At 38.0% G+C, this 134,893-nt stretch overlaps 1 protein-coding gene and 1 long non-coding RNA gene across 4 annotated transcripts; one reads left to right on the top strand and one right to left on the bottom strand.

Annotated features, from left to right (window-relative positions):
• Positions 1-25,810: 25,810 nt before the first annotated feature.
• On the bottom strand, positions 25,811-29,707 carry LOC309661626. Its single transcript, XR_014264113.1, has 2 exons — positions 29,569-29,707; positions 25,811-29,374 (listed from the first exon to the last, which is right to left on the bottom strand). It is a non-coding gene; the product is annotated as an uncharacterized lncRNA (long non-coding RNA).
• A 52-nt stretch (positions 29,708-29,759) lies between these two features.
• Positions 29,760-120,730, top strand: IL15 (interleukin 15; the record flags this gene model as incomplete). 3 transcript variants are annotated; one of them, XM_082463454.1, is made up of 7 exons in its annotated part: positions 30,106-30,245; positions 62,039-62,160; positions 101,265-101,362; positions 102,688-102,772; positions 108,192-108,236; positions 110,257-110,394; positions 120,312-120,730. In XM_082463454.1, the coding sequence occupies 6 exons, from the start codon at positions 62,095-62,097 to the stop codon at positions 120,420-120,422; spliced, it is 543 nt and encodes a 180-aa protein (XP_082319580.1). In that variant the 3' UTR covers positions 120,423-120,730. The 3 variants fall into 3 exon arrangements, with proteins under 3 accessions (XP_082319578.1, XP_082319579.1, XP_082319580.1); XM_082463452.1 differs by lacking the exon at positions 62,039-62,160 and having other exon boundaries at positions 29,760-30,245; XM_082463453.1 differs by lacking the exons at positions 62,039-62,160; positions 108,192-108,236; positions 110,257-110,394 and having other exon boundaries at positions 29,760-30,245.
• Between the last annotated feature and the right edge of the window lie 14,163 nt (positions 120,731-134,893).

Here is a 134,893-nt window from a genome sequence, read left to right on the forward strand (position 1 = left end):
ATGGGTAATGGTCAATATATTCAAAGGACTTTCCAAACTTCCCATCATCCAGAGACATCTGGTAACCAAAAGGGAATCTAAGGGATTCAAGCTTAATTCTGCTTCAGACACCTGGATTCACTTGTTGAATGGACAGAGTTTTAGATCCTAAAGATAATAACCACTTGTCTGAGTGTACTGCTCACTGAGTCCCCTTACAGTGGCCCTTGCAGGTCACATGGGGCACATAATTGGTTTCTATTAAGGTTTATTAAAATGTCCTTGTTCCTCTAGCACCTGACCTTTCTCTGTGGAAAATATGGCTGAGAGTAAGAGATGATTGGGGAGAAAAAAGTGAAATTATAGCTATCAGAATGGGACTACCAATTTTGTAATGATTGAGCGAGAGTAACAATCCTAGCACCTGGGGAAAGAAGACCTTAGATGCAGGGTGGTATGAAGGAGGACAGGATATTAATGATGTTTCTCTTTCAGAACTACTCTTGGAACTTTCTTTATGAAGGTAAATGCCATGCTCCAGTTCTACCAAACTATTGCAAGTGCCTTGAATTTAACCAACTGCAGAGTCTGCCAACCCTTACCAGATGATTCTGACCATAATTTGATTGATGTTCTCATTAACTTTATTATAAAACCTATCAGAAATATCAGGGAATGATCCCAGGTCCTCTACCTGCAATGCCAAACACTTGTCATCACATCTGAATATCTTTCCCAGTAACTTTCTCATTCTGTGGAGAGGACAAATGTTGCCCAGCTGGTGGTGTGGACAAACAGCACAGATTGGACTGTCTGTCCTCAGAGAGTCCCTAAGAAAAAAAAGGAACAAAGACAACTATTTGAGTGGAACTGGGAACCCTAAGACCTACCAGTCAACTAGAAGACTGCATTGGAAGCACTGTCAAACTCCTTGACTCATGTAGGTCCCACTGGGAGGGCCCTCAAATTTGAAAGCAACATTTTCTTTCTAGGTAGCATATGTGCCTCTGAAATTGTACTTCGTGTGTGGAAGCCAGACATTAACTTGCCTCCCTCTTAAAAACTTGTACCTTAGGATGCTTATATTCATGTATTTAAGGAAACACTACAAGTAGATCATGTATCTCTCAGATGGCTGCAGAGACCTCTCCAAAATGAGCCTATCTTTAGTTATTTGGGAGAGTTTCCTCAAGGGAAAGCTGTCTAGTTATTTATCCCTATGATGAGACTCATTCGATTCCAACTTGTATGATGTTTGTCCTTGATTTTAGCTGAAGTAATCAGTGGCACCACTTCAGATCTGGAAGGGATTCAAGTTTGCCTCAACTCACTGGCCAGGGTTATTATGGATGATGGAATTGCCCTACACCTCTTCCTTGCAGGCCAAGACAGAGTCTGTGTAATCTCTAATATGTCAAGCCACACCTGGGCCAAGTGGAAAGGCCAATACAGAAATGTAAAAAGCCCCTGGGTTTTCAAGGTATACCCTGATGGTTTATGGCTTTTGTTCAGCTAGCTTGGCGGAAACCACAGGAGGGAGAGCATGGTAGAGTTCAGTATTGTAGTCTGAACTTATTCTGGTGTTTGGAGCCCTGCTGACAGTAACCTTATTAAATGTTGTACAAGACAAATAAATATATTTAGTTCTAACCTCTGTTAGTCAGATTAATCAGAGTAACAAACAGGGTGTCATACTCATAGGGAAATTTACCAGAAGTCAGTATGGCATAAAAAGCAGGAGCCCATACGGTTGGGGATAATTCCCTATAGGTTGGGTGTTTATGTGTGCTATGTGACCAGAGACACTGACAGTCTTATTTCCAAACTATCGTTTTAAGGGATTTGTTTATTTGTTCTGTTTTGTTTTGTTTTTTTAAATTTATTTTATTGAAGTATAGTTGATTTACAATGTTGTTAATTTCTACTATACAGCAAAGTGATTCAGTTATGCATTTATGCATATATATATATATATATATATATATATATATATACACTCTTTTTTCATATTCTTTTCCATTTAGTTTTAGTTTTTTGTTTTTTGTTTTTTATTAGTTTTAGTTTTTTGAGGAACCTCCATACTGTTCTCCGTAGTGGCTGCACCAATTTACATTCCTACCCTTTTCTCCACACCCTCTCCAGCATTTATTATTTGTAGACTTTTTAATGATGGTCATTCTGACTGGTGTGAGGTAGTACCTCATTGTCGCTTTGATTTGCATTTCTCTAATAATTAGTGATTCTGAGCATCTTTTCATGTACCTGTTAGCCATCTGTATGTCTTCTTGGAGAAATGTCTATTTAGGTCTTCTGCCTATTTTTCGATTGGGTTGTTTGTTTTTTTTGTTATTGAATTGTATGAGCTGTTTGCAATATACTTCGGAAATTAAGCCCTTGTTGGTCACATCATTTGCAAATATTTTCTCCCAGTCCATAGGTTGTCTTTTTGTTTTGTTTATGGTTTCCATTGCTGTGCAAAACTTATAAGTTTGATTAGGTCCCATTTTAAAATTTTCACTTTTATTTCTATTGCCTTGGGACACTGCCCTAAGAAAACATGGGTACAATTTATGTCAGAGAATGTTTTGCCTATGTTCTAAGATTTTTATGGTGTCATGTCTTATATTTAAGTCTTGAAGCCGTTTTGTGTTTATTTTTGTGTATGGTGTGAGGGTGTGTTCTAACTTCACTGATTTACATGCAGCTCTCCAGCTTTCCCAACACTACTTGCTGAAGACACTGTCTTTTCACCATTTTATATTCTTGCCTCCTTTGTCAAAGATAAATTGACTGTAGGTTTGTGTGTTTTGTTTTGTTTTAAATAGACTCTATTTTTTGAATAGTTCTAGGGTTATGGAAAAATTGCACAGCAAGTATAGAAAGTTCCATATACTGCCTACCACCCTCTACCACTGTCTCAACACACACAATTTCCTCTTTTATTAACATTTTGCATTAGTGTAGTGTGTTGCTACAATCGATGAACTAATACTGATTCATTACTATTAACTAATTAAGGGACTTCCCTGGTGGTCCAGTGATAAAGAATCCACCTTCCAATGCAGCGGACGCAGGTTTGATCCCTGGTTGGGGAACTAAGATCCCACATGCCGCTGGGCAACTAAGCCCGAGCGCCACAACTGTTGAGCTTGCACACCTCAGAGAGCCCGTGTGCTGCAAACTACAGAGCCCACGCACTCTGGAGCCCAAGTGCCACAGAGAGAGAAAACCCACGCGTGGCAACTAGAGAGAAGCCCGCACACCTCAACAAAGACCTGATGCAGCCAAAAGAATAAAGAAAATAGATAAAATAAATATTAAAAAAAACAGTTAAAGTCCTTAGCTTACATTAGGGTTCACTCTTTATATTGTAAAATTTTATGGGTTTAGACAAATGCCTAATGTCACATATCCACCATTCCAGTAACATAGAGAATGATTTCACTGCCTTAAAAATGTCCTGTGTTCCACCTATTTATCCCTCTCCGTTTCCCACTGAACCTCTGGCAACCACTCTTCCTTTTGCTTTCTCTATAGTTTTGCCTTTTCCAGAATGTCATATATTTGGAATCATACAGCACATAAGCTTTCCAGATTGATTTCTTTAGCAATACACATTTGATGTTTCACCATATCTAATCAAGTCTTGGTAGCACATTTCTTTTCATCATGGAATGATATTCCATTGTATGAATGTACTATGATTTGTTTAATCGTTCACCTGTTGAAAGACATCTTGGTTGCTTTCCAAGTGTTGGCAGTTATGAATACAATTGCTATAAACATTCATGTGTAGGTTTTTGTGTGGACATAAGTTTTCAATTCATTTGAATAAATACCTAGGAGTGCAATTGCTGGATCATATGGTAAGAGGATGTTTAGTTTTGTTAAGAAACAGTCAAGCTGTCTTCCAAAATGGCTGGACCATTAAGCATCCCCACCAGCAATGGGTGAGAACCTGTGCTGCTCCGCACCTTTATCAGCATTTGGTGTTGTCAGCATTTGGTATTGTCGCAAACCCACTGCATGCATAACACCCACTTGGGCGTCACCATATCATCTCATGAGACTCGGAGGCAAGGGGAACTGATGCAAATATACTGATACTCAAGCACTTACTGCCCTGAGGAACAAAGTTTTTTGTCTTTGACTCAGTAGTCTCTAGTGTTATGCCAGAATCCATGAAACTGTGCCAAGAAAACTTTTTAGCTTGCAAAAAGGTAAAATCCCAGACTCTTTTTAGTTCTTGGCATGTACATCCAGCAAGAAAGACTTACACAAAAATGTTTATTATAGCTTAATTCATTATTAACACACATTTGGAAATGAACAAAATATCCAAAAACAGGTGAATGGATAAACAAGTTCTGGTATTTTGTACAATAGAATACTACTTAGCAAAATAAAAGAATGAATTGCTGATACACACAATAACTTGGATAAAAAGTTCCCACATATGCTGACTAAAATAAGGCAGATGTGAAACAGCACATGCTGTATACTTCCATTTACATGAAATTCTGGAGTTAGCATAACTAGTTTATGGTTATAGAAATGAGAACAATGCTTGTGTCTGAGTGGCAGAGATTGATTGGGCTAATATAAGAGGGAAATTTCTTAGGTGAGGGAGATCTTGATAGGAATACATATTCAACAGTCAAAATTTGTGTCATCCATACATTTCCTTGTCTGAATTTACCTTTTCTAATATAATTTTTTTAGAAAGGGACAAACTGGCATTCAAAAAAAAGTGTATTTTCAAAGCTGATCAAACTGTACATGCAAGGTCTTTGTACCTAACATATATAAATTATACCTTAGTAAATAACAAAAAATTAAATATAACCAGTAGATGAATAAAAATGTGATATGGAAATTTGCAGACCAAACTAATTCAAGCCAACAATATAACATAAAGGAACAAATGAAGAAGAAAATAGAACATGTGTAAATAAAAAGCATAAAATAGATAAGTCAAAATATATCAATAATAACAACTAATTCCTTTCAAAAGACAAAATTTTCCAGATTAAGTGACATAAAATAAATCTGAAAAACAAGTGTTAAAATTCTAGTCATTAGGGCTTTGCTAAGAGGTACCCATAAAGCAATATGAAATCAAAAGTTTTATGGCTAAAGAATGGATAAACATAACTAAGTAAAATGAATTCCTTATGGTACTATCAGGAAACAAATATTCCCAGTCAGACAAAAGACATTTAATGTGACAGTCTTATATATTGTTGTAAAGGTACAACCTACCAGCATTTTATGTCTCATGAATCATTTAAAGCTAACATCGTAGCTTTAAAGTAAAAGAAAAACTGTTAGAAATTTAAGAAGTACCTCACAAAGGTATAATCCTAGTTGCATCATCCTTATACAAAGTTATCTCAAAAATTCGCTGTTAATGGGGGTGAAATGTATCAATATGTGTGATCTGGCTAATTCTGTTAATAATATTGGACATTAGAGATAGCCTCATCCACCAGAGGGCAGACAGCAGAAGCAAGAAGAACTACAATCCTGCAGCCTGTGGAACAAAAACCACATTCACAGAAAGATAGACAAGATGAAAAGGCAGAGGGCTATGTACCAGATGAAGGAACAAGATAAAACCCCAGAAAAACAACTAAATGAAGTGGAGATAGGCAACCTTCCAAAAACAGAATTCAGAATAGTGATAGTGAAGATGATCCAGGACCTCGGAAAAAGAATGGAGGCAAAGCTCGAGAAGATGCAAGAAATGCTCAACAAAGACCTAGAAGAATTAAGGAACAAACAGAGATGAACAATACAATAACTGAAATAAAAACTACACTAGAAGGAATCAACAGCAGAATAACTGAGGCAGAAGAACGGATAAGTGATAACCACTTTGGAAGGCAATTTGGCCATATCTACCAAGATTTAAAGCATTTATATATTTTGTCCCAAAGGACTTTGCTTCTAGGAATATATTCAACAAAATCACTCACGTATGGGCACAAGAATATTTGAATGAAGATGCTGTATAAGACATCACTGTAATATCAAAAAACTGGAAACAATATAAAAAAAATCACAATTAGGAGACTGGCTAAATTATGGTAAATCCATACCATGGAAAATGCTGAATTCATTGAAAAGATGTGTGTGTGCGTCTATATATATATATATATATATATATATATATATATATATATATATATAGACTTGTAACTATGTGAGGTGATGAATAACAATTTATTGTGGTGATCGTTTCATGATATATACCTATATCAAATAATTATGTTGTGCCTCTTAAATTAATACAATGTTTATGTCAATTATATCTCAATAAAACTTGGGAAAATAAATAAATTATATATGTATTGATATATATACATAAAATGCTTCAGAATTTATAAATGAGCAGAAATAAACAAGTGACAGTAGAATTACATATATTATAATATGATCCCACCACTCTGTGTGTATTTAAATGCCTAGAATAATGGAAAGATATACCCCGCAATGTGGACAAGGGTAACATCTGAGGAAGAAAATGGGATTTGGTTGTTAAAAGGTGAGGAAGTTTATTAAATGGGACTTATACATGTTATTCAATATTTATCTATATTTTGAGTATATTTATAGCCAAATAATCATTTATTAAATATTCAGCAAAATATCATTCTAATTTAATCTGTAAACTACCAGTCATCTAATTGTTAAAGACATCTTGACCCATGAGTTAAGTAAGGAAAAATAAAATTTTATTTCTTAATTCACTTAAAATGTTTTTTTTTTTAAGAACAAGATTCAATATGATTATCATCCATGCTTAATAAAAACTCTGTCGTTATGGAACATTTAACAATAGCTTAATATAATGCTCCTCTGGTGTGCACTCAAGAAAAAGTTGTTGAATGAATTAATAACCTCTTAGTATTTAGAGACTACATGCACAGCAACGACAGCAACAATATACACTGTTAGTAACTAGCATATAAAAGGAAATTTACAATATTTTTTTCTTTTTTTTTTTTTAAACATTTATTTATTTATTTTTATTTTTGGCTGCATCGAGCCTTAGCTGCGGCACGCGGGATCTGCGTTTGTGGCATGTAAGATCCTCCACTGGGGTGCGTGGGCTCCTCATTGAGGCACACAGGCTCTCTAGTTATGGCCCGTGTGCTCAGTAGTTGCAGTGTGCAGGCTTAGTTGTCCCGTGGCATGTGGGATCTTAGTTCCCCGACCAGGGATCGAACCTTTGTCCCCTGCACTGGAAGGAGAATTTTTAACCACCGGACCACCAGGGAAATCCCTACAATATTTTTTGTATATATTTCCCATCTCCATGGATTTCCCAAAACTTGTGTGTTACAGACTTTGGAACCAAATAGGAGATCAAAACAAATAAGAGATTTTTCTCAGTGTGAACAGAAAAGTAAAATGGCCTAGTCCTGAGTTGAAGAAATACAGGCAGGGTAAATTTAAGAAGCCGTGAAGTCTTTGATGCGTGCCATGCTTGATAATTTTTAATCAAAATCACAGTTTGGGAGTACTTCAGTCAATACATCATTTTCTTTTTTACATGTTTTAGTTTCTCTCTTTGTTATAGATCTATCTCATCTATAAGTCTCTGAATACGTTCAGAGAGTCTACCTCAGGCACTGAATGGTATATTGGACTAGATCAGATGTTCCCAAATTTTTTTCAGTTATGGTGTTCTTAGTGTCCCAGTAATTTTTCCATGTCACCCCTGGACCAAAAGAAGTAACTTACAGATCCTTTTTTAAGTCACTAGGTCCAAAAAATTTAATAAATATTTATACCTTCACAACTTAATATCCATTTTTTAAAAATAATAAAAATCATTAGAAAAAAATGTCAAAATTTTAATTCTTAAATAAGCACAATTAGTTATTCCTGGGATGTGTTGAGCACTGCACTTCTCAAACCTTGAAACCAGACTGGAGACTGCCACCCTCTTCTCCTGTTTCACGTAGGTTATACTACAGTACTTCTTATCATCTCAACCCAGGAAACTCAACAGTTTCAAAAGGTATCTCGTTGCTCAAAGGAATTTAACATTATCTAAAGTTGAAGCCGAAATGCCTTGAGCTAGTAATTCAAACTGCATCTGACAGTACTTGGAAGATAATGTGTTTACAATGAAAATTTTGAAGGTCCTCCCTCCCTTTTGATTTTGTGAGTTTGCTGCAATAGACCAGGGCACACTGGCCCCCAACATGGGAACTACAGGACCTCATGGTTTGCAGGGCTTTTCCAATGGTAAAATGTTATAATTCTATGTTGGGAGAAGATTCTTACATAAGAAGATGATATTCTGTCTATAAAGCAAGCAAATTTAAAAGACACCATAATGAAAAATATTGAAATGCAGCTCATAGAAGAGTAAGTGATTTGAAGCCAGGCACCTATGGATTTGTATCCTGCATCCACTACTTACTATCTGGGGACCAGCCGGTCATTTGAATTCTCTAAGCCTCAGTTTCTTCACGTGTAAAATTAAGATAATATTCTACATACCTCATTGCAGCATTGTGATCATTAAATGAGATAATGCATGTAAAGCTCTCAACCAAATGTCTCATGCCTTGTATGTGCTCAATAAATGTCAGTAAGTGTTAAAATGAGAATTTTTACCACTATTTGAGTCTGAAGAAATTTTTTTAAGATGATGAGTTTTTCATAAACAAATCAAGTAGCCTATAATGTCAAGTATGTCACTAAATGTAATTAGGAGATTAAAAGATAAAGCTTTATGAACTAGCTTAAAAATTATTAATCATTTTTCTGAGTACATTCTATCTTGTTTAAGAGCTTACCAACTTGTAAAAATTAAGTATGCATAAATCTCTACTTATTTCCTGAAAGTATAACCCCAAAACTATATTTATTCTGTTTTTCAGGTTGTCCAGAGAATTGAAAGATGGCAAGGTCCTAAGAAATTATAAATAGCATTAGTGACTTGTTTTTGATAATTTTTAAAATCCATATTACCAAATTAATTGCATGGTTTAATAATAAAAATTTATTTAATAATAAAAATTCATATTTAATACAGCTTTTCATTCATCAATATAAAGGATAAAAGATAGAATCTTCTGAATCTTTCTTTTTTTCCCCAGTTAAGCTTATTGCCAGTTTCTGAAGCTTTCCACCCTGTGCCTGTCAAACAATTTTTTTCTCAATATGAGCAAAATAGATGTTGAAAACTAAGGCAGAGTATTTTTATTCTTGCTTGTAGAAACTAATATGACTGAGGCTGGGGGAAGAAGGCAGACAGAACTAAAAGGAAGGACCTGGCCAAAAGGTAAGAGGTAGAAAGGACAGTATCATCAGATAGAGACTCAACACTGAGCAGTCAATCAGTGCAGGCCCTCCCTGTAATCGATTGTCTGTGTTCCACTCACTTTGCAGCAGTCTTAGACTTTTTTACACCAGTCTGGGTGTAGAAATGTCTTAGGTGGGGATGAAGGCATGAAAAGGAAAACTCTACTCTTGACCAAGGTGGAACTAAACAGAGCCAGTCAGGCATTTCTTTCAGCCTGAGCAATGGTGAACACACTGCCAATGTTAAGATCTTCCTATAAGGTCATTGGTTTCAAGCAACACTACAAGTTCAAGGAAGTTCTGAAAAATTCTTGAAAGCTAAAGCATTTTTTATCTTCCTTTCTGAAAGCAGAGAAGAACCTGGAGAGGGAGGGAGAGAATGAGAGAGAGAAAGGGAGAGAGAGAGAGAGAGAAAGAATCAACCTACACCAATATTACAGATACGTGTTCAGGGGTAAAAGAGAAAACTTGTTATACTGGCTTTTCTCATTTTTATCAGTTTGCAAATCATTTGTGGTAGTTGTGCTCTGGTTGAAGAGCTGAGAGTTTAAGAGTTTAAATAGTAACTTAAAAAAATCTTTCAGTCAAATCATAACTGCTAGATAAGTTTCAGATCTGACTGAAAGAGTAGAGTTATTAATTATGTTGGATTATCTTTGTGGCTGTGAGATATATATTTACTACAGACCTCAAGCACATGCTATTCATTGAGCAGAACTGTTCCTGTGAACTCTGACTTCATAGGATCTAAAGGGAGACAACAAAGTGCTGGACCAGAGCCAGTCAGCTGCCCAGTAGCGGCTTCTGTTCATCCTGGTGGGGCAGGGACTGTGCAATTGTAGTGAAGGGATCACCTCAAATAGAGGAGACAGAAGACAATTGTAGGACTGAATGAAAGCAATCTGCACACTTAAACACAGGAAAGTGGAAAACAATAGTAATGGACCGGAATAAACTAATATTCTTGGCATGAGATCATTGGAATGAGAGCCCAGAAAAAGAAAACAACTGCACACCCAAAGGAAAAGCAACAGTATCCCAAGAGGAATCTAGCTCTTTCTAAAATCTTGAAGAATTTACATATTTTCTGTGCATTTTCCTCTACCTCTGCTTTCTGAATGGTCCTCTAAAGGGAGATTTTTCCCTCCTTCTCTCCCCACTTCTACCATGGGAGAACACAGAAGCAAAGATAATGGCATGACTCTGCATCTATCAAAGACGAGCAGGCATACCTGAAAAAAAGCAAAATTGAACACTTAGAAATGAAAAATACAGTCAGTGAAATTAAAGCTAAGTTTACAGAATAACACTTTAAGAAGAGAATTAATGAAGCCAGAAGATATAAGTTAAGAAATCATATAACTGGTACCCACAGGGACAAAGTGATGGAAAAGTACAAAAGAGAGATTAAGAGACATGGAAGATAGAATGAACTAGTCCGACATATATATAATCAAAGTTCTGGAAAAATACTAGAGTAAACAAAAGCAATATTTAAATGGATAATGGCTAAGAATTTCGTGAGTGCTAATGAACTCATTCTGAGGAACACCGACAAACTCCAAATAGAATAAATTATCACATGTAGGTACAAAATTAGAAAAACTTCAGAGCACCAAATAAAATAGCAGATCTTTAGAAAAGCAGAGAGAAGAGATGGATTATGAACAAAGGAATGGTAACTAGATTAATATTTGACTTCTCAACAGGAGCCAGAAGGCACTAGAATAACATCTTCAAAATGTTGAAAGCTTCTTTCAACCTAGCATCATATGCAGCAAAGATATCTTTCAAAGAAAGCCAAATTAAAGACATTTTCATGTAGTAAGCACTTTACCACAATAGCTTCTCCCTGAAATAACATCTGAAGGGTAGACTTCAAGAAGAATGGAAAAGATGCTAGAGAAAAGGTCTGAGATGTATTTAAAAATGGGGCACAAAGGGAGGTAATTGGAGAGGGTTTCCAGGAAGCTTCAACAATCCCAGTAACATCCTATTTCATTATATTGTTACTTACTCTGTATTATAAATATATATGTTACATATATCCTTTTATGTACCAAGTGTTTCATAGTGTTAAAAATTGATGAAAAACCCCATATGGTCCCTCTAGGAAAAAGAAATATAGTAGCATAAGAGAAAGAGGAACATATTATCCTGAAAATCCAGGGAAATCAAATCTCTGGAAAAATGATTTATGAGAGGAAGCAAAAGAAACTTTTAGACAACTGTTTGGCTTCCGCAAAAAGATTCAAGCAGTTGTCTAGTTGTCGCCCCTAAGAAATATGGGTATCAGGCGTATATAAGGAACAGGCTGAGGAGGGGATAACTGCATGCTGTGTGAAAATAAGAAGCTAGGAATAAAAGGGAGGTGGATGGAAAGATGACTAATCCAACAGAAATAACAGAACGGGCCCTGCTAAAACACGGCTGCAGAAAATTGCATCTGTGTGCAGAAGGAAAATCTCAAAGTTCTCTTAGAATAAGGGATAAAATAAGGGGAAGGAGGTGACGAAAGGCCAATAAACATGAAAAACAGAACAAGGATACAGCTGAAAAAGTGTAGATAGTGCTGAGGAGGAAAGCAGATAGTAGGAAAGCAGGCTTGATGGGCTCCTCCTGTCCTAGGCCCTGGGCTAACAGGCACATGTCAGATCCCTTCCTGGATGCCAACATCTGAGTTTATCCTTATCTCCCCAATCACAGAAGAGGAGATTGGGCTTCAAAGAAGCTGCGTGCTAAAAATCACACTCTTGGAATTTGAACCCGGGTTTTTCTCATTCAAATGTTTGAATCGTTTATTTTTTCCAGTATTATCAAGAAACTTAAAATTCAGGTTAACTTACTTTGAGAAGAGGCATTTTTAAATTCATAACAGATAAAATATCAGTGAGGCTAAAACATAGAGAACAGACCTGTGGTTGCCAAGGGGGAGGGGACATGGGGGAGGGATGGAGTATGGAGTTTGGGATTAGCAGATGCAAACTATTATAAATAGAATGGAAAAACAACCAGGTCCTTCTGTATAGCACAGGGAGCTATATTCAATATCCTGTGATAAACCATAATGGAAAAGAATATTAAAAAAAATGTATATATAACTGAATCACTTTGCTGTACAGCAGAAATTAACACAACATTGTAAATCAATTATACTTCAGTAAAAATAATTTAAAAATCAGTGGGCTAAAATAGTATTAAAACTTTATATTCCAAATAATACAGCATAGAAAAATTAAATATACATGAATACAAATATATCTTATAGATCAAAGGAGAAAATGAGTAAGGACACCAATATAATCTGAGTGTGAATGCATATCTCTAAAATCAAATCAACAGCTATTGAATTCATCAGAATTGCAAAAGAATAAAAGCCACATGCATAGTTTAATCTTAGAATATATATAACATGTTATTTAAATATGTCAAAGGAGAAAATGCATTGTAACATATCATTTATATAAACCACAGAAATTCAATTACAAGGTAATCTCAGTTGTACCCTAAAAGCATTTAACAACCTTAAAAAGTCTAATACAATGATTTATTAAATGAGAATGTACTTACTTCTTTTACATAATAAAGAATATTTTTCTAACCAACCAACAGCCTAATTACATTTAAGGTTAAAATGCTAAAATCGTTCCAATAAAATCAAGAAGCAAGATGCCCAGATCTATTTTAAATTATTCTGTAGTTGTAGCCAATTCAATAAGTATTAAGTGTTAAGAAATATATTTTTGGAAAGCATACAGATTTATGATTACATACAGATGGTAGGATTACTAATTGCACAAAAAGAAAAAACACTTCTCCCTTCTAATTCAACTAATTGGAATGTTTTGTATTTCTTAATATTTGCATGGTGCAGGGAAATGGGCCGTCATAGGCCATGTGTGCTCATGGGGAGGGGCATTTCTGAAAAGAAAGTTAGTAATTTAAACTAAGAGACTTGTGATTGTTAACTACTAGAATTTTATCCTAAAAATAGCTAGATATGTGCAAAATATGTATGTTTAAAGATGATTACGATGATGTTAATTGTCTAGTATTGCAAAATTGTAATATTTCTAAGAGTCCAACTAAAGAAGAATGTTTAATTAAAATGGTCAACTATATAGTCATTAAATTTGGATTCTGAAAGATGACAAATGGCATAGAATGTTAACATGTTAGGTGCAAAATGTATATATTATTTTTATACTCTGAAAAATATAATTTGGAAATAAAATTTTAAAAGACCCTCTATATACATTGTGGTCACTACAGAAGAAAAGACTGGTGCTAAACTTAACATTTATTAGCTTTTTTTTTTTTTGACCACCCCACGCAGCTTGCACATCCTCAACCAGGGATTGAACCCGTGCCCCCTGCAGTGGAAGTGCAGAGTCTTAACCACTGGACCACCAGGGAAGTCCCATTTATTAGCTTTTAATGCTAAGATTACAGGTGATTTTTATGTCCTTCTTTAAGTATTATGTATGTATGTATTATGTATTTCTGTATTCAGTTCAAATGGGAGATAGGATGGGGGTGGAGAGAGGAGAGAGAGAGAGAGAGAAACAGAGAAATGGGGAGGGGAGGGGAAGGGAGGAGAGAGAGAAGAATGAATCACTTCCCAGACCAGAATTATACTTGATTACAATCATACCATCAGAAAGGAATAAAGGGTGAACGAAGGAAGGTTGCTGGGTGGCAGAAGCAGAGAGAAGGGAGGACCTGTTGGTGCTGTCGGTTCATGCACTCTCCAGGGAAAAGCGTCTTGATAAGATAGCATGGTTATTTGATTGAGCTATTGAGAAGCAGGGCACGTGATATTATATGATCCTAAGATCCAAAAGCTATTAAACATCAAATTATATAACAAAAGCCTGGGCCATATTAAATTTCCTGAATTTAGTATGGTGGGGCTCCTGACAACAAAACAGCTGGCCTCTCCTAGGGACAGCCTGACCTCAACATGTTGACGCCAATGAAAACTTTATCATGTAAATTATCTGAAGTTAATTCTAACAGCACTTGGAAAGTACGATATGCTTGTCATCATTTTGTAAATATGGAAACTGCAGATAAAAATGGACTTGTCCAGGATCATACAGAAATGAAATGGTGAATCTGGTATTTGAACCCAGGTCTCTCTCTCCCTCTCTCCATCCCTCCCTCTCTCTCTCTCTTTCTCTCTCTCTCCAAAAGCCCATGTTCCCTAGTGCATACTTACTGCCAGGCACATGGTAGCCACTCACCTCTGATCCTAAAACTAGCACCACAAGGTAGGGATTATTAAAAAGACAAACAAACAACACCCTGTGTTCTCTTCAGTCTGTCCTAGCTCTAAGACATTTATTTATCTGATTTTTGGGACGTTAGCCATCGCAAAGCTGACACCACCATCTAAGTGTTCTCAAATTGTTTTGAGAACAAACACATGCTATCCACAAACAAGTGTGCTCAAGCGCAAAGGAATTATTTAATGTGACTTGAAGTTTATATGGAAAGCTCCTTGAATGGGAACTCTCTTGAGACAGGCTTTGAGAGAGGGTTTGGCTTAATGTGTCAAATATTAACCAGAAAAGGAGCTAGAGAAGCACACCTGAAGGGACAGGAGTAGGAAACAGCAAAACGATGTGTTCTTTAGGGTAAATATAACTATACAAGATTATAAAGGGAAATGAAACTCAGTAGATCAGTTAATGGGAGGCTTTTAAAAATAACGGCCTAAGGAGTTAGTATCTGACTTTACAGGCAATTACCTTAAGGTTCAGCTCTGATTGCTGTCCCATATGTAAAATTGGTGTTTGATATTTTCTTTTCCTTTGCAAGTCAAAGTAGCACTTTATCATGTTTCTCTCTATACTAATTCAAAACATTACCCAATAAAAATCAATGTTTTTTTGCTCATTTTGAGACTTATTCATTGAAACTTTAGGTGCAGATGTGATTTTTTTCCTCCACATGTTAAAGATTATTGAATTCAGACCACACAAAAAATCAGGTGGCTTAGTGACAAAGCTGAAAGCTCCATAGGTTCCCAGAAAATAATGTTCATTTCACAGTTACTTTGAAGTAATATCACAAGATCATTTTAATTGGCTAGTTTTCTTTTCCCCCTATGGTTGTTTTGGATTCAGTCTCCAAGTAAGTATATGTAAATCTGTATGTGTTTTATTGAAACATAGGTGGAATTAAGGAAATGGCACTTTATGTATTTCTTTAGCTATATGTCCTTTGGCACATTACTTAATCTCTTTGAACCCTAGTTTCACCGTATGTAAATTGGAGTTTAGTTTTAGGATTAAAAATGATGCATATTAAGCTGCAAGGGTATACTTATCATAGGGTAGGTCGTGAGTAACATAGCGATTGTTAACCATTTATGGGCCAATTCTCAACTGGCTTGCAATATGTTAGAGAAGTTTCTAAATGAATAAAATGCCCACTTTGGCCAGACGGATTAAAACTAGGCTCACGTTAGAGTGCTTAACAATTTAATATTTTCCACATTATATCATGCTGACATCACAATATCTAATCTCAGTGAGTGTACATCTGTGAGATAAATTTTTTTTTAATTTTTTTTATAATTTTTTTAAATAGTAATCTTTTATTTATTTATTTATTTTTATACTCTTTTTTTTTTAAAATTAATTTATTTATTTATTTTTGAGTGTGTTGGGTCTTCATCTCTGTGCGAGGGCTTTCTCTAGTTGCGGCAAGCGGGGGCCACTCTTCATCGCGGTGCGCGGGCCTCTCACCACCGCGGCCTCTCTTGTTGCGGAGCACAGGCTCCAGACGCGCAGGCTCAGTAGTTGTGGCTCACGGGCCTAGTTGCTCCGCAGCATGTGGGATCTTCCCAGACCAGGGCTCGAACCCGTGTCCCCTGCATTAGCAGGCAGATTCTCAACCACTGCGCCACCAGGGAAGCCCTTCTCTCACTTTTTGAGCGCACAAGAATTAGCACACATCTGGCATGAAAATTCCCACTGAAGAATCATAGGGTATAAAAGCTAGTCAATTAAAATGACATTGTGATATTACCTCAACGTAATTGTCATAGAAAATTTGAACAGATAGGGTTACCTGCAAGCCACTATTTGCAGTTTTATTAACCTACAAAAATTAACCACAACACATTGTCAACTTCTCAATGGTAGCAATTTTATCATCTATTTTCCCTTTGGAACGGAGGAACTATTCCTTATACTATATCTGTATAATCTGTGGCATGTAGTACATTCTGAGTGTAGAGTTAGCAATAAATAAATGATAGTGAAAGAATGATTTGATAACATTAGTTTTAGGTCTGTCAAACCTGATTTTGAATCCTCAGATCTTAGATTTCCCGAACTAAACTTAGTTATAAATGCAAACAAATGTAGATTTTAAAGGGAAAATTTGTATCTGCGGGGTAAAACAAGCAAATGAAACAGCAAGACTTCTAACACAATTTACATACCACAATTATTTATTCATGTAGAGATGAAAGTACCTTCAAATACCATGCATAACACTTTCCAACACTTCTATTTTCACTGTGTTTGAGCATAAAAGTCGATTTTGCAAACATAAGATTTTCCTTTGCCTGCACTAGAACGTCATTTCTTATTCATGTTTCAAAAAGAACAAAAACGCCAAACCTTCCTTTTTGAAAGCCATTTTTCAAGGAAATGCCCATTCAGTGTTTTTGTGAGTTTCTGCACTCAGTATTAAACTATGACATGCTTTCTTGAAATATAGCACATTTTCTGTGTGCTGCATTGGACAAGAATCCAAATAGGTATTATATTACACCTACTGAAATTTTACTTTGCTATTTCAACTACATGAGAGGGTTTACTTCTGTGGTTTGTTTAATTAATACAGTGTTTATCGACAATTATTTCTTACACTGGACCAGTCCCGGTTTTTAATGAGTCTTTCTTGGGGATATTTTGGAATGTAATCATTACTATCTCTTTTAAGATCTACAGGTGAGGAATTTTAGCGATAGCCTTAACACTTCTTAAGGCATGTAGGGGAGGAAAAATAGTTTTCCCTCTACCCTTCTAGGTTCTTGGCTGAAACCCACGTGTAATGAAAGACAGATAAAGAACAGGAGGGTGGGGAGGAAGCAGAAGTTTATTATTATTATTATTTTTTAAGGACAGCTTTTAATTTTTTGTCCATACCCCCTGCAGTGAAAGCGTGGAGTCTTAACCACTGGACTGCCAGGGAAGTCCTTTATATTTTTATTTATTTATTTATTTTATTTTATGTATATTTTACCACAGTATTTGTTTTTTTTTTGGTTTTCCAGAACACATTTTTTTTTAATTTAATTTAATTTATTTTATACAGCAGGTTCTTATTAGTCATCTGTTTTATACCCATCAGTGTATACATGTCAATCCCAATCTGCCAATTCATCCCACCACAACCCCCACCTGCCACTGCTATCCCCCCTTGGTGTCCATATGTTTGTTCTCTACATCTGTGTCTCAATTTCTGCCCTGCAAACCTGTTCATCTGTACCATTTTTTTGGTTCCACATATATGCGTTAGTACATGATATTTGTTTTTCTCTTTCTGACTTACTTCATTCTGTATAACAGTCTCTAGATTCATCCACATCTCTACAAATGACCCAATTTTGTTCCTTTTTATGGCTGAGTAATATTCCATTGTGTATATGTACCACAACTTCTTTATCCATTCATCTGTCAATGGGCATTTAGGTTGCTTCCATGACCTGGCTATTGTAAATAGTGCTGCAATGAACATTGGGCTGCATGTGTCTTTTTTTTTTTTTTTTAACATCTTTATTGGAGTATAATTGCTTTACAATGGTGTGTTAGTTTCTGCTTTATAACAAAGTGAATCAGTTATACATATACATAGATCCTCATATCGCTTCCCTCTTGCGTCTCCCTCCCTCCCACCCTCCCTATCTCACCCCTCTAGGTGGTCACATAGCACCAAGCTGATCTCCCTGTGCTATGCGGCTGCTTCCCACTAGCTATCTATTTTACATTTGGTAGTGTATATATGTCGATGCCACTCTCTCACTTTGTCACAGTTTACCTTTCCCCCTCCCCATATCCTCAAGTCCATTCTCTAGTAGGTCTGTGTCTTTATTCCCGTCTTACCCCTAGGTTCTTCATGACCTTTTTTTTTTTTTTTCTTCTTAGATTCCATATATATGTGTTAGCATAAGGTATTTGTTTTTCTCTTTCTGACTTACTTCACTCTGTATGACAGACTCTAGGTCCATCCACCTCACTACAAATAACTCAATTTTGTTTCTTTTTATGGCTGAGTAATATTCCATTGTATATATGTGCCACATCTTCTTTATACATTCACCTGTTGATGGACACTTAGGTTGCTTCCATGTCCTGGCTACTGTAAATAGAGCTGCAATGAAAATTTTGGTACATGACTCTTTTTGAATTATGGTTTTCTCAGGGTATATGCCCATTAGTGGGATTGCTGGGTTGTATGGTAGTTCTATCTCTAGTTTTTTAAGGAACCTCCACACTGTTCTCCATAGTGGCTGTATCAATTTACATTCCCACCAACAGTGCAAGAGTATTCCCTTTCCTCCACACCCTCTCCAGCATTTATTGTTTCTAGATTTTTTGATGATGGCCATTCTGACCGGTGTGAGATAATATCTCATTGTAGTTTTGATTTGCATTTCTCTAATGATTAATGATGTTGAGCATTCTTTCATGTGTTTGTTGGCAATCTGTATATCTTCTTCGGAAAAATGTCTATTTAGGTCTTCTGCCCGTTTTTGGATTGGGTTGTTTGTTTTTTTTGTTATTGAGCTGCATGAGCTGCTTGTAAATTTTGGAGATTAATCCTTTGCCAGTTGCTTCATTTGCAAATATTTTCTCCCATTCTGAGAGTTGTCTTTTCATCTTCTTTATGGTTTCCTTTGCTGTGCAAAAGCTTTTAAGTTTCATTAGGTCCCATTTGTTTATTTTTGTTTTTATTTCCATTTCTCTAGGAGGTGGGTCAAAAGGGATCTTCCTGTGATTTATGTCATAGAGTGTTCTGCCTATGTTTTCCTCTAAGAGTTTGAAAGTGTCTGGCCTTACATTTAGGTCTTTAATCCATTTTGAGTTTATTTTTGTGTATGGTGTTAGGGAGTGTTCTACTGTCATTCTTTTACATGTAGCTGTCCAGTTTTCCCAGCACCACTTATTAAAGAGGCTGTCTTTTCTCCACTGTATATTCTTGCCTCCTTTATCAAAGATAAGATGACCATATGTGCGTGGGTTTATCTCTGGGCTTTCTATCCTGTTCCATTGACCTATATTTCTGTTTTTGTGCCAGTACCATACTGTCTTGATTACTGTAGCTTTGTACTATAGTCTGAAGTCAGGGAGCCTGATTCCTCCAGCTCCGTTTTTCTTTCTCAAGATTGCTTTGGCTCTTTGGGGTCTTTTGTGTTTCCATACAAATTGTGAAATTTTTTGTTCTAGTTCTGTGAAAAATGCCATTGGTAGTTTGATAGGGATTGCACTGAATCTGCAGATTGCTTTGGGTAGTATAGTCATTTTCACAATGTTGATTCTTCCAATCCAAGAACATGGTATATCTCTCCACCTATTTGTATCATCTTTAATTTCTTTTATCAGTGTCTTATAATTTTCTGCATACAGGTCTTTTGTCTCCTTAGGTAGGTTTATTCCTAGGTATTTTGTTCTTTTTGTTGCAGTGGTAAATGGGAGTGTTTCCTTAATTTCACTTTCAGATTTTTCATCATTAGTGTATAGGAATGCCAGAGATTTCTATGCATTAATTTTGTATCCTGCTACTTTATCAAATTCATTGATTAGCTCTAGTAGTTTTCTGGTAGCATCTTTAGGATTCTCTATGTATAGTATCATGTCATCTGCAAACAGTGACAGCTTTACTTCTTCTTTCCCGATTTGGATTCCTTTATTTCTTTTTCTTCTCTGATTGCTGTGGCTAAAACTTCCAAAACTATGTTGAATAACAGTGGTGAGAGTGGGCACTCTTGTCTTGTTCCTGATCTTGGTGGAAATGGTTTCAGTTTTCCACCATTGAGGACGATGTTGGCTGTGGGTTTGTTTTATATTGCCTTTATTATGTTGAGGAAAGTTCCCTCTATGCCTACTTTCTGGAGGGTTTTTATCATAAATTGGTGTTGAATTTTGTCAAAAGCTTTTTCTGCATCTGTTGAGATGATCATATGGTTTTTCTCCTTCAATTTGTTAATATGGTGTATCACGTTGATTGACTTGCGTATCTGGAAGAATCCTTGCATCCCTGGGATAGACCCCACTTGATTGTGGTGTATGATCCTTTTAACGTGCTGTTGGATTCTGTTTGCTAGTATTTTGTTGAGGATTTTTGCATCTATGTTCATCAGTGATATTGGCCTGTAGTTTTCTTTCTTTGTGACATCTTTGTCTGGTGTTGGTATCAGGGTGATGGTGGCCTCATAGAATGAGTTTGGGAGTGTTCCTTCCTCTGCTATATTTTGGAAGGGTTTGAGAAGGATAGGTGTTAGCTCTTCTCTAAATGTTTGATAGAATTTGCCTGTGAAGCCATCTGGTCCTGGGCTTTGGTTTGTTGGAAGATTTTTAATCACAGTTTCAATTTCAGGGCTTGTGATTGGTCTGTTTATATTTTCTATTTCTTCCTGGTTCAGTCTCGGCAGGTTGTGCATTTCTAAGAATTCGTCCATTTCTTCCAGGTTGTCCATTTTATTGACATAGAGCTGCTTGTAGTAATCTCTCATGATCCTTTGTATTTCTGCAGTGTCAGTTGTTACTTCTCCTTTTTCATTTCTAATTCTATTGATTTGAGTCTTCTCCCTTTTTTTCTTGATGAGTCTGGCTAATGGTTTATCAATTTTGTTTATCTTCTCAAAGAAACAGCTTTTAGTTTTATTGATCTTTGCTCTCGTTTCCTTCATTTCTTTTTCATTTATTTATGATCTAATCTTTATGATTTCTTTCCTTCTGCTAACTTTGGGGGTTTTATTGTTCTTTCTGTAATGCTTTAGGTGCAAGTTTAGGTTGTTTATTTGAGATGTTTCCTGTTTCTTAAGGTAGGACTGTATTGCTAGAAACTTCCCTCTTAGCACTGCTTTTGCTGCATCCCATAGGTTTTGGGTCATGATGTCTCCATTGTCATTTGTTTCTAGGTATTTTTTGATTTCCTCTTTGATTTCTTCAGTGATCACTTGGTTATTAAGTAGTGTATTGTTTAGCCTCTATGTGTTTGTATTTTTTACAGATCTTTTCCTGTTATTGATATCTAGTCTCATAGCGTTGTGGTTGGAAAAGATACTTGATACGATTTCAATTTTCTTAAATTTACCAAGGCTTGATTTGTGACCCAAGATATGATGTATCCTGGAGAATGTTCCATGAGCACTTGAGAAAAATGTGTATTCTGTTTTTTTTGGATGGAATGTCCTATAAATATCAATTAAGTCCATCTTGTTTAATGTATCATTTAAAGCTTGTGTTTCCTTATTTATTTTCATTTTGGATGATCTGTCCATTGGTGAAAGTGGGGTGTTAAAGTCCCCTACTATGATTGTGTTACTGTCGATTTCCCCTTTTATGGCTGTTAGTATTTGCCTTACGTTTTGAGGTGCTCCTATGTTGGGTGCATAAATATTTACAATTGTTATATCTTCTTCTTTGATTGATCTGTTGATCATTATGTAGTGTCCTTCTTTGTCTCTTTTCATAGTCTTTATTTTAAAGTCTATTTTGTCTGATATGAGAATTGCTACTCCAGCTTTCTTTTGCTTCCCATTTGCATGGAATATCTTTTTCCATCGCCTCACTTTCAGTCTGTATATGTCCCTAGGTCTGAATTGGGTCTCTTGTAGACAGCATATATATGGGTCTTGTTTTTGTATCCATTCAGCTAGTCTGTGTCTTTTGGTGGGAGCATTTAATCCATTTACCTTTAAGGTAATTATCGACATGTATTTTCCGATTCCCATATTCTTAATTGTTTTGGGTTTGTTATTGTAGGTCTTTTCCTTCTTGTGTTTCTTGCCTAGAGAAGTTCCTTTAGCATTTGTTGTAAAGCTGGTTTGGTGCTGCTGAACTCTCTCAGCTTTTGCTTGTCTGTAAAGGTTTTAATTTCTCCATCAAATCTGTATGAGATCCTTGCTGGGTAGAGTAATCTTGGTTGTAGGTTTTTCCCCTTCATCACTTTAAATATGTCCTGCCTTCTGGCTTGCAGAGTTTCTGCTGAAAGATCAGCTGTTAACCTTATGGGGATTCCCTTGTGTGTTAGTTGTTGCTTTTCTCTTGCTGCTTTTAACATGTTTTCTTTGTATTTAATTTTTGATAGTTTGAGTAATATGTGGCTTGGCGTGTTTCTCCTTGGATTTATCCTGTGTCAGACTCTCTGTGCTTCCTGGACTTGATTACCTATTTCTTTTCCCATATTAGGGAAGTTTTCAACTATAATCTCTCCAAATATTTTCTCAGTCCCTTTCTTTTTCTCTTCTTCTTCTGGGACCCCTATAATTCGAATGTTGGTGTGTTTAATGTTGTCCCAGAGGTCTCTGAGACTGTCCTCAGTTCTTTTCATTTTTTTTTCTTTATTCTGCTCTGCAGTAGTTATTTCCACTATTTTATCTTCCAGGTCACGTATCCATTCTTCTGCCTCAGTTATTCTGCTATTGATCCCTTCTAGAGTATTTTTAATTTCATTTATTGTGTTGTTCATCATTGCTTGGTTCCTCTTTAGTTCTTCTAGGTCCTTGTTAAATGTTTCTTGCATTTTCTCTATTCTGCTTCCAAGATTTTGGATCCTCTTTACTATTATTATTCTGAATTCTTTTTCAGGTAGACTGCCTATTTCCTCTTCATTTGTTAGGTCTGGTGTGTTTTGATCCTGCTCCTTCACCTGCTGTGTGTTTTTTTGTCTTCTCATTTTGCTTATCTTACTGTGTTTGGGGTCTCCTTTTCACAGGCTGCAGGTTCGTAGTTCCCGTTGTTTTTGGTATCTGTCCCAGTGGCTAAAGTTGGTTCAGTGGGTTGTGTAGGCTTCTTGGTGGAGGGGACTAGTGCCTCTGTTCTGGTGGATGCGGCTGGATCTTGTCTTTGTGGTGGGCAGGTCCACGTCTGGTGGTGTGTTTTGGGGTGTCTGTGGCCTTATTATGATTTTAGGCAGCCTCTCTGCTAATGGATGGGGCTGTGTTCCTGTCTTGCTAGTTATTTGGCATAGGGTGTCCAGCACTGTAGCTTGCTGGTCGTTGAGTGAAGCTAGGTCTTGGTGTTGAGATGGAGATCTCTGGGAGATTTTCGCCATTTGATATTACGTGGAGCTGGGAGGTCTCTTGTGGACCTGTGTCCTGAAGTTGGCTCTCCCACCTCAGAGGCACAGCCCTGACGCCTGGTTGGAGCACCAAAAGCCTTTCATCCACATGGCTCAGAATAAAAGGGAGAAAAAATAAAAAGAAAGAGGATAAAATAAAATAAAATAAAGTAAGATAAAATAAAGTTATTAAAATAAAAAATAAAAAATAATTATTAAGAACAAAATTTTAAAAAGTAAAAAAAAAAAAAGAAAAAGAAAAAAAATACTGGATGGGCAGAACCCTAGGACAAATGGTGAAAGCAAAGCTACACAGACAAAATCTCACCCAGAAGCATACACATACACACTCACAAAAAGAGGAAAAGTGGAAAAAATAATATATCTTGGGCCCAAAGTCCACCTCCTCAATTTGGGATGATTTGTTGTCTATTCAGGTACTCCACAGATGCAGGTACATCAAGTTGTTTGTGGAGCTTTAATCCTCTGCCCCTGAGGCTGCTGGGAGAGATTTTCCTTTCTCTTCTTTGTTCCCACAGTTCCTGGGGTTCAGCTTTGGATTTGGACCCGCCTCTGCGTGTAGGTCGCCTGAGGGTGTCTGTTCCCCGCCCAGACAGAACAGGGTTAAAGGAGCAGCTGCTTCGGGGGCTCTGGCTCACTCAGGCCGGGGGGAGGGAGGGGTATGGATGCGGGGCGAGCCTGCGGCGGCAGAGGCCGGCGTGACGTTGCAGCAGCCTGAGGCGTGCCGTGCGTTCTCCCGGGGAAGCTGTCCCTGGCTCACGGGAGCCTGGCAGTGGCGGGCTGCACAGGCTCCCAGGAGGGGCGGTGTGGAGAGTGACCTGTGCTAGCACACAGGCTTCTTGGTGGCGGCAGCAGCAGCCTTAGCATCTCATGCCCGTCTCTGGGGTCCGCGCTGATAACCGCGGCTCACGCCCGTCTCTGGAGCTCCTTTAAGCGGCGCTCTTAATCCCCCCTCCTCGCGCACCGGGAAACAAAGAGGCAAAAAAAAGTCTCTTGCCTCTTCGGCAGTTGCAGACTTGTTTACGGAGTCCCTCCCGGCTAGCTGTGGCGCACTAGCCCCTTCAGGCTGTGTTCACGCCGCCAACCCCAGTCCTCTCCCTGCGATCCGACCGAAGCCCGAGCCTCAGCTCCCAGCCCCGCCCGCCCCCGCGGCTGAGCAGACAAGCCTCTCGGGCTGGTGAGTGCTGCTCGGCGCCGAGCCTCCGTGCGGGAATCTCTCCGCTTTGCCCTCCACACCCCTGTGGCTGCGCTCTCCTCCGTGGCCCCGAAGCTTCCCCCCTCCGCCACCCGCAGTCTCCGCCCGCGAAGGGGCTCCTAGTGTGTGGAAACCTTTCCTCCTTCACAGCTCCCTCTCACTGGTGCAGGTCCCGTCCGTATTCTTTTGTCTCTGTTATTTCTTTTTTCTTTTGCCCTACCCAGGTACGTGGGGAGTTCCTTGCCTTTTGGGAGGTCTGAGGTCTTCTGCCAGCGTTCAGTGGGTGTTCTATAGGAGCAGTTCCACATGTAGATGTATTTCTGATGTATCTGTGGGGAGGAAGGTGATCTCCGTGCCTTACTCTTCAGCCATCTTTGAGCCAATCCGGCTTGTGGGATCTTAGTTCCCACACCAGGGATCGAACCCAGGCCCCTGGTGGTGAAAGTGTGGAGTCCTAACCAGTGGACTACCAGGAAATTCCCTTTGTACGATTTTGTATGTCTAAAGCCACTCCTGGCAATAATGTTTTTTAGGCTCTTTTAACCAGAGTGAGTGAAACTTAAGTTTACATTTCAGATTCTCCAGTAATATTTTGTATGAGGACTTTTTAATTTTAATAAAAAATAAATCAAGTTATTCACCTATTAGTAGGTGAATAGTTAATTAAGTTGTACAATTATTTCATAAAACATCATTTTAAAATAATGTTTATTGCCATAGAGGAATGTTTATAACTCCCAAACATTAAAAGCATCATACTAAAATGTTAGTGAATCAAACACAGAGCATATTCCATGGCAAAAATAATTATTTGGCTGTTATGGCTCCTCTCCCTCAATTAATGGACTTTATTCCAGAAGAAAGTAATGTGTCTTCAATAGCACTTTGCAAGTGCGTTTTCTGGAATACAAGGTCTGTTAAAGATTAACTAGTATTCTACTGCAAAATGGTTCTTTGACCAATAAATTTGAGAAATAAGCCAAACAATATTAAACAGGATCTTTTATTGCAGGATTCTCTAGAACTTTTAGTATATTGGTAGTCATTTTGGACCTTAAAGAGAGAAAGACAGTTTATAATTTGATGAAATCCAATTATTTCACTTATTTTCTTTCATAGTTAGTACTTTTTTGTGTGCTAAGGAATCTTTACCTACCTCAAGATTGCAAAGCATTTTCTCCTATGCTTTCCTCTGGAAGGTTTATACTTTTTACTTTTACACTTTGGTCTATGAACCATTTGTGTTAATTTTTACGAATGATGTTTGTTGGGGAAATAAAAATATTTTTTTCCACTAAAAAGCCCAGTTGTTCCTATATCACTGGTCGAAAAGATTACCCTTTCACTCTCTTACCTTGGCATAATTGTCAAAACCAATTGGCCATGCATGTGTAAACGTTTTCTGTACTCTTTATTCTGTTCCTTTGATTTGTCTATCTTTACACCATTAACACATTTCTTTGGTCTTTATAAGTTTATATTAAGTGTTGATATCTGGTAGTATAGATCCTCCAACACTGTTCTTTTTCAAAAGTGTTTTGCCTCTTCTAGGTCCTCTGTATTTGCATATCAATGTTAGAATCTGCTCATCAAGTTGTATAAGAAAGCCTTCTGGGATTGCTTGGAATCTGGAGAATTAACAACCTTAGCAACTTTGTCATCTTCCAGTTAATGAACATGGTATTTGTCCCAACATTTAGGTGAAGGGAGCCTGAGAGTCAAAGGCTTCTTTTCTCAGGAATTCTTTGTTTTAGAAGCTGTGGAGGGTGGTTGTCAATTTAGAGGTGGCAGAGTACAGGGGTGAGGACTCAAGCTAGACCACCTGAGGTCAGAGCCTTGCGGGGGGGCCGCTCAGTTGCATGTGAATTGCAGGCAAGTTGGGAAATTTCTCTAGGTCTTCGTTTCTCCATCAGTAAAATGCAGATAATAGTTGTTCATATATCATAGCATTGTTGTGAGGATTTAGTAAGCTAATATTTGTCTTAGTGGGCATCTGGGCACACCCTGTAGGAACTATAGAAGTAGTAGCTAGTATTGCTGCACCTCTGGGAAAGCAGTAACTTAAGAAGCTCTTGAAAACTCAAGAAATCTGTAAGAGGAAGAGTATTCCTCTATTGTCAAGACCACCAAAAAGACAGAGGGGAGGAGCACACTGAGGTAAGGCTTTAACCAAAATGGTAAAGTCAGGGGTCCCGGGCTATGTTTTTCAAAGACCAGAAGATCAGCTTGTTCTTGGCCTGTGATTTGTTCCTTAGGAGAACTATAAATAAGGTCACTGTCATGGACTTTGAACACTAAGTCAGATGAGCTAACTTTCACCTACTTCCACATAGTCTCCAAAGCTACAGAAAACATTTATTAGTCATTTATTTTAAAGACAACTAGCCAATTGGCTAACATTGTCTATGGAATGAAAAATCAGATGTTAAAAATGTATTCAACTATGATTTTATTGTTAATTTTTTTAATTCAAAGAAAAATTATTATTGCCAGTTCTGTGAGGTTTACTTAATTTTTACTTCTTTTCACATGGTAATTTTATTAGTTACCTTTAGGCAGTTTCAAATTATTTCATCAATCTTGGTCTTTGTTTTTAATTTATACGGTGGAATTTACTTGTTCATTGGTGTGAGCAATTTTCAATATATTGTCAAACAGCCTGTGGCAACTGAAAATACAAGTGTCATACATTAGATTTCTCTGTTTGAGGCAGTGCAACAAAAACATTATGCTGAATACCCAACGTCATTAAATTGCAGGCATTTATATAACTAATTCAAAAATACTTTTTTTTTTGGTGGTAATTGAGAAAACAAATTTGACCTACATACTTGGGAGGCAAGTAGTTGAGCAAAGTCTCTCTTATGGCCATCAGCAGTTTCAATTTCACTCTCTTGTCATTTATGGTATTTTATCTCCCCAATCTGACTAAATGCTTTATATATCATTCAGCCCATCTTGTTCCAGAACTTACATATATTAGAAGCTCGATCAATATCTGTAGACCAATTTTATTCTTCTTTTGTCTTCAGATTGTACTTTAAAGCTCGGCTCTATGAAGAAAATTCCCATCAGTTTCATAGCGTTGTGAAAACTTCTCCAATAGCTCAGAAAATTCATGGTGGCCACTTGTTAAAAGCGTGCTGTCAGACACTGATGTCTCTCAGCCCCGGGGACAGCTGGAGCCCCCAGGCTAGTGAGCCCCAGCTAAGAACAGCTTTTTCTAGTGCTCTTAGGCAGCCCAAGTGCAGCAGTATCTGGGAGGTGATGATGTGACCTCTGGTGGCAGAGATATTTGCCTCTGCTAGTTGGTGCTAAGTGAGGCCAGTGATGGGTGGGCCTTACTATCTGGACAACTACTTCAGCCACCAGCTGCAGAGCACGCAGCATATGTAAGGGGGCTGAAGGAGGTATGGGAGCTCATCTCGCGGGATCCAAGAAGGACTGGACCAGTTCAAGCGGACGTACTTGACAGCGGACGTCATTAATTTCGATATTCACATATACACATAGTTTACCTTCGGGGCTGCTACATCTGTTGCAACAGAATCCAATCCAGCTGCAAGCCCAACCTCACTCAGGATGCATCCTCATTCTGCAAATCAGAGCTTCAGTGTATTGCTACGAAAAAGTCTGATTGGATTTGAAATCATTGGCATTATCACAAGAAAATTCAACATTACATTGTCTTGGACAGAAAGGAATGATCGCTTCATTTCTTTAAATATAATTTCCACCTATGGTAAAGATTTGAATGGCTGTAAAAAAGTCTTTACATTTTCATCTCACTTATTTTATTGATCGTGACTATCTAGAGCTCAACTTTTTCATAAAAATGAAAAATGATTTTATGTGGAACTTTATGCACATTTAATATTTAAATCTCTTCAAATATTTTTAAATTTTATTTTAACATGTACGTAATACAAAGAAAAGTTAGTTAAATGTTTTACCAAGCTCCAGGGAGCCTTATCATTATTTCCGTGACATGACTCTGAAAAATTTGGGGAAGCACCCTTCCGTTAGGGATTTTCAGTGATTCACACGTGTGCAAGGTTCTCCAAAGTGCTTCCAAAAACTGAAACCATTTCTTCAGGCTCTGAGGCACGAGGATCACTTAGCCTCAAAGCACTCAGTTCCTTCTTTTAACTGTAAAATCCTACAATAACAACATGTCACGTGGTCCCATTGTAATGTTTTACACCGGACGACGCGCTAGGCTGGGAAAGTGGTCCACAGATAGGCACATTCGTTCATGCTCATTCACCCTCCGTGCCAACCACCTTGGATAAAGTAGTCGCCCGGGTGTCTTCCTCCCACGTTTTCTCTAGCAGGACTTCAGGGCCTTCCTTCTTCTAGGCTGTGGGGAGGGTCAAGGTCTGGGGTAGCCGCCCATTCCGTCCGATCCAACGCATTTTTCCCCTTTCTCTGGCCAACTTGGACACGCGCTGTTCCCAGGTCTCAGTCTCAGCTCGGACAGCCTCGCGTGCCATGCCCGGCGCCCGTGGATGCGGCAGGTGGACCCCGGGCCACCTCCTCGCGCCTTCCCTGCAGGTGCCGCAGGAGGGATAGGCCAAGCCCCGGGCCAGCGTCCCTGCGAGGCGGGGGCCCTGCACGCTCTGAGACCCCGGGCTCGGCAGTGGCGGCCACCTCCCTGGGGGCGGGGAGCCAAGCCACCTGGGGCAGTCGGCCAAGGGCTGCCGCCACCCGCCCCTCCCTCAGCCTCCGCTGGGGCTGTTTACCTTCGCCTCTCCTCTTTTCTCTTTCACTTTTCTTTTCGTTGGGAGTTGGGACTCCCTGGGTTCCAGGCGTCCAGGGGAACCCCAGCTGATTCGTTCTCGGCCGCAGGGGCCCGACGCCCGGGAAGGGAGCCGGACGACCGCGCCCGCCCCGCCGCGCTGCCCGCCGCCCCCGACTCTGTAGCCCGGACTCGATGGAGGTACAGAGCTTGGCTTCTCCGCTGTGGGAGGGGAGGTGCTGGTGGCCGAAAGGGCGAGGGAACTCTCCCCGAAAGCCTTCGCCTCGGACTCCTCCCAGCTCTGGCCGGACACACCCGTCTCACCCCCCCGCGACGGGCTACCGGCCGGGCCGCCCCGCCCTCTTGACCGCGACTTCGGTTTTCGGTGGCGCTCCGCGCGGAGGTATTTCCCCTTCTGACCCTTTATTGCCGTCGCGGGCTCTCCTCGCCATCCTCCGCTTCCAGCCGAGCACACATTGCTCGTCCGCTAGCGGGTCCCCGCTCGGCTCCGCCCTCCGCTACCCACCGACTCCGCGCCGGCCGGCGGAGGGCGACGGACGCGCGCCTGGGCAGCCCAGCCCAGCTGCGGGGTTCGGAGAAAGCGAGGTCCGGAGAAAGCGAGGTCCGGCGGCACAGAGCGCTGAGTTGTGCACCTCATCGAGCTCAGAAAGTTCAAGAAAGGTACCGCAGCTCCCCGCTTCTTCCCTGCCCCCTCCCAAGCTCCCCGCCGGCTGGTGCCAACTTGAGTGTGAGCTCGCACGTCTGACTCTTTGTCAATCAAATTACCCTCCTCTGCTTTGATCAGGACACTTAACCTTCCTTGGGAGAGGAATCTACAGGAACGGTTACCGTTTGACAGTCAGGCTTCCGTTTATATTATTTCAGAAAATCAGTGCTAGAAACTTGGAAGAAATGCAGGAGACTTGTACTGCCGTGAAATCCTTATTCAAAGTGGCTTTAAATGAAAATCCAGTTAATTTTGTCAAGTGTTATTGAGATTGTTGCAAGCATATACAATGTGTTTGTATTTAGCTTATAATATATTGAATTTAACTTGAATTTCTATGCATTTAAAATTTTGTTATCTTCGAAGTATATGTAAGGCAAGGTTAATTCTTCAGTGATGCTTATAACAGATTCTTAAACAGGGTGAGTCAGAAGTTTAGAAACTGGAAGTGAAGTGGTTGTCACTAGCTATCTCCATTATGTTTTTAAAAGCTACGGTCTGATGTTATGACACTGGTAATGGTATGTCCTTGTAACTGATAGGCATTCTTATCTTGTCAGTGGGCTTCAAGAGGCTTCTTTGACTTAATTGAATAGAGGCTTCTTTGACTTGATTGAATAAACAGATCAGATCCAGGTGGTTACAGCATCCTGCTGTGCAGAGGTGGACTGTTCTATGGAAAGCATCAGGGTACAATATACATTAAACTCCTGTCATTTTTATTAAAAAGCAGTGTGGTGGGCATGATAGACAGAGGGAGGAGATACAAAGGGAAGAACACAAGGCTATAGAAAGGAAAGGACTGAAGACAAAGCAATAGCCATTTTAGATTTAAAAAGTGATGAAAAAATTTAAAGTTTTACTTAATAAAGTAAAGAAGTTTAGAAAGTTCTGAAGGTTTGTTCTGGTTGTGTTTTAATGGCACATCCTTGTATTTCTTCTTCTGTTTTCTCCTGTGAAAGTTTTGGTCATACTCAGAACAGCCTTTCCAGCAGTATCATCTGCTCTATGACAGAGTGACAGAGGGGTTAGGTTGGCCGCTGGACTTCTGGTAGGCAGAGTGTCCCCATACTTTTGGGTTCACTGTTCTCTGCTAACTTGGAGTGGCAACTCCAGAGCCTGATTTGAAGCTACAGTTTCTGGAATTAGGATTTTCCTACAGGTTACCAGTGGGTTTAAGAAAAACAATTCGATGCTTTCCATTTTAATCCATGAAATTAATATGTAAATGTCAACAGCTGTATCACAGGACATAATGTTTGTCAATGCAATACATGTTTATAAACTTCCTTGAAGGATGGGAGAAAGCAGTGGTCTAAAGTTTATTGAAATAGAGTTTGATAATTGAAGAATTTTAAATCCTAGAAGGTTCTCCATCTCAGGTTTGCTGGCTCTGGGTGGATTTCAGGAAGGCGGTGAATGAAGCTCTGAAATGTTGTGTAAAGGGGATTTTTCTGAGGACATAGCCATAACTCTAATGAGCTTTTTAAATGAGTCTCGAACCCTAAACAGTTTTTAAAAACATTTTAAAACTTAGAAAACTGCCCTTTCTTCCTATCTCGCTTAGAGTTTACTGTGAAGTTGTATTCATTATGTAACTATTCTTTTGAAGGTTAGTTAATGATAATACAGAGAGTACTGTCTTAGGTCCACAGCTTGAACTATGGGAAATAATATGAATCATAGGTAACACTTGCTGAATTCTTACTATGTACTGGATGTTGTTCCAAGTATGTGTTTATTTTTAAAAAATTATCATAATAAACTTATGTGGTGTAGGGACTGTATTTTATAACTGAAGAAATTGGAGCATAGAGTAGTAATTAAATAACTTTCCCAAAGTCACAGAGTGAGAAAGTGGTAGAGCTGGGGTTTGAACCCAGACAGATTTAAGAGCACCGGTATTTATGAAGGATGATATTATTTCCATAGAAATATTTCCCACAGTTTGACAGTGACAATCAACCACTATTTCATTTCAATGCAGAGTGATATAATGATGGAACATTGGTTTTAAATTAATGCTTATATGGTACTTGCATAATTGACATTATTAATTATATATTTAAAGATTATCTTTATGAGCAAATGATATTCACATGAGAGTCTATATGTGTTTGGTTCCTTGGAGAAAAACTTTTTTATGGTTCCTGAATGAAAACATTTGTCCAGTTTACATAGTTTTTGCTGATACAGCTTGACAAATAGGCAAATGTGGATTGATCGATATGTCTGTATCTATCTATCTATCTATCTATCTATCTATCTATCTATCTATCTATCTACCTATATATCCATCCATCCGAGTAAAAGGCTGGGATTCAGGGAGCGATCAGGAGACTCACATATCACAGTGGAAGTGATGTAGTCAACTATATGGGAAGTCCCCTTTTCAGAAGATTTTATGGTCTGCGGGTTGGCAAGAAGCCAACTTCTTTCTTTAACTCAGTATTACCTCTTCGATTTATTTACCCAGTGATTACAGATTACTGCATGAGACTGTTGAGGCTGAGCATTGCTTATGTGCTGGCTGCTATCCTATTTTATGGATTGGATGGAAAAATCCCATAGGAAAGTTGAGAGAACATTTGTGGGTTTTGCTCATAGTGTTTACTCCTAACTATTTAATGGTAATGTTACTAACTATAATCAATTTCATATATATTTATGATTATTAACTTGCTATATGTCAGGGAATGTTACACTTTTTTAAAAAAAAGTTATTCAGTGCTGGAATCACAAATAGGAAACAAGAGGCTCTTTGATCTCAGTTCATTTCAACGCTAGTATTTGTACACAATTTATATCTGGAGGCAGAGTATGTATACACAATTTATATCTGGAGGCAGAGTATGTATACACATATATTTTCCAGTGTTTTAACCCGCTGCAAATCTAGTGATGCCTGGCAGGTCATTTTTAGAAACAGAGGACTATATATAGACCACATGAGAAGGAGTAAAAAAAGTCTGAATGCCTATAGTAGGTGATCATATTCTAAGTTGTTTCTTTTCCAGATGCTGAAGGAGAGTGACAAGAAAGTATTTTACCAAGTAAAGGAATTGAAACCGAAAATGATCCCAGAAGAGGAAAATATTAGGGCTGTGAGGTTGGGGGTGGGGAGACTCTAAGGTCATGACACACAAGCCCAGTGACATAGTCAGTGATCGCTGTATCACTGAAGCCTCCTTACTGGCCCTTCTGCTCATATGCCTTTGGATAAAAATTTGGGGCAGGAACTATGTTGACCCTTGAACAGCAGCAGTTTGAACTGCGAGGTCCATTTATACAAGGCTTTTTTTGGACAGTAAATGCTATGGTGCTACAGGATCCGTGGTTGGTTTAATCCTGTGATGCAGAACCACGGATACGGAACAACTGCGGTACCCAGGGCCTGCTGAAAATTACAGCGGATTTTCCACTGATTGCAGTGTTGGCGCCCCTGACCCTGCTGTTTTCCAAGGGTTAGCTGTACCCTTGGCAAACTGTTAGCCCTGACTGCTAACATTTTCAAATAATTATTTTTTAATTGCACGTCTTAGATATTTTACAATATATTTTCCCAACTTTTTTGCTCTCCTTACTCCTCAGCACCAAAAATAAGCATATACAGTGAGATTTCATTTTCTAAAATACATAACTATATTGTTAAAATTATTCGTTATGTTATTTTAAATATTATTAGTACACAATTAACCAAAATATCCCATTCACTTTTTTTTTTTTTTTTTGGCTGCGTTGGGTCTTTGTTGCTGCGCGCGGGCTTTCTGTAGTTGCGGCGAGCGGGCGCTACTTTTCATTGTGGTGCACGGGCTTCTCATTGCGGTGGCTTCTGTTGTTGCGGAGCATGGGCTCTAGGTGCATGGGCTTCAGTAGTTGTGGCACACGGGCTCAGTAGTTGTGGCTCAAGGGCTCTAGAGCGCAGGTTCAGTAGTTGTGGTGCACGGGCTTAGTTGCTCTGCGGCATGTGGGATCTTCCCAGACCAGGGATCGAACCCGTGTCTCCTGCATTGGCAGGCGGATTCTTAACCATTGCGCCACCAGGGAGACCCCCGCATTCACTTTTGATAAGTACTTACCAGCGTAAAACTAAACTACATTGGAAATGTATATCAGAGTAGAGGTGGGTAGTGTGGATATCACTGCTTTGACTAAAGAAGGTACCTCTAATATCAGTTTTTCCACTTGGCCCTGTATTTGGCACCTTGGACAGGCAAGGCGCATGGTAGGATTCTGGATGGGGGAGAGGTACACTTTTCTTTCGTAAAATGGGAGAAGCATCATTATGAAAGAGGAAGTGGGAAAAGAGAACTTGCTAGAAATCTGCTTTGCCTCAGGCACATTTCAGGCATATCACTTACATAAAGGGGCACCCAAGGAAGTAGTGGGTCTGGAAATTCATTTCTTTAGAGCTCCCTGTGGTCATGCAGACCTTGGAAAGTCATGGGGGTTCCCCAGGAGTGCCCGTCCCTCACTTCGAAGAGCTCTGATCTAGTTCAGCCTCATCCCCATCCCCTACCCGTGGTTTCTGGACTGCCATGGCTCACGGTGCTTAAAAGAAAGTATGTGTGTTCACGCCTGGTGGGGGCAGTAAAGAAGGGAGTGTGGCTGCAATAGAGGCTTCCCACTGAAAGGAGTGAGGAGTGGGCTCCAGTCGGGCTTGGACAGCCTTTGCCTCCTCATCTCCATCATACCTGCTCTGCGCTCTAGACACATTTGCTGTATTCCTTGTCAGCCTTTGAATGTCCTACTCACAAAGCCCACCGTCTCTAACTTTTGCTGCCCCTTTCTACTGCCCAGGCAGAATTATTCTCTCCCTGATATGAATTTATTTGGTGCTGTCTACAGCCCCTATAATAGCTTTTCTCTCTGTAAATTCCTCTTATTATGTGTCTGTCTCTACACTTACGTTTTGAATAAAGACAGGGCAGTGTGTCCCGTGTCCCCAGCCAGGGGTTGGACACATAGTTGACTTGTATTGACCTCAGTGATCACTGAACAATTTGACAGCTAAGCAGAGGCATGCAAAAACACGTAGGAAACATAAGTAACATAGCAAAACACATTGCTGGAACGTTATAATAAAAACACTATTTTAGGAAAGTAAGTTTGGGGTAGGATTTATTGAAGAAAAGAACAAATTGGAGCTGAGGAAACCAGCCAGAAATCTATTGCACTCATTCAGGGATGTAGTCTCATTCCTATTATCTGCTCAAGGACATATCTCTAGTAATTCTTTTTTTTTTTTTAAATTCATCATCAATTTTCTTCCCTCTCTAACAAGTCTTTCCCATCACCATGCAGACATGCTATAATTTCTCCCATTAGAAACAAAAAACAAAAAGTCTCTGTTGACCTCATGTTTCTCTTCAGCTACCACGTGGTTTTTCTGTCCCCATTTTATAGGACAACTTTCAAAGTCAACTCTATGCTGTCTCCAGGGTCTCTCTTCTCATCCTCTCTTGACCCAGCCAGGCTGTCATCCCCACTATTGCATGAAAAATGCACTTCTCAAAGGCACCAAGAACCCATGTTAAATCCAGTGATTAGAGCTGGGTTCTCTTCCTAGGTGACATGTCAGCAGAACTAGAAAGTTCTTCATTTGGCTTCCAGGCCATGCCCTCTCCTTATTGTCCTTTTTCCTCACCAGCACCTATTGCAGTCTCTTTTGCCAGTTCCTTACTTTCTTAACCTCTAAATGTAGGTGTCTGTGGGCTCAGCTCATGACCTTTTCTCTGTGCTCAATCCCTTGGTGAGCTCAGTCTCATGGCTTTCGACACCTTCCTAAGTGGTGATTCATAAATGTATGTCTGGAGTCATGAGCTTTCTCTGAACTCCAGACTCATACATAGACGCCTCTTCACCATCTCTGATTGGATATCTAGTACTCACTGGATTCCTGACTTAACCCCCAAAACTGCTTCTCCCACTGTCTTCTTCATCTCACTCGATGGCAAAGTCCATTCTTGTAGCTGCATAGATAACCAATCAGTTAGCCGTGGAGGTGTCCTTACTTCTTGTTTCCTCACACCCCACATTTAATCTGCTAAATCATTCAGCTGTGCCTCCAAGATAGATCCCACATCTGACCTGCTTACCATCTTCACTGCTGCCACATGGGCCCAGGCCACCGTTAATCATGTCTCATGGTATAGTGGCAAGAGGTGGTCTCTCTGTTGCTATACTTGTCCCTCCCCCCACCCCCACCCCAAGAAGATTTCAGTTATCTGTTTTTACTTATCTGCATTAAGCAAACAAACAAAACCACAAAACAAACAAAAACCACTCCAGAATGCAGTGGCTTAAAAGACAAAAATTTGTTATTTGTCATGATTCTGCTGTCTGGGCTACATGCAGCTGGTCGGTTCCTCTAAGGCTGCTGGGGATGAAACACCTAAGAAGGTTTCTTCATTTGTGCATCTGGCACATCAGCTGGGCTGGCTGAGAAGTTAAAGGCTTCTCCTTTGATTCTTCCTTTTCCATAAGAAATAGCTCTTGCTAGCAGTTGAGCAGGGTGCTTCCTGCTTATGGTGAGTTAGGGATCTAGAGACTTTTTTGTGTGTCCTTTTTTGTTTAGCTGGTGGTGCTTTTTTTGGGGGGGGGGTACAATTTTCTTATAAACCTTGGGGGCTTCCTGTAAACTTTATTGAGGTTCACTCCATTGGAAAAGACATACCCAGAAAACTCTTGAGACAGGCTCCAGTTTACTTTGGCTGTGAGTCAGAATGCTGTAGGAAAAGCCTTCGAGGTCTTTAGAAACACCTTTGTCTCACTGATAGGGTCGATGAGGTGCCACTTTAAATCCTTTCTAGATCTTAATGAGGCATCTTCCAGCCACATACTTGATTTGATCTTTAACCTGAGAGTACGTTGTACTAATAGACCCTGGGTTTGATCTTTACCCTAAGACTACTTCTTTCTTTGAGAATCTTGTGTTGTCTCGAGAGATAAGAATGACAGTAAGTTTAATTTTCCAACCTAGCAAGTCCTGGGTTGAATGTTTCTTCTAAATTCGGCTTGAATGTTTCAGTTCCTCTTTCTCTTCCTGCAATTAATCCTAGGCCACAAAATGAAGCCAGTTATCACATTCAGAAATTTTCTTAGCCAGGTCCACAAGTTTATTAGATACGTTTTCTTTCTTCCATATTATTGCAGGCAACTATGCAACATGAGTTGCCCTCTCTCCAGCCTCTAATAAAATTTTCATCACTGCCTTCCTAGCCTCACTCACAGTGAGTGTCCTTGCTATGTACTCCCCAGGTGTCTACCTATCACCTGATCTCATATCAATTTCAGTGTCAATTACTAATTGCTGTGTAAATAACTACCCGCACATTTAGTAGTGTAAAATAAAAAATTATTTTATTTGTTTAGAGTTCCAAGATTAGAAGTTTGGACAGGACCCAGTGGCAATGACTTGTCTCTATGCCAGAATGTCTGTGGTCTCAGCTGGTATGACTCCAAAGGACTGCCTGAGATTGTTTAAGAAATTGGGTCATATATGGGGCCTCAGTCCCGGCTATTGGCTGGGTTCCTTCATGCTTCTCCACTTGGCTTTTCCACGTGGCTAGATTGGGCTTCCTCACAGCATGGTGGTCTCAGGGCTGTCAGACTCCTTACAGAGTATCCAGCTTCTATAAAAGGGAAGCAGGAACTGCAGATGCTCTGAAGGCCTGGGCCTGCAATTCCCAGACTGTCACGTTTGTCTCATTTTATTGCGAAAAGCAAGTCAGGAGGCCATCTCAGATTCAAGAGGAGAGGACGTAGACTCAACCTCTTGCTGGGTAGTATGTTGTGCTTGTTCATGGAAGGAAGGCATTGACTGGTGGCCACCATCTTGAAGATTATCTGTCACACGTTGTGATCCTGTTAAAGCATTGATCCAGTTACGCCACTCCTCTACTCAGAACCCTCTATTGCCACCTCATTTTACTTCAATAAAAGCCAAGTTCCATTACAGTGGTCAGTAAGGCCCTCGGTGCTTCATACCTCTGCTGCCTCATCTGTTCCTCCTCCCTTAGCTCAGGGCTTCAGTCACACCGACAGCCTTTCTATTCGTCACCCATACTGCTCTGTTCTTGTCTCCGTGTCTTTGAACTTGCTGTTCCCGCTGCTTAGAATGTTTTCTCTCAGAAGTGGCCCAGTCCCTTACCTCATGGGGAGCCTGGCTCAAATACCCCCTTTGCAGGGAGACTTTCCCTGACTGGTGTACTTCGTGTTGCATCCCCACCAGCATTCTCGGCTCAAACTCTCCTCCAGACGCCCACATCTACCTGCCATACTGCCAGGTTTACACCACCCTATCCAAAACTCTTAGGGTCGGATGTGTTTGGAATTCAGATTTTTTTCAGTTTTTGGACAGGTCATTTTTATAGACTGAGTGTGTCTCTCCCTCTCCCCACCAAATCCGTATATTGAAGCTCAACCCCCAGTGTGACTGTATTTGGAGACGGGACTCTCAGGAGGTAATTCAGGTACACGAGGTCATGAGAGTGGGGCCCTAATCCAGTGGGACTGCTGTCTTTATTAGAAGAGGAAGAGACTCCAGGAGTCGACATGTACAGAGGAAAGGCCATGTGCAGACATAGTGAGAAAGTGACTGTCTGCAGGCCAGGTTGAAAGACCTTACCAACCCTTCCAGCACCTTGCTCTTGTACTTCCAGCCTCCAGAATGTGAGAAAATAAATTTCTGATGTGTGAGTCACCCACTCCCTGGTGTTCTGTTACAGCAGCCCCAGCAGAGCAGACTAAGATAGTGACATAATGCCTTTGCTATATACTGTGTGACAACTATGGTATATAGTAAGCTTATCCAGGTACCTCCTCAAATGTGAAATAAATACAGATTATAAGTAGTCTTATGCCAGTTCATGTTTTGTTAACCAGTAAATTTAGCAAAACGTTCAGTTCTTAGAGCCCTTTTGATTTAAGATTTTCAGATAAGGAACAATGGACTTATATACGTTTTATTTAATTATTTGTCTGTTAATTCTCACCTGTCCCCATTTGCACATGAGCTACAGGAGAGCATGTAGTTTTGTTATTTCATTCATTGCTGTATCCCCATCATCTGTCAGTGCCTGGCAAATGATAGTCTCTCAATAAGTATTTGCTGAATGGATGCTAAAGGGTAGAATATGTTAAAAGTAATGGGGAATAAAAGAAGAGCTATTTCAAAGAAGACCTAATTTATTTATACATTTTATTTATTCATTGAATTGATTTAAAATAATTTTGAGTGCCTAGTACAGGCCAGGCACTCTTCTAAGCCCTTGACTGGCCTTCATTCAGTGAGAGGCGTAGAATACAGGGAGGATCCTGAAGACTGAGTGGGAGTGAGGAAAAGTAAACATTGCAGGAACTGATATGGGTCCTAGCTAAAACATGGGCGTGAGGCAGGGAAATGGATGAGCTTCATTGTGGAAAGCTCAAGATTGAGATAAAAGTGGAACATAAAGCCGAAAATGTCCTGGAAGTCACTAGAAGTACTGCACTGAAGATTGCATGAGCTATTAGTACAAGAGATTTTAGTTTATGGGTTAATAGTCAAGAATTATTGACTGAAGCCATTGACTGTCGGAATGTTTCCCCAGGAGGCAAATGTATGTAGAGAAGGTTTGGGGTCATATATGAAGACCAGAGGGTCTGTTACTGAGCTGCGCACTCTGGAAGAGGAAATGTTCAGGCAATGTCTTCAGGAAAGCGTTGGTCAGTTTCCACGTCTTCAAAAGAGAACGTTAGGCTTTTCACACTTTCTAGCCCTTGCTTGCCTGTCCTACCCACTCTGTCTGCTCCTCTCGTGATGGATTTTATATTCGCCATATGCCTATTCTTACACCCACATCTTTTCTTTCCTTTTTTTAATTGAGGTATAATTGACATATAACGTCATGTGAGTTTCAGGTGTACAACATAATGATTCAACATTCGTGTATATGACAAAATGATCACCACCATAAATTTAGTTAATGTGTGTCACCATAGATAGTTATAATTTTTTTCTTATGCTGAGAACTTTTAAGATTTATTCTCTTAGCAACTTTCAGGTATGCACTGTAGTATTGTTACCCAGAGTCATCATGCTGTACATTACATCCCCATGACTTATTTGTATTATAACTACAAGTTTGTACCTTTTGACCTGCTGCATGCATTTTTCCCCCCACCTCTGGCAACCAACCACCCATGTGTTCCCTCTATGAGTCCCTTTCTCCATGAAGTTCTCTCGGCAAAACCTCAACTTTACCTCCTCTCTAGCCACCTGGAAATATTGATCACACCCCTCCTCTGTTCTGTCCCCACTGATGGATACTTCTCTAAGTATTTGCAGTATTTTCTATATTGACTCGTGTTCACATTGCCCCTCTCCTCAAGTAAATGATACAGGTGGTACAAAGGATGACAAGAATTGTGATGGAGTTGGAGGGGCTGAAGTTTGGGAAACACTGTGTCCTTGTGTGCTAAGCACTTGCTTGGTACACAGTAGAGCTTTAATAATGTTATTTTTGTTGTCAGTAATCTATCACATATTGCTGAGGGGTCAAGTAATATCAAGTTCTGAGAAAAGGAGTTTGACTGGAAATAAGTCACTGGTGATCACACAGCTGTTGGAATGTCCCAGCATATGCTTTATTGTCAGGATCAGAAAGGGAAATAGAATTTCCTGAGAGTCTCATTTGGGCCAGTCTACAGATAGAATCCTTACACTCATTTTTAGATGATACAGATGAGCTTCTTAGATTAATATGAGGTTTTTAGAACTGAGAAAAGAAATAGGTTGTTTAATAGTTTTTTTTTGCCAGTTTTATTATTTGAAAGGAGAATTTTATAAATTGCAAAGTAAATGCTTCAATTAAAGAAAGGAAGTAGAAGCAAGCCACACCCTATTTTCTAAATTCCTTCAAGTAGAAATCCTTTCGTCTTCCTAGTTCAACAGTATTTGCTAAGTATTTTGAAAAAAAAAAGTTCGAAAGTACAAAAAAGATGAGAGGAATTTTGTAAAAATTGTAGTATTGTTAATATTTAATTTATTTGGTGCATTTTTTCCTGAGAATCCAAGAGAACGAATATGCAGTCATAACAACATTGTCACTTTAAAATTTGCAGTAATTCCAAATGTCAAATTAAAAAAACAATCTATATTTCATATCTTTCGACTCTACCCCTAGAAAGCAAGATCCTCCTTTTCATTGCTTCGTGCAGGACTTCTCAAACTTCAGACATGTGGTTTTATGATGGCTTGTTAGATTTGATATTGAGGTATGTCTCTTCTGCGTTTTGACCTCTAAGGCACATTCCTCAGCTTCTGCAGTTCATAAAGCATTGGCTTCTAGGGATGGTTTTGAATCAGGTAGGCTAACGACAGACCGGAAGCTCTCCCAGACGATGGCAGATATTTATGATTTATTGAGCACTTTCTCTGTACGTGGCTCTCTGCCAAGTGCTGTGAGGGACAAAAAACATGCACCAAACATGATTCCTTTTAGGGACTTATTATATAGTGGAGCAGTGAATATCTGTGCATGAAGAGCTGAGGTACCCAGTATACAACTGTCCCTGCTCTAAAGAGATCATGCTTTCTTTCATCGCTAAACGTACGGACGTGAACGTCCCTCATTGGGACTATTTCATCCAGTGTCTTTTCTTCGCTCTTTCTCCTGACTCACTTACCTGATCCAGAGGTGTCATTTTGATATTGTTTTCTCTGGGAATATTTCCCCTAAGCCTCCAAGATTGGGTTAGGTATCTCCCATTCTTAATTTCATTTAGTAAATATTTCAATACAGTTGGCCTACTGTATCCACGGGTTCTGCATCCTCGGGATCAACAGACTGCAGATTGAAAATATTCGGGGGAAAAAAATTCTAGAAAGTTCCATAAAGCAAAACTTGAATTTGCTACTCACTGGCAACGATTTACATAACATTTACATTGTGTTAGGTATTGTAAGTAAACTATAGATGGTTCAAAGTATATCGGAGGATGAGTGTAGGTCATATGCAAATACTATATCATTTCCTATAAGGGACTTGAGCATCTGCAGACGCTGGTATCCGTTAGGGTCCTTGAACCTGGTGGATACAGAAAAAGGACTGTGGTTCGCATTTATTGTCAGCCACGTGCCAAGCACTTTCACTTGTGTAACCCTCCCAAGCTCTGTGAGATGTTTTCCTCACCACTTTTCAGGTGACGAAACTGAAGCAGCAAGAGTTTACGTGCCTTGGCCAGGCTCCACGGTGAGGTGGAATTAGAGTTTGAACCCAGGTCTCTCTGCAGAGCCTGCACTCTTCACCTAGCGGGTGCTGCCTCACTGAAAAAACTAATAAGAGGCATAAAGATTAAAAGGGAGGAGATAAAAATTACCATTGTTTATAAATGAAAGCTGTGAATATTAACAAACTACCAAGACTAGTAAGCGAGTTCAGCAAGATGGCCAGGCAGGCAGAAGAGTAACAAAAAATGAATAGCATTTTTCAACACTAAATAAAATGTTAGCTAACATAACACAACAGTAAAGTACTCAGCACAGCAGGAAGACACTCTTACCACAATCAAACAGAGTTTACTTAAAGCTTGTTTGGATGGCCCAATATTAGAAAATCTATCAATATGATCTTAAGGCGTGCAGAAAAAGTTATTATCAAGCTCTTAAATAAGAGCTTGATAAGATTAGATGGGATCATCCAAATAAATACATGAATAAATGAATGAATGAATGATTCCTACTAAAAAAATCTCTGGTAAACATCATACTTAACATACAACTTTTTCTTTTTTTTAAACATTTTTATTAGAGTATAGTTGATTTACAGTGTTTTGTTAGTTTCTGCTGTACAGCAAAGTGAATTGGATATACATATACATATCTCCAACTTTTTTAGATTCTTTTCCCATATAGGTCATTACAGAGTATTGAGAAGAGTTCCCAGTGCTCTACAGTAGGTCATTATTAGTTATCTATTATATATATAGTAGTGTGTATATGTCAAACACATGTGCTTTTAATTACAAACTTTCTCATCTCCTCTGGAACCATGCTCCATTAAGTATCACTTCATTTGCCTCTATCTAGCGTTCGTACATTTTCAATCACTCATTTAATTTCACCGTCACTTGCAAACATGATTCACTTCTGACTGAGAAACCCAATCCCTCTATTTATTTATTTTTTTTTTAGCATCTTTATTGGGGTATAATTACTTTACAATGTTGTGTTAGTTTCTGCTGTATAACAAAGTGAATCAGCTACAAGTATACATATATCCCCATATACCCTCCCTCTTGTGTCTCCCTCCCACCCTCCCTATCCCACCCCTCTAGGTGGTCACAAAACACGGAGCTGATCTCCCTGTGTTATGCGGCTGCTTCCCACTATATATTTTACATTTGGTAGTGTGTATATATCAATGCTAGTCTCTCACTTCGTCCCAGCTTCCCCTTCCCCCTCCCCGTGTCCTCAAGTCCATTCCCTACGTCTGCCTCTTTATTCCTGTCCTGCCCCTAGGTTCTTCAGAACCTTTTTTTTTTTTTTAGATTCCATATATATGTGTTAGCATATGGTATTTGTTTTTCTCTTTGTGACTTACTTCACTCTGTATGACAGTATCTAAGTCCATCCACCACACTACAAATAACTCAATTTCATTTCTTTTTATGGCTGAGTAATATTCCATTGTATAAATGTGCCACATCTTCTATATCCATTCATCTGTTGATGGACGCTTAGGTTGCTTCCATGTCCTAGCTATTGTAAATAGTGCTGCAGTGAACATTGTGGTACATGACTCTTTTTGAATTATGGTTTTCTCAGGGTATATGCCCAGTAGTGGGATTGCTGGGTCATATGGTAGTTCTTTTTTTAGTTTATTAAGGAACCTCCACTGTTCTCCATAGTGGCTGTATCAATTCACATTCCCACCAACAGTGCAAGAGGGTTCCCTTTTCTCCACACCCTCTCCAGCATTTATTGTTTGTAGATTTTTTGATGATGGCCATCCTGACTGGGGTGAAGTGATACCTCATTGTAGTTTTGATTTGCATTTCTCTAATAATTAGTGATGTTAAGCATCCTTTCATGTGTTTGTTGGCAATCTGTATATCTTCTTTGGAGAAATGTCTATTTAGGTCTTCTTCCCATTTTTGGATTGGGTTGTTTGTTTTTTTTGATATTTAGCTGCATGAGCTGCTTGTATATTTTGGAGATTAATCTTTTGTCAGTTGCTTCATTTGCAAATATTTTCTCCCATTCTGACAGCTGCTTTCCGTCTTGTTTATGGTTTCCTTTGCTGTGCAAAAGCTTTTAAGTTTCCTTAGGTCCCATTTGCTTATTTTTGTTTTTATTTCCATTTCTCTAGGAGGTGGGTCAAAAAGGATCTTGCTGTGATTTATGTCATAGAGTGTTCTGCCTATGTTTTCCTCTAACAGTTTTATAGTGTCTGACCTTACATTTAGGTCTTAAATCCAATTTGAGTGTATTTTTGTGTATGGTGTTACGGAGTGTTCTACTTTCATTCTTTTACATGTAGCTGTCCAGTTTTCCCAGCACCACTTATTGAAGAGGCTGTCTTTTCTCCATTGTATATTCTTGCCTCCTTTATCAAAGATAAGGTGACCATATGTGCGTGGGTTTACCTCTGGGCTTTCTATCCTGTTCCATTGATCTATATTTCTATTTCTGTGCCAGTACCATACTGTCTTCATTACTGTACCTTTGTAGTATAGTCTGAGGTCAGGGAGCCTGATTCTTCTAGTTCCGTTTTTCTTTTGCAAGATTGCTTTGGCTATTCGGGGTCTTTTGTGTTTCCATACAAATTATGCAATTTTTTGTTCTAGTTCTGTGAAAAATGCCAGTGGTAGTTTGATAGGGATTGCATTGAATCTGTAGATTGCTTTGGGTAGTAGAGTCATTATCACAATGTTGATTCTTCCAATCCAAGAACATGGTATGTCTCTCCATCTATTTGTATCATCTTTAATTTCTTTCATCAGTGTCTTATAGCTTTCTGCGTACAGGTCTTTTGTCTCCTTAGGTAGGTTTATTCCTAGGTATTTTATTATTTTAGTTGCAATGGTAAATGGGAGTGTTTCTTTAATTTCTCCTTCAGATTTTTTTTCATTAGCGTATAGGAATGCAAGAGATTTCTGTGCATTAATTTTGTATCCTGCTACTTTACCAGATTCATTGATTAGCTCTCGTAGTTTTCTGGTAGCGTCTTTAGGATTCTCTACGTATAGTATCATGTCATCTGCAAACAGTGAAAGCTTTACTTCTTCTTTTCTGATTTGGATTCCTTTTATTTCTTTTTCTTCTTGACTGTTGTGGCTAAAACATCCAAAACTATGTTGAATAATAGTCGTGAGAATGGTCAACCTTGTCTTGTTCCTGATCTTAGTGGAAGTGGTTTTTTAACCATTGAGAACAATGTTGGCTGTGGGTTTGTTGTATATGGCCTTTATTATGTTGAGGTAGGTTCCCTCTGTGCCCACTTTCTGGAGAGTTTTTATCATAAATGGGTGTTGAATTTTGTCTAAAGCTTTTTCTGCATCTATTGAGATTATCACATGGTTTTTATCCTTTAGTTTGTTAATATGGTGTTTCACGGTGATTGATTTGCATATATTCAAGAATCCTTGCATTCCTGGGATAAACCCCACTTGATCATGGTGTATGATCCTTTTAATGTGCTGTTCGATTGTGTTTGCTGCTGTTTTGTTGAGGATTTTTGCATCTATGTTGATCAGTGATATTGGCCTTTAATTTTCTTTTTTTGTGACATCTTTGTCTGTTTTTGGTATCAGGGGGATGGTGACCTCGTAGAATGAGTTTGGGAGTGTTCCTCCCTCTGCTATATTTTGGAAGAGTTTGAGAAGGATAGGTGTTAGCGCTTCTCTAAATGTTTGATAGAATTCACCTGTGAAGCCATCTGGTCCTGGGCTTTTGTTTGTTGGAAGATTTTTAGTCACAGTTTCAATTTCAGTGCTTGTGATTGGTCTGTTTATATTTTCTTTTTCTTCCTGGTTCAGTCTTGGAAGGTTGTGCTTTTCTAAGAATTTGTCCATTTCTTCCAGGTGGTACATTTTATTGGCATATAGTTGCTTGTCATAATCTCTCAGGATCCTTTGTATATCTGCAGTGTCAGTTGTTACTTCTCCTTTTTCATTTCTAATTCTGTCGATATGAGTCTTTTCACTTGTTTTCCTCGATGATTCTGGCTAATGGTTTACCAGTTTTTTAATTTTCTCAGAGAACCAGCTTTTAGTTTTATTGATCTTTGCTATTGTTTCCTTCATTTCTTTTTCATTTATTTCTGATCTGAACTTTATGATTTCTTTCCTTCTGCTAACTTTTGGGTTTTTTTGTTCTTCTTTCTCTAATTGCTTTAGGTGTAAGGTTAGGTTGTTTATTTGAGTTGTTTCTTGTTTCTTGTGGTAGGATTGTATTGCTATAAACTTCCCTCTTAGAACTGCTTCTGCTTCATCCCATAGGTTTTGGGTCATCGTGTTTTCATTGTCATTTGTTTCTAGGTATTTTTTGATTTCCTCATTGATTTCTTCAGTGATCTCTTGGTTATTTAGTAGTGCATTGTTTAGCCTCCATATGTTTGTATTTTTTACAGTCTTTTTCCTGTAATTAATACTCAGTCTCATAGTGTTGTGGTAGGAAAAGAAGCTTGATATGATTTCAATTTTTTTTTAAAGGAAGAAGTTTTTTTTTTTCCAATTTATTTATTTATTTATTTATTTATTTTTGGGTGTGTTGGGTCTTCGTTTCTGTGCGAGGGCTTTCTCTAGTTGCGGCGAGCAGGGGCCACTCTTTATCACAGTGCGTGGGCCTCTCAGTGTCACGGCCTCTCTTGTTGCAGAGCACAGGCTCCAGACATGCAGGCTCAGTAGTTTTGGCTCACGGGCCTAGTTGCTCCGCGGCATGTGGGGTCTTCCCAGACCAGGGCTCGAACCCGTGTCCCCTGCATTGGCAGCCAGATTCTCAAACACTGCGCCACCAGGGAAGCCCCCGGTTTCAATCTTCTTAAATTTACCAAGGCTTAATTTGTGACCCAAGATATGATCTCTCCTGGAGAATGTTCCATGAGCACTTGAGAAGAAAGTGTATCCTGTTGTTTTTGGATGGATTGTCCTGTAAATATCAATTAAGTCCTTCTTGTTTAATGTGTCATTTACAGCTCGTGTTTCCTTATTGATTTTCATTTTGGATGATCTGTCCCTTGGTGAAAGTGGGGTGTTAAAGTCCCCTACTATGATTGTGTTACTGTCGATTTCCTCTTTTATGGCTGTTAGCATTTGCCTTATGTATTGAGGTTCTCCTATATTGGGTGCATAAATATTTATAATTGTTATATCTTCTTGGATTGATCTCTTGAGCATTATGTAGTGTCCTTTTTTGTCTCTTGTAATAGTTTTTATTTTAAAGTCTATTTTGTCTGATATGCGAATTGCTACTCCAGCTTTCTTTTGATTTCCATTTGCATGGAATATCTTTCTCCATCCCCTCACTTTCAGTCTGTATGTGTCCCTAGGTCTGAAGTGGGTCTCTTGTAGACGGCATATATATGGGTCTTGTTTTTACATCCATTCAGCCAGTCTGTGTCTTTTGGTTGGAGCATTTAATCCATTTACATTTATGGTCATCATCTATATGTATGTTCCTATGACCATTTTCTTAATTGTTTTGAATTTGTTTTTGTAGGTCCTTTCCTTCTCTTGTTTTTCCCACCTAGAGAGGCTCCTTTAGCATTTGTTGCAAAGCTGGTTCGGTGGTGCTGAATTCTCTTAACATTTTCTTGTCTGTAAAGGTTTTAATTTCTCTGTCAAATCTCAATGAGATCCTTGCTGCGTAGAGAAATCTTGGTTGTAGGTTTTTCTCTTTCATCACTTTAAATATGTCCTGCCACTCCCTTCTGGCTTGGAGAGTTTCTGCTGAAAGATCAGCTGTTAACCTTATGGGGATTCTGTTGTATGTTATTTGTTGCTTTTCCCTTGCTGCTTTTAATATTTTTTCTTTGTATTTAATTTTTGACAGTTTGATTAATATGTGTGTTGGCGTGTTTCTCCTTGGATTATCCTGTATGGGTCTGTCTGCATTTCCTGGACTTGATTGAGTATATCGTTTCACACATTAGGGAAGTTTTCAAGTATAATCTCTTCAAATATTTTCTCAGTCCCTTTCTTTTTCTCTTCCTCTTCTGTTACCCCTATAATTTGAATGTTGATGCATTGCTGTCACAGAGGTCTCTGAGACTCTCCTCAATTCTTTTCATTCTTTTCTCTTTATTCTGCTCTGCAGCAGTTATTTCTAGTATTTTATCTTCCAGTTCACTTATACGTTCTTCTGCCTCAGTTATTCTGCTATGGGTCCCTTCTAGAGGATTTTTAATTTCACTTATTTTGTTCATCATTGTTTGTTTGCTGTTTAGTTCTTCTAGGTCGTGGTTAAATGTTTCTTTTATTTTCTCCATTCTATTTCCAAGATTTTGGAATCATCTTTACTATCATTACTCTGAATTCTTTTTCAGGTAAACCACCTATTTCCTCTTCATTTGTTTGGTCTGGTGGGTTTTTACCTTGCTCCTTCATCTGTTGTGTATTTCTCTGTCTTCTCATTTTCCTTAACTTACTGTGTTTGGGATCTCCTTTTTGCAGTCTGCTGGTTTTTAGTTCCCGTTGTTTTTGCTGTCTGCCCCCAGTGGGTAAGGTTGATTTAGTGGGTTGTGTAGGCTTCCTGGTGGAGGGGACTGGTGCCTGTGTTCTGGTGGATGTGGCTGCATCTTGTCTTTCTGGTGTACAGGACCACGTCCGGTGGTGTGTTTTGGGGTGTCTATGATGTTATTATGATTTTAGGCAGTCTCTCTGCTAATGGGTGGGGTTGTGTTCCTGTCTTGCTAGTTGTTTGGCGTGGGGTGTCCAGCACTGGAGCTTGATGGTCGTTGATTGGAGCTGGGTCTTTGCATTGAGATGGAGATCTCTGGGAGATCTCTCACTGATTGATATTATGTGGGGCCAGGTGTTCTCTCATGTTCTAATGTCCTGAACTCGGCTTTCCCACCTCAGAGGCTCAGGCCTGACACCCAGCCGGAGCACCAATACCCTGTCAGCCACATGGCTCTGAAGAAAATGGAGAAGTAAATTAATAAACTAAATAAAGCTATTAAAATAAAAAAAAATTAAAATAAAAAAAAATTTAAAGTAATTAAAAAAAAGAGAACAACCAAACCAATAAACAAATCCACCAATGATAACAAACAGTAAAAACTATACTAAGATAAACATAAAATTCAGAAACTTGTCAGTCTCATACAGCAAACCCCAAGTCTACAGTTGCTCCCAAAGTCCACTGCCTCAGTTTTGGGATGATTCGTTGTCTATTCAGGTATTCGACAGATGCAGGGTACATCAAGTTGATTGTAGAGATTTAATCCACTGCTCCTGAGGTTGCATGGAGAGATTTCCCTTTCTCTTCTTTGTTCACACAGTTCCCAGGGTTCAGCTTTGGATTTGGCCCCACCTCTGCATGTAGGTCACCCTCTGGTGTCTGTTCTTCGCCCAGACAGGAGCGGGTTAAAGGAGCGGCTGATTAGGGGCCTCTGGCTAATTCAGGCCAGGGGGAGGGACGGGTACAGAATGTGGGGTGAGCCTGCAGTGGCAGAGGCTGGTGTGACATTGCACCAACCTGAGACGCATTTTGTGTTCTCCTGGGCCAGTTTTCCCTGGATCACGGGACTCTGACAGTGGCGGGCTGCACGGGCTCCCGGGAGGGGTGGTGTGGGTAGTGACCTGTGCTCGCACACAGGCTTCTTGGTGGTGGCAGCAGCAGCCTTAGCGTCTCATGCCCGTCTCTGGGGTCCGCGCTGATAGCCGCAGCCTGCGCCCTTCTCTGGAGCTCATTTATGCTGTGCTCTGAATTCCCTCTCCTCGTGCACCCCAAAACAATGGTCTCTTAACTCTTAAGCAGGTCCAGACTTTTTCCCAGACTCCTTCCCGGCTAGCTGTGGCGCACTAGCCCCTTCAGGCTGTGTTCACGCAGCCAGCCCCAGTCCTCTCCCTGGGATCTGAACTCTGAAGCCCGAGCCTCAGCTCCCAGCCCCACCCGCCCCGGCGGGTGAGCAGACAAGTCTCTCGGGCTGGTGAGTGCTGGTCGGCACCAACCCTCCGTGCGGGAATCTCTCTGCATTGCCCTCCGCACCCCCGTGGCTGCGCTCTCCTCCGTGGCTCCGAAGCTTCCCCCCGGCCACCCCCTATCTCTGCCAGTGAAGGGGCTTCCTAGTGTGTGGAAACCTTTCCTCCTTCACAGCTCCCTCCCACTGGTGCAGGGCCCGTCCCTATTCTTTTGTCTCTGTTTTTTCTTTTGCCCTACCCAGGTACGTGGGGAGTTTCTTGCCTTTGGGGGGGTCTGAGGTCTTCTGCCAGCGTTCAGTAGGTGTTCTGTAGGAGTGGTTCCACATGTAGATATATTTTTGATGTATTTGTGGGGAGGAAGGTGATCTCCATGTCTTACTCCTCCACCATCTTGAAGACCTTCCCCTTAACATAGAACTTTAAACAGCATTTTCTTTCGTCTTGAGAAACGGTGAGGATATTGGTTTCTATGCAACTATTTAAGAGAGTACTGAAGACAGAGATAAGAGTAACAGCTCATTTTCACTGAGTACTTACTACATGCTAAGTAGTATTCTAAGTGCTTGATTTGTTTTGCTTATTTAAACAGTAGTAGACTCTAAGTTCTTTACTTATCTTTGCTTCCTATATCTTTCTGCTTCCTCCAAAAATTATTTCAAACAGGATCAATGAAGGGTGAATTCTTCAGAGATATCATATGCCTGTGGCTATATTAATTTTATCTGCACATTTAAATAATGGTTTCCCTGGATATTTAATTCTAGGTACAAGATTATTTTTCTTCAACATTGTAGGGTCTCTACTCCATTGTCTTCTTGCGTCTCTTGTTTCTTTCAAGAACCTGATGTCTGTCTGATATTTGTCCACTTTCACGCTAATGAATATTTCTGAAGTTTCTGCTTGGCTTGACTGTTCTTGAATGCCACTAAAATATTCCTGACTGAGTCTGGGTTTGTTTTTAATTTATGTTCTTTGCCACTCTATTGTGTTCTCTATTTTGAGGTTTTATATTTGCAATTTTAGAAAAATTTTGATGATTATTTTCTCATTTATGCCCCCCCTTTTTTTTTGCCAGACCACAAGTGGACAGAAGTTGAAATTTCTGCTTTCATCCTCTATGTCATTTGAGTCTTCCTTCATTTTCCCCTTCTAACCGTTTGTCCCTGAAGCCTTTGAGGACAGTGCCTGATCTAACCGTGTAGCTCATTCTTTCACTGTCCAGCAGTATTCATTCTGGCATTCAAGCTATTTACTTAATTCCTTACTTTATCACTTATTTTTAAAATATTTATTATACCCAGTTATTTCTTCATAATTTCTTCCTCCTGATTCATGTTTCCAAAGTACTTCTTAGTGTTCTACAAGGAATTTATTATTTTTTAAAATTCTGGTTTAAATTCTTATCTGTTCCAGTAGGCTTTCCCCATCTGGCATACTTATTTCCAGTCTTTGTCACTCTTTTATGGAGTTCCCACTATATATTCTTCCTTATAAGTTTATCTTTCTTCAATTGAGATTATTGTTAGCCTAGTATTATCAGCCAAAAGACAAAGCCCTTGGCTGTAGCTGTGGTTCTCCAAATGTGTTGCTTGGGGCACCCTTCAGGTTGAAGACCCTTTACTGTTGCTTTCTGGATTTAACAGCTCCACAACTCTCCACGCTTCTGATACCTTGTTTCCCAAGGATCCTTCCCAGTCTCTTGCTGTTGGTGCCCCACTGTCTGGTAGTAGTGATGGAAAGAGCAATTACTTGGACTCAGGGTATGGGCTTATGCAATTATGTTGACAGTTTTCTGAGTGCCGCACAGTCCAGGCCCAGCCAGCAAGTGTCAGTCAAGTGAAGCAGGCATCTCCTAATCCTGTCTTTCAGGGAAGATGAGGGAGGGAACAGGATACAGCAACTAGAACCTCCCTCCTCATCCCATCCTCCACTTCTGGTCCCCGACTCTGTCTAGCTTTGGGCTGCCAAACTGAGATCCAAATTTCCTTCTCTCTCTCAAGGGATTTTCACAGATGTGGCATTAGTTCCTGAGCATGCCTTGGCATTCTAAAAACTATCTGATTTCTCCAGAACCCATGAGGCAGATTTCCAAAGAGGGAGCCAGCTGCTCTTGCTGTTTCTTAATCTAACTAGGAACTGCCCAAGATTAATCATTCTCCTTCCCCGCAACTGATTTATTCAAGAAACAGTAAATGTGTAAATATATAATAATATTTGCCATTATTATCATGAAGCCACGTTGGACCAAGATCCCAGAGGTCCCAGTATAAAAGCCAGAGCGTGGTGTTGTGGCCACAGTGTAAAGGAGATTGTGAAATTTCCATCTTCCCCATTCCTCAAAGGTAGAAAACTGTTCATTGGGTGACAATGAGTTAGAATGAAGCAGAGTTTATTCAGAGCAGTTATGGGTGGCATGTTTACCTGAGTTGTTCTGACTCAGAAAGTAGTTATTTGGAAATAAGTGGAGTGAAGTAAGTGGCATTGCAGCAGCATTTTGCCAGTGGTGCTGCTGGTACAGGATTGTTAGATCTAAGGTGTGAAATTAAAACGATTCAAAATCTACCAATACTTCCCTTTAGTTATCGTCATTACATATGGGGTTGAAAGCCCCAAGCGTATGGTAACCCTAGATTTTAGGGATGAGTAGACCTGTTTTGTAATTGAAGCGAATATGTCGAAGCAGCACAGTGTAGAGCACATGCCTTGTGCCCCCTATTAGCTGAATGAACTGCTGGTGAAGGATTAAACTGGGCATCCAAGATACATGGTAGACCCCAGTTTTACCTACTTGTGTAACACTGGACAAGACATTCAGTTTCTCTTCACTTTTTTTTCTCTTCTGGAAAATGAAGATGTTTAGACCAGAGGAATTCCTTCAGGTTCAAATCAGATGGTATTGAGGATTAATATAACATGGATGAATTTGACAATATGCTGGTAACTCACCTGTGACCTTTATTAAGGTGTACTTAGGCACTGGAAGGGACTTTAGACACCATCCAATTACACCTCCCTATTTTAAAGATAAAGAAACAAAGGTTAAGAAACATGAACTACCTTGCTCTGGTCACATAGCTGTCTACAGACAGAACCAAGACCAGGGCTCCAGTAGGTTTCCACTCCGTTCCATGGTTGATAAGGTTAGAGAGGCTCCAGATTTCATCAAGGAGCCTTCAATCTCAATATTACGTGAACATCATAACGTTCTAATGATGAACAGAAGGGAAAGATGGTAGTGTGCATGGAGTCTAGTAAAAGAAAAATGGTGACCACCGCCATTGTTTACACGAGTCCAAAGAGACAGATTCTGTTTCTATAAAAATTAATGTTGTGGTCCCAGCACATGGTAGTGACACATTTAATGCTAATTGTTTAGAAGGCTATGTCCTATAGCCTAATGGAGATAATTTTCTTTCTTTTTTTTTTGGCCACGCCGTACATGGCTTCCGGGATCTTAGTTCCCGGACCAGGGATCGTACCCATGGCCCTGCAGTGGAAACGCAGAGTCCTAACCACTAGACCGCCAGGGATTTCCCTGGAGATAATTTTTTATGTTGTAGATACATTCTGCAAGACTTTACAGTTTCCTTTGTTCTCATTCCATGTTTGTCAAAGTATCTTCTTGTGAGTAATTTGGTCATTTAAGTTAATAGTGCAGCCTCTGTTATTTAGGGATGGCTCTGGTGCAAGAAGCAGCTACCCACATTTACCTCTTCATAACCCCCTCTGAAAACAAACAAAAAAGCCCTCAAAAGAAATCTAACACTTTACAAAAATGCAGTCATCTTGAGCATCCTGTACAAGTACACCCAGCAAAAAGGGTCAGAATCTTAAAAGACTATAAAAAATATGTAATCCCATAGAAAGAATTGAGTATTTCAATCCCGTAGAGGCACACTGAATATTTGATGATGTCTGTACAGCCCGTTTTCTTGGCACAAAAGCTGAGGGGCATGGAAGAGGTAGAAAGCAGAGAAAACTGGAAAGCAAAGATTAGAAAGAATAAAGGAATGGCAATCTATTCATAGTGGTAGTTTTAGTAACTAGTATTTAAATAAGAATATTTAAGGAGACCAATGAAAGAAAAGGTAAAGAACTAAAACTGATTAAGTCTCCCCATCTGGGGGTAGCCATTCTGTTAGCTGTGTCCCAGGTAAGGACACAGCCCTGGTGGAGAAGAAAGAACCAGCAGTGCTGAAAAGGTAGACAAGTTCTACTGTCCAGTCCAGGGAAAAGAAGGCCAGCAGCCACATGGACCACACTAGAACTCAGGAGTGTAAGCACTCTGTCAATTTTTTTTTTATAAAAGAGACACAATTACATGATTTTAAATTTATTTTATTTTATTTTATTTTATGTTTTTGTCCACACCGTGCGCGGCATGTGAGATCTTAGTTCCCCCACCAGGGATCAAACCTGGGCCTCCTGCAGTAGAAGCCCAGAGTCTTAACCACTGGACCTCCAGGGAAGTCCGTCTGCCAATTTTTAAATAAATTTTATTAATAGAGACAGCCAGCTTCCTAGGAGTTTTGTAAGCCCTACTGCTTTGCTCTGTAGACTTGAGAAGTTTAGTCTGCTTGTCAGGAAGGAGCCCACCAGCAATGCCGTAGAAACAAGACATTTGGGATTACTATAGCAAATCTGTGGCCACAATGTTAATTCAGGGTTTCAAAGTTCAGGGTAAATCATTTGATCCATTTCATAAAGAGCCAAATATTTGGACTGGGAAATACCAGAGGCCTAATCAGCAAGAAAAATAAAACAATAGGAGAATGGTAACCAGCTCTAGTGACCTGGAAACAGGGTACTGAGGAATTATTGGTCTAAAGTACATCTGTATTTAATAAAAGAGCAGCTTTGCCTTAGCTTTCTTTTTTTTTTTTACTTAATTGTAAGTGTTGTTTCTGAGGATTGTGGTAATCATACCTCTTTGCTTCTGTTAGGGATTGGTGAGAAGCAAGAGAGATGTTTGAATCCAGTTATTTGCCAGCGGGAGATGTGCTATATGATTAAGCTGTTGTTTTCACTGATAGGTTATTATCAGTGGGTAATAAAAAATTGTGCATCATTATAAATTGTCATATGGCGCATTTCATGCTACAACAGCTGAGGTATGTGTTCCGTGGCAGCACCAAGCAATCATGTAGAGATTGGTGCCGCTATGGCGGTTATAAATCACAACATACACTTTAATAGTTAATTATCTATAGTGGCAGAACTGGAAAACTGTTTAGTAATGATTGGCTTATTTTTATGATGAAGAATAATTTTTATATAGATCTTTTTATACAAATACCTGAAGAAGGCAAAAGCAGAACATTCATTTTAGACACATACTTAGGAACTTTTTGGTTTGGGGCTCATTTATCTTTAGCTGCAAATATTTGAAGGGTCAGAAAGTCACCAAAATAGCTTTCCATGTATAATTTTAGAGTTTAAAATTATAGGGGCTTCCCTGGTGGCGCAGTGGTTGGGAGTCCGCCTGCCAATGCAGGGGACACGGGTTCGTGCCCCGGTCCGGGAAGATCCCACATGCCGCGGAGCAGCTGGGCCCGTGAGCCACAACTACTGAGCCTGCGCGTCTGGAGCCTGTGCTCCGCAACGGGAGAGGCCGCGACAGTGAGAGGCCCGCGCACAGTGATGAAGAGTGGCCCCCACTCGCCACAACTAGAGAAAGCCCTTGCACAGAAACGAAGACCCAACACAGCCAAAAATAAATAAATAAATAAATAAATAAATTTATTTAAAAAAAAAATTATATATATTTCATATTCCAGTTATATGAAGATACTGCATAGTAGGACTAAAAAGGCCCAAGCTGGCCACTAATAAATTCAACTCTATCTGGTTTTTTCTTTCGGAAGCCACAAGTTAACAAGGGAATGTCTTGGCTTATGGGATACAAGGAAAATATTGCTTTGTTCTTGAAAGGCTAAAGCTGCAAGTCTTCTCTCCCATCTTTCTCTTTCCTTTCTCTTGGTATTATTATTCTTTTGTTATTCTTCTCCACTTCTCTTTCTTTCCTCATCATGATTTTTCTGTTCTTCAAAACTGAGCTCAAGTACACTCCCTATAAAAACCTCATCTGGACTGACCCAGCTGTCTCTTCCCCTTCAATTCTGTTGTCTTAGATTTTGCCCTACTCATGGAAAAGTTTAACAGACTTCTCTGTGAGAATTTAAAAATCCTATCAGGGGGTTTATGTGTCCCCAACTAGACCATTGCAATCTAACGTATGAAAATGTTTGTTCCCAGAATTTGACCCAATAAAGAGCTTGCCCCAGAATGTAAATTCACCACATCACTAGCACATGTTTAGTTCATCCGACATTTCTTTTTTCCTAGTAAGACTTTTCTGAAGAAGGAATTAGTGCAAGCTTTTTTTTTTTAATTTAATTTTTTTTTTTTTTTTGCCACATCGCACAGCTTGCGGGATTGAACCTGGGGCCCCGGCAGTGAGAACGCCGAGTGGTAACCCCTGGACCACTAGGGAATTCCCAGGGCAAGCTTTCTTCATTGTAACCTGGCACTTGAATAACACTGAGCTAGACTGTGAGGATGTTAAAGGCCACTGTGTCTCTTTCCAGTCCTCTGGGAGGGGTGGAAGAGCCTGATTGTGAGGAACGAGATGACTGGTTCTTGGTGAGGTGCTACATTCACAGTAGTGATGATTGCTGAGAGGTAACATTTTCGTGTTCACTGTGTCCTATGTAGTCTGCATGAAGGAGCTCACTTGAACCTCACAATGACCCAGTGAGGTAGGTATTCTTATTTTCCCTATTCTACAGATGAGGAAACTGAGGCTCTGAGAGATTAACTTTCCCTAAACCTTACCGTTAGTAAGTGTCTAAGTTGGAATTCAACCCAGATATGTCTGAAACCAATTTCTGTGCTATACCTAGGTCAGTGCTATCCAGAAGTTTCTGCAGTGATGAAAATGTTCTCTGTCTGCCGTGTCCAGTATGGTAGCCACTAACCACGTGTGACATTTGGGCACTTGAAATGTGGCCGGCTCAACTGAGGATGTCAATTTCTAGTTTTGTTTTATTTTAATTAATTTATGTTTATTTTAAAACAGCCACATTTGGCTAGTGGCTATTGTATTGGACAGCACAGCTTCAGATACTTTTTAAATGTTTCTGGCTATAGGCTAATAAGGGGAAAACCAAGCCAGGAAAATACATTAAGAGAATGTGCAGTTCTTTCTCCATTTCTAGAGCTTCCCTGGATCCCACATTTTTTAAAAATATTGTTTTTAGAAGGAAAGGAAGGAAGGAAGGAGGGAAGGAAGGAAAGAAGGAAGGAAGGAAGGAAGGAAAGAAGGGAGGGAGGAAGGAAGGGAGGAAGGGCTGTTTAAATCTATTGCTGTTTAGAAGCAGTAGGATTCAATTAAAAAGCAAACAAATGATTGGCTCCTCTGGTTCAGGCACTCTGCTAGGCTTCAGGCCTTATGAGTAAATGAATAAGATATGGTTCCCATCTTGAAGGAGTTCACAGTCTAAGTAACTTTGTAGAGGATGTTATACATTTTTTTCCAGAGTTTCTTCATGTATGATTAGACAAAATATTTAAATGTCTGCTATTTATTACTTTACAGTGTTTTGCTTTTAATTTTTAATATGTTAATTTTTTGAAGAGGTCATCTATTTCTATCATTTAAAATTCAAAGGTCAAAGTGCTTTTAATATCCTCCTGTAGAAACAACTAGCGCTATCATTTTCTAGTGTGTGTCTTTACAAATATTTTGTGCACACACAAGAAAATGTACACATATATTTAATCCTTCCCCTTTTTAAAAACACGTACATACTACTGCCTAACCTTGCTGTTTGGACTTAAAAAATATACCTTGGATATTTTTTCATTCTAGTACTTAAAGAATTTCTCATTTTCGTTCTATGGATGCATAATATTTCATTAAACGGACATATCATAATTTAAACATTCCTCTATTGTTATTTTTGTTTCCTTTATTGTTTTTTATTGTTTATTGTTCCTCCACTGTTATTTCCATTCTTTTGCCATTACAGGAAATACTGACATGAGTAACTTTAGCAATTATATTCTCATGTGAGCTACAGTGAACTGCATTCATGTTTCCCAGAACATATTCCACAGAACACAAGTCTCAGAAGATGCTCAATATGAAAAGAGGCTTCTGGGGCTAAATAACTTCCGGTGACTCTGTGTATTCATTGGAGGTTCACAGTGCACATTGTCAAATTAAAGGGGGTCCCGCCATAATCTGTGTCCGATTAATCCAAGTGTTTGTCAACCATACATTTTCTCAAGAAAGAGCATCTACTCTTTTTGTAGGTTGGGTTCCCTGGGAAGCATACTCTGAGATAGAAATGTACATGCAGGAGACTCAATGGGGCATGTTCTCAGGAACAACACTTGACGGAAGTGAGGGGGAATGGAAGTAAGTGGGTAGAGGGAGAAGTTGAGCTAGGATGCAGTTGCAGCAGAAGCCTCAGCCAGTCAGTCTCACGGGGAGTGCTGTGAAGCTGTGATGACCCTTCAGGGATATTCCAACTCCAGGGAAGGAGGCCAGGCCCCCAGGGAGGGGTTGTGACCTTGTGCTGGGCAGCTGTCTTCCACTGAGGGCATTTCTGTGGAGAGGCTCAGCTCTGAGCTCTGAGCTGGGGTAATGAGTGCCTCAGTGTTCACTACAACTCTGAATAGCATCCTTGCATCTTTTATGAACATGTATATCAATTCTTAGATACCCTTGCTGGCCAGAGAAAGGGCATTTGGTCTCTTTGGGACCTTTTTTTTTCTTTTTCTCTATGAAATATGGATGCCTGGCTGGATGTTCTTTGGAGTATCTAACATTCTTTGTTTCTAATTCCATTTAATATGTACTAATTAAAGTCCAAGATAAGAGACAAATTTTCCCAAACATGTGGTTGGCCACATAGAGGCCAACAATCTGATTAGGTCAGCCTTAATCTGTTATCATGGCTGTGCAGTGATGGAGAACGAGCATGGTTATAGCGCTTTCAAGAATATGTCACTTAACTTGAGGCAGATTATTAGGGCAAAATGGCAGCAGAGCTGAGTTGAAGTTTTTTGTTTTTTAAATATTTTGGTTACCCCTTGTTAGGCGTTTCCTGAAGAAGCTAGCTTGCTATCTTCCTAGAAACATTAGCCCTTATGGCTAATAATTGAAAGATGAAACTACATAGGGTATGGAAGGCAGGAGTCCATCTAGCTTTAAACCACAGACTTAGGTGCTGGTATTCATCCTCTCTTTTGAAGCTCAGGGTAAACAGGTGTAGCCAAAAAGCCATAGCAGTTCTCAGGGTCTTTCCATTTGAGAATCAGATGGGTCTAAGTGCCCATCCTGTGCCTTTCAGGATATTTGCTAATTTCATACTCATGCCTCCTGCAGAATTTATCAGTTGTGGTGGCTATCCAGGAAGCTTATTACTTGGTTGAAGAGGAAAAATGTCCAAGGAAGAGGTCTCTCTTAGGTGTGCCTGATAGAGTTGATGAAGGTTTGTAGAGAGGATAGAAAAACATCCAAGAAAAAATCTCAAAGAAAAAGTTCTTAGGAGATAATAGAAGTGGGAAGTAAAACCAGGACTAAGGAGTTGGCTGTTATGTGAACGTGATGCAGAGAAGAAAGCAAAAAAAGAAAAAAAAAAAAGCTAAGATTGATGGCTGTGTCTAAGATCAACTTTTAAATTGAATAAACATTTTTCTCAAAAACCTTAATCTTTTTTTCTTTTAACAAAAAGCTTCATAAGGATTCTTATTATTCTTCTCATTATTATATAATAGTAATGAATGAGGTGAGAGATTGTTAAAAAGAGAGTTTGAAAGGGAATAAACTAGAAAAGTCATTGCTAGAGATTGGAGAAATGATGGAATAGGAATTTGCCTTAAATTGATCCAAAATGAGTTACTCTTTTCTGAACAATCATTGCCTCTTCCCTTTTCCTCCGTAACAGGTGGTATCAAAGACCTATTTATGCTAACTCTTCAATGTTTCTGGAACGACTTCCCTCATAATCCATTTGTAATTATCCGTTTGCAAAAGTGTCAGATCCTATAGCATTTTGGTCACTTCCAATTATTGAATTGTCTAGTCCATTTAAAATTCCAGTCTCATCTCCATATATTCCCTCAGCTCAAGTTGGGCCTGTGGGACCAGTTGGGGGAAGAGGGTGTGGTCCACGTCTTCATGTTTTCTAACCTCCTTCTGGTTTTAACTGCAGGAAGTTGGGGACTGAGGGAGTGGCATAGGGCCGACGGGCCAAACGGCTCCTGACTGAACTAGGCTATCCTCTGTTAGTTGTTGCTTCTCTTCCTGGATAACAAGAATGAATCATTGAAAGCTTCTGTGTAGGAGGTTCCAAAGTTGGGCTCTCCTGTGGGCCATGTGTGTGAGTTCTTCCACACACCTGTAGGGGCCTCCACACCAGCCCTCTGTAGGTGATTAGGCTTAACCTCTTCCTACCCTCTCATCAGTTTCCCCCGGTGGTACAGCCCACCAGGTCTGATTTTGAGTCCCCTTGCAAGGAGGCCAGTCTTGATCCATGGGAAACTCACACAGCTTTGCTGGATCAAACCCTGGAAACAAAATTTGATACTTTTCTTCATTATTTTTTTTCTTTAGTCATGTAGGTTTAAGAACAAATCAACCATCTCATGAGCTGATATGATGTCTAGTCAGGGGATGCGATGCCAGTCTGTATTATTCAGCTCAGGCTGCCATAACAAAATAGCACACCTGGGCTTCTGGAGGCTGGAAGGTACAAGATCAAGATGCCAGCTGATTGAGTTCTCTGGTGAGGACTCCCTTCCTGGCTCGCAGATGGCTGCCTTCTCACTGTGTCCTCACATGGTGGAGAGAGAGAGGAAGGAAGCAAGCTCTCTGATGTCACTTACCATAAAGGCACTAATCCCATCAGGAGGGCTCCACCCTTATAACCTCATTTAAACCTAATTACCTCCCAAAGCCCCGGCTCCAAATACCATCACAATGGGGGTTAGGGCTTCAACATAAGAATTTTGGGGAGACACAATTCAGTTTATAGCAGTCTCTTGTGTATAATCCCATAGCACTTTCCGTCATGTTCCTCGCTGGTGATTCCAATCATTTCCTTTCCCTTCCCATACTGGTATTTTAGTCTTCTGTATATGGACTGGGAATGGGGTCTTGGGGTGGAGTTGATGGTTTGGAGATAGTAGAAATAGTAAGGGTTTGCCTACCTCTGAGTTCTCCCTGGAGCAGGTGTCTGGACCTAGCTACAAAATTCTTTTTAGAATGTGGGAAACTTAATGCTGCTTTATCCCCAACATTTGGTTCTGGTCACCAGTTCCAGGGCAAGAGTAAAAAAAATCTTTATTTTAAATGATGTCTGATTCTTTCTTTTCCCAAATGAAGCAGCTATAGTCAACATGGATGTGAGTTAAATTCTGAGGAAGACTGAAGATTTTAGGAACAATTAATTTTACAAACTTTCTATTGACTTCTGAAGCTTTCTCCATATGAGTCTCCCTGTCTTTTCTAGCATCATCAGATGCAGAAGTCATCATAAATTCAAGGAAGGGAAGATTATTCAATACATAATTTTTAATCTTTTTATCCTACCTTTGATTCCTACAGAATCCATTCCTACATATGGTCATGTGGTTCTATAAAACAATGTCCCATCATGTGCTATGTTGGTGACGTCACAGGAAGCAAAGAAGTCAGTGTTAGAAGATAGCAAACGTACAGGAGGTCATGTAAGTAAAGGTTTTAAGAATTACATCATACAGTATAGACCCGTTTGTGTAATAACGTATAATTAATAATAATGAAGATCTGGCAAACCGGGGATGTTATATATATATCCAGAATTTAAAAAAAATGAGCATCTTAGTTAAAAAAGAAAATGCCATTTGTTATAGAATGTTGAAAGCATTTTCTGAGGACAGAGAACACCGCACATAACAGAGGTGGGCAAATTTTTTCTGAAAAAACCAGACAGGCTTTGCCAGCCAAATGATCTCTGTTGCAACTACCAAACTCTGCCCTTATTGCTGGAAATCAGCTGTAGACATGGATGGGCATGGATTTGTCCCAACAAAACTTTATTTACAAAAACAAATGGCCGGTGAAGTTTGGCCTGTGGGTCGTAGTTTGCCAACCCTTGGCATATTAGACGAAGAAATTCTGCATCTCACTTTTTGCTATTATTAAGTTAATTTTAAAGGAACTGGGGTGCTTAAAATTAAATAATGAATGCAATGCAACTATCAAATTTCTGAATGATTTTACGAGTGTAAGGAAATTAGAGAATAATGTAGATTAGAGTTCTTGAATGACTATTTGAAACTTTTGAAAAATGTTTGAGAATGAAGTAAAATCAAGTACAGTCTCAAGAACTAAACAAAATAAAGCTGCAGAAATGGAAATCCAAGGAACTGACTTCTTCTTGATAAAGCGAACACATGCATTTAATTTTTACTTTCAGTTATAATATTTAACTCCTTTAGAAAAATTTCTGAATCATTTGTATAGATCAGGATAAGCAGTAGAGTAAATACAGGGGTTTATGAAAAGTGAAACGCTTTATAAGAGTCCTAAGAGGAAAAAAGTAATTCCTCTCTTGTGCAATCATTTCTGGCATCAGAAAATAATGAAGTAAATATAAACTGGAAGAAAAAGTGTGAAGAAAATGTCCTCTGCTTATAATTGCCTACAAAGTAAAACATATCCTCTAACTTCATGTGCTTCTTTGAAATTGCTCTGTTTCCTAGATTCTTTATAGGGAATCCCCTAAACTTGAGAAACAACTTACTGACAGTCTTAGGGTTAAACACATTTTATGTATTGCTACCACTGATGGCTCAAAGAAGAAGCAGGAGGGCATTTTGGGTGTTGAGGAGTAGAACTGGGACATTTTTGTAATAGCAACATAGCTCTAAATTGTCTTGTCACCGTTTATGAAAATAAATAAACATATCATTTTTAAAAATTCCATTATGATCAATTCTGGGGCAAAAACCAGGGGAATTTTCTTTAAGTGAAATCATACTTGAAATATGGAAGAAATTAAACAGGAATCTCCCCTCAGTTGTTTTGAAGTCATAAAAAAAGTGCTTTCTCTTTTTCAGAATTCTCCTTGATTCCTAGTTTTTGAGTAGGTTGTTTCTTGAGTTTAGGGATTCTTAATAAAAATTCAGAGCAGTTTCCTTTGGGGTACTTAAAAACAGAAGCTTCCTTTGGGGCACTTAAATAATCATATTATGTTGTGGTTATTTGTGGAGGCCTGTGATAGCTGTTCTTATCTGGTGTGAGGAAGGGTCTCAAGATTTTACTTTTAGTTTTTTGTTTTATTTCTTATTATCTTTCTGATTATCAAAGTAACATGGGCTCACTATAGTACGAGTGAAAACTACAGAAAAGTGTAAAGTGGGAAAAACATCACCAGTAATGCAATAACTAAGAGGCAGCTTATTACATGATTCTTTCCAGGGCTATGTTTTCTACATGGTTGACATAAAAATTATTGAAAATTCGCTTTGTACTTTTGTCTGTTTAACAATAGACTGTGACATTTCCCTGTGATATTACACAAGTTAACATTATTTTTAATGTGTATATAATACTCCAATTTAAAATATATCACAACCTATTATAATCTCATTAATTTGTGGTTATTAAAATAATATTTCAGTAAATATATTTTTGAATAAATCCCTGACGAGATTGCTGAAAATTTTATTAGGAAAATTTTCTAGGAGGAGAATTAAAATGTTTAAAGTTATAAATATTTTAATGGTGCTCAAGACATACTCCAGAAAATATGTACAAATTTATATCTTTGTCATCCCTTTGTGAGTCTTGGTGACATTGCATCCTCATTAGTGCTGACATTAACAGCTTTTGTTTTTTTAACATCTTTATTGGAGTATAATTGCTTTACAATGGTGTGTTAGTTTCTGCTGTATAACAAAGTGAATCTGCTATACATATACATATATCCCCGTACCTCCTCCCTCTTGAGTCTCCCTCCCACCCTCCCTATCCCACCCCTCTAGGTGGTCACAAAGCACTGAGCTGATCTCCCTGTGCTAGGCGGCTGCTTCCCACTAGCTATCTATTTTACATTTGGTAGTGTATATATGTCCATGCCACTCTCTCACTTCGTCCCAGCTTACCCTTCCCCCCCCACGTGTCCTCAAGTCCATTCTCTACATCTGCATCTTTATTCCTGTCCTGCCCCTCGGTTCTTCAGAACCATATTTTTTTCTTTTTTTAGATTCCATGTATATGTGTTAGCATATGGTATTTGTTTTTCTCTTTCTGACTTACTTCACTCTGTATGACAGTCTCTAGGTCCATCCATCTCACTACAAATAACTCAATTTCATTTCTTTTTATGGCTGAGTAATATTCCATTGTATATATGTGCCACATCTTCTTTATCCATCCATCTGGCGATGGACAAAACAATCCTTCCTGGTTCCATAATGAGCAGTGGATTGGACCAAATGTAATTCTCTCGGAAATCATGTAGAATGGGATTGTGGAAAGAGCCACAAACTAAGACCAAAGCAAAACTCAGAGACAGTGAAAAGCTTTAAAATCCAAACCCTGTGGAGTATAGGCAAAAGCAACTGAGGCTAGAGAATTTGCACAGGAAGTTCCACTGGAGGAACGGAGAGGAATGGAAGTATGGAGGGGGCCCAGTGATGACAGCTGTCAACAATCACCAACAAGAAGGAAAGAGCCCAGTTCTGAGTGGGGACTGAGGTTGAACAGGGATTCATTGCTGGGAGAAATAGAGAAAAATTCTTTGTGCCCATGGGTGGAAGATCTCAGAAAGCCCATCTTTCAAAAAGGAGGGAAATGCATTGGTAGGAAGGGGCTGTGTCCCTCAGTGGTAGCTTCCAGTGACAAAGCTGGAAGAGGTCAGAACTGGTGCGTAGCAGCTTCTTGTAAGCTCTGATGGACTCCACAGGGTACATCCTGACAGGCGGGATGGGTGCACTTGCTCACATCCTGAGTCTCCTGCCTGGGATTTCCTCCTGACATGGAAATGTGGACAAGTTAACGGGCTGTCTGGCTAATCTTTGACCAATGGGATGCAGGAATTAGCAACACATTCTCGCCCCTTCCTCTGTCTGGGGGTGACTGTTCTGTAGCTCTGCGCACGTAGGAATGGCAAGCCCCACGACACGTTCTTCTATGGGCCTCACGCCTTTCCTGCTGCTTTCCCATTTTTACTTTCTCTTGCCTTCCCGGAATTGCACTATTTAATAGAATCCTTTTTCTGTGCCTCATGATGATGTCATATCTTTATTGTTTACCTGAATTCCATTGGAATTTCTCCTGTGATTCCTGAGTTATTCAAAAAGTGTATCATTTATTTTTCACACAATTGAGAATTTCACACAATTGAGAATTGAGAAAATAAATTAAGAATTAATTTTTTGGTATTGATTTCACAGCCAGAATTCTGTCACATAATAAACACTGAATAATTTTAGTCCTTTAACTGTAATGACTTGCTTTTTGGTCCTTCCATTTACTTTCAGCCTGTCTTTGTCCTTATGTTACAAGTGTACCTTCTAAAACCACAGATTTTACATTTTTGTTTTTAATTTAATCTGGCAATCATAGTCTGTTACATAGAGCATTTAATCCATTTTCATTTAATATAATTACTCATATAGCTGTGTTTATATCTACCAGTCTACTCTTGGTTTCCATTTGACCCATCTCTTTTCGTAGTTTTGTTCTTCCTTTCTTGCCTTAATTCGGATTAATCGACTTTTTACTATCCCTGTTTCCTCTACTAATTCATTAATTAATATTATTTTACTCTTTGTATTTGTTACCTTAAATATTACATTGTAATATCTTTTGTATCTTTTAAAGTTGTAACTCAAGATTACAACTCAAGATTAGTTGTTACCTAGATATTACAGTATGCATCATTTGCAAGTTACATCCTATCCAATGATTTTTTTTTCAACAAGAGATTATTTCAGTGTGATTTAAACCCTTCCAGAGGAATACAGACTCAAATTATTTTAATGAAGGGAGACTATCATTGGCACCTAAACTTGGTCAAAATTTCAAAAGAAAACTATTCCCAGTTTTATTTAAGAATATCAATGAAAAACTCTCCAGAAAATTATTAGCAGCAGCTCATTAAAGGGGTTATATATCATGATGAAGTAGGGTTCGTTCCAGGGATGAAAGATTGTGAACTCTATTAAAATAATTCATCATAATAGTTGATCTAAGGGAAAAAAAAATCACATGTTAATTTCTACTCATTTGACAAAAATTCAACAGCCATTCTGGACGTTTCAAAAAAGAGAGACAGCTCAATAAAGAAAGAGTTAAACATTTTATAAGCATGACAGACTGACAGACCGTGTGTTCACACGGACTCACGCGCAAACTCAGCCCAGTGATAGCATTGTAAGTAATGACCAAATGCTAGAGGCACTTCTGCTCGAAGTACAAACAAGATAAGTGTGTCCACCTCTCACCCCTGCTGGTGATGGTGTACCAGTGTTGTTAGTTAATAAAACCAGGCGAGAGAAAGAAATTTGAGGTATGAAACTTAGAAAGGTGGAAGTAAAACTGTTATTTGTAAATGACAAAATACATAGAAAATCCAAAAGAATCTAGCTGAAAATTTTCTATTACTCAATTCCACCATCTAAAAGAGAAAGAGAGAGATAAAAAGATAAATCTGACTCATTAAAAAAAAAAATCCTTTTGCTGGCAAAAACCAAACCAAACCAAAACAAAAACTCTGGGGAAATTCTAAAGGAGAATAATAAGCTGGGAAAAAAATATCTGCCTCTCAAATCACCAGGAGTTTTCTCTCTAAATATATTTTAGGAATTGTGGGAGTGTGGAGAAATGCAAAGCAACAGAACAGTGGGCAAAGATGAATGAACAGTTTGCATAAGAAAATACAAATAATATTTTGATTCATAAAAAATATTTAACCTCATGGAAAATGCTAGTTGTTATTTAATTTTATTTAAGGGATGTGGGAATATAAGTATATATTTCTAAATTTGCTTGCATTTCATAAGGAAACTTCCAAGCATTCGCCAGAACTAAAAATGGTTGCCTAAATCAAGAGAGGAGGTTGAGGGAAAAATAGGTTAACAGGGATAAGAATCAGGGTACAATTTCTAAATGAATACCTTTTCCTATTGTTTTGTTTTTCAACCGTGTAAATACATTACCTTTACAAAAAAATATAATAAACTATTTTTTAATTATATGTTTCAGCTGTACAACGTTATAATTTGACATCTGTATACGTAGAGATCACCCCTAAAAGTCAATAAAATGTAATTTTTTCCCCAATTTGAAAAGTGAAAAATGCATTTCATTTTAATTTGCTTTCTTGATTACTGTAGGTATTGGATTCCTTAAAGTGTTCATCTGTTTGCATTTTCACTGAAATTATTTGTTTGTTATTCATATTTAGATATATTTTTGTTTTTCTTAACTAAATGTTATAATCCTTTCCTATATAAGGAACAAGTACATTTTAACATATTTATTTCACTTTTTTCACTCTGTTCACCCTATCATTTTATTATACTTTAACTTATAGAACATATTAATTTTTATTTTGTCAAATTTGTCAATTTATTTTGTTGATTTTTTTTTAAATTGCTTTAAAGCCTATCCAGAAATCAGATTCTTACTTATAAATTTTTTTCAGATCTTTTTTTTTTTACCATATGAATTTGTCATATGGTGAGATGAGAATATAATTTTTCTCCTAAATCACTAACCAACGGCTTCATAGAAACTTTGTTAAATAATAGCTCTTCCCTCACCTGCTGCTTTAAGATTCAGTGTTGTGATATTTCATTGAGTAAGCTATCAGTATTTCAGTGAGAAACTTATTTTCATTTTGTGATAAATTTTAACATCCACTAGGTCTAGTTCCTCTTTATTACTTTTCTATTTCAAAATTATTCTCACTATTTTCACCAGTGGATTTTCCCAGATGAACTTAAAGATCATAATGTCAATTTCACCTCTGATTTCATTTCTTATAAAATAATTTGGAAAAAATGATATCTCTGTAATACATAGTGCTTCTATCCAGGAATAAAGTCTACTTCTCAAATTATTTGAGAAGTAGACTTTTTTTGCTTTTTAATTTAGTTTTATTGATTTTCATATAGCTCTAGTATATTCCTTATCATATTTATTCCTAAGTGAGTTAGATAATTTCCTTTACATATTGCTAAGATATAGAATGATGAATATGAAAATTATTGGTTATTTAACTTTTATTTATCATTTATTTTGTTCCAAACTATCTCAAAGAACTTACCATTTCAGTTCTTATGATGTCTTAGGTACTATGTTTAGCTTTGTTAAACAGTTGTACAGTTTATAAGTAATTGCTTATCGTTTTGAACGGTTATAACTAGAGTTTCTTATTTTTCTGCTTTATGTTATTAATCAGAAATTCCAGGAAAGTTCCAAAGAAAAGCCACCAGGGTATCTTAATCTTTCTCCTGAATACAACAGGGACACTTACAGTGATTTATTAGTAGGTTTGAAGTTGGTATTAGTTTAAAGAAGATTTGATTATGTTAAGAAATAATTATTCTATTCCTTTTATTAAGAATTTTTTGTTTTTAGAGAATGGATGCTGAATTTTGTGAAATGCATTGTGGGGCACTGTTGGTGCAGTGTTTAAGAGATTGGGCTGGCTGGAATTTGAAGCCCAGCTCTACCACTTAGGAACATTGTATTAAACTCAGGCTAGCGACTGAAGCTCTCAGTTTCGTCATTTGTAAAATGGAGACAGCAGGTGTTGGAGCACCACTGGTTTAATTCACACCCTATTTTTTTTTTCAGTGTGCCACTGTCAGTATGTCATGCACCTTCAAAAAAAAAATGTATTTGCTTCGTCCAGTCAGCATGATTAAGGAACAAGTTTGTCTTCTGCTTTTCAAGGCTCTGTTTACTCAGGAAGGAAGGGTGGAGTTGAGTTAAATACTAATTTAAAAAAATTTTTCTTTAGTTCTCATTGTAGGTGATAATGTGGAGCATGTTTATTTTTGTCTTGGTGTCCTGATGCGCATAATATTCAAAAAGTTGTCAAAATACTTTGGTTAGTCATATGCACATATATACTGAGGGCTAGTCACGATGCATATAAGCATGGACCTCATTACCATCACCTACCATTAGTAAGCTTACTTATTTAATCCTCTATCTTATCTTAATTTTAATTTTCTGACACAGTAAGTTATTTTAATTTTCTGTGGAAACCTAACCTTACATTGTTCACATTTTTATGGGACAATTGAGCTTTCTCTGTCACTGTTGTGTAAAGCTCATGCTACAGAACTATAATTTGTGCATTAAAAAAATATGCAGAAGGGATGTATACCTTTTAATACATATTAAACCACTTTGTGGTTTTATTAAAACTTGTTAAATGATTGATTTTGTAACAGAGATAATGCTTAGTGCTAAATATGCCAGAAAAATATATGCACATCCTTGTTAAGAGGTATTTTCTTTAGAGTGGAGGACATTTTGAAAGATAGATACTGCAGATCCTCTGAGCCTCAGTCTACCTTTCCAGGCCATGCTTGTAAGCTATCTCTGCTGTACTTGGATCATCTTACTTTATGCCACCTCACCACTACCTCTCCCCTGAAGGTCTGGCTCTCCTTAGCCATCCTCCATGTTCTCTTGTGGATTTTGGCAGAAACTTCTGGGTTCCTTCCAGTGAGGAGGCTTGGGTGTGTTAAGTCAATCCTTCTCTCTGCCGAATTAATCCTCACCTTTATTTTTCTCTCACATTTGGCTGCCTGTGGAGTGGGGCTACCCTTCTTGTCGGTATCCATCAGGAATTCCAAAGTTGGGGCACAGGACTAAGCCTTGCCGCCAAACGCACTCTCAACCCATTCCGCCAAGGGCACCGACCCCTCAATGGAGAATTTGTTGCACACCTGTCTTCTTCTACCTGTTTCTCTTAGCTTTCCCACCCTCCTGGCTGAAACATTTACTTACATCACATCTTTCTGATCCTGAGGGCAACCTGTTGCCTACCCTTCATAGACAGGTAGTGTTTGCACTCTCTACTGTAGAAGAAACTGTAGACCAACTTTCATTTTCAAGGAGCCTCAGGAATGCCAGGCAGTAGGAATTTTCCAAACAGGAGGTCACACTGGTTTAATTCTGAGAAGAGTATAGTACAGTGCTAAAAACATGGAAATAAGCCAGGCTGCCTGGTTTGCTGCCCTGATGTTGCCACTTAGTAGCTGTATAACTTTGGGCCAAGAATCTCTGTTCCTCAGATTTCTCATATTTAGAATGATGATAATAACAGTCCCTTCCTTGTAAAGTTGTTGTAACAATAAATTGGTTAATACTATGTAAATAGCTCAGAACAGTAACTAAGTAGTCAGTACTTGATATTTGTTAGTAATTATTCTTTTATTATGATTATTAGTACTAGTAAAAAAATCCTTCTTTTATATATTTGAAGATGTAGAACGTAAGTAGAATACAATAAAGTGATGGGTCTAGCTGCCGGGAGATAAGTAACTTCTTATTGGCAACCATTTAAATGGAAAATAAAGTTGGAAATGCATGTGCCTGATTAAGTAGGACTTTGAAAATGCCATATAATTTAGACATACAATAGTAAGCAATAGGAAAACTTGATAAAATTTAAGTGATTTATGATGAAAATAAAGTTGTTGTTTTAAATTAACCCATGAGGAGCACAGACAGAATCAAAGAGTTAAATAGAGATTGTAGTTACGGGAATTCAGCCTTAAGATGATGCAAACCTAGATTAAATTGTGGCAAATGGCAGTGGTGACACAGAAAAACATAGAAATGGTTATCAGGGCTCAGACAGAGAATCTGGCCATGGTTATTTCTGACCTAAGGGTCATGGTTTAATTCAGTTGAATTTAAGAGAAATGGAGAGTTAGAAGAGGGTGTTGTCTGGGCAGAAAAACTTTGATTTTAGATTAATTAAGTTTGAGATAGTGATAGGCTATTCAGGTGGAAATATCCATTGATCAGGGATGGGCAAACTTTTTTGTGTAAAAGGTCAGATAGTAAATATTTTAGTCTTTGTGGGCTAGATATGGTCTCTGTTACATATTTTTTAAAAAATTTCTTCTTTTACGAATTTTAATTTTTTTAAGTAAAAATGTAGAACAAAAGCTGCAACCTGATTTGCCCCATCAAGCCACAGTTTGCAAACCCCTGCTAGAATTTATTGTCAAAGAACAGAACCATGGCAGAGATGTCTGGGCTAGAGATCTAGAATTCTTAATCTTTAACATATATATGTTTTGAAAAGTCATTGCTGAATATGGATACTATATGTAGTATTCTAATTAAAATCAAATTGTATGGTGAAAATAAAATGATATAAATATTTAAATTAAAAGTTTTTCTCCCAGAAACAGATTTTATAAAATCATATCCTACTTCTCGTGAGCCCTGTAAAGTTACTTTCTAAGGACTTCTAGCGACTAAATACAAAAGTAATTTCAATAAAATTAATATAGAAAAGGTTTTTAAAATATTGGTTAGAATTTAACATAATAGTTTCTGAAAATTCCTAATTTCATAATTCTAAGGAAATTTATGCAAATAAAGTTTCACTTACTGGGTGTCACAGAGACAAAAAGTGCTACTTTTTTTTTTTATGAGAGCATCATGATAAATGATAGAACAAAACAGCACATAATTGTAGCCAGCTGCACTTGGCATCAAGGAATAGGGATTATTTATGTTTTAACTATGGGATTAGAGGGTGTTATATTCTTTTAAAACTGACCTAACTAAATGCATTATAGAAAGAATTTAGTTAAACAACTTGAGTTCTTTAATTCTATCCAAATTAACCAAAATCAATGGCATAATTTAAAGAAGCCTCTTAAACTAGCTAAAATTAATGAGTCCATTTATTTCCCTCAATTCAAGTAGATCACTGGAGAGTAATTATATTTTTCTGACTGAATTTTATTGATCTTAAGTTTAGCCAAGGCATTTTGCTTCTTACAACAGATTTCTAGAGAGATTTAATCTTTCCCCGTTAGAACCAAGACATTATTTTATTTGTTTTTTTAAGATGATACCTTATTTCAGATAAACTTTTGATATCTACGAAGAGTATTACTTTCTTAAAGATGCAGAGTTCAGATTACAGAAAGTAGTTTTAAATTCAATATTGTGTTTAGTTTTAGGTACTAAATTTTGAGAAAAACATTGATGCATTAGGTTTTACTTAGAAGAAGACAACCAGGAATATAAACTGTCTATGTACTAACTTAAGTGAAAAATAGCCAAAACAACTAGCATCGAAAAGAAAGACTTTGGAGGGGCTGGGCATGGGGATGGGGTACATGTATATCAGTTTTCTTAAATATTTAAAGTAATAGAGGAAACAACAGGTTGATTCGTCCATCCATTTATCCATCCATCCACCCACCCATCCGTCCATCCATCCAACCTTTTCAAAATTGACTTTCTGTTTGTCATCTTGCATGCGCTTAAGATACAAAGATGAGTAAGACATCCCCCCCCCAAAGTAGCTCACAGACTAATGAGGATACTCACAGTTTTGTGGGCAGTTATTAGCTAGGTAAACTAATCAGCCTTGGTTTTCTTCTCTATAAGTCTGGATAGTAGTAATAACTAGCTCATAAAGTTATGGTTAGGGAAAAAATGAGGTTGTGAAAAGTACTGCAAAGTGCTATAGAAAGTTAGATGATTTCATATTATAAAGTGAGGGATATATTGGCAAGAGATTACTAACTCATATTTTCTAAATCTTGTGATTTAGAAATTTATATATGGTGAATCAGTTATCTATTGCTGGGTAACAAACCATCCAAACTGTATTGACTTAAAGCTACAGTGCTTTATTATTTCTCATGATTCTGTTTGTTGACTGGTCAGTTTCTCTGCTGGTTTTGTCTGGGCTTATTCAAGATTCCTTACTCACATGTCTGGGGCTTTGGGGCTGGCTGTGGTCTGAGTTTTTCTCTCTATGTAGTTTTTTCATTTAGCAGTCTAGCTGGATTTTCTTTCAAGACAGCAGAAGCATTCAAAAGATGGAGAAAACAGAGAGGCAAGGCCTCTTACAATCTAGCCTTGGAAGTTGCATTTTATTTTGGTCACATCCTCTCAGTCACAGCAAGCTATAGGGACAGGGCCAGCCCAGGTAAATGGGAGGGAAAATAGACCTCACCTTTCTATGGAAGGAGTGGTGATGTCATACTGTACAAGGGCACAGGGATGGAGGGATTGTTGTGGCCATTTGCAACGTGGTGAGTTTTCATTTCACATTTGGTAAAATGTGAGTCTTTATACAATGGCTGGCAGTTGCAGTTTTTTTTTGTATTTCAGTGATCATTACTAGCAAATAATAATATGAAGTAAGATAAAAGAAATATTGCAGCATCTTCTAACTGATGCATTATGAGTAAAGGTTCTGTCTGTATCTATGAGGAAAAAATCTACTAATTTGAGAGTTTTGAAGTCTCATTAGTTGATCTTCAGTGGTTCAGCAATGGAAGTAAATCTTGCCTCTTACTAGCTGTCACTAGTAAGTGACAAAAAGATAAATATATCTTTCCTTCATGACAAAAAGATAAATATATTTTAATTCAATTTTTCTTTTATTTCAGTGCATAGCCGAGGCTTAGAGAGCACAGAGTGGTGATGGGGAGGAATTTTGTTTTATTTTTTCGTTTTAATCTAGTAGTTTCAATGTCATTTCTAACTGGTTAGTCTCCTTACTTTTTAAATGACATAACAAAATATTATTTTATTGCATTCATCTATCTTTGTTGTTTTATAGTCTCAGTGACTTTATAATTTATATGCCTCATCTTGAGGGTATGTATGACAAAACAGAAACAAATTTCTCCATTTTGCTAAAAACAAGGATTTCAAACATTTGGAAGTGGCAATAATTTTTCTGAAAAGTATTAACAGGATACAGATTGAACAAAAGACTCAGTATGTAAAAGCAGGAGCGCTCCTAACCATTTCTGGTTTGGTGCTGCCCAGTTTAAAAAAAAAAAAACACATAAAAGCAGTGATAACAAAGTAAAAATATTCCAGTTTATAGGCAATTATATATGTCGATTATAGTCTCTCATTAGAGGGAAAGTCTTTCATTTTCTTGAAAATGCAATACAATTTCTTATCTTCGGGCCTTTAAATATTCTGCTGCTTTTGGATAGAATGTTTTATATGTGTCTGTTAGGTCAGATGACTGACCTAACATGTAGTTTAAGTCAAGTGTTTCCTTATTGATTTTCTGTCTGGATGATCTATCCACTGATATAACTGGGGTGTTAAAGTTCTCTACTATTACTGTATTTCTTTCCTTTTCTCCCCTTAGGTCTATTAATATTTGCTTTATATATTTAGGTGCTCCTATGTTGGGTACATAAATATTTACAAATGTTGTATCCTCTTGTTGGATTGACCCCTTTATCATTATGTAATGACCTTTCCTTAACTCAAGTCCATTTAGCTCATGTATATAAAATATTTTGCTGTCATCCTGACAGCAGTCTCATAGATTCACTCTCTTTTCAATTTTATTATATGGTTTATCCTCTTTCAAGGTACTCTAGTTTCTTATCCCCATTCCTAATATTTCAACATAATTAATTTTCTGCCCTTTTCTCTCAATCCACATTTCCACTTTCATAGCTATGCATTATTTTGACCGGACAATGTAAGCAAATTGAACATTCACAAAGTACTTAATCTTTCCTGTTTGGATCCTAAAATTTAGAGAGTTTTGCTGAAGTTGTTATTAGATTTGCACAGGTTTAGGTAATTCTTCAGCTGTTCTTTATTGTAATAGAGAACTACAACCTAGAGCACTTCTGACTTTTATTTATCAGCATTCTAATCCTGTTTAAGGATATCTAGTTTGGTTTTTTAATTATTATTATTTTTTATGCTCAACTGAAATGGAGCATGTGTAAGATGAAAATACAAATTAACCAAAATGATTTTCAAATATATTTTGTGAATCATGTGATTATTTTATTATGTGATCTCATATGAAACTTCATTTTAATTTCACAGGCCTGTTAAGTCTGTTCAAGGTGTAGGGGACCTAGGCAGAAGTAATATCCAAACAATTTTGCAGAGGATTTCAGAAAGGCTGACTTACAAAATGTGTCAGATATCTTTGAAGTTTCATAAAGTATTTAAAAGTACACTGATTGCCTCTTAAATTCTTACTGCATGCTAAATACTGTGCTAGGCACATTGCGTGCATCATCTCTTTACTCCTCATTACAACTTCTTATGATTTATGTTATCATCTTTGTTTTTTACAAGCTTCAGAAGTTAAATAAATTGCCCTATGTATTAGTTTCCTATGCTGTGTAACAAATCATTACAAACTTAGTGGCTTAAAATAATGCCCATTAATTATATCACAGTTATGTAGATCAGAATTCCAGACAAGCTTGACTGGGTGTTTTACTCAGGGTCTCACAAGGTAGAAATCAAAGTGTTTGCCAGGCTGGGCTTTTATGTGGAGGCTCTGAAAAAAATCCATTGCCAAGCATAATTCAGCATAATTCATTGTGAGCATAATTCAGTTCCTTGTGGTTGTACAAGTGAGGTCCTTATTTCCTTGATAGTTGTCAGCAGGGGCTACACACCACTCCTAGAAGCTACCAGTATTCCTTCTTACATGGTTCCCTTAATTGTGGGAGACCAGCAAAGGCGTGTGTAGTCCTTCTCATGACTTGAGTCTCTTTGGCTTCCCTTTGTGCCACCAGCCAGAAAAAGTTCTCTGATTTTAAGGGCTCACATGACTAGATTAGTCATTCTTCCCGCCTCCTCCAAGCCCCAATATAATCTCCCTGTTAAGGTCAACTGTGCTGTATAACATCACATATCCACAGTGGTGATATCTCATCATCTGTGCATTTAAGGTGGGATTTTGGGGGGGGGGGTGAGGCGTATAATTTTGCTTGCCATGCCCTATTGCTCAAAATAGTAATTGACTGAGTTGGAGCTCAAGCCTGGGTTTGGTTGAACTACAGAACTTTGTCCCTATACCACATTCATCAGAGGGCCTGATTTTATACATGGACATTATAGAAATGAGCCTTATTGCTACATAGCCAGACTGTGTTGGTACTACATACTGCTGTGAAAAGTACTGCATTAGAGGGTGCCAATACAAGCTTTACATGTACGCTGGTCCTGTAAAATAGGAGATCCAGATGGTCAAGAATCACATAAATTATGTTTTGTTATGCTCTGCATATTCCTGTGATTTGCACTTAACATCGGTTTAGTCCACCATATTTTATCTCAAGCTTTGGTTTCTGCTTGTACCTTGTCTCCCCTCTGCTTATCTTATGAGCATACTTTAAGGACTTGGTTAACTAAGTGTCAAGCTCATTTCAGTTTCTTTCTGAAATTTGAGTGAAATGGTAATTCTTCTCCTGTATTCATACTCTTTTCAGAGGTAATTGAGTTGAGTGACTATAATTCCTATAGCAATGTGCTAAGGGAACTGCAAAAAACATAAAGTCAATCAAGAAAAATCCCATTCTCGAGCATACCAAGCTACCATTAACTAGAAACCACATGGAATTTTATGAAGTAGAATATTTGATCTGGTACGCACACACACACACACACACACACACATGCCAGATAGTGTTATTCTGGTGATTTTAAATAACATAAGCGAATGTATGGTATATACCCCTTAGGATGTTGAGCGTAACTTTTTCTGAGAGAACTATTGAGTCCTTTGTTGACAGCTTTTGAATCTTCTTTTTTTCCCCCATTAAGACAATGAGAGAATCTGTTTTCCCCCCCCCATGATTTATAGGTCAGACAGAGCCTCACAGACTATGACCAGCTCAGCTGTATTACGAACAATGTAGTTTATGAGTGAAACAGAGTCCAACCCTGGTTTACTCAATAATTAAGTAATTAGGAACAAGTCACTAGACATCTCTGAACCTCATTGCCCCCAACTATAAAATAAGCAGTTCCAAAGTTTTTTTTTCTTTTAAACACATTTATGACATACTTTGGCCAGTTTCCAAGTTGCTAGAGATTTTTAATTTATTTTGGTTTTACTACCTAGAAATTTATTTGTTAGATCTCAAAAAACATATGAAAAAAAATTACAGGTGAATGTGTGTGACTAGTATAATAAAATTGATTGGAATGTGCGTGGGGCTTGCCATACTTAATCGAGTTACAGGATTGCGTTTCTTCACACAATGAAACTCTTTCTTGGCTTCCAATTTTGCACACTCTGCTCTTCTCAAGTGTTTCGTTTTCTCTTTCGTTTTTCTTTTCTTTTTTTGCTTTTTGTCTCATTTCACCAGAAATCTCTTTTATTTTGATTGTTATTTGGTCACGATCTAGACATGATTGTTTTTACTTTGATGAGACGTTCATATTTCTGCTATCTAAGAGAAATTACCAAAATATTAAAACACAAGCATCATGATAGCAGACCACGGCCAGAGTGGTTCTTACACATTGTCTTAGCAAAGTTGTTTTTGCTTTTCTTTGTGCAATATGTTGTATGAAACACCAGTGTTGTCATTCTGATGGGTTCTCCCCCAAATTGATGGTCCAGTTGTGACAAGTCAAAACATCCATAGGATGTTTTAAACTGTTAAAGAAAATTAAGTGAACAGTTAAACTAGAAATGGGGTCTGAGCTATAACTTCTCTCCCTAGAAGGGAGGATATTATGAGCTACATGCACCTAGGGAATGATTTTTCTGGTAATAAAGTTTGGAAAATAGCAATCCAAACAGAACAAAACTATTCATGCTGCCATTCAGTATGTAGGGAACAAAAAGAGTTTTCACTAGGCAAGAACCTTTACTACTATATGTTTGCAGTGATGCCTTAGTGCAAGGGGAAGCAGCTGTTTATCTCTTTTTCTTTCGGTTTTATTTTCTTTTTACACTGCCATTCTGTCAGTGCATGGCTTCATAAAGCTGTAGGATTCTGACAGGAAAACTACCGAGTCCATGTGCTTTGCAAGTCAATGTGTTGATTTTCTGGCTGGGTAACAATATTTTATTGTAGCTGGAGGGAGCATGTGACTACATGTGTTAGAGGCAGGAAGCCTAATGCCACCAATACCATGTCCAGAAGTGAGCTATCTCCTGTGTTTTATGTGCTTCACTCTACTGAATGAGTATTGTATCACTGCTTTTATTTTTTGTTGTTGTTGTTTGACTATCGGAGACTTGTCAGATGGTTCTGTTTCTGTCAAACACTTGATGGAAAGTTTTGTCGTAAAGCTTCCTGCATGGAGATGGCTTTATATCTTGGCTATAAAGGAAAGTCCCGTAAAAGTTGATCATAAATCGTCTGTATGAGTTGCTGCCCTGTGTGCTATTAAAAAGCTCAGAACCTGAGAGTTAGTTTTAACTCAGAGCTGTGTTTGCCCACTGTATTTGGATGCATCTGTCATCTTACCACTTTCTTCCTACAGAACATATGTCCCACCAGCCTTTCTTCGGGGCTCAATAGTCTCGTTCAGTTCATCCTTGCTGTACATTGGAACCAAGCTTTTGGGGTGTTTGCCTTGGCTATTTGCATTGTCAAGGACCAAACATCATTTATGTTCAGTAATTCACCTCTTTTATTACTCTAGGCATAGCTCCTAAGAAGTGTTTCACGCCAGGGAATCCTCATGACTATCAGTTGAACATTTTGGGGAGATTTTTTAAAATGGAAATGAGCATAATTTAACGCCAGTTTTCCCTTATTAAAACTTCTCATCCTCCACTTACATTTTGTGGTTATGCCACCTGGCTTTGTATCCTTACTGGCTGACCTCTCTGATACTCAGCTTAGCCAGTGCACACCCATATTCTCCCTGTAATTCTGTGACTATAAGCGTTCCTGTTTTGCCTTAATTAAGCAGAGCCTGAGAGAGCTCCTGGTTCTATCATTGTACATTTTCCTTCTTTCCCCAGAACACCTTTTGATTCTTATTCTGAACTCTTACGTGAGACGCACTGTGAAACACGATACCTTTCCTTCCTTTATTTTCTTATGAGTTGGCATGTCTAATTAACCCAAGTAAAAAGAAGAAGATTGTTTTTTAAAAGGGTAATAAAAGTCATAGTAATCTTTTGCTTTGCCTGGAAACAGGTTGCCCAACATCCAAAGGGAATCTAAACAATACAGATAGTTCTTGACTTTTCCTTTAAAAATAGAAAAGGTAGGTGGCAGTCCAGACAGTCTATTTCCTTGTGCCTTAATGACACGTGATAGCCCAGATGTTGAAATGCTCTAAGTGGGAAAAGAATTTTCTTTCATCTTCTTTTCTGCTAATGGTGTTTATTTGATGTAAATATTCAGTTCTAGCACGATAACAGGTGCCCGAAGTAATCAAAGGGAAATAACAAGATTCTTATCATATTTTTCATTCCCGTATAATTTAAGTTTTATGTATTTCTGTTGGAAACTGAGAAAACTTTTTTTTTTCCAAAGGCCATTACTCTGCATGGCCTTTTACCCTATTATGGGGCTTTCCTTCTTTTCAGATAATAACCCACAGACTCTTCAGGTGCTTAAGTTAAGTAATTAATTGCTTGATATGAGATTGTTAGTTCAGAGAGCTTATTCCCTCCATTGGTTTTATATAACTCCCCAATATTAAGTGATCCATTTTGTTGTTTCTGAGGCAAAGAATCATTATTTTCTTTTGGCATCATACATATTGTGTATTTCAATTGAATTCACAAATTTATTGCTCATGTTGAAGTAATTTCTGCTGAAGAGTGATTTTTCTAGACAGTTGTTCAAATTTTTTAATTAAGAGTCAACATTAGATATGTTTGATACATTTGAATGGGTATACTCTAGGGATTATTAATGTAAGACCCTGTTCTTTTAGTGTACTTTTCTTCCTTCAGAAATAGTTTTTGCCATACTGTGAGTTTTTTCTGAACACCTGTTAATGTTAACAACAAAGACAACAAGTTCAATAATATAGATATTATCTTTCTATATGAGTGACTAACACAGTAATATCTAGCTTTGTTCTCCTTATGAATACCTTCTTCTTAAATTCAGATCCATAAGAAAATGTGAACAACTAGAAAAACTTTACTTAATAACGACTGAATTTTCTCTCTCAAGTCTAACCTTGGAAAATATTGATAATTGAATTCCACAAAAATTTTAATTTTATCCAGTTACAAATTTTTCCCCATCAAACTTTTGGTCAAAACTATTTAAGTTATAAGATACTAGCTAGAATTTTCTTTCAGAAAGTCAGTACTGGGACTTCCTGGCTGGTCCAGTGGTTAAGACTCCCCACTTCCATTGCAGGAGGCACAGGTTCTATCCCTGGTCGGGGAACTAAGGTCCCCACATGCCACGTGGTGCAGTCCTCCCCCCCGCCAAAAAAAGTCAGCACTATTTATCTCTGCATGTCTACATACACACACACAAACACACCCACAATGGAAAGCCAACATTGGGAAATTCCCTGGGCAGTTAGGGAATGGTGAGAGACACTGTGATGTAATAGAAGCAGTGTGGGAACCTGGCACAAATTGTTTGATAACTTCTGGCTCACTTTTATCTTATCTATATATTAGGACAATATTCCCAAGTTGACTTTCACATTCAGTCATTGGAATAATAGCTGTTTGCAGGTGGAGGAGGTGATGCTGAAGGGGGAGAATAGGCTTTAGGCTGGAGAGGGGGGTGGTACAAATTTTCTGGAAAAAAAAGCATTGCTCACTTTTCACTTTTATCAATAGTTAGAGTTCTAAAGGCGCTATAACCCAAACATACTGTGAATGGATTTGTAGAGAGATTGAGTAAAGACCAGCTTTAGTAGGCCAGTCAAAATACAGAAATACCATGAATATTAGATAAAGCAAATTATATATTTATATAATAATATATATAATATATATAAACATATATATAATATATATACATATATATGTAATAATATATATATATTTAAGGAAGCAACAGTAACAAAGTGGCCACAACCCAGATGGAAGCTCTTATTGGGCATATGTTCTGGGGAGTCTGGGAAATTTTATGCTGGGATCTCAACTAATTATGACCCAATCCTCTGCTTAGCCATCTAATAATTAACATGTGGGTTCAGCATGCAATCAACTACAAATTCTCACTCTTGAAGAATCAACAGTCTCTCCTTTCCTGTAAAAAGAATGACTGTTACGAAAAGACAACCCTCAGAATGGGAGAAAATATTTGCAAATGAAGCAACTGACAAAGGATTAATCTCCAAAATTTACAAGCAGCTCATGCAGCTCAATATCAAAAAAAAAAAAAAAAAAAACCCAATCCAAAAATGGGCAGAAGATCTAAATAGACATTTCTCCAAAGAAGATATACAGATTGCCAACAAACACATGAAAGGATGCTTAACATCACTAATCATTAGAGAAATGCAAATCAAAACTGCAATGAGGTATCACCTCACACCGGTCAGGATGACCATCATCAAAAAATCTACAAACAACAAATGCTGGAGAGGGTGTGGAGAAAAGGGAACCCTCATACACTGTTGGTGGGAATGTAAATTGATACAGCCACTATGGAGAACAGTATGGAGGTTCCTTAAAAAACTAAAAATAGAACTACAATATGACCCAGCAATCCCACTACTGGGCATATACCCTGAGAAAACCATAGTTCAAAAAGAGTCATGTGCTGTAATGTTCATTGCAGCTCTATTTACAATAGTCAGGACATGGAAGCAACCTAAGTGTCCATCGACAGATGAATGGATAAAGAAGATGTGGCACATATATACAATGGAATATTACTCAGCCATAAAAAAAACGAAATTGAGTTATTTGTAGTGAGGTGGATGGACCTAGAGTCTGTCATACAGAGTGAAGTAAGTCAGAAAGAGAAAAACAAATACTGTATGCTAACACATATATATGGAATCTAAAAAAAAAAATGGTCATGAAGAACCTAGGGGCAAGACGGGAATAAAGATGCAGACCTACTAGAGAATGGACTTGAGGACATGGGGAGGGGGAAGGGTAAGCTGGGACGAAGTGAGAGAGTGGCATGGACATATATACACTACCAAATGTAAAATAGATAGCTAGTGGGAAGCAGTCGCATAGCACAGGGAGATCAGCTCGGTGCTTTGTGACCAGCTAGATGGGTGGGATAGGGAGGGTGGGAGGGAGGGAGACGCAAGAGGGAAGCGATATGAGGATATATGTATATGTATAACTGATTCACTTTGTTATAAAGCAGAAACTAACACACCATTGTAAAGCAACTATACTCCAATAAAAATGTTAAAAAAAAAAAAAAAGAATGTCTGTTGATGACCAGGAAACAAAAACTCATTTATTATAGTAGAAGGGCTGTCTCTCAGGTTAGGGTAACGTTTTATCTGATAGGTAAACAACTGGCTGAGTGTCATACTAGCTGTTGTTAAAAAATGATGTGTGATTTGTTTCTCTTCAGTTATGGATTTAATTACTAACTAATTCCTGTCAAGGACAATTGTTAGGTAACATCACTCTCTAAGAATCTAAAGTTGTATTGCACCTCCCAGAAAAAATATCTGATTCTTTACCTTGCCTTTGAAGGTTAAATGCAGTGCAGCTCCAACCCGCCTATTTAAATGTATTTTCTGTGACTTCCTTCAATACTTTCCAGTTGGTGGCTCCTCTTAAGTTTTCTCATCCTTGGATGGTATAATTTATGCTGGGTCTATATTAGCTGGAATAGCCTCCTTCTTCCTATTTCAGTTATATTCACTCTTCAGAACTAATCTCAATTGCCATGCCATCCAAAAGCCTTCTCCACTTGCAGCAGCCTTTATCCATTCGTATTTATTATTCATTTATTCATGTATTCACAATCACTCCACAAATATTTATTGAGTACTCTCTATGTTACAGGTGCTTGCCTCTCCTAAACGTGCATTTTTATTGCACATATAGTCATATGCAAGTAGTTATACTGAGTTTGTAGTTTAATGTTTATTTTACCTCCACTATAAAACTGAACCCACAATGGCAATAATTATGTCTTTTTTTAAAAAAAGGAAAGCATGAAATAGTGTAAGACATGACCAGGCAAAAAATTATGAGGATGGTTCTGTGTCTCCTGTTGGCTACTACCTAGTTCTCGGGTAATTCAAATCAGTGAACATTTATTAAACTTCTATCGTGTTTATTGCAATGTTAAGATACAAATGTATTTTCTGTATGTGTTATGGATATGCGGTAAAAAAATCATTTTATGGAGCCAACAATCTAGAAGAAAGGGATCCTGAGACCTCTAGAGGATTTAATGTTTTAGCTTCAGATGATTTCATCTAAATTTTTGGATATATGTTTATGTGCATTTTCCTGAGGAGATAGTGCATAGCTTTTAGATGTTAAAGGTGTCACTGATCATTAAAAAAAAAATGTTAAAGAGCTCATGTTTTCAGTTTGTATAAAACAAGCTCCCAACTAAAGAACAAGAGCCATAGAAGAACAACAATATTCTAAGCTGGGTTTTCGTCTGCATACACTCAGATTTCCTCTTTCATATGGTAATGATTTTTAATATTTTCTATAGAGAGAATAGAAGGAAAAGTTATTCATTTCTCTAGCAAAGTAGATTGAAATTTGTTTTTTATTATTGATGGTTTAGGAAGTATTCATTTACCTTCAGAACACATTACCGGAAGTACCACTTTTCTAACCTCCTCCAGGGCGTCATGCTCAGGCAGTCCCTCTTGTTTGGAGGGAAGCCTCAGAGAAGTCCAGCTTTGGGGTTTCACTTGGCCTGATCTCAGATGGGCCAGTGCCTCTGCAGTTGGTCCAGCCTGGCCACTCCCTCACTGCTCCTCTTGACTCCCCATTCCCACCCTTGTGGGCAGATCCAACTGTGAGAGGAGGGAAAACGCTCATCAGCACATATCTAAATAAAGTATCTATGTAAAGTAGCTGAGAGCCTGAGACATAGTGGCCTTGAAGCATCAAGGCATCAGGCTTGGTATTCATGTCCTTAGAGTCACAGATAAGGTCCAGATTCTCCATGAGGTCTGCTGGGGTTAGATTGTCATTGGAGTCCAGATAGATTGTGGGGAGTGCTGGCAGCCTGCCTGCTGATAGGACCTGCTGCAAACCCCGGATGACAACTAGAAGGTAGGACGTGACTACCAGGCTGGGGCCCCCCTCCATGCCCCCACTGCAGGGCTGCAGCTGTTGCCTCCTCACTAAAGGCAATGTAGGATAGAAGCATTAGAGCTTAAGCACCACTAATTTCATGGTAAATCTGACTCATTCTCAGTGCTCAGTATGTTAGCACTTAACCATTATTATTTAGTCTTTCACTGTCAAATAATTTTTCAGTAAATCCTTAGGAATTTTGCAGTGAATGTCTTTTTTGGTCTTATATAATTTTTAAAATTTTCCAGAGTAATTCTCCTTCTCCACTTTATGCCAAACAGGGTAGGATTCCAGATGACCTAAGGTTTTACTAAAACAGATTTTGAAATGGGTTGTTCCAGGGAATATTTATGTTTAATACTTCATGACCATATTAAGATCAAATCATATTGAGATAAAAGTGCTGTATTTCCTTCATTCATAAATATCATTTGCAGTGGATGCCATGCTGTGGCCATATTCTCCTTCAGGAATGATGAATTTGCTACCCCGACGGCTCAGAGTGCTACTTGCTAGGGTCTTCATCTGACAATCCTCTCTGGGAGAACCTCTCCTTGTCCAAGGTCACACCCACTCCCAGGGCGGTGTGCATCCAGAGTTCTTTGCAGGGAGCGGAGTGTTACCAAGGCCCTCTTTTCTCCAACTTGGACAACAGCAAGGGCCATCCCAGCTTCAGAGCTCCACAGAGCCCAGAGATTGACTGCACAATGAATGGCCTTACTTCTCCTTCCTTCCCCCACAGGGAGTGATCTTGAAGACACTTCCCAATATACATCCTGCACATAAATCTGTCTCAGGGTCTCCTTCCCTGAGAACTTACCTTGAGACACCATCATTTTCTTTAAGAAGCACAATCTTTTTACTAATAGCTTTTCTGGAGATGAGGCTAGAGATCATTTATAAGATGCGACCCTATTTCAGAAATGTGCAAATTGAAAAAATGTGTTTTGTACATTCAAGGAAATTGTGCTGAGTCCACGAGGGGGCTGTAATTGCTTGCTGTATGATCATGTTAGCTGTGACCAATAAGCCCAAGCAATTAGAAGCCTTTCACCAAAGCCATTATCTGAAGAAAGGTTAAAGATTGTTGTTCTTCCCTTTTCTCACTGCGGTTTTCTCTTTACATGCTCTCCTAGCTTGATCTTGTCTGAACTTATGGTTTTAAGCCCATGCGTTATATCTTCAGCCCTGCCATGTCTTGAGCTTCTAATTTGCATATTCATCTGTCAGACCGTTTTCTTTGATATCCCACCAGCCTCCCAAACTTAACATGTCAAACACTGGGTGAGTCATCTTCCCCACAGATCAGCCCTGTCTTGTGTCCAGGCTCAATTAGTGGCCCCACTACCCTGTTATTCGAAACCCAAAACCTGTGAGTCATTCTGGACTCTTCCCCCGCTTCACCCCGCCCCGCTCTACGTACCCAGACAGCCAACAAGACCTGCCAATTTTGCTGGAAAATATTACTCCAATAAGTAATACTATTACTACTTCTCAATTCCTATTACTGCTTCTTCAGTGTAGAGCCTTATGTGAACTATGGACTATAATAACGGTTGATTTGTTTTCCTACCTCCAGTCTTGCTTCCTTTATGTATATTCTCTGCAGGGTGATCAAGATGATCTAAATCAAATGCAAATTTGGTTGTGCATTGCACTCATGAACACAATGAACAGCAAATTCTCCTTTCAAGCAAGGCTCTCCATGACAACCCATTTATCATTGACCATACTACTTTCACTCCCTTTCTCCAACTTGATAGGCTGATAAAATTGAAGTGCCTGGCGTCTACCTGAATGCTTCTTAGTGTTTCATGCCTCCATACCTTCGCCCATTATTTTCCCTCTGCCTGGAAAGCCCTTTTCTCCTTTCTTAGATTGGCTAACTTTAATTATTCCCTAAGGTAATCAATTTTTGTCATCTCCTCTAGGATGCTTTCTCTACCTACAAATCTGTGGTACCCAAACCGGTTTAGCATTTACAGTATTATAATGAAAGTATGTGTGCGTTTCTATCATTTCTTCTAGGACAGGGACTGCTTATTCACCTTTGTAACTCTAGTGCCAGGCACACACAGGATGTTCAGTAAATGTCTGGTGAACAGAGCTGGAGAGTGAAGACAATAGGTCTCTGGTTCCCTTTGCATTTACTTACTTATTGCTCATTTGGTATATTATCAACATTCCCATAATTATTTCTAGGATCTCTATCTTGAAATTCAGCTCTCTTCTCAACATCTTGATAAAATTGGGTATCTAATAATCATAAAATTTTATCTTTTCAAAACTGAACGGCTGACTTTTTCCTCAGATCATCTCCTCTCCCAGTCTCCCTCATTTTAATAAACAGTCACCCGGCTCTCCCCGTTTCGGGCCAAAACCTTCAACATCATCCTTGACACTTCTCTTTCTTTCATACCTAACATCCAATTCATCAGAAAATCCTGTATCTTCAAAACATACACTTTTCTCCATCTCCATTACCATTATCCTAGATTATTGTAGCAACTTCCCACTCATCTCCCTACACCCACACTTGCCCATGCAGTCTTTCTCAATATGGTAGCCAGAGTGTGGCTTTAAAAATTGAAGCCATGGGACTTCCCGGGTGGTCCAGTGGTTAAGACTCCGAGCTTCCATTGCAGGGGTCACGGGTTCAATCCCTGGTTGGGGAACTAAGATCTGACAAAAAAAAAATATATCGAAGTCAGTTTACACACTGTCTGTGCTCATTATGCTCCAGATGGGTTTTCCAGTGAAAGCCTAAGTCCTTACCTGCTGGCATACCTCCTGCCACTGTCCCCTATTCTCCTCTCACCTCGCCTCCCGAATTTCTGGCTGAATTAGAGCCTCCTTGCTGTTCCCAGCATGCTTTTCCCACAAAGTCTTTGTATTCCTTGTTGCCTCTGCCTGGAAAACTGTTTCCTCAGACACCGTTTTCTTATTCTCTTCCTTTAGTTCTCTGCTTCCATTTATTTATTTTATTTTATTTTAAACATCTTTATTGGAGTATAATTGCTTTACAATGGTGTGTTAGTTTCTGCTTTATAACAAAGTGAATCAGTTATACATATACATATATCCCCATATCTCTGCTTCCATTTAATATCACCTTATTGGTGAGGTCTTTCTTGCCCATCTTTGTAAAAAAGAGGTTAACTTCACAAGTACTGTATTTATTGCTCTCCACGGTAATTGAGTTCACTAACAGTCAGGCTATATAGTTGCTCCTTTACTTGTTTCCTGACTTCCTGTTTTGTTTTGTTTTGTTTTCAGTGCTGTGTCCTTAGAAGAATGACTGACACATAGTAAGGGCTCAATAAATATTTGATGAATTAACGAATGAAAGAAGCAGGACTAAACTCCAATCGTGCTCCTTCTTATCATGTGTAACATTGGGCAAATTACTTAACTTCTCTGAGTTTTGCTCTCTCTTCATTTGTGAAATGAGGCTGATAATAATGACGACTGCCATATCTTTCTCAAGGATTGTTGATGAGATGCCCATGTAATATTAAAAGATGATGTTGTGAGTCCTTACCATGCCTCATGCACAATATAAAATTTAATCTTTACCATAATCTTCACAGTAATCATAGGAGGTACGTTCTATGATCATCTTCATTTTGCTGATTTGGGGGGAAAAGAAAGAACTAATGTATATGCATGTTTTGGTATCACCTAGAGAGTAAATGAGTGTCAGGATTAGAACCCGTACAGTGTGACCACATCAGTGTTGACTGGCAGCCGTGAGTGTGTGTCTCGTCATTCTGTGCCTGTACTTAGTGAAAATGACCCCAGATAGGAATCTTGCACGTTTGTAGTAGACACTCTTTATCAGTTGGAGAATGTTTCGATTTTTTTGTTTGTTTTAAGAATTTATGCTGAATTTTGTCAAATATTTTTCCATCTACAAAGGCAACTGTATGACTTTTCTCTTTTAAGCTGTTAATGTAGTGAATACACTAATAAACTTCCTGATGTTGACCATCTTTTCAAGAATAAACCTGCTTATTTAATTTTATTCTGTTAACACTGGTGAATTTTGTTAATATTTTATTTTAGTTATTAGCATCTATGTTCATATAAGAGATCGCTATATAATTTTCTTTCCTGGGATATCATTACATAGTTTTGATATCAGATTTTGGTGCCCATGAATTAGAATAATCCTATATTACCTTAAGGATTTGTAAATTCCTTGAATGTTTGGCAAAAACCTTCATAAAGAAATCAGAATCTTTTTATTACATATATTTTGACTAATCTTTAAGTTTTCCTTATCTTTGTGAGTCCATTTTGATATTTCTTAGAAAGTCAATGTTCAAATTGATTTGCATGAACATATAATTTATAAAAATTATACTAATAATGGCCTCTTTTGCATTTTAATATATATGTGTATAATTTGACACTTTCTTTCCTTTTTAGTTTTAACCAGATTTGCTTTTCAAAGATCCATCTCTTAGTTTTACTAACTACCTTCTTCTACTTCATTAACCTCTGTTTTTATCTTTAGTAACACTTAACTCTCTTTTTAAAATTATTTTTATGGATTCTTGAGATTAATGCATAATAAAATATTTCAAACTAATTATTTTCTATGAAAGTCTGTACAATTCTCTATGTTATGCTTTTGCCATAATACTTTTTTTTAATGAAGTGTTATTTTCAAATTGATTTTCTCTTTTATACCAGCATTATTTAAAAGGATAATTTACAAGTGGATAGATTTTTTAAATTTTTCTATTTTTTATTATTGATTTTTAATTCAATATTATTGATATTTTAATTCAATATTATCAATTCAATCATCCAGGGTTTTTTTAAGATTTATTTATTATTTATTTATTTATTTCATTTATATTTGGCTGTGTCAGGTCTTAGTTGTGGTACGCGGGATCTTTGTTGAGGCATGTGGGATCTTTCATTGCAGCACGCGGGCTTCTCTCTCGTTGTGGCGTGCAGGTTTTCTCTTCTCTAGTTGTGGCACGCAGGCTCCAGGGTGCGTGGGCTCCGTAGTTGAGGCGTGCGGGTTCCAGGGCCCATGGGCTCTGTAGTTTGCGGCACGCAGGCTCTAGTTGAGGCGCGCAAGCTCAGTAGTTGTGGCGCACGGGCTTAGTTGCCCCATGGCATGTGGGATCTTAGTTCCCCGACCAGGGATAGAACCCACGTCCCCTGCATTGTAAGGTGGATTCTTTACCGCTGGACCACCAGGGAAGTCCCAATCATCCAATATTATTGCTATTTTTGATTTGTGATTACAAAATGTGGCAGGTGTGATTTCAGATTTTTGTAATTTTTTTGAGATGTTACTTTAGATTTAGCACATAACGTTTTAGGTCTATGTCATAAACAACCTTTGATGAATGTTCTATGTGTTTATTTTCTATGTGCTATTTCTGTAAGGTAGAATGTTTTCATCTAACTATAGTTAACCTAATATACATATATACTACATAAAACATTGCTCATTGTGTTTTAAAATTTACCACAGGCAGTGATGTGCTGGAGACAGTTCTAATTGGTTTGTGAGAGCCAGTGGTTAAATATGCAGGAATTTTGTGAACCAGTTGTTAAAACACTGTGGCTTGAAATCAGTAGGGTGGGGTGTTACACAACAGAAATTGGCAAATGCTACAAGGCAGTGTTGTTGTTGTTAATGTTGTTCTTGTTGTTTTTTGAGAGCCAACTAACTTGCATACCCAGACCATAGCCCTACTCATTTTTGTTTATGTTTAAATTTCTGAACAGTGTTTAATATTTTTTAATAACTCCTTGTTTTTCTATTAGATTTTCCTCTATATAATTTGAAGCTATATTATTACAAGCATAAAGGTTCATGGTTGCTATATCCTTTTGTAGGTTGTAACTTTTATCCATGTGCATTATTGCTTAGAATTCTCATTGAACTTCTCTCTTGAATTCTAATTTTCTGGTATTATTATTATCACTGTACTCATATTTGCTTAGCATATCTTTTTTTGTACTTTTTGTTTTCAAGCTTTTGGTAACAATTTATTTTTGTTCCATTTCTTATAAATAGCATATTTAAAATTTTATCTATCTTTCTGTCTCTATTTTTTTAAACCCAATGTAAGTGTCTTTTAGTAAGCAAATGTAGTTTTTATCACATCTTTTCATGTGTGGGTGACTGTACTTGTATGTTTAGATTTACTTCTGCTCCATTACTTTTTATATATGAACTTTTTACTGTGATTTCTTTGTTTAATTTTCTCCTTTTATGCCTACCACTGCCTTCTGTTAGATTGCTTAAGTTTTCTTTGCCTTATTTTATTTCATTTTATTTTTTGGCTTAAAATTATGATACATCTCGGTTTGTTTTTTTTTTTCCTGTATTGAACTTTTCTCTTGATTTGTGCAATTAATCATCATGAATGTGTTGCATGTTCACCAAATAAGATAATAATCTTAGCATGAGTTTACTTCCTTTTCGTCTTTTCTCACAATATTTACCACATGGAGCTAATCTGTGATTTTCCTTCCACATTGCCATTTGGAAAAGTACATATTAGGTCAGGAGTTGCCTGGTGTTGAGGTTGGGAATGGAGTGACTGTAAAGGTGCATGAGAGAAATTTTTGTGATTATAGATTTGTTTTCTATCATTGTTGTAGGGGTGATTTCATGGGTGTATACAGTTGTCAAAACCTGCATATCATATACCTAAAATGGATGTACTTTATTACCTTCAAGTTATACCTCAATAAAATTGATTTTAAAAGCATAGTGGAGAATGTCAGAAATAACCAGAAATCATTAGCAAGATGTCGAGAAGGGCCATTAAAGGCTGCATCTCAAAAAATTATAATGGCACATTTTTTTTCAGCAATACTTTGTAGCTTGGAATTGGAAATTGGCCAACTAAAAGTAGCAGAAAGATGAAATGTGGAGGAAATGTAGGTGCTATTTAGGATGGTATTACAGTGGCCAACTGGGACACCTGCTGGACAGGGAGGCAAGTGCAGGTAAGAGGCTGATAGTGTGAGAATGAGGGCAATGTAGTTGTAAAGAAATGAAAAAATCCAACAAACATGTAATATGTGCTTGTTTTGTACCTAGTATGCTTTTATATTTTGGAAGTACAGTAATGAACAAGATAAACAAGGTTTCTAACCACAAGAATCTCACATTTTTGCAAAATAAATGAATGAATCAGATTAAAAAAGTGGACTTTTAAGAAATGTTGCCATTTGTTATTTATACCCAAGTATAAATATTGTATGTTTTATTCTCCGTAATTTCTTATATCCACATCTTTCTTTTTCTTGGATAACTTTTTTATTTTCCTGGAATGCATTTTCACATCATTATTTCACAGACATTCTATGGATCTTAAATTTTCTAAGGTCTGGTATGAAAGGTATTTTTTAAATACTAAGAAACATCTTACTTAATCATTTATTTTTGTTGTTTTGATAAACTGTTGAGATTTATAGGCCCTAATAACATGTTGTATGGTCTTATGAGAGAATTAAATACCAACATCAAATCATATTTTTATATGAAGTAGTTTTTAAAAATCTCAGTAGTAACCCATGGTAGCATAGTTCATATTGGATTTTTTTAGCCTTAATATTGAACACAGATTGTGTTTAATGAAATTTCTTATTTGGAAATTTCATAATATGGGTGTCAATTGAAAACAGTTTGAAAGCAACTAGTGAAAAAATGCCAGTACACTTAATGACAGGACAATTTAAGACATTAAAGATATCACTTTCTCAACTATACTCAAATTGGGACTGATTACTAAATGTTAGAGAATTAACATTGAACACTAAGAGATCAGTACAAAGCGTGATATTATTCCCAAGGTCTGAGGGCCTCATTAAAACAAAACAAAACAAAACAAAAAACAAAAAACAAATGTGTATTGGGGTAAATCTGTCAAGAGAGGGGAATACATCACAGTCTGTTAGAAGGAACCATATGTAGGATTTTAGCCTGGAGAGACGTTACCTCCTCAGTCTCTAAAACACTGCTCTCCATCTGATTTAGAGCACAATTCTTATGGTTAAAAATGTCTGAGCATATCACCCTATTATATGTCTATGCATGTACTTCTACACTAATGTCTTCTGTACACTGTAAAACCTACCAAACAAATGAAAAATCGATATAGATATAACTCGATGTTCTGATGTTCTTTCCCACGGCCCAGTGGGGTGTCTGGCATGTTCCCCAGGGTGTACCCCTCACATGGAAGCCACAGTCCAGACAAGGAGGCACTGAGTGTAGCCAATCGTTTAATCAATTATCTACTTAATAAAATCAGAGCAAAAACTCAGGACTCTAAATCTCTATTAAGCTTCCTGGTTGGTAACCATATATCGATGTGCCAGAAGGGTAATGCACCTTAATTCTACAAGGCTCCGCGATTGGAACCTTAGGTGTCAGAGGCTGGCTTATGGGTCAGATCCACCAACGGTCTATTTTGATAAGTAAAGTTGTATTGGAATATAGCCATACCCATTCATTCATGCCTTGTCTATGGCTGTTTTCACATTATAATCGCAGAGTTAAGTAGTTGTAACAGAGACTACAAGATTTACAAAGCCTGACATTTATTATCTGGCCTCTAACAGAGAATGTTTACCAATTCCTGCTTTATACAATGGTGGCAGTTTTGTCCATGTTACCTACCACTACTTTCACACTGTTATCAAATGACTCTTTTCTCTAAATATACACAACCCTTGTTTGTATATGTCCTTGTTCAGGCTCTTTCCTCCATCTAGAATGTTGTTTCTTTCCTTTTACTCATATCTAAAATCTGTCCATTCTTCAAGGTATGATTCCAATAACACTTCCTTTATGAAGCCCTATAATTAAAAAAAGAAACCTCTATCACCTAGACATATTTCCCTTACACTCCCTTACATATACTCTAAAATCCCTTGCCTTTCTCTTGGTTGTACTTGCTTGGCATACACAATTGTAATCAAATCCAGTTCTCTACCTATCCCAGGCCTAGCTATTCTTTGTATATAGTAATGTGGCTGTAGAAAACACACACAAGCATACTGACTAATCTTACTTTCTGACCATTCATGACCAATAGGCTAGGCTCTTATAAAATACTTAACAGTCAGTCCATATGTCCCCATATGTCCTATCAACCTCCCAGAATCCTCTCACTCGAATCCATCTGGCTGAGAGATGCACACCACCAGGAAGGACCGTGAGTCAGAATGATTGGCCAGAGACAACCTGGAAACTAATCCCATCACCATAAAACCCGAGACTGCGAGCCATGTGGCAGAGAAGTTCTCTTAGGTTCTCTTATCCTGCTGCTCTCTGCCCGGGCGCCCCTTCCCAATAAAGTCTCTTGCTTTGTCGGCATGTGTGTCTCCTCGCACAATTCATTTCCGAGTGTTAGACAAGAGCCCACTCTCGGGCCTTGGAAGGGGTCCCCCTTCCTGCAACAAATTCACTGTCCTTCATACCTTGATAGCTATTTCATAAATTCTCCTGTCCTCAACCCATAACACTTCCCCAGTCTCACTCTCTGCTGATGACTTTTTGTCCTAATTGAGACAATCAAAGCAATGTTGAGAACTTTCACCATCGCATCTACCTCCCTCTCAGCCCATACATCTCAGCCTTCCTTACACTCAGCCTTCCTTGCCGAGATAATAGATGACGATTTTTCACCCCCTTGCGTACGAAATACTCTTTTGGTGTTCTGAGCACTCAATTTCAATGTGAGGAGGGTGGATTTGCCCTACTACCAACAAGCAGTTTTCAGATACCAGCAGGGTGTCCAAGAATTCAACTCAGTTCAGACACTTTTCCCCCAGATAAAGAGTCAGATTGCACAGGTTGAGGGCTCAGTCCTCCAGACTGCCCTCCCACCCCACCGGCCTCCCACCACCTGCCTTCAGTTGCCTATTGAAAGTCCAGGTTGTTATCTATGCTTCTGACCAACTGGCTATAAATCAGAGCTTCCCAAGACCCTCAGTTTACTGGTTTATTACCGAAGGATATGACTCAGGAATAGGCAGAGGGAAGAGCTGCATAGGGCAAGGTACGGGGGAAGGGCACCATGAGCCCCATGCCTTCTCCAAGTGTGCCAGTCTCCCAACACCTCCACGTGGTCCCCAAAACCGGAAGCTCTCTGTACCCTGAACTTTTGGGGTTTTATGGAGGGTTCATTACATAGACATGATTGATTAAATCATTGATCATTGGTGATTGAACTCAATCTCCAGTTCCTCTCTCCGCTCCCAAGGTGGGGGACAGAAATAGGACTGAAAGTTCCAACCCTGTAATCACACAGTTGGTTTTCCCAACAACCAGCCCACATCCTTGGGTGGAGTCCAAAAGTTACCTTATTATCATAATAAAAGACTTTCATCAGTCTCAAAGACTCTTGATCACTCGTATCACTAGGAAATTCCTAGGGTTTTAGGAGCTATGGGCCAGAAATGAGGATGAAAACCAAATATATATTTTATTATAAATCAGAGTATCACAGATATCATCCTCAACTTGCCTATCCAAAAACATCACTCTGACAATTGTTCTTCTCTCTTCAGTTTTTCCCTTAGCATACAAATGTGATGTTATTTCCCTCACTTTCTACCATCTATTATCACCTTTTGGAGTGGTATTCTTCGAAACATTGTCGGCAGTAGCAATTTACAATCCTTTCCTCTCACTTTCTCTGCTACCCGTTTCAGGTAGGCTTCTGCCTCTATTACCACCCTCTAAGTGTTCTTTTCAGAGTCACCCATGACCTCCACGTTGCTAGGCCCACTGGTCAGCATTCAGTCTGTGTCTTCCCTGACCCGTCAGCGCATCTGACATGACCATCATTTCCTTTTCCTGGATATACTTTTCTCACTTGATTTCTAGAACATCACACTTTCATTTCTCCTTTTCTCACTTGTCTGTCATTTGGGTTTTTCTTTATGACTCTCTCTTTTTTTGTTCTCCCTGACTAATTACCCTGGCTCAGTCTTTGGTCCTTTTCTCTGCCTCTTCTCTAACTTTCTCTTGGTCATCCCAACCAGTGTCATGAATTCCATACCTATTTCAGGCCCAACCACTTTCCTGAACTCAAGATTTACGTCTCCTACTGCCTATTTGACATTTCCGTGTGTGTATCTAGTGGACCTCTCAAACTCAACATATCCAACGCTGAAACTCCTGATCGGCCCCCTCCCTTCAAAATATCTGCTCCACTCATAACCTGCCCTGTTTCAGTTGATGGCAGCTCCATTTCTCAGGTGCTCAGGGTAAAAGACTTGAGTAATTCTTTCTCGTTTCACCCACAACCAGTCCGTCAGGAAATCCTTTTGGTTCTGTCATAAAAATGTTTCCATATTCTAACCATATGACCCTCTCCACTGCCACCCGCCTTGTTCAACATCACCATCTCTCACTTAAATTCTTAGAGCCGCATGATTCCCTGCTTCCATCCTTGCCCACCCCTACATCCTATCCTTACACAGGAGCCAAGAAGGATTCTCACAAAGGTCACTCAGATGACATCAATTATCTGCTCAAAATGCTGCAGTGGTTTCTCACTTTAGATTCTTACAGTGCCTGCAAGGGCCTGACCTTATCCCCATTTCCCCGAACCTTTCTGACCTCACCTCAGACTGCTCTCTGCCTTGCTCGCTCCACTGGTGTCTTTTCTGATCCTCAAACTCATAAGTGTGCAGCTGCCTTTGGGGCTTTGCTCCAGCTGCATCCTCTGCTTCGAATGTTCTTCGTTCAGATATCCTTGAAGCTCATGCCCTCTCTGCTTTTAAGTCTTTGATCTAATTTCATCTTCACTGAACCCTACCCTGACTACCCTTCTTAAAGTTGCAAGCTCATCCTTTTTACTTTATTCTGTTTGCTTTTTCCTATATCATTTAACCACTTTCTAATGAAGTATATAATCAGTTGATTTATGTATACCATATATGGTCTGTCTTTCCCCCGGAAACCAAGGTTCTTTGTCTCCTACATTCACTGATGTACTCCAAGGTCATACAGAAATGCTTAGCACATAGTGAGTACTCAATAAATATATTGGCTCAAGGACAGCCATGCTATCTTACATTCTTTATATTCCACATAAGCAATCAACCTTGGCTTGCCCTCAATTTTAGTTTTTTTGAGTGACTAGATACATATGTTTCCCAAATAAACCAATACTTAATAACTCTTCTTTCCTTGCTAAGTCTATTTAAGTTTATTTTAAATGTGTGACTAGGCAAGTAAATAATTAGACAGAATAAATAAAACAAAACAGCGGTGTGCTAGATTGTATTTCCTCACTGGGAAAAACTCTACTATTGGTATAGAATATAACGTTTACACTTATTTTCACAAGTCATTCCAGAATTAAAGCTGCCACCCCACTGTGTGGATTGTCCTCTCTTCACGGTGTGTTACTCTTGGGCAGTGACATCAGGCTAAGATAGCAGTACTGCCACAAGATCAGTGGGTACCCTGCAGTGAGACCCAGTCACAGGAGTCAAAAAAAGTCCTGCTTAAACTCTGAGAGCTCCTTGAGGGTAAGGTTGGGACTTGGTCTTTTTTATTTCTGGATCTAGGTACCGGGTGAATGAAGGACAAAACCAAAGATGCTGATGGTGAGGGCCTTTCATGACCATATGCAAATTGTATGGCAGGGTTAAACACTGCTTCCATAATTCTTCAAAAATATGACATAAAAGGAAGTGGACAATTTATTTCATTCCTACACTTGTCAGAAAGTAATTAACCTGGTTTCAGCCACTTGTCTCTAACAGGTGTTTTGTGGGAGTCAAATGAGATGACATATGTGAAAGGACTCAAGTTCTGTTTCACGTCAGAACAGTTTGAAACACCTGTTTTTTTTTAAATTGAAGTATAGTTAATTTACAACATCAGGTTAATTTCTGCTGCACAGCAAAGTAACTCAGTTATATATATATATATATATATATATATATATATATATATATATATATACATTCGTTTTTATATTCCTTTCCATTATGGTTTATCTCAGGATATTGAATATAGTTCCCTGTGCTATACAGTAGGACCTTGTTGTTTATCCATTCTGTGTATACTATTTTGCATCTACTAACTCCAAACTCCCAGCCCATCCCTCCCCTAGCTCCCCTTCCCCTTGGCAGCCACAAGTGAAAGACCTGTTTTTAAACTATCAGAGAGCAGTGGCTTTTTATGATTCACATGGGATGGGTCAGATGTTTCCTATAGTAAAAGGGGCCTCCACGTCTCAACCATAGAGTTTGTAATATTTCTTGCATCTCTCCTCCACCTGTGCAACCTGGATTTTGAGGTAGAATTCTGATAGCGACACGTATGACATTTACCTGAAGCAAGTCACTTAATGTCCCAGAACCTCAATTTCTTCACTGTAAAATAAGAGTAATATCTCTCACATAAAGGTATTGCCAGGATGCAATGTGGTAATGTATGTGAGATAATTTTGTAAACCTAAAAGCACTCGGTAAACAATACTTATTCTAATTAATATTGCCATCATTAATGATATTATATTAAATGTTAACACTGAGTCCTGGTCAAAGAGAAAGTTATAGAGTATTTTACCTTTTCAGGTCTTCTTCACGCACGTGGATTACACACACACACGTTCCTAGTAAAGTTTTTGATCCACAGAACTACATACAGTAAGTGTAGAAGGTTGAAAGCTTCCAAAGCTGTTATGAAAAATCAGTCTCTGCTGTCAGCCCAGAAAACCACGTCAGTTTTTTTGCCAAATAACAATCAAAGCTGTAAAAATTTCCTTTCAGTTAACACTGGTTTCCATTATTGTTATTTGTTAGAAGTCTTTGAGGCCATTTCCTACTAATTCCACCATGCTTGGCATGGAGCATTCTGGCGAAAGCTCTTAGTTGTCCTTGACTGATTGTAGTTGGATGGGGCAGTGAAAGTCTCATTGGTAAGATTTTAACATTCTGCGTGTGTGGAGACTCACTGATGTAAAAGCCCAGGATTGAAATCCTCATTGTTTACACAAGCAGCTTCATGAGGCCTTATTAACAATTATATCACCCTTTGTACTGCTTGGTCCCAAGTCAGTAAATCTTGTTTTTTGAACAATGTGGAGTGGGGGGGATCCTGCAACTAAAAAGGAAGTAGGGAATTTAAGAGACTTTGGGTGAAATTACAAAGATAATTTTAAAGTTTAGCAAAAAATTTGGAGTACTGAGATAACATAGACAAAGAGAATGATTATAAGATGAGAGTAACAAAGAGAGGTTGCTTTAATTAAACTGATTAATGGATGGTTTAGATTGTATGTAACAGGAGGATTAGACTTAGTATTTAGTTGTGGAAAAAAGGGCATTTTTATTGGATATATTCTTACAGTATCTTTAATACCTAGTTAAATCCTAGTTTTTCTTTTAAAGAGTTATACATCGTATATTATAATCATTTTTATATTTTAAAAAATCTGAAAAATAAAATAATTTTAGTCTACAGAACTTAATTTCAGTGAAAGCTTATGTCAAGAGACATGGTGGATTTTGATTTTTGAAGGGGAGGTCAACAAATACATACTATTTTAGAAGGATGGCAAAAATAATTGTTTCTATTTTATATATTTTGGTTTTAAATTTTTCTTTAATAAAATGGAATTGAATATGGGAATGTGTAATCTTCACATTCTTCACCACTTTGAATTAAAGAAAACAAATTTTGTTACTTATGAAATTCTCAAATGATGTTTCAATTAACAGTGATTTAAAGACTGAAGACATCTATTCCATGTCTGTAGAAGTAGCTACTTCTGTTATAAATTACATTAACAGTCAGTAGCTTATATACATAAGATATTTGGCTGCTTCTGCTTTTCATTAATATGGTTTTGGAATTTAACCAATTCAGGAACATAATATAGTGGAAAGGCCTTGGGCTCTGTAATCAGACAGATCTGGTCTCATATCCTGGCAGTCTTGTACTTGCTGTGGGACCTGGGCAGCTCACTCAAATGCTGCTAAACCTACACCATAGGATTGTTCTGAGGATTAAATGTGATACACATATCAAGTGACTAATAGAGTGCCCGTGGAAAAGTAGGTGCTCAGTAAATATTAATTCTCTTCCCTTCCTTTCCCCCCATTTGTCCACTTGTGTTTTTAATGAATCATCTTTACTCTGGGTTGTGTTGTAGGAAGTATTCTGGATGGATGGCTGCTGGAAACCCAATGCCTTAGCCAGCTCTTCTTCAATACTTAAGGATTTACTCTGGCATTGAGTAATGAGAATTTTGGTAAGAAAAATTAGATGAAGATAGTATATGGACTTTTCTTAAAAGGTCACTTGTATCTCAGATACTTCATAATAAGTTATATGGCTCTTCTCTAAAGATTTTGGGAAGTCACAGAGGTACGTTCACATATGGATTATTGTTTTGAAAGTAAGTAAAACAGGTTCTTAAAGTCTGTTAACACCCTGATGTGCCCTTCATGTTGTTGTAAATGTATTATTTCACTTATGTCACCCTGTTTTGTTCTTTAAGTGTCTATGTACTCAGTAAGTTGTGTAGTCTTTAACAGGTCTGGGTGTTATTCATCCCTTCAGTGTAGACCACATGAAGCACAGATTCTTAGAGGTTAAGTGGTTAAGTCAATACTGCTGTCTGAAACTATAAAGGTTTTGACAATGTTAAAGAGGCAGGCAGAGGTATTGAAACTCTTGAGAAGTTCTAAGGTAAGTGATTTTCCTAAATCACCCAGAAAAATGATTATATACTGACTCTCAGGGTGGCATAGAGTATCTTTGGTTGGTTCCATTTCTATCCAGTTTTTCTCCAAATGATATTAATTTTTAATTTCATCATCACATGAAATTAATATATAACTAGAACACCTATATTAGTAATTCATGTTACTAATTTGTGTTGTATGAAATATGTTGGACATATTAGGAAAGAAGGATGAAAAGGAGGTTAAGGATAATAGAAACAAATTAAGCGGTGATATTAGCATATATGTAAATTAGTAAATATGTATATTTTCTTTAAATTATTGTCATTGAAACATCTGGAAAAATATGTATTGAAGAATTTTGCACATAGGAGACAGAGCCGAAGGTAGAGAGGAAAGCAAAAGAAGTAAATTCTAATTTCATTAATTCTGGTAAGGAATTCTGAAATCTTGATATATTTACATTTTGGAACCTAAAAATATGATAATTTTTAAATTATTTTAAATCTCATTTTTTTCAATCTTATTAATTTTTTTATACAGCAAGTTATTATTAGTTATCCCTTTTATACATATTAGTGTATCCATATCAATCCCAATCTCCCAATTCATCACACTACCACCACCACCCCCCTGCCACTTTCCCCCCTTGGTGTCCATACGTTTGTTCTCTACATCTGTGTCTCTATTTCTGCCCTGCAAACCAGTTCATCTGTACCATTTTTCTAGATTCCACATATATGCGTTAATATACGATATTTGTTTTTCTCTTTCTGACTTACTTCACTCTTATGACAGTCTCTAGATCCATCCACGTCTCTACAAATGACCCAATTTCGTTCCTTTTTAACTAAGAAAATTTTAACTAAAAATTTTTTAACTAAAAAATTTAACCACTTTGTCTATGATTATATTTTTCAGAAACCATATTTGAGAAGTACTTCCATCCAGTGCTACTTGTGTTTACTTCTGAACAGTCATTTTTTAACTGAGGCTGGCATTCATGTCTTCATTTTAGGGTAATTTTATCTTTCAGCATAAATTCATCATGTTAATAACCATGATCATTGTTCTTCAATATCTTCTCTATTAAACTGGTTTATGTTCAGTTTGCTTAAATCCTTAGGTACTCAGTATTTGGGGTATGATAGAGGACAGATTATGGGAGATTCAGAGGAGGTTTGGTAAACATCCTACAGAGCATTTCTATATTCTTGTAGTATTCCAAATGAGTATTATATCCTGCAAATAAATTGGACTTCTTGGTATCTAACTAAAATTGGAAGTACACTCTTTATTAATATCCTGTGTGATTTTCACACCAGTAAAAAAATTAGATATTGAGGGCTCACCCACATTACTTTTTTATCTGTCCCTGGCACTGACTTCTCCTATCCTTTGAGCCTTATGTTAGTTCAGTTTAAAACATTTCTTTCTTTATTGAGGCCTTTTGTTTTTCTTCCTAATAAACATTCATATTTTTCCATGCCTATTAACTTTTTTCTTCTCTGTTAGATGCAACTAATACACTGCACTCACCCAACCTATAGTTATGTAATCTCTCAGTTCAGTTTTACTCTATAATGCCTTCATGCTGTGGGGAACCATAGATTTGTGCAGGTAAATCCTCCTCTCAAAAGAAAAAAATAGTATTGACTCTCATGCTTCTGTACAGGATCCATCAAAGAGAGACTATTATTCCTGAAGCTCTAAGAATTATTCTACAGTTACTTGGTCAGGGTATGTGTCTTTTGTCCTGATATTAAATTACTGTTTTACAAACAATAAGTAAGCTATATGATCTAGTTTTATGACTAGATTAGGCTCAAGTCCATAACGTTTATGGAGAAAGCTGCTACAAGGAGCGTGCAAGGGGAATGTTTAACCTACTGTAAAGAATATTTACTGTCAAGATCATTACATGAAAAAGATGATTGCTTATTTTAAGAATTTTACCCATTTATTAGACGTAAAAGTCTTATGGGACCTCTACTTAAAGAAAAGTAATAATTCATTCAAAAACATTACTGAGCACTGCCACACATCAAGCACTGTTTTTATTTCATTGTGATAAATTGCACCAGGTTATTTATAAGTCATCCCTTCAAATTAGGCTTTTCTTTAATGCAAGTTGGTCATCAGGCTAGCCTAAAGCTTCAGAGTTGTACTATATGTTCAGTTTTTATATTCATCTACAAGGCTGTCGAATACACAAAGGCAAGGATAGCACTCATCTTTTCACTTGTTGGATTAAAAAAAGTCTTAATTGCTCTTTTGCCGATAGTATTCATGAAGACAATGTTATGTTCATTCAAAATGCTTTGCTCTTTGGTTTTGCTTTCAGTTGTATCAGTGCAGGTCTTCCTAAAACAGAAGCAAACTGGCAGCATGTAATAAGTGATTTGAAAAGAATTGAAGATCTTATTCAAGTGAGTACTCATTTTTCCATAAAATATCTGGTATAATTACTATGGAGTATGTTATTCCTTGTGTTTTGCCATCAATCTTAGTGAAATCTCACTTGAAACAATAATGTTTCTGTAGAATTGGTGAGCCTCTTAGCACCTCAAATGAACTCTTTTATTTAGAATTTTCAGACTCTAATTATCTTTAAAACTCAATTTATGAGTGGCCCAGCATGAAGAGCTCTCTGTCACCACGGGCCAAAGAGACTCCCTTTTCCTACCCAAGAAGCCAGGCGGCTTTGTGGCCCTTGTCGGGGGAATGGCCTGACTCAGGGAAGGGCTGTCTGTTCCATGGGCTAGAGAACCCTTCTCCCACCTGGAGACACCAGTTGACCTGGCAGAACCTGTACAGGGGAGAAATATGGGTTGTACTATTGTGTGGGCGATACAACAGGGAGCAGTGAGAGTCCCGGGTCAGCAGGTGTACCAAACCTTCCAAATTAGCACCACAAAGATTCTGAAAACTGAACCGTCCTTGGAATCACAGCATGCAAACATAGGTCAGAACCTCTATGCTAAGCCTACACAGGGTGGCTGCATGTTAAAACAGAAGATTTAAATAGGACCAGGGTCTCCTGACATAATAGCCCAAATACCAGAATACAATTGAAAAATCACTTTTCATACAAGAAGCAGGAAAAATCACAACTTGAATGAGAAGAGACTCAGAAACAGACTCTGAAACTGAGATGGATTAGATGTTGGAATTATTTGACAAGGATTTTAAAGCAGGTATTGTGAAGATGTGCCAGCAAGCAATTATGAATATCCTTGAAACAACTGAAAAAAACCCCCCAAAAAACAGAAAGTCTTAGCAAAGAAATACAATATGTAAAATGCACCAAATGGAAATTACGGAACTAAGAAACACAACAAGTAGACTATGAAACAAACTGGAGAGGCTCATTAGCAGAATGAATATGACAGAGGAAAGATAGTCAACTTGAGGATAGAATAATAGAAACAAAATAGACTGAAAAAAAAGCAAATAAAGCCTCAGGGATCTTTGGGGCAATAAAAGATCCAGCATTCCTAGCATTATCATCCTAGAAGGAGAGGAGAAAAAGAATACAAACCAAAGACAGAGACTGGCCAAATTGACAACAAAAGACAAACCAACTTTATGCTGTCTACGAGGAATTCACTTCAAATATACATGTATATACAAAAATATATACATATATAATATGTATATACAAATATATACATATATAATATGTATATACAAATATATACGTATATAATATGTATATATAATATATGCATATATAATATGTATATTATATACAAATATATACATATATAATATGTATATATTATATATACAAATATGTACATATATAATATGTATACATAATATATACACAAATATATACATATATAATATGTATATATGTAATATATATACAAATATATACATATATAATATGTATATATAATATATGCATATATAATATATGCATATATAATGTGTGTATATATAATATATGCATATATAATATGCATATAATATATACAAATATATACATATATAATATGCATATATTATATATACAAATATATACATATATAATATGTATATATAATATATACAAATATATACATATATAATATGTATATATAATATATACAAATATATACATATATAATATGTATACATAATATATACACAAATATATACATATATAATATGTATATATGTAATATATATACAAATATATACATATATAATATGTATATATATATATAATGACATAGGTAGGTTGAAATTAAAAGAAGAGAAACCCATGCTGTAGTGGGTTGAATAGTGTCCCTCCAAAATTCATGTCCACCTAGAACCTCAGAATGTATCCTTAGTTGGAAATGGGGTCTTTGCAAATATAATTAGTTAAGGTGAGGTTACAGTGGAGTGGGGTGGTCCCAAATCTAATGACTAGTGTCCTTATAAGAAGAGGACAGGACACATAGACACAGGGAAGAAGGCCGTATGAAAACCGAGGCAGCTAAAAGCCAAAGGAGATTGGAATGATACAGCCACTAGCCAAGGAAGGCCAAGGATCACCTGGAGCTGCGAAGGGTTTGGGAGCCATAAGGAAGGACAGTTCTCTAGAGCCTTCAGAGGGAACAGGCCTAACTGACTCCTTGGCTTTGAACTGTAAATGAATGAATCGTTTGAAGACACTTACTTTGTGATACCTTGCTACAGCAGCTCTAGGAAACTGAGGCACATGCACATAATAATTCACACAATAAGTTTAAAAATCAGAAGTGGCTATATTCATATCAGATAATGTAGACTTCACAGCAAATAAAATTACTAGAGTCACGAGAGACATTACATCATGGTAAAAGATGAGTCCACCAGGAAAACATAATGATCTTAAATGTGTACCTACCAAACAGCAGAGCTTCAAAATGTGAGAAGCAAAAACTAATAATAGAACTGAAAGGTGAAGCAGAGGAATCCATAAATATATTAATAGTTGACTTTAGTACCTCCTCAGTGACAAATAGAACTACTAGACAGAAAATCAGAAAGGATATAAAAGAACTGGATGACACAGTCAACCAACAATGTCTAATTTCCATAGAAAAACACTTCATCCCACAACAGTGAATAAACGTTTTTTTCAGGCACCACTCACCAAGACTGAACATATCCTGGGCCATAAAACAAACTTCAGCACATTTATCAGAACTGAAATCATGCAGAATATGTTATCCAGCCCCAGTGGAATCAAGTAGAAGTCAATTACATAAGTACAACAGGAAAATCTCCAAACACTTGGAAATTAAATGAGACACTTATAAACATTCCATGGGTCAAAGAGCAGGTCTCAAAGGATATTTAAAAATATAGAACTGAATGGAGACAAATAGGCAACATGGAAGTTTTGTGGGATTTAGCTAAAGCTTTACTTAGTGGGAAATTGATAAAACTAAATGATTACCTTAGACAAGAGGAAAGATCTCAGTTCACCAATCTAAATTACTGTCTCAAGAAGCTGGGAAAAGAGCAAAATAAGCCCAACACGTGCAGAAGGAAGGAAGTAATAAAAAGGAAGGAAGGAAGGAAGGAAATTGAAATCAGGAAAACTATAGACAAAAATCAACAAAACATAAAGCTCTTTGGGAAAAAAATCAATAAAGTCGATAAACCTTTAGAAAGCCTGACAAAGATAAAAGAGATGACACACACCATTAGTATCAGGACTGAAATTGGGGTCTTACTACAGAACCTACAACCATTAAAAGGATACTAAAGAAAAACTATGAACAACTTTATTCTCGTAAATTTGATAATTTGGAGGAAATGGACAATTTCCTTAAAAGCCACAAACTACCAAAATGTAACAAATGCAAGACCTGTTCAGTATCTGAAAATCAATCAATGTAATCCACTATACGAGTAGACTAAAGTAGGAAATCATATGATCATATCAATTGATGCAGAACAGACATTTTAAAAATGCAGCACCTCTTCAATGATAAACATGATAAACATTTCTCAGCAAACAAGGGATAAAGGAGAAGCTCCTTCAGTTTGTTACAGAGCATGTACAGAAAACCTAGAACTGACATTAGACATAATGGGGACTGATTGCTTTTCCCCTAAAATTGGGAACAAGGCAAGGATGTCTTTTCTTACCACTCTTATTCAACATAGTATTGAAACTGTAGCTCAATTGGCAAGGCAAGGAAAAAAGAAATAAAAGGCTAAGGCAAGAAAAATAAATAATAAGTATGCATATTAGAAAGGAAGAAATTATAAATCACCCTAAGTCTTTTTTGGAGAGAAAGTACCAATAAATGGCTGTATTTTATTTAGGGAATGCAAATTAAAGCCTCAATGACATATCACCTATATGAATATTTAAAATAAAAAAATATTGATAATACCAAATGCTGGCAAGGATGTGGAGAAACTGAATCATTTATATATTGCTGGTGAGAATGTAAAATTGTACAGCCACTCTAAAATAGTTTGGCTGTTTCTTATAAAACAAAACATGCATTTGCCATATGATCCACAGTTACACTCAAACATTTATATCAGAGACATGAAAATTTGCATTCACACAAAAGCATGCATATGAATGTTAATATAACTTTATTTATAATAGCTAAAAACTGGAAAGAACCCAAATGTCCTTCAACAGGTCAACAGTTAAGCTTTGGTACATTATATCAAACAATAATAGTGAGCAATAATAAGGAACAAATTACTGATACAACAAGTTGTGTGGATCTCCAGAGTATTATGCTGTGTGAAAAAAAGCCAGTGGGGTAAACAAACTGTAGTTCATCCGTACAATGGAATATTACTCAGTGATAAAAAGAAGTCAGCTGTTTAGCCATGAAAAGGTATGGAAGAACCTTAAAAGCATATTGCTAAGTGAAAGAAGCCAATCAAAACAGGCTACGTACTATATGATATGATACTATATGATTCCAACTATCTGACATTCTGGAAAAGGTTGGATACAATACAACAGGGGATAAGGGAAAGGGAAGGATAAAAAGGTGGAGCACAAGTGATATTTAGGGCAGTAGAACTATTTTGTATGATACTGTAATGATCAACGCATGTCATTATACATTTGTCAAAAACTATAGGTGTACAACACCAAGAGTGAACCCTAATGGAATCTGTGGACTTTAGTTGAAAATGTATCAATATTGACTCATCAATTGTAATAGATGTACCAAGCTAATGCAAGATGTTAATAATAGGGGAAACTTGGGAGGGGGCCAAGGGGCCGTATGGGAACTTTCTGTACTTTCTGCTCATGTTCTGTAAACCTACGACTGCTTAAAAAATAAACTCTATTGATTTTTTCAATAAGCCTATTTCAAAAGGTTATATGCTGTATAATTCCATTTGTATAACATTCTTGATATCATAGGAATGGAGAGCAGAGAAGTGGTTGCCAGGGATTAGACGGATGGTAGGGGGTGGGAGGAGCATATCTGGAGGAAGTTGATTTTGGCTATACAAGAGTAGCAGGAGGATTCTGTATCTTAACTGTGGTAGTGGTTACATGAATTTACACATCTGATGAAACGGCATGGAACTACACACACACGCACACACACTAGTGCACATAAAACTGGTAAAGTCTGAACAAACTGGGTGGATTGCACCCATGTCAATTTCCTGGTTGTGCTATTGTACTGTGTTATGCAGGACCTCAACACGGAGGAAACGGTGTAGGCGCACACGGGATTTGCCTGTATTTTCTCTTACAATTTCATATGAATCTAAGATTATCTCAAAATAAAGAATTTCACTGAAAAAAGTTTTAGTGTTTTCAGTAGGTTGTTCTCATTGTATCTAAAGCAGGAATAGTTTTTCATATTACCTAATTTTGTTTCCTTTCAGTCTATACATATGGATGCCACTTTATATACTGAAAGCAATGCTCATGTGAGTATAGTTTGTTTTCAATATTGCTATATTTTGCAATTTTCAAAGGTCTAAGAAGTATATTTTCATAAATTTACTGAACTGTGTATAGTTTAAAAATCTAACTTTTGGCATGTTCTTATGACATATGGTCAATGAATTTTATATGTAATTGTTGAGTTTATAGGACTTGGGGAGAAAGAGCTACATAGATGCTGTTTTCATTGTAGCATCATTGCCGAATCAAAACATAAAAAAGCTTTTCCCATCAATGTCAAACAATATATAGTATATATTTCTGTGATGCAATTAAATCATGATGCAATTAAATGCAAGAATCAAGTTAACTCAGGCAATTTAAAAGTATCCAATATATCAGTTGTTTCCAGTGCTGTAGCATATTATCACTTTTAATCATATTTTTTACAAACTGTTTAAATACATTCATGCTCTACATTTTGCCCGAATCTCTACAGTTGTCAAAAAGGGATTCTGACTGCTTACTCTCTATGTGAGAAAGAAAACAAACACAACCCACAAAGTCTATCAGAATTCAAAACAGATCTCGAACTTGTTTCACTAATATGCTGCTGACGTTGCCTTAGGCATATAGGATTTCAGTTGAGTTGCTAGTCCTTTCGCTCTGAATTGGCTACAAAAAACCAAGAAACAAATCCCTGACATCTTCACTTCGTGAAAAACAAACTGTGTTGTGTGCTTTCAGAACTGTGAGTCCTCTCTCTATTATTCCTTAAGTAGAATTTCTCTGCAGTAGAAGGTTTTGCCCTATCAAGACTTTCTAAGCGTTGGAAAGAAGCCACAGCCAGAAACTAGAAAGAACAGCTATCCATCATTCACTTGGATAGTGCTGCTGCGCTAGAAATTGTTTCCCTCTTTTGGCTTCAGCATGTCTTCCACTTTTCCTTGCATTTTCTTCAAAGTAGAAAGCAGTCAGTTAACCACCAGCACTCCGAATCCTGAGATGGCTTTTTTTGTAAGAAGATAATGTCGCTTTCTACTTGTAGAAAGTAGTTGAGATTGAAATTTAGATTTAAACCCTGACTCAGCCACTTCCAAGCTTTGTTACCTTGGAAGACACTAAATATTTCTGAACCTCAGTTTTATTATTTATTTTATTTTATTTATTATTTAGTTTTATTATCGACATGGTGACAGCCTTTCCCCTTTCAATCCGGAGAAGCTACTGTGGGGGAATAAGGAATATTGCCAGTCCCAGGCACGGGGCTGTCATCCTTCCTTCCTTCCTTCTTCCTTCCTTCCTTCCTTCTTCCTTCCTTCCTTCCTTCCTTCCGTAAGCACCTGTTAAGTGCCTGCAGAGTCCCAGGCACTATGCATGGCACTGAGAACAGGAACTCAGACACGTCGTGGTCAAATTCCCACATGCTCATTAAATGCTTCTTTTGTTTGAAGCTTAAGTTTTTGTTAAAGTTATCCTCTTGGGATATGTATTTTTGTGGGACCTGAAAGGTACCGTTCTGATATGGCCAGCCTGTGAATAGACCATACTCCTGCTTTGATTTTTCTAAGAAATTTCTTGGAATCACGTCTGCCCCTGGAACTTTGGAACTTGCAGAAATAGTATGATTAGCAACCACCACTGTTTAAAATGTTAACAATATGATCTGATTCTAAGAAATTCTTCCATATGCACCATCTCTATTAATGTCCTGAGAGTCTCAGGTCAGTATTATCTGCCCTTTACACAGAGGAAATGTGCTTAGTGAGGAAAAAGTGGCCTATTATTTCCACGTTTTCTAGTTTTAGGTTCTTTCTTCTATATAGTATCACCATCCTTCCTGTTTTGTTCTCAGTTTGTTTTGGTTTTGATTTCAAAGCCAAAAGAGAAGAAAAAAAATCAAGCTGCTTCCTATGTAAAACTTTTTAGGGGTATCGTGTTTCTTTATAAAATAGCTGGATTGACTTTTTAAAACATCAAAATTACATCTGTGTGAAACTGAATGATGGGGAAATAATTGTCTTTTTTCTTCTTTTTCAAAATGGTTCTTTGTATCTCTTCTAGCCCAGTTGCAAAGTAACAGCGATGAAATGCTTTCTCCTGGAGTTACATGTCATTATGCATGAGTCCAGAAATTCAGACATTAACGATACGGTAGAAAACCTTATCATCCTAGCAAACAGCAGTTTATCTTCCACTGAGGTGAGTTATCCAATAGTTATGCAGAGCTACATCGGATGCTCTTGGCTTGATTGGGAGAAATCATTAGCTGGATGGGATGTAATGGACAAGGAGACCCTCTGAAGGGGCACTTGGGAAAGTGAGTTAATTCCAGTGGAGTGGTAACCAGAAGCAGCACTGTCACTAGTGTGCACACACTCCTAAACTGTTTATTGATTTATTCATTCAACAAACATTGACTGCATGCTCTAGGCCGTGTGCTTCAGTGCTGGAATGACAAGGGCGAACCAGACAGTCAGGTCACTGACCTCAAGGTGTCGATCACTAGGTGCAGTGGATAGACATTAATCTAATCACATAATTGCTGAGCATCCGTAGTAGTAATCCACATTTACTTGGGTTATTACTCTGTGCCAGATACTGTTCTTCAAGGGTTAGATGGTAATTCGTTGAATTCTCGCAATCAATCTGTGAGATAGTTGTCACCGTTTCTGTTTAAGGTTGAAGGAATTGGGGCTCTGGGGGCTTGAATCTCTTCCTCCAATTCACACAGCTAGTAAAATGGGGAGCCAGGAGTCCCTGAGCAGTTTCACTCCAGAGTCTGCCTTCTTATCTACTCAAAGAATAAATGCTGCAAAAGGATAATAATAAAAATATTAATAACTGGAGTATAATTTAGACCATTCCAGGCAACAGGAGCAATATAGGCCTCCGGGAGAGCAAATACCAGGGACCCCCTGGGGCATTGGCTATGCAAAGGCCCTACAAAGGATTATGGCTTTCAGGGCAAAACACTAGTGGCCAAAGAAAAGTGAATAGAAAAAGTTTTATAAACCAAAAAGGCATAATCATAATTCGTTCATTTCACAAATACTTTTTGGGCCCCATTGTAGGCCCTCAAGATAACAGAAGTGAAAAAACACACATAGTTCCTGCTCTTACGGAAGGAAGAAGCATACAGAAATCAACCAATAAGCAAATGAATAATAAGTCAGGTGTTTATTAAGTGGAAGGGCAAAGAAAAAAGAGGCAGGTAAGGCGACTGGGAATCTACTTTAGAGAAGGTTTACCTACTCAGCTGACATTTGGCAAAGACGTGAGAGGGAAAGAGCTTTAAGGATGCCAGGGAAAGTATGTTCATGCAGAGGCAACTGAAAGCAGACACCCCGAGCTAGTGTGGCTGGACACCTTGGATTTTCCCTAAAAGTGCCAGGTGCTTCAATGTCACTGTGTCAGTGACGTTACCTCTTTATAACCACAGCCACTCCCCCACCTCAGCACGCCCCACCCCCTTCTCTGTATGTCCCTCTGTCTTAAATACTACATATCTTACTTGATGGATATTGTCTGTTTTTTCCTACTAGAATGGCAGCTTCAGAAGGGGAGGGTTTTTTGTGTGTTTGTTTGTGTTCGTGCTGTATCCCAACTCCCAGAACAATGCTTGGCATGTACTAGATTCTCGATCTATTTCTGAAATGAATATATTAATGTTTAAAATACTCTTGTGATATGTTATTTCTCTGTTATTGGTGGAAAGACTGACCCATGCAACAGACAACTCACAGCAATGTCTATGGGGAACACTTTAATGTGCATTTTTATAGTCACCCTCATCATGACATAGTGTGGTCGGACTGCACAGCCAGAAGACCTGGATGCAGAGCATTTCATTGATTATGTCAAATGAGATGAGTCATTTAATATCTCTGCCTTCCTAGCTGATATAATTATTTTCAGGATCAAATAGGACAGCACAATATGGAATATGATAGCGCCTAGCGTAGAGTATGTGCTTGATAAACATTGGTGAATCTGAATTTTAAATGCTTAATGGATGGAAAATCTAATTTTGAATTTTGCTGGTGAAGCTTTCATGGTTCAGATGATCCCTGAAAAGTTTAATTTTAATCGCTACATTTGCAATATTCTAGTTATTCATGAAACTCTGTTTATTTTTTTTTGTTATTTTTTTTAACATCTTTATTGGAGTATAATTGCTTTACAATGGTGTGTTAGTTTCTGCTTTATAACAAAGTGAATCAGCTATACATAAACATATATCCCCATATCCCCTCCCTCTTGTGTCTCCCTCCCACTCTCCCTATCCCACCGCTCTAGGTGGTCACAAAGCACCGAGCTGATCTCCCTGTGCTATGTGGCTGCTTCCCACTAGCTATCTATTTTACAGCTGGCCACTTTCTCACTTCATCCCAGCTTACCCTTCCCACTCCCTGTGTCCTCAAGTCCATTCTCTACATCTGTGTCTTTATTCCTGCCCTGCCCCTAGGTTCTTCAGAACCAATTTTTTTTTTTTTTTTAGATTCCATGTATATATGTTAGCATATGATATTTGTTTTTCTCTTTCTTACTTACTTCACTCTGTATGACAGAGTCTAGGTCCATCTACCTCACTGCAAATAACTCAATTTTGTTTCTTTTCATGGCTGAGTAATATTCCATTGTATATATGGGCCACATCTTCTTTATCCATTCATCTGTCGATGGACACTTAGATTGCTTCCATGTCCTGGTTATTGTAAATAGTGCTGCAATGAACATTGTGGTACATGACTCCTTTTGAATTATGATTTTCTCAGGGTATATGCTCAGTAGTGGGATTGCTGGGTCATATGGTAGTTCTGATTTTTAAGGAACCTCCATACTGTTCTCCATAGTGGCTGTATCAATTTACATCCCCCCCAAGTGCAAGAGGGTTCCGTTTAACCACACCCTCTCCAGCATTTATTGTTTGTAGATTTTTTGATGATGGCAATAATGACTGGTGTGAGGTGACACCTCATTGCAGTTTTGATTTGCATTTCTCTAATGATTAGTGATATTGAGAATCCTTTCAGGTGTTTGTTGGCAATCTGTATATTTTCTTTGGAGAAATGTCTATTTAGGTCTTCTGCCCATTTTTGGATTACATTGATTGTTTTTTTGATATTGAACAGCATCAGCTGCTTGTAAATTTTGGAGATTAATCCTTTGTCAGTTGTTTCATTTGCAAACATTTTTTCCCATTCTGAGGATTGTCTTTTCATCTTGTTTATGTTTTCCATTGCTGTGCAAAAGCTTTTAAGTTTCATTAGGTCCCATTTTTTTATTTTTGTTTTTATTTACATTTCTCTTGAAAGTGGGTCAAAAAGGATCTTGCTGTGATTTATGTCATAGAGTGTTATGCCTATGCTTTGCTCTAGCTGTCCAGTTTTCCCAGCACCACTTATTGAAGATACTGTCTTTTCTCCATTGTATATTCTTGCCTCCTTTATCAAAAATAGGGTTACCATATGTGCGTGGGTTTATCTCTGTGGTTTCTATCCTGTTCCATTGATCTATATTTCTGTTTTTGTGTCAGTACCATACTGTCTTGATTACTGTAGCTTTGTAGTATAGTCTAAAGTCCGGAGCCTGATTCCTCCAGCTCTGTTTTTCTTTCTCTAGATTGCTTTGGCTATTCAGGGTCTTTTGTGTTTCCAAAAAATTGTGAAATTTTTTGTTCTAGTTCTGTGAAAAATTCCATTGGTAGTTTTATAGGGATGGCATTGAATCTGTAGATTGCTTTGGGTAGTATAGTCATTTTCACAATGTTGATTCTTCCCATCCAAGAGCATGGTATAACTTTCCATCTGTTTGTATCATCTTTAATTTCTTTCCTCATAGTTTTCTGGGTACAGGTCTTTTGTCTCCTTAGGTAAGTTTATTCCTAGGTATTTTATTCTTTTTGTTGCAATGATAAATAGGCGTGTTTTCTTAATTTCTCTCTCAGATTTTTCACCATTACTGTATAGGAATGAAAGAGATTTCTGTGCATTAATTTTGTATCCTGCTACTTTACCAGATTCATTGATTAGCTCTAGTAGTCTTCTGGTAGCATCTTTAGGATTCTCTATGTATAGTATCATGCCATCTGCAAACAGTGACAGCTTTACTTCTTCTTTTCTGATTTGGACTCCTTTTATTTCTTTTTCTTCTGTGATTCCTGAGGCTAAAACTTCCAAAACTATGTTGAATAATAGTGGTCAGAGTGGACAACCTTGTCTTGTTCCTGATCTGAGAGGAAATGGTTTCAGTTTTTCACCATTAAGAACAATGTTGGCTGTGGGTTTGTCATATATGGCCTTTATTATGTTGAGGTAAGTTCTCTCTATGACTTCTTTCTGCAGGGTTTTTATCATAAATGGGTGTTGAATTTTGTCTAAAGCTTTTTCTGCATCTATGAGATGATCATATGGTTTTTATTCTTCAGTTTGTTAATATGGCGTATCACATTGATTGATTTGCGTATATTGAAGAATCCTTCCATTCCTGGGTAAACCCCAATGGATCATGGTGTATGATACTTTTAATGTGCTATTGGATTTTGTTTGCTAGTATTTTGTTGAGGATTTTTGCATCTATGTTCATCAGTGATATTGGCCTGTATTTCTCTTTCTTTGTGACATATTTGTCTGGTTTTGGTATCAGGGTGATGGTGGCCTCATAGAATGAGTTTGGGAGTGTTCCTCCCTCTGCTATATTTTGGAAGAGTTTGATAAGGATAGGTGTTAACTCTTCTCTAAATGTTTGATAGAATTTGCCTGTGAAGCCATCTGGTCCTGGGCTTTTGTTTGTTGGAAGATTTTTAATCACAGTCTCAATTTCAGTGCTTGGAATTGGTCAGTTTATATTTTCTATTTCTTCCTGATTCAGTCTCAGAAGGTTGTGCTTTTCTAAGAATTTGTCCATTTCTTCCAGATTGTCCATTTTGTTGGCACATAGTTGCTAGTAGTAATCTCTCATGACCCTTTGTATTTCTGCAGTGTCAGCTGTTACTTCTCCTTTTTCATTTCTAATTCTATTGGTTTGAGTCTTATCCTTTTCTATCTTGATGAGTCTGGCTAATGATTTATCAATTTTGTTTATCTTCTCGAAGAACCAGCTTTTAGTTTTATTGATCTTTGCTATTGTTCCCTTCATTTCTTTTTCATTTATTTGTGATCTGATCTTTATGATTTCTTTCCTTCTGCTAACTTTGGGATTTTTTGTTCTTCTTTCTAATTGCTTTAGGTTTAAGATTAGCTTGTTTATTTGAGGTTTTTCTTGTTCCTTGAGGTAGGATTGTATTGCTGTAAACTTCCCTCTTAGAGCTGCTTTTGCTGCATCCCATCAGTTTTGAGTCATCGTGTTTTCATTGTCATTTCTTTCTAGGTATTTTTTGATTTCCTCTTTGAGTTCTACAGTGATCTTTTGGTTATTTAGTAGTGTATTGTTTAGCCACCATTTGTTTGTATTTTTTATAGATTTTTTTTTCCTGTAATTGAAATCAAGACTCACAGCGTTGTGTTTGGAAAAGATACTTGATACAATTTCCATTTTCTTAAATTTACCAAGGCTTGATTTATGACCCAATATGTGATCTATCCTGGAGAATGTTCGATGAGCACTTGAGAAGAAAGTGTATTCTGTTGTTTTTGGATGGAATGTCCTATAAATATCAATTAAGTCCACCTTGTTTAATGTATCATTTAAAGCTTGTGTTCCCTTATTTATTTTCATTTTGGATGATCTGTCCATTGGTGAAAGTGGGGTGTTAGGCCTCCTACTATGATTGTGTTACTATCGATTTCCTCTTTTATGGCTGTTAGCATTTGCCTTATGTATCGAGGTGCTCCTGTGTTCGGTGCATAAATATTTACAATTGTTATATCTTCTTCTTGGATTGATCTGTTGATCATTATGTAGTGTCCTTCTTTGTCTCTTTTCATAGTCTTTATTTTAAAGTCTATTTTGTCTGATATGAGAATTGCTACTCCCTCTTTCTTTTGATTTCCATTTGCATGAAATATGTTTTTCCATCCCCTCACTTTCAGTCTGTATGTGTCCCTAGGTCTGAAGTGGGTCTCTTGTAGACAGCCTATATACAGGTCTTGCTTTTGTATTCATTCAGCCAGTCTGTGTCTTTTGGTTGGAGCATTTAATCCATTTACATTTAAGGTAGTTATCGATATGTATGTTCCTATTACCATTTTCTTAATTGTTTGGGTTTGTTATTGTAGGTCTTTTCCTTCTCTTGTGTTTCCTGCATACAGAAGTTCCTTTAGCATTTGTTGTAAAGCTGGTTGATGGTGCTGAATTCTCTTAGCTTTTGCTTGTCTGTAAAGGTTTTAATTTCTCCGTCGAATCTGAATGAGATCCTTGCTGCATAGATTAATCTTGGTTGTAAATTTTTCCCTTTCATCACTTTAAATATGTCCTGACACTCCCTTCTGGCTCGCAGAGTTTCTGCTGAAACATGAGCTCTTAACCTTATTGGGATTCCCTTGTATGTTATTTGTTGTTTTTCCCTTGCTGCTTTTAATATTTTTTCTTTGTATTTAACTTTTGATAGTTTGATTAATATGTGTGTTGGTGTGTTTCTCCTTGGATTTATCCTGTATCGGACTTCTGTGCTTCCTGGACTTGATTAACTATTTCCTTTTCCATATTAGGGAAATTTTCAACTATAATCTCTTCAAATATTTTCTCAGTCCCTTTCGTTTTCTCTTCTTCTTCTGGGACCCCTTTGATTCGAATGTTGGTGCGTTTAATGTTGTCCCAGAGGTCTCTGAGACTGTCCTCAGTTCTTTTCATTCTTTTTTCTTTATTCTGCTCTGCGGTAGTTATTTCCACTATTTTATCTTCCAGGTCACTTATCTGTTCTTCTGCCTCAGTTATTCTGCTATTGATTCCTTCTAGAGAATTTTTAATTTCATTTATTGTGTTGTTCATCATTGTTTGCTCTTTAGTTCTTCTAGGTCCTTGTTAGACGTTTCTTGTATTTTCTCCATTCTATTTCCTAGATTTTGGATCATCTTTACTATCATTACTCTGAATTCTTTTTCAGGTAGACTGCTTCTTTCCTCTTCATTTGTTTGGTCTGGTGGGTTTTTATCTTGCTCCTTCATCTGTTGTGTGTTTCTCTGTCTTCTCATTTTGCTTAACTTACTGTGTCTGTGGTCTCCTTTTTGCAGGCTCCAGGTTTGTAGTTCCTGTGGTTTTTGGTGTCTGCCCCCCGTGCATAAGGTTGATTCAGTGGGTTTTGTAGGCTTCCTGGTGGAGAGGACTGCTACCTGTGTTCTGGTAGATGAGGCTGTATCTTGTCTTTCTGGTGGGCAGGACAGCACCCAGTGGTGTGTTTTGTGGTGTTTGTGACCTTATTATTATTTTAGGCAGCCTCTCTGCTAATGGGTGGGGTTGTGTTCCTGTCTTGCTAGTTGTTTGGCACAGGGTGTCCAGCACTGTAGCTTGCTGGTCATTGAGTGGAGCTGGGTCTTATTGTTGAGATGGAGATCTCTTGGAGAGCTTTCGCTGTTTGATATTACATGGAGCTGGGAGGTCTTTGGTGGACCAGTGTCCTGAACTCAGCCCTCCCACCTCAGAGGCACAGGCCTGACCGCTGTCTGGAGCACGAAGAACCTGTCAGCCACATGGCTCAGAAGAAGAGGGAGAAAAAAAGAAAGAAAGAAAAATAAAATAAAATATAAAGTTATTTAAAAAAATAAAATAAATTATTAAAAATAAAAAATTGAAAAGTAATTTAAAAAAGAAAGAAAGAAAGAAGAGAGGTACCAAACCAATAAACAAACCCACCAATGATAACAAGCACTAAAAACTATACTAAAATAAACCAAAAACCAAAAAACCGGAGAGACAGAACCCTAGGACAAATGGTAAAAGCAAAAGTATACAGACAAAATCACACAAAGAAACATACACATACACACTCACAAAAAGAGAAAAACGAAAAAATATATATATATATTAAAAAAAAGGAAGAGAGCAACCAAATCAATAAAGAAATCTACCAATGATAATAAACTCTAAATACTAAACTAAGATAAACTTAAAACCAGAAACAAATTAGATGCAGAAAGCAAACCTCAAGTCTACAGTTGCTCCCAACGTCCACCACCGCAATTTTGGGATGATTCGTTGTCTATTCAGGTATTCCACAGATGCAGGCACATCAAGGTGATTGTGGAGACTTAATCTGCTGCTCCTGAGGCCGCTGGGAGAAATTTCCCTTTTTCTTCTTTGTTCGCACAACTCCTGGGGTTCAGCTTTGGATTTGGACCCGCGTCTGCGTGTAGGTCGCCTGAGGGCGTCTGTTCTTTGCTCAGACAGGGTGGGGTTAAAGGAGCAGCTGATTAGGGGGCTCTGGCTCACTCAGGCCGGGGGGAGGGAGGGGTATGGAATGTGGGGTGAGCCTGCAGCGGCAGAGGCCTTTGTGATGTTGTAACAGCCTGAGGTGTGCCATGTGTTCTCCCGGGGAAGTTGTCCCTGGATCACGGGACCCTGGCAGTGGCGGGCTGCACAGGCTCACAGGAAGGGAGGTGTGGAGAGTGACCTGTGCTTGCACACAGGCTTCTTGGTGGCGGCAGCAGCAGCCTTAATGTCTCATGCCCGTCTCTGGTGTCCCCGCTGATAGCCCCGGCTCGCGCCCATCTCTGGAGCTCGTTTAGGCAGTGCTCTGAATCTCCTCTTCTTGCGCACCTCGAAAGAATGGTCCCTTGCCTCTTAGGCAGTTCCAGAGTTTTTCCCAGACTCCCTCCTGGCTAGCTGTGGTGCACTAGCCCCCTTCAGGCTGTGTTCACGCAGCCAACCCCAGTCCTCTCCCTCGGGTCTGATCTCTCAAGCCCGAGCCTCAGCTCCCAGCCCCCACCTGCCCTGGCGGGTGAGCAGACAAGCCTCTCGGGCTGGTGAGTGCTGGTCAGCACCGATCCTCTGTGTGGCAGTTTCTCCGCTTTGCCCTCCGCACCCCTGTGGCTGCGCTCTCCTCCATGGCTCTGATGCTTCCCCCCGTCACCCCCCATTTCCACCAGTGAAGAGACTTCCTACTGTTTGGAAACTTTTCCTCCTTCACAGCTCCTTCCCAGAGGTGCAGGTCCCGTCCCTATTCTTTTGTCTCTGTTTTTTCTTTTTTCTTTTGCCCTACCCATGTACGTGGGGAGTTTCTTGCCTTTTGGGAAGTCTGAGGTGTTCTGCCAGCGTTCAGTAGGTGTTCTGTAGGAGCTGTTCCACATGTAGATGTATTTCTGATGTATTTGTGGAGAGGAAGGTGATCTCCATATCTTATTCCTCCGCCATCTTGAAGGTCTCTCTGAAACTGTTTAAATTACTATAATTTGTGGTATTCTTCGAAATAGTTGAATTCAGCCAATAATAATTGGGTGAATATTATGTGCCAGGCCCTATGCTAAATGCTAAGGGAGCAAAAATACATAGCCTTGCCTGTCCTGAAAAAGCCTAGAGAATAGTGGTATGCAAAGCATAAAGCTCCATAATATCAATATAATACATGATGCGATATGAGAGAGAGTCTAAACAAGGGGTTCTGAGAATGTAGAGAAGGGACATTTAGTGCAGCCCCAGGAGCTCAGAGGTTCAGAAAAGCCTTCCTAATGGAAACAGCGCCTGAGTGATCTTAAGTGTGAGTGGTAGTAGCTAAAATAGAAGTGTGGAACAGGCAGAGAGAAAAGCAAAGACAGCAAGGCACCTAACAGCCTGATGTATATATGGGAGCTAAAGGCATGAGCCCAGTGTTCCTAGGGCATATCTTTGAGCTGTGGAAAACGTGAAAGAAATAGGTAAGGAACCGCTCAAGGAGGGCCTGCATGCCATGCAGGGAAGCATGGACTTCCTGCTGGGGTAGATGACCAGAAACTACTGAAGGACTCTAAGCAGAAGTTCATGGTTCAATAGATTATTTTTTTTTCAATTTTTTTTTCATTGTCCTTAATTCACTCTAGGAAAAATCAGCCCTTATCAAATCTCCCATAGTTCTTCCTAATATGATAATTCCTAATCTGCCAAGGAATTTATGTCTCAAGACTTCACCATATGGTTCAAATGATATGATACTCGCAGGAAAGTCATATTTTAGACTTTCCAATCTAATCCTTTCTTTTTATTTGCAGTATAAAACTGAATCGGGATGCAAAGAATGTGAGGAGCTGGAGGAAAAAAGTATTAAAGAATTTTTGAAGAGTTTTGTACATATTGTGCAAATGTTCATCAACCCTTCTTGATTGCAGCTGATCCTTTTCAGCATTTCTGTTATTAACAAGCAGCTCCCTGCTGCTTAGAGGCAACAACAAAACACTCAGCATTTCAAATGTGCTGCCAAAATAAATTCTTCTGGCAAGAGGATGATCGGGATCTTTGATCAGATGAACTCACAGAAATGAAGGCCAAACAATGGCATTGAGTACGATGGTGTCTATGAACGAAGGACTTATTTTATTCATTTATTTTTAATTTATTATTGAGATTGTACATATTTGTAGCATAATGTAAAATGTTGAATAAAATTGTGTACATATTTTATCTTTTGAAATTGCAGTGATATTTTATGTCATAAGAAAATAGAGGGTGTTTGGTTCAAGGGTGATAGTCAAATTATTTAACAGCCACTGGGGCTGGGTACCACTGCTGTAGGTAAAGAGGATGACCCAACCAATGCAGAAATTGACTACCAGCCTTCCTTTACTTCTCCTTTAGGTGTAGCACTTGGAGGGAGAATTGACTACCAATGAGAAAGGAGGAACTAGGTGTGAAACCAGTAATTCCGTTATTGATATATAAGGCACTAGTCATGAGAGAGAGAATTTGCAAGTACCTGGCATGGAATGTGCATCAGTCCATCTCAGGTGGGGATGGCAATAATAAACCTTCACTGATCTGTGTATCAAAAACTGATGATTGCACTGGTGTTTATATTTCATGCTTCCCCAAGTACAGGTATTTTATTTTTCCACATTGTATTTGCCATGTTTGTATAATAAAAAAAGTGCTGATGAGTTAAAGTCAACATGATCTGGCATAAAATAATTGTTTCTATTATTTTTTAGTATACTGTCTAAAATTTTCAAACTCTTTTCAAATGGAACTGACTGAAATGAAATATTCTCATTTCATCACAAATTTCTTTCCCCCAGTTCACTTCTGGCAGTCTTTACTGAGAGACTAAGTGGCAGGAATTGATCTCCTAAGAACTGGATTTCTTTCCATTTCACAGTGCAAACCATTTCTCTATTGAAACATTCTTTTGTAGTCCAGTGCCCCATCCAGGCTCATGTATCTCATTCTTTTAGCCAATGTATGCTTAAAATTTTCTTTCAAGATAGTTTTAGAGAAATCTGTATTCCATTTCACTTCCAAAGAGTCCTGTGTTAGCTCTCAGTTTGTTTTCTGTTCTCAGTCCAGACAAATAGTATTTGGCAGCCATTGGGATTGTACCAGTTTTTTAAATTTCATCTGAAATGGATTTTTTTGACAATGCAATTGTTTTGTTTATGGTATCAGAAGGTACTAAGCAGAAATTTTAAAAATTAAAATACAGATTTTTTGATAATTATTCAATTAGAGGTCAAGTTATTGTAATATGTCAAGAAAATTTTACTATGTGCATTAAACCCAAATACATTACAGGAATTCTGTTTTTAGTTTAATCTTTCTAGATGCAAATAATAATGTCTAAAACATGACAGTTTATTTCTCTGAGATAAAAATAGTCTAGATGGAATGATGGCATTTGTAAAACACAGTCATGAGCATGCTTCTACTCTTATTTTGGTTCTTGTGGTACAACATTTTGGTCTGTGACTTGGATAAAGATAGAAAGTGTGCTTATCAAATTTATGGAATATGTAAATTATGTAACAGAATGAAAATTTACAATTCCCTCAGACTAGAAGGAAGTGCCAGTGTAACAAGATGAAAATTAACAAGGATATACGAAGAGTTCTGTACTTGGCCACAATAATGAACTGCAAGAGTAAAGAATAAGGAAGATGCAGCTGGATTCAGCAAAAAAATATTTTAGGGTTTTTATGCACTAGTAACTCAGTGTAAGTTGACAGTTTGATATGACTATTAAAAAGGCAATTGCAATTGTTGGCTACTTTCATAAATATATTACTTAGGTCAGTATTTTTAAAGTGTGACCAATGGCATCAAAATCACCAGGAAGCTTTTTTGTTTGTTTTTTGTCTTTTACAGTATTGAGAAATAATTGGAATATATCACTGTATACGTTTAAGATGTAGAGCATGAGGTTTGATTTACATATATTGTGAAATGATTAACAAAATAAGCTTGGCTAACATCATCTCATATAGATACAATAAAAAGAAAAGAAAGAAAAAAGAAAACAGGAAAAAAAAAATTCTCCTTAAGATGAGAACTTAAAGAATTTACTCTCTGGGACTTCCCTGGTGGTACAGTGGTTAAGAATCCACCTGCCAATGCAGGGGACACGAGCTCGAGCCCTGGTCCAGGAAAATCCCACGTGCCGCGGAGCATCTAAGCCCATGCACCACAACTACTGAGCCTGCGCTCTAGAGCCCATGAGCCACAGATACTGAGCCAGCATGCCACAACTACCGTGCCCACGTGCCTAGAGCCTGTGCTCTGCAACAAGAGAAGCCACCACGATGAGAAGCCTGCACACTGTAACAAAGTCGCCCCCGCTCTCCACAACTAGAGAAAGCCCGCACGCGGCAACGAAGACCCAACGCAGCCAAAAATAAGTAAATAAATTTATTTTTTTAAAAAAGGAATTTACTCTCTCAACAACTTTCCTATAAATCATAGGGCAGTGTTAGCTAGAGTCATCATGTTGTACATTACATCCCTAGCACTTATTTATCTCGTCACTAGAAGTTTGTACCTTTTGACCATCTTCATCTCTTTTTTTTAAATGAGTTGTTTCTTTTTAAGATTTCACATAAAAGTGAGATCATACAGTATTTGTCTTTCTCTGACTTATTTCACTTAGCATAATGCTTTTAGGTTCCATCCATGTTGTCACAAATGGTGAAATGTCCTCATTTTTTATGGCTAAATAATATTCCACAGGATACGTGTGTGTGTGTGTGTGTGTGTGTGTGTATACACATACATATATATGCCTCAACTTCTTTATCCATTAATCCATAGATGAACACTTAGGTTGTTTCCATATCTTGGCTGTTGTAAATAATGCTTCTGTGAACCTAGGGGTACAGATATATTTTCAAGTTAGTGTTTTTGTTTCCTTTGTATATATTCCCAGAAGCAGAATTGCTGGATCATATATATGGTAGTTCTATTTTTAATTTTTTGAGGAACTTCCATACTGTTCTCCATAGTGGCTGCACCATTTTACAATCCCACCATCTGTGCACAGGGTCCCCTTTTCTCCATATCCTCACCAACACTTGATATTTGTTGTCTTTTTGACACTAGTCATTCTAATAGGTGTGGGATAACTTCTCATGGTTTTGATTTGCATATCCCTGATGGTTAGTGATGTTGAGCATCTTTCCATGTATCTGTTGGTTTTGTACATCTTCTTTGGAGAAATGTTTATCAGGTCCTTTGCCCATTTATTAATTTTTTTTTAATTGAGTTGTGTGAGTTCTTTGTTTATTTTGGATATCCACCCTGTTTCAGATATATAGTTTGCAAATATTTTTTCCCATTCTATAGATTGCCTTCTCAGTTTGCTGGTGGTTTCTTTTGCTGTGCAGATGCTTTTTAGTTAGATGTAGTCCCACTTATTTATTTTTGATTTTTGTTGCTTGTGCATTAGATGTCATGTTCAAAAAATCATTATCAAGACCCATGTAAAGGATTTTTATTCCTATGTTTCCTTCTAGAAGTTTCATGATTTCAGAAATTACATTTAAGTCCTTAATTCATTTTATTTAATTTTTGTGAGTGGTGTTAAGATATGGGTCCAGTTTCATTCTTTTACATGTGAATATCCAGCTATCCCAGCACAATTTATTGAAAAGAACTTATTTTCTCCAATAAGTATTCTCAACTCCCTTGTCAAATATTAGTTGGCTATATATGCTTGGTCTTATTTCTGGGCTCTCAATTCTGTTTCTTTGGTCTATTGTCTGTTTTTATGCCAGTACTATACTATTTTGGTTACTATAGCTTTATAGTTTAGCTTGCCTCCTTATTTGTTCTTCTTTCTCTGGATTTCTTTGGCTGTTTGGGGTGTTTTGTGGTTCCATATAAATTTCCGGAGTGCTTTTTCTACGTCTGTAAAAAGGGCCATTGAAATCTTGATAGGGATTGTATTGAATCTATAGATGGCTTTTTGTAGCATTGACATTTTAACAATATTTATTCTTCCAATCCATGAATATGGGATAATTTTCCATTATTTGTTTTTTCTTCAATTTCTTTCATCAATGTCTAATAGTTTATAGAGTACTTTAACCTCTTTAGCTGTATTTATTCCTAAGTGTTTTACTGTTTTTGCTGTTATTGTAAATGAGATTGATTTCCTTATTTCTTTTTCAGAAATTTAGTGTATAGAAACGCTACTGATTTATTAAGTCTATTCTTTATTGATATATTAAAAGTTCAATGTATGCTGTTCAGCTTAATAAACTGGATTGGTTATATTTCCCAAACAGTTTAAAAAGAATTCTCTACATACAGAAAAGGAAAAAATTTCAATTCATATATAAACTACTATCCTAAAATTAAAACTAAGTAGAATTTAGATGTGAACATGACAAGAAATGGTACCAAAAATATGTGAAAACACATTTTTATGATATTAAACTAATGTTTTCTCTTCGAAAATTTCCATTGAAAATAAGGAAGGGTGAGCTTGTGTCTTTTGTAGAAATTTATTATATGATTTATTAAATTATATTAAGCTCCTGCAAGAAATGACACATATGAGATGACTATTTATTTCAATTTTTTCTTTTTTTTTTTTACCATCTTTATTGGAGTATAATTGGTATACAATGGTGTGTTAGTTTCTGCTTTATAATAAAATGAATCAGTTATACATGTACATATATCCCCATATCTCTTCCCTCTTGCATCTCCCTCCTTCCCGTCCTCCCTATCCCACCCCTTTAGGTGGTCACAAAGCACCAACCTGATCTCCCTGTGCTGTGTGGCTGCTTCCCACTAGCTATCTATTCTACATTTGGTAGTGTATATATGTCCATGCCACTCTCTCACTTTGTGCCAGCTTACACTTTCCCCTCTCCATACCCTCAAGTTCATTCTCTAGTAGGTCTGCGTCTTTATTCCTGTCTTCCCCTAGGTTCTACAGGACAATTTTTTGGTTTGTTTTTCAGATTCCATATATATGTGTTAGCATATGGTATTTGTTTTACTCTCTCTGACTTACTTCACTCTGTATGACAAACTCTAGGTCCATCCACCTCACTACAAATAACTCAGTTTCATTTCTTTTTATGGCTGAGTAATATTCCATTGTATATATGTGCCACATCTTCTTTATCCATTCATCTGTTGATGAACACTTAGGTTGCTTCCATGTCCTGGCTATTGTAAATAGTGCTGCAATGAACATTGTGGTACATGACTCTCTTTGAATTTTGTTTTTCTCAGGGTATATGGACAGTAGTGGGATTACTGCATTGTATGGTGGTTCTATTTTTACTTTTTTAAGGAACCTCCATACTGTTCTCCAAAGTAGCTGTATCAATTTACATTGCCACCAACAGTGCAAGAGGGTTCCCTTTACTCCACACCCTCCCCAGCATTTATTGTTTGTAGATTTTTTGATGATGGCCATTCTGACAGGTGTGAGATGATATCTCATTGTAGTTTTGATTTGAATTTCTCTAATGATTAATGATGTTGAGCATTCTTTCCTGTGTTTGTTGGCAATCTGTATATCTTCTTGAAGAAACGTCTATTCACATCTTCTGCCCATTTTTGGATTGGATTGTTTGTTTTTTTGATATTGAGCTGCATGAGCTGCTTGTAAATTTTGGAGATTAATCCTTTGTCAGTTGCTTCATTTGTAAATATTTTCTCCCATTCTGAGGGTTGTCTTTTCGCCTTGTTTATGGCTTCCTTTGCTGTGCAAAAGCTTTTAAGTTTCATTCGGTCCCATTTGTTTATTTTCGTTTTTATTTCCATATCTGTAGGAGGTGGGTCAAAAAGGATCCTGCTGTGATTTATGTCATAGAGTGTTCTGCCTATGTTTTCCTCTAAGAGTTTCATAATGTCTGGCCTTACATTTAGGTCTTTAATCCATTTTGTGTTTTTTTATGTGTATGGTGTTACAGAGTGTTCTAATTTCATTCTTTTACATGTAGCTGTCCAGTTTTCCCAGCACCACTTATTGAAGAGGTTGTCTTGTCTCCACTGTATATTCGTGCTTCCTTTATCAAAGATAAGCTGACCATAGGTGCGTGGGTTTATCTCTGGGCTTTCTATCCTGTTCCATTGATCTATATTTCTGTTTTTGTGCCAGTACCATACTGTTTTGATTAAAGTAGCTTTGTACTGTAGTCTGAAGTCAGGGAGCCTGATTCCTCCAGCTCTGGTTTTCTTTCTCTAGGCTGCTTTGGCTGTTCAGGGTCTTTTGTGTTTCCGTACAAATTGTGAAATTTTTTGTTCTAGTTCTGTGAAAAATGCCAGTGGTAGTTTGATAGGGATTGCATTGAATCTGTAGATTGCTTTGCGTAGTATAGTCATTTTCACAATGTTGATTCTTCCAGTCCAAGAACATGGTATATCTCTCCATCTGTTGGTATCATCTTTAATTTCTTTCATCAGTGTCTTATAATTTTCTGCATACAGGTCTTTTGTCTCCTTAGGTATGTTTATTCCTAGATATTTTATTCTTTTGCAATGGTAAATGGGAGTGTTTTCTTAATTTCACTTTCAGATTTTTCATCATTAGTGTATAAGAATGCAAGAGATTTCTGTGCATTAATTTTTTATCCTGCTACTTCACCAAATTCATTGATTAGCTCTAGTAGTTTTCTGGTAGAATCCTTAGGATTCTCTATGTATAATATCATGTCATCTGCAAAGAGTGACAGCTTTACTTCTCCTTTTCCCATTTGGTTTCCTTTATTTCCTTTTCTTCTCTGAGTGCTGTGGCTAAAACTTCCAAAGCTATGTTGGATAATAGTGGTGAGAGTGGGCACTCTTGTCTTGTTCCTGATCTTAGTGGAAATGGTTTCCTTTTTCACCATTGAGGACGATGTTGGCTGTGGGTTTGTCATCTATGGCCTTTATTATGTTGAGGTAAGTTCCCTCTATGCCTACTTTCTGGAGGGTTTTTATCAGAAATGGGTGTTGAATTTTGTCAAAAGCTTTTTCTGCATCTATTGAGATGATCATATGGTTTTTCTCCTTCAATTTGTTAATATGGTGTATCACATTGATTGATTTGCATGTGTTGAAGAATCCTTGCATTTCTTGGATAAACCCCACTTGATCATGGTGTATAATCCTTTTAATGTGCTGTTGGATTCTGTTTGCTAGTGTTTTGTTGAGGATTTTTGCATCTATGTTCATCAGTGATATTGGCCTGTAGTTTTCTTTCTTTGTGACATCCTTGTCTGGTTTTGGTATCAGGGTGATGGTGGCCTCGTAGAATGTGTTTGGGAGTGTTCCTCCCTCTGCTATATTTCGAAGAGTTTGAGAAGTATAGGTGTTAGCTCTCCTCTAAATGTTTGATAGAATTCACTTGTGAAGCCATCTGGTCCAGGGCTTTTGTTTTTTGGAACATTTTTAATCATGGTTTCAATTTCAGTGCTTGTGATTGTTCTGTTTATATTTTCTATTTCTTCCTGGTTCATTCTGGGAAGGTTTTGCTTTTCTATGAATTTGTCCATTTCTTCCAGGTTGTCCAGTTTACTGGCATATAGTTGCTTGTAGTAATCACTCATGATCCTTTGTATTTCTGCCATGTCAGTTGATACTTCTCCTTTTTCATTTCTAATTCTATTGATTTGAGTCTTCTTGCTTTTTTTCTTGATGAGTCTGGCTAATGGTATGTCAATTTTGTTTATCTTCTCAAAGAACCAGCTTTTAGTTTTATTGATCTTTGCTATTGTTTCCTTCATTTCTTTTTCATTTATTTCTGATCTGATCTTTATGATTTTTTTCCGTCTGATAACTTTGGGTTTTTTTGTTCTTCTTTCTCTAGCTGCTTAAGTGTAAGGTTAGGTTGTTTATTTGAGATGTTTGTTGTTTCTTAAGGTAGGATTGTATTGCTATAAACTTCCCTCTTAGAACTGGTTTTGCTGCATCCCATAGGTATTGGGTCTTTGTGTTTTCACTGTCATTTGTTTCTAGATATTTTTTGATTTTCTCTTTAATTTCTTCAGTGATCTCTTGGTTATTAAGTAGTGTATTGTTTAGCCTCCCCTATTGTGGGTGTTAGCATTTGCCTCATGTATTGAGGTGCTCCTGTGTTGGGTGCATAAATATTTACAATTGTTATATCTTCTTCTTGGATTGATCCCTTGATCATTATGTAGTGTCCTTTTTTGTCTCTTGTAATAGTCTTTGTTTTAAAGTCTATTTAGTCTGAAATGAGAATTGCTACTCCAGCTTTCTTTCGATTTCCATTTGCATGAAATGGGTTTTTCCATCCCCTCACTTTCAGTCTGTATGTGACCCTAGGTCTGAAGTGGGTCTCTTGTAGACAACATATATATGGATCTTTTTTTTTATCCATTCAGCCAATCTCTATCTTTTGGTTGGAGCATTTAATCCATATACATTTAAGGTAATTATCGATATGTATGTTCCTATTACCATTTTCTTAATTGTTTTGGGTTTGTTATTGTAGGTCTTTTCCTTCTCTTGTGTTTCCTGCCTAGAGAAGTTCCTTTAGCATTTGTTGTAAAGCTGGTTTGGTGGTGCTGAATTCTCTTAGCTTTTGCTTGTCTGTAAAAGTTTTAATTTCTCCCTCAAATCTGAATGAGATCCTTGCTGGGTAGAGTAATCTTGGTTGTAAGTTTTTCTCCTTCATCACTTTAAATATGTCCTGCCACTCCCTTCTGGCTTGGAGAGTTTCTGCTGAACGTTCAGCTGTTAACCTTATGGGGATTCCCTTGTGTGTTATTTGTTGTTTTTCCCTTGCTGCTTTTAATGTTTTTTCTTTGTATTTAATTTTTGATAGTTTGATTAACATATGTCTTGACGTGTTTCTCCTTGGATTTATCCTGTATCGGACTCTCTGTGCTTCCTGGACTTGATTAATTATTTCCTTTCCCATATTAGGGAAATTTTCAACTATAATCTCTTCAAATATTTTCTCAGTCCCTTTCTCTTTCTCTTCTTCTTCTGGGACCCCTATAATTCGAATGTTGGTACGTTTAATGTTGTCCCAGCAGTCTCTGAGACTGTCCTCAATTCTTTTCAATCCTTTTTCTTTATTCTACTCTGCAGTAGTTATTTCCACTATTTTATCTTCCAGGTCACTTATCCGTTCTTCTGCCTCAGTTATTCTGCTATGGATCCCTTCTAGAGAATTTTTAATTTCATTTATTGTGTTGTTCATCACTGTTTGCTTGCTCTTTAGTTCTTCTAGGTCCTTGTTAAACGTTTCTTGTATTTTCTCCATTCTATTTCCAAGATTTTGGATCATCTTTACTATCATTACTCTGAATTCTTTTTCAGGTAGACTGCTTCTTTCCTCTTCATTTGTTTGATCTGGTGGGTTTTTATCTTGCTCCTTCATCTGTTGTGTGTTTCTCTGTCTTCTCATTTTGCTTAACTTACTGTGTTTGTGGTCTCCTTTTCACAGGCTGCAGGTTCGTAGTTCCCATTGTTTTTGGTGTCTGTCCCCAGTGGCTAAGGTTGGTTTAGTGGGTTGTGTAGGCTTCCTGGTGGAGGGGGCTAGTGCCTGTGTTCTGGTGGATGAGGCTGGGTGTTGTCTTTCTGGTGGGCAGGTCCACGTCTGGTGGTGTGTTTTGGGGTGTCTGTGGCCTTATTATGATTTTAGGCAGCCTCTCTGCTAATGGGTGGGGTTGTGTTCCTGTCTTGCTAGTTGTTTGGTATAGGGTGTCCAGCACTGTAGCTTGCTGTTCATTGAGTGGAGCTGGGTCTTGGTGTTGAGATGGAGATCTCTGGGAGATTTTCACTGTGTGATATTACGTGGAGCTGGGAGGTCTCTTGTGGACCTGTGTCTTGAACTTGGCTCTCCCACCTCAGAGGCACAGCCCTGACACCTGGCTGGAACACCAAAAGCCTGTCATACACTCGGCTCAGAATAAAAGGAAAAAAAAGAAAGAAAGAAGAAGTTAAAATAAAATAAAATTAAATTAAATTAAAAAGTTATTAAAATAGAAAATAATTATTTTAAAAAATTTTGAAAGGTAAATTAAAAAAATGAAAGAACAAATGAAAGGAAGTAGAGAGCAACCAAACCAAGAAAACAAATCCACCAATGATAACAAGCACTAAAAACTATACTAAAAAAAAAAAGAAAAGAAAAGAAAAAAAAAAACAGACAGAACACTTGGACAAATATTAAAGCAAATCTATACAGACAAAATCACACACAGAAGCATACACATACACAGTCACAAAAAGAGAAAAAGGGGGAAAATATATATATATTGTTGCTCCCAAAGTCCACCTCCTCGATTTGGGATGATTCGTTGTCTCTTCAAGTATTCCACAGATGCAGGTACATCAAGTTGATTGTAGAGATTTAATCCACTGCTCCTGAGGCTGCATGGAGAGATTTCCCTTTCTCTTCTTTGTTCGCACAGTTCCTGGGGTTCAGCTTAGGATTTGGCCCCGCCTCTCTGTGTAAGTCGCCTGAGGGCGTCTGTTCTTCACTCAGACGGGTCGGGGTTAAAGGAGCAGCTGATTCGGGGGCTCTGGCTCCCTCAAGCCGGGGGGAAGTAGTGGTACAGAACGCAGGGTGAGCCTGCATCAGCAGAGGCCAGTGTGACACTGCAACAGCCTGAGGCATGCCATGTGTTCTCCAGGGGAAGTTGTCCCTGGATCACGGGACCCTGGCAGTGGCGGGCTGCACAGGCTCCCGGGAGGGGAGGTGTGGAGAGTGACCTGTACTCACACACAGGTTTCTTGGTGGCGGCAGCAGCAGCCTTAGAATCTCATGCCCATCTCTGTGGTCCGCACTGATAGCCACGGCTTGCGCCCATCTCTGTAGCTACTTTAAGCGGCACTCTTAATCCCCTCTCCTGGCACACCAGGAAACAGAGAGGGAAGAAAAAATCTGGTGTCTCTTCGGCAGCTCCAGACTTTTTCTGGGACTCCCTCCCAGCCAGCTGTGGTGCACTAGCCCCCTTCAGGCTGTGTTCATGCCGCCAACCCCAGTCCTCTCCATGGGATCTGACCTCTGAAGCCGGAACCTCAGCTCCCAGCCCGCACCTGCCCCAGCGGGTGAGCAGACAAGCCTCTTGGGCTGGTGAGTGCTGGTCGGCAGTGATCCTCTGTGCAGGAATCTCTCCGCTTTGCCCTCTGCACCCCTGTTGCTGCACTCTCCTCCATGGCTCCAAAGCTTCCCTCCTCCGCCACCCACAGTCTCTGCCTATGAAGGGCCTTCCTAGTGTGTGGAAACCTTTCCTCCTTCACAGCTCCCTCCCACTGGTGCTGGTCCCATCCCTATTTTTTTTGTCTCTGTTTTTTCTTTTTTCTTTTGCCCTACCCAGGTACGTAGGGAGTTTCTTGCCTTTTGGGAAGTCTGAGGTCTTCTGCCAGCATTCAGCAGGTGTTCTGTAGGAGTTGTTCCACATGTAGATGTATTTCTGATGTATTTGTGGAGAGGAAGGTGATCTCCACGTCTTACTCTTCTGCCATCTTGAAGCTCCCTCTGAATTTTTTCTTATGCTAGGGTTCATCGAGCTGTTTCATACTTATTGTTATAGTTAATGATATATCAAAATTCTAATTCTGGTACCAATTTATGCTGTGTTGGCAACTGGAGAATGAAACAGCAATGTAGACAACAGGCAAAATTGATTTTTATCCATCTTCTTTGAATTCCAGTGAATGGTTGCCCAATGTGCTTTTCTGTTTCAACCAAACCAAATATTATAGTCTTATTTCTCTCAACTATTAATTATTTTACTTCTGAGACTCAAGAATTTCTTAAAGCACAACAATGCTTTTCATTTGTTAATTTTGTACCCTGCAACTTTACTGAATTCATTGATTTAGTTATACTTATACATGTATCTATTCTTTTCAAATTCTTTTTCCCTTTAGGTTGTTACATAATATTGAACCCACAGTTTAGTTTTTGTATTTTTCAACTTAGGATTTTGGTTTGTATTATTTTTTTATTGGAGTATAATTGCTTTACAATGTTGTGTTAGTTTCTGCTGTACGATGAAGTGAATCAGTATATGTATACATATATCCCCTCCCTCTTGGACTTCCCTCCCATCCCCCCACCCAACACTACTATTTCCTTGTCTAAACGAGAAATGTTTTGTTCCTGCACTGTTTTCCTACTTTCATTTATTTGCCTGTCTCTAAACTTCCTTAAGAAAATGATTCTGAATTCTTTGTCTGATAGTTCATAGATCTTCATTTCTTTAGGGTTTATTGGAGCTTCAGTAGTTTCCTTTGAAGGTGTCATGTTTACCTGTTTTTCATGGTCTTTGGTTCCTTAATTTAGTATCTGTGCATTTGAGTAATCTGGCTCCTTTTCCAGATTGTACAGGTTGCTTTGACAGAGACAGTGCTTCACCAGTCATCTCAGTTTGGGTTTCTGGGTGTGTCTGCTGGTAATGTCCTTAAACAGGTGGGACCTGTTATTATGGTCTATTTTGGGGCAAGGCAACTGAGCTTTGAGGATGGGGCTTGATGGGAAGTGCCACTGGCTGAGAACAGTTGGATAGGACTACTCACTGGTTTCCTAGCCAGGTGAGGCTATAGGATGGACTCTGCAGTTGCCTGAATTCTCTGGTCAGTCTTACTAAATGGTCAGGAATGGGTACAATTTTCAGTAGTTGATGGCGCTATGAATTAGCTTCACTGCCCTAGTAGGGAAGCAGGATGGGACTCAGGGCATGTATAGCTCATTGTTTAGGGACCCAAATCAGGCCAAAATGTGCACTGAATTACCTAGTCAGGTGAGGCCACTAGCTTTGCTCTGCAGATCGGGGAAGCCAATGGCTGTGCTGTCTGTTCAAGTGACACTACATAGGCTACTGAATGGGCTCTGCACCTTCCTATATGCTCTGGTTAGGTTACCTGGTAGGACAGGCTGAAAGGCCATGAATTAGATTCCTTGCCAGGACGCAGTGGGAGAAGCAGCTCTAAAGCTAGTAAAGCTCTTCATTTGTTGTCTTAACTCAAGCCAACCAACACCCCAAGTTTCCTGACAGAGCAGGGCCACTGGCTTTGTTCTGCAAAGTCAGCTCTGCCCACCTGCCTCTTGGCTCAAGTGCCACTGGGTTGCACAACTTCCAGGAGTTGTCTCCAGCTCTTCTGGTCAGGTGGGATCAGAAGATACTCTCCACAGTGGGTGGAGCTATATCTCAGTTCCCTTGCCTGGATGGGAGGGGGAGGCTACTCTCAATAAAAAAAATTTTTTAAAGCTTTTATTTTATCTTTTTCCCTAGCTTTTCTACTGATGGAGAATAGAAAAAGATGTCACAAAGAAAGAAAACTACAGGCTAATATCACTGATGAACATAGATGCAAAAATCCTCAACAAAATACTAGCAAACAGAATCCAACAGCACATTCAAAGGATCATACACCATGATCAAGTGGGGTTTATCCCAGGAATGCAAGGATTCTTCAATATATGCAAATCAAACAATGTGATAAACCATATTAACAAATTGAAGAAAAACCATATGATCATCTCAGTAGATGCACAAAAATCTTTCAACAAAATTCAACACCCATTTATGATAAAAACTCTCCAGAAAGTATTCACAGAGGGAACTTACCTCAACATAACAAAGGCCATATATGACAAACCCACAGCCAACATCGTTCTCAATGGTGAAAAACTGAAACCATTTCCTCTAAGATCATGAACAAGACAAGGTTGTCTACTCTCACCGCTATTATTCAACATAGTTTTGGAAGTTTTAGCCACAGCAGTCAGAGCAGAAAAAAAAATAAAAGGAATCCAAATTGGAAAAGAAGTAAAGCTGTCACTGTTTGCAGATGGCATACTATACATAGAGAATCCTAAAGGTGCTACCAAAAAACTATTAGAGCTAAGCAATGAATTTGGTGAAGTAGCAGGATACAAAATCAATGCACAGAAATCTCTTGCATTCCTATACACTAATGAAAAATGCACCATTTTTAACTGGAAGTTTCCAATCCAGTCCTTAGACAACAGTTAGCCTCCAAGTAGTGCTTGTTGGGATGGAGGAAGGAAAACCATAATGGCTGTCACATTACCAATAACCATAATTATCACATTATATAACCAATATTGTCACATTATCAATAACCATAATTATCACATTACATAACCAATATTATCACACTACCAAGAACCATTTATAGTGATCGGTAATCTATTCTGGTTATATAAGCACAGAGTGGGCTTAAAATTTGGTATTTTCCAATGCTCAAAATTAGAATTCCTCCCACATTAGTTACCTAATATGGAAAACTTCAGTTGATCTTAAGAAACTCAAGGCATAGATGTGCAACTTCTTAAAACATTCTTAGCTAACTTAAGAAAAAAAGTAATCACATAAAACAATCTAAATTTTATTTTTTATGCTTGTATTCTTAACAAATTAGT

Source organism: Balaenoptera physalus (assembly GCF_965194825.1).
Source record: "Balaenoptera physalus genome assembly, chromosome: 5".
In the NCBI taxonomy this organism is placed as follows: domain Eukaryota; kingdom Metazoa; phylum Chordata; class Mammalia; order Artiodactyla; family Balaenopteridae; genus Balaenoptera; species Balaenoptera physalus.